Below are 144,179 nucleotides of genomic sequence, written 5' to 3' on the forward strand. Positions count from 1 at the left end.
AGAATTTCATTCGATCGAACGTCCAAATGCTGGAACACCATCCGGAAAAGTTTGCAGGAAGCTGTGAAGAATGGAGCTGTAACAGCACAACTGAAAGCTTCTAGGAAAGTCAAATGGTAGGCTAACGCGAACAAAGCTAGGTAGCGGGTCGTATGAATAAATGCTGACATCATCACTTCAGTGATGTCTCAAAATTTTGGCTCGCTCGCAATCTTTTGAGTTTAGTCTGAAGCGACTTGTTTCAAAACGAATACGGTCTAAATAATTATGATGACCACCTCCGATCGAAATAACAGACTAACCGTATGATTCGGCCCTGAAGGAGAGTTAATGAAAACGCCCGCCCTTGCATTGACTTGTAGAACAATGTATTGAGTATTTTCAAGAGTGTTTTAAATTTTGTGTTTAGATGTCGTCATTAGTATCATCATCAACATCCCGTTTATGTTCTCTACAGGAGGAATGCCTCTCACCGCTATTGACAATTACGACTGTATTGGACCAATTGACCCAATCTTCTGTCTGAGAAGTGTTAATGTGTATTGACACGTGTACTAGTCTTTATCGGGCGACACGTTTTGCCACCTAACAAATGTTATCGCACAGCGCGGGACGCGCCTGCATGTATCCGAAGTTTCTGGAAAGTTATCGATGCTTCTGTCCGCTGTCTGTTGTCGCCGAACCTTGTGTTATCTGATTTCATCGATTGACGCGAATGGTGTAGAACTTTGTAGAAGGGATGCGGGTCCCAACGATTAGTCTGGAACATTCGATGACTGCTGTATAAAAGCCGACGCGCTTGACCCGCTGATCAGATTTTCGACGATCGCCGAGCAGGTTCGCCGCAATCGTGCTATAAGTGCAGCCTGTTTTGTGGGCCCAGGTTCGCCCAATAGAAGTTAGTTTTGTCGTTCACACTTCCTATTGCCACTGTGTTATTCAACATCACCTCCACGTGACATCTGGTGGATGTGCTTTACGTTCCTGTACCGGACGCCCCCAACAAGCCGTAATTCACGCGCGGACCGCAAGGACAACACCAGCGCCGTCCCGGAACATCGAGCAAGCCACCGGCTACAGCAGCTGCCCCTGGAACGCGGAATTCTACCAGAGACGACCAAGAAGAGCGTCAGAGAAGTTCTTCCAGAGACGACAAAGAGGACAGCCCCAATGGCAGCCGGAGTAGCCCTAATAGTTCTGCAGCAGCCCAGGGAACCACCGGCGTTCCGGGGTTACACATTTGACGACCCGGAAAGCTGGCTGGACACGTATGAGAGGGTCGCTAAGTTTAACAATTGGTACAGAGACGACAAGCTGCGGCATGTCTATTTCGCATTGGAAGACGCCGCCAGGACCTGGTTCGAGAATCAAGAAGCCACCTTAACGACGTGGGACCTGTTCCGAAGTGGCTTCTCGCAAACGTTTACAAACATCGTGCTCTACTAGAAACCAGAGTGCAGCTGCCAAACGAGACGATCGCGATTTTCACGGAGGAGATGCCCCGTCTTTTCCGGCACGCCAACCCGGAAATGTCGGAGGAGAAATAAGTTCACTTCCTAATGCGGGGCGTCAAGCAAGAACTTTTCGCCGGACTTATTCGTTACCCACCGAAGACTGTGGCTGAGGTTTCTGCAGATGCATCGATGATCGAGAAACCTGTGAAGATGCGCACCCAGCAATATCACCGCCAGGGGCACACGCCGCAGTATGCCATCCAACGATTCGGTTCGGAGGACCTTCAAGAGGCCATGAGGGCCATTGTGCGCGAAGAACTGCGCAAGGTCCTGCCTTCGTCGCAGCCTCAAGTAGCTTCGATCACTGACATTGTGAAGTCGAAGTGAAGACAACCTGAAGTCGAAGTCGATAACGCTGTCGGGTGATGGAGGGATACCACCGGAGAGCTCTAGTACTCACCATGCCTTAAGCGTGCTCCAAACTCAAGTCAGCATCCCGTCTCGCTTCTGCATTGTCATTTCCGTAGACACCAAAACGCCTGCCGACGTAGAAGGCATCATCGAGGGTGACCACCGTCTACTGCTAGACCATGAAGTTTGCGTCGCAAGAGGGATCACTCGACTGCATGGAGGGAAAACTGAAGTGTTGCTGACAAACTTAAGCCAGGAGTTCAAGCACATCAACAAGGGCACGACGACCGCGTACATCGAGGAAATTCTGGAAACCAGTAATGCGTTCGTCCTCTCGGATTCCGCCGCATCTACCCCGACGACCATGGTTCCGGAACCAGACTACGACATTAATCCAAGTCTCTCCGTGATTAAGCAACAGCAGCTGAAAAGTCTGCTCCAACAATACAAAGGCTGCTTTTCGACGTCATTGAGGATTCGACAAACACCGGTCGCCAAGCATCGCATAATAACCGAGGAGTGCGCTCGACCACTCCGCCAGAGCCCTTACTGAGTTTCGTCGTGAGAACGTGGAGCTATAAGACAACAAGTCGACGAAATGCTGCGCGACGACATCATCCAGCCATCGAAAAGCGCGTGGGCATCCCCTTTTGTCTTGGTGAGGAAAAAGGACGGCAACTTACGTTTCTGCGTCGATTATCGTCGATTGAACAAAATCACAAAGAAGGATGTATACCCCCTACCACGGATAGAAGACGCATTAGGTCGGCTCTGCAACGCAAAATACTTCTCGTCGAGGGATCTCAAGTCTGGCTACTGGCAAATAGAAGTCGATGAGAGAGATCGCGAAAAGACCGTCTTCATCACTCCAGACGGCCTCTACGAGTTCAAGGTCATGCCATTCAGACTCCGCTCGGCGCCTGCAACGTTCCAGCGTGTCATGGACGTGGTGTTAGCAGGATTGAAGTGGCAGACCTGTCTTGTTTACTTGCATGGCGTCGTCGTCTTCGCCGAAAATTTCGACGATAACCTTAGGCGGCTTGCGACAGTACTAGAGGCCATCAAGTCATCAGCGCTCACTCTGAAGCCAGAAAAGTGCCGCTTCGCTTACGATGAGCTTCGGTTCCTAGGCCACGTCATCAGCAAGTCTGGAGTCCGCCCCGACCCGCAGAAGACAGCTGCCATCGGAAAGTTCCCGCAGCCCATCGACAAGATGGCAGTGCGTAGATTTCTTGGCATGTGTGCCTACTATAGGCGATTTGTCAAGGACTTTTCACGTATCGCTGAGCCGCTGACACAGCTAACTAAGTGTGACGTCGAGTTCAAGTGGGAAACGCCACACGCCGGCGCATTTCAAGAACTCAAACGGCGCATGCGGTCGCCGCCCGTACTTGCGCACTTCGACGAGCACGCGGATACTGAAATCCACACTGACGCGAGTAGCCTAGGCCTCGGTGCCGTGCTAGTTCAGCGAAAAGATGGTCATCAACGCGTGAAAGCTTACGCTAGCCGGTCGTTGTCAACAGCGGAAGGCAATTATGCTACAACCGAAAAGCAATGCCTCGCCATCGTTTGGGCAACAGCGAAATTTCGCCCGTACCTATATAGGAGGTCATTCAAAGTCGTCAGCGACCATCACGCTTTGTGCTGGCTAGCTCATTTAAAGGATCCCTCAGGAGGGCTGGCGCGGTGAAGCCTAAGACTGCAAGAATATGATATCACTGTAACCTATAAGTCTGGACGAAAACACTCTGATGCCGATTGCCTATCACGCGCCCCCATTAACTCGCCGCTGCAAGATGACGAAGATGACGCCTTCCTTGACATTTTAAGCACAGAAGACTTCGCGCAACAGCAGCGAACAGACCCGGAGATGAAAAACTTCATCGAGTATTTCGAAGGGCACATCGACGTTGTGCCTAGGGCATTTAAGCGAGGATTATCTTCGTTCTCGCTTCAAAACAACCTACTCGTAAAGAAGAACATCTCACCAGTGTGCGCAAACTACCTTCTTGTTGTCCCGTCAGGACTGCGCCCAGAAATATTGAACGCCCTACATGACGGTCCGACCGCTGGACACCTCGGATTTACCCGGACACTTTCGAGGATACAGGAAAGGTATTATTGGCCGCGCCTGACCGCCAACGTCGCCCGTTATGTCAGAACATGCCGAGACTGCCAGCGCCGCAAGACACCACCCACAAGGCCAGCCGGATTACTACAACCAATTGAGCCTCCTTGTCGCCCATTCAAGCAGATCGGGATGGATTTGTTGGGACCGTTTCCGACGTCAACGTCCGGAAATAAGTGTATCGTCGTGGCGACGCACTACCTCACCCGCTTCGCTGAAACTAAAGCACTGCCGAAAGGTAGCGCCACCGAAGTGGCGAAATTCTTTGTCGAAAACATCCTGCGGCGACATGGCGCCCCAAAAGTCCTCATCACCGACAGAGCAAGGGCCTTTACAGCGGAGCTCACCCAGGCCATTCTGCAATACAGTCAGACAAGGCACAGGAGGACAACTGCCTACCACCCACAGACGAATAGTCTTACAGAGCGGCTGAATAAGGCCCTGCCGACATGCTAGCAATGTACGTCGACGTCGAACACAAGACACGGGATCCCGTCCTGCCGTACGTAACATTCGCTTACAACACGGCGGTGCAAGAAACAACACAGAACAAGCCGTTCAAGTTGGTTTACGGCAGAAACCCGACGGCGACGCTCGATGCCATGCTGCCCACGTCACTGACGAAGGGAATCTTGACGTCGCTACCTATCTCCAGCGCGCCGAAGAAGCCCGAAAGCTCGCCCGCCTACGGATCAAAAACCAGCCGACGAACCTCCAACGACGCTTGGTCGAGTACCAGCCCGGCGACCGTGTTTGGGTATGGACCCCGATACGCCGACGAGGACTGAGTGAGAAACTATTGCGACGCTATTTCGGACCCTACAAGGTCATCCGACGTATTGGCGCACTGGACTATGAGGTCGTGCCAGACGGCATTTCGCATTCACAGCGGCGCCGCGCACGGCCTGAAGTAGTCCACGTGGTGCGTCTTAAACCGCTTTACGGACGCTAACGAACTTTCGTTATTTTGTTGTTTTCTTTGCTACGAGTGCTTATTTATTACTTTCGTTTGTTTGCAGCATCGGGTCGATGCTTTTTAAGAGGGGGAATCAGATGTCACGTGGTGGTGACGTTGACTAACACAGTAGCAATACTGAGAACGACAAAGTAACTTTTATTGGGCGAACCTGTGCCCACAAAACAGGCTACACTTATAGCACAACGATAGCGGCGAACACGCTCGGCGATCGTCGAAAATCTGATCAGCGGGTCAAGCGCGTCGGCTTTTATACAGCAGTCATCGAGTGTTCCAGACTAATCGTTGGGACCCGCATGCCTTCTACAAAGTTCTACAGCATTCGCCTCAAGCGATGAAGCGGATAGAAGCAACGATAACTTTCGAGAAACTTCGTATACATGCAGGCAAATGCAAATGTTATGGCACAGCACACGCTGTGCCATAAGATTTGTTAGGTGGCAAAACGTGTCGCCCAATAAAGATAAGTACACCTGTCAGTATCTAACGATAATGAGTATGCCATGTCAAACTACCTTGCCCATACCCCACCACCCTGCACGCTCATTTTCGGTTTTACGTGGTATCGTTTGTGTCCTTACTTGTCCCATTCTTTATAACTCTTTAGGCTGCGATATGTACCAGCTAACCCGGGTGCACGGTGTATGTCAATGCTCCAAGAATTAGGTTCTTTGTAGATCAAGTAATAGCACACTAGATATACATGAGATTGGGAGCTCATCAAAACGAGTGATGAGTATATGCTCGTATGTACACAAAAAAAAACGCGAGTCCTAATATCAATATGCGTCCCTTGCTTTTTTTCTTTAAGACAACAATGCAAGCACCCATACAACATGGCATTGTGCACTCTCCGTACAAGCAGTTCGGGCCAGTGAAGTTGTCATTTGTAGATTTCCTCACTGAAAAACTACGACCCCATGGAAACAGGATCGCACTGGTAAGGCTCTCCACCTTTATAAAAGAAAGGTTGTTCTTGTTTACAGAAAAGGAAGCTGTCGGTTCGCAAGGCTGCGTTTCAGTGCAAAATCAAGTACCACTTGGAAAGCTAAAGGAAAAATACCGGAATTTATAAAGGAAAACCAAAGATAAACAATGTCTCAGTGCGTACAGGTGCGATGTCCTTTCAGAAATCCATTTCGTCTATTTTGCGGCTGTGAAAGGCCAAGATTATTTTTCTGATTTTCCACCAAAATAGCAGCGCAAATACAACAGAATGATTTATCAGGGTGCCTCACTGGGCCAGTTGGTAATCCACAATGAACGGACACAGCACTACCCGGGGGTACGGGGACGAGTGCAAGGTTGGACAAGTGCTGGTATTCGTCGTGGTAGATGTGCAGGATTTATACATGCATGCAATAGATCTGAGGAAAGTGTTCACTCGAAATCAGCGCAGCTATTAAATGCCCTTGCAGGGTGTCTGATACCACTGTTACCAGGTCACTTTCAACAGCCGTGGAGTTGAACGGCAATTTACACTGAAACAGCCTTTCAACTCAACAGCAGTCCACCTAGCCCGATAGCACTTCGCAAAATTATTTCGCCAAAGAATCAAACACACGCTGAGCCCTAAAAGATAAAATAATCATCCTAGGCTCCCCCCAGCGTGTTCAGTACTGACAGACCCCTTGCTCTGTTTAAATTAAATGCACAGCTGCACATAATTTTTGGTTCTGAATATGAAATTTAGACTAATGATGACTGCCTTCAGATCACACAAGGCATTATGAGGGTAACATGGAAGTTCACTCAGGACGAGTACGTAGCTAAGAAAAAGAGGGTCCAGAGTACTGTTTCGACGGTGGGACATTTACCTACTTAACACACATGAAAGAAGGACATAGCAACCAATCTACAAAGCTGTTTCTGCCGCCCACTCGACTTAAACAGCTGAGTTTTCATAAGCGGGAGAGTGAAATTGTCAGCAGCTACAAATTTGCCGTTGCCTAGCCTATGCTATGCAAAATATCTAACAAAGCTACATATGTAAGCATCGCCTGGAGGACAATATATCTGTTACACCAAATGCCACATATAGTGCTCGATTCGTTACCTTACACAATAGGGCTCAGTTGGGCTCCGTAGTACGATGAACAGCCTGGAGAAACCCGTTGATGTCCTTCATAATAAAATCTTCATGAGACCCCCTGAACTCGAAGGAGGCTTGTCGGCCTTTACGGGTCCGTTTTTTCGAAGCTTCCGAGCCTTTTTTGGTCATCTAGTGGTGCAAATTTGATATCATCACATCCATGAAGACGGGAGGATTCAGTGGATACCTGATTTTGAGGTGGGCTACCCTTTTTTGGACTTTATTGTAGCTTTCGTGCTCACGCCACGCTGGCCGAGAGGTAGCGTGTGTTAGACCTGGCGCGGCATGGCAGCAATGCACGTTGAAGGGGAAATACTCCTGGCGGAGGACATTACTGATGACCTGGGATGGCAGACAGTGTCCAGTCGAAAATCTAGAGTTACGACGAGGCCTCGATTGGCTGACGGCAGTTCACAAAGCGAGATGTCTGAAAGACGTGGCGCAGGTGAACGACGCAGAGGCTTTGCAATCAAGAATCGCATTGTGAAGGTGTCGCGCATGCCACCGATGCGACAAGAACACATCAAAAGAGTCATTCGCCCACGGGAGGAACTGAATTTGGAGAAAATTAACCCTTCAGAGGTGGGCAAGGCAATCGTATATGCGGCAGGCCTCAGTATGGAGCAGATTAGGGAAGATGTTACTTGCCCTAACTTCATGCAAGGTATCTTGGTGGCTAGTACGCCAGAAAGGAACAAAACTGAACGATATGTGAGACTCAGGTCAATCAGAGGGGCAGATAAGGATTTTGAAGTCAGTGCGTATGAGACGGCCCCACACACTACGTGTAAAGGGGTCATTCGCAATGTTCACATTATGGATGGGCCAGCGACACTTGAGCGGAACATCTTTAACGATCGTAATCCGCAGGCTAAGGCGGTCAAACGAATCAAGAACACGGGATCAGTTATCATTGTTTTTGACGCGTTCATTATGCCCAAGTTTAGCAGATATGGGCCAAACCTGGTCCGGTGTTTCCTGTATCGAAAGCAGCTGGAAGTATGTTATGTATGGGACAAGCTTGTATATCGGGCGCATGTCTCTGGCACCCGATTGTTTTGAATGCCGAGGTTGTGGGGCTCGGAATCCTGAAGAGGATCCAAACTGTCTGCCCTGTTGCAAGCTTTGTGGTGGGCGACACCTCAGCGCGGATAAACAATGGAGACAACAATGTCAGCTTCCCTACGTCATGTGTGGGCGACGAATGGCGGAACGGAACGCAGCTGAGAGGGCGCAGCTAGTGAGCACCCGCCAACGCTCTAAGGGGTGCTAGCGCTCTAGGTGCCGTTCCAGGTCGAGGTAGTGGCTATTGTCTGGGACTCCAACAACAAGGAGCCACTCCCTTTCTAGGGAGGCGCGGATGCGCTTTCCTGTAGCTGGTGGAAGCGGTGGCGCAGCCAGAGGACAGACCACCTGGCATTTTGTTTTTCTTTATTGCAGACTTCGACGTGCTAAATCAAGGTTTACACACGGGCTAACAAGGTCAAGGGCGGCATCAGCGCCGGCCGAGCGCATGAGCAGCGCCAGGAGCATGTGGATGGAGATGGGACTAGGGATAGGATTGCGCAATTGGAGAGAGAGAATCATCGCTTAAAAGCAGCCATTGATGTGCTTATCAAAGAAAGAGCTGAACTTAGGAGCGGCTTACCTACCGGTAACAGCTACCGCTGTTACCGGTAGGTAAGCCGGTAATCGGTAATCGGTAAGTAGCCGGTAAGTAGCCGGTAATCGGTAAGTTACCGGTAAGTAGCCGGTAATCGGTAAGCCGGTAAGCCGGAGGTAGCAGAAGAGAACATAGCTGACGAGGTGACGCCTGCTCTGAAAAAGAGGGCCCTATCCTCGACAATGTGTATTCAAAGCAATGTCGGTTCCGAGCTTAAAGCAATGATTGTGGCTTAGCAAGAAAGTGTAATCAGATCATTAGTAGACTGCAGCGGATAGAAGAGCAGGAAAATATCACGGATCAGAGATTAGGCAAAATTGAAATATATCTAACGAGACGGTGGTTCCTGCTATGAAGCGGGAGTGCACTCGGCTGCTAGCCGAGCATGTTAAGTCGCCGAGGGGACTTGAGCTCAAAACTACTTCGCCGAATTTCCGTCGTCAAGATGGCTCTATTAAATAGTCCATTTAGTATTTGGCAGTGGAATTGTAGGGGGTTAAATCATAAGAAGGCGTCTCTGGAGCAGTTTGTTAGCACTCATGGCGTGAAACCTCAAGTCATCATGTTACAGGAAATGCTGACGTTAACGGATTTCAAAGCGGACGTTAAGTATAATGAACAGGGCAGAGGGCTAGCTACTCTCATTAGTAGGAGTTTGGCGTATATTAGACATGATCTTCCCATGGCGGATTGCAAGATTGAATATATTGTGCTGGATGTAATTTAGGTCGGCAAAGGCCATGTCAGAGGAGCGTTTACCTGCTTAACCTGTACAGTAGCCCCCGGGACACGAAGCAAAGTTTCAAATCTCTCTTTACCAAGGCAACTAATCTAGCTAAGGATGCGCCGTTGCTTATAGGGGGGGGGACTTCAATGCACCCTATCATGTGTTGTAGTGTATTTATGGCGCTATTAAGGAGGAGAGACTATGGCAGCAGGCACTAAATTTGAATTTAACTCTGATTACAGACCCTTTGTATCCCACCACATATGGCGTGCCGACATGTAAAGCTTCGACACCTGATCATACTTTTGTCCGGGGGGTTTTGGATTCGTCCTGGTCCAATTATAATATAGATTTTATTAGCGATGATTACATACTTATGATTACTTTGGTAGTGGCTAATATAAACTAGCGCACATTCTGGATGGTTGACTGGAGATGCCTTTAGGAAAAGTATAGCCCAGAGAATCGAAGATGAGGTAAATGAGTTGACCTTGGAACAATGCACTAGTCAGCTTAAAAGTGACGTTGAGGCGTCCACTAAAGAGGTTCAGACTGATAGTCACGCGGAAGACATGGATAGTCGCCTGGCGCAATTGTTGGAAGGAAAGCAGTCGATGTTTTATTTATTTATTTATTTATTTACTTACATACCTACAGCGCCCAATGTTGGGCATTAGAGTAGGGGGAAGGAGTATACAAATGATGGAAATACAGATGATTGATGTTACAAAAGGATAGATCTAATACACAATACAACAAAATATTGATATTGAAAACACAGTACTTAACACAACATTACACTAGAGGTTATGAAATACAATATAAATACACTTTAGTACATAATACGACGCAATGATAATATTAATAATAATTATAATTAGAATAATGTAATGAAAAAAAAGAACAGCGAATAAGGCAAAAAGCCGCGGACAGGAAAGGTTAATCTCCTATTCTGTCCGAAGCGAAACACATTTTAGAACCAAAGATATAAATGTTTCGACAACAAAGTTACGAACACAGATGGCGTTGCTGTAAGAATTTCGAGCGGCAGTTTATTCCAATCATGTACAGTTTTTGGAAAGAAGGAATGCTTATACAGGTTGATACGGCATTTGTACTCTTGCACCTTTAGCGAATGATCTGTTCTAGGCGATATGTAGCTTGGGTTCTTTATGTATGTGTCCCTGCACAAACCAGTCTTGCCTGTGTAAATATTGAAGAAAAGTTTAAGCCGCAAATATTTCCGTCGGTTCTCGAGAAGTGGCCATCCCAAGTTAACACGTATTTGTGATGAGCTCTGAGTGAAATCATAGTTGGCAGTAACGAACCGGGCGGCGCGTTTTTGTATTCGTTCCAGTTGGTTAATGGCTGTGTTTGTCTCTGGGTCCCAGGCAGAGCTGCCGTACTCTAACATCGGACGAACGTTTGTTAAATAAAGCGTTTCCTTTACCTTATGGGGGGCTCTCCAGAAATTACGTTTTAGAAAATGTAACATACGACTAGCCTTTAACGCCACGCTCTCTATATGGTCATTCCAAGAAAGATTATATTTAAAGACAACGCCTAAGTACTTGTAACTATTTACCTCGATCAATGGTTCACTGTTTAGAAAGTAATCTTTAGCAAGTGGTACCCTCTTGTTAGTGAAGCGAATGACATTGCACTTGGCAGAGTTTAATTTCATGCTCCAGCTGTCGCACCACGTGGACACTGTTAGAAGGTCATTTTGTAAGATACATGAATCGGCAGGGGACGTAATGGTGCGATATATGCAACAATCATCAGCATACAGGCGTATGTGACTGGAAAGATGCGTTCCTATGTCATTTATAAATATTAGAAATAACAGTGGGCCCAAGACGGACCCCTGTGGAACGCCCGATAAGACTTCAGTCTCTGATGAGGTCAGTCCTTCAAGCACAACACGCTGCTTTCTACCAGTAAGATACGCCTCAAGCCATTTCATCAGTGATGCTGGAATTTTGATGGCAGACAATTTTATGAGTAGAAGGTTATGTGCAACAGAATCAAAAGCTTTCTGAAAATCCAGAAATACGCAGTCGACCTGGTGTCCGTTATTTATTGATGATGCGATATCATGGGTGAACTCGATTAGCTGAGTGTCACATGAGAATCCCCGGCGAAACCCATGTTGCGTGGGGCAAAAGAATCCGTTGCTCTGTAAGTGACTCATTAAGTTGGTATAAATTATATGCTCTAGTAGCTTACATGAGACGCTAATTAGTGAAATAGGTCTGTAATTTTTTGTCTTTGTCTTGTCGCCGCCTTTGAATACAGGTACTACGTTACCACTTTTCCAATCTTTAGGCAGGGACCCCTCTTCGATAGATGCCTGAAAAAGAATTACTAAAAATGGGGCGACAGATGCAGCACAGTTCTTTAAGACATAGTTTGGAATGTGGTCAGGACCAGATGCGGAGCTAACTTTAACGTTCTTGAGCAGTGAAGCAACCCCCTGTTCTGTTATTTCTATGTTTTCCATTTGTTCGAAGTCGGTAGGAATTGGTAAGTCTTTCACAATAGCAGCAGTGCCGGAAAATATTGATTGGAAGTAGTGATTGAAGTGCTCAGTTTTGCTGGTTACGTCATCACCGTAATTTACGTCATCTATAGTATCAGGCACAGTTACTTTGTTGTTCCCTTTACTTTTGACATACTTCCAGAGATCTTTCGGATTAGATTTTATTTTATCACCTAATGTGCGCAGGTATGTAGCCTCAGCGTTCCTCATCTCTTTGTTGATAGTCTTGCTTAGGTCTTTCATCTTAAGATACGTGTTGGAATCCGGGCATGTGCAATATTTGCGATATAATCGGTGCCTCCTGTTAATAATTGATCGAAGGTTGCGGTTCATCCATGGCTTATCAGATTGCCGTCGGGACGATACAATGCGTGATGGGACGTAAACTTGAACTAATGACAATAGCTTAGCTTTAAACAAACACCAGGCAGAATTAACGTCGATGTTTGAGGTGTGTCGACGAAATTCAGGTAGAAAGCCGTCAAGTTCCAGAGATAGCGATGAGTAATCTGCTTTATTATAAAAGAACACCTTCCGTGGCGGTGGGCTTTTTCGGCGCATAGCAGTACACGTTAGTTTTGCAGTAACGACTTCGTGGTCGCTTATACCGGGAATTACGGTGACGCTGGACACAAGATCTCGATCGTTACAGAGGAACAGATCAATTATGCTTTCATTAGCTGATCCTAACCTTGATGAGCGCTCAACAAACTGGAACAGAGAGTTGGCTTTTATCAGCTCGCAAAATGCTGTGGAAATAAGAGACGAGGAATTGTTTTGCGGTTGAAAGTTTTCCCATTTAATATGGGGAAAGTTAAAGTCGCCACCAAGAATAATATATGTCGTGTTTAACGAGAGCATGATGTCATTAATTTGAAACAAAGGCTTCGGTGACCTGCAGTTTGGGGGCCTGTAGAACGATCCGATTGCTACAGAGTGGCCGTTTGCGAGCATCACCCTACACCAGACCGTTTCGCAAAGGCAGCTTTCTATGTTGATGGGAGTGCTGCTGAGACTGCTGTGGATCAAAACAAAAACGCCACCACCGTGGCAGTTGCGGTCTTTTCTGTAAACAGTGTAGTCTGACGGAAATAGTTCGCTGTTGTAGACTGAACTATCTAGCCATGACTCTGTGCCAATGACTACATGTGGTTTTGTCGATTCCAAAAGAGATTCAAACTCATGTTTTTTGTTTTTTAGACTTCGACAATTCACGACAATGAAATTCAGGTTGTGAGCCGTCTTCTGAGATGTAGCGAACTGTGATGGCTATCCGTCTAACTCGATTACGTTATCGGAATCAGCATTGTACTTGTATGTCTTTTTACCTATTTTGAGCTTATTGAAGATAAGCTTGAAATCACTGCCACGTGATTTAGCAAACTGAAGCAACTTCTTGCGCTCAAAGCAAACCTTCTTAGAGTAGTCTTCACTAATGCCAAATCCTGTTCCCTTTAGTCTTGAGGCGGCCTCAAGGACGCGTTGTCTTTCTTTAAATGATATGAATTTTACTATTAATGGTCTTTTCTTGTGCTCAGAGTACCGCCCTATTCTATGTGCTCTCTCCATAGATTGTAGTTCAAGTGACACATTTAATTTCTCTGCACAAAAGGACGTAATCTTTTCTTCTGATTCAGCCCATGTTTCCTTCGCGGTGTCGGGAAGGCCGAAAAAAATCAAGTTATTCCGTCGAGACATATTTTCTAGGTCGTCTTGGCTATCACGCATTGAGGCAAGTGCAGAAGTGGCCGAGTCAACACGACATGAAATCCTTTCTATCGTGGCATGCAGTGATGTGACGCGTGATGCGGTTTCCTCAGCGAGTTGAACTTTGACACTCAACTCGTTTATCTTTTGTTCCATTGCTTGCTGATTAGCTCGAAGGCAGCGGATCTCATCTAGTATCTCGGACTGCCCTTGCATCATCAATGGAATTTTCATAATAGCTTGAAACATTTGCTGTTCTTGTTCAGTAGAAAGGGGTCCTGGATTTTGTTCTACATCTCCAGAGAGCAGTAAGTAAATCTTAGACAGACAACCAGGGCTAAAAATGCAACTTAACCCAAAATAACACAGTTTGCTTGCAGCGAACAGTAAGCATGCAATGGGATCTGACGCCGATTTTTTAAATGGCTTGCCATTCACGAAACGGTAGGAGTAACTAACCTGCATAAACAGTAGGCGTAAGTTTCTGGTGGCCATGTCGGCGCCAGATCCCAGAGTGGCATAGCGAGGCAGCTGCTTATGTAGTTTTCTGTCCGGGGCTGACCCCTGTTGCCAGCAGACGAGTTGTTCAACCATAGGTGTCGCTGTGGTGTCCAGTGTGCCTTGTGGATCCGAGAAGCGAAGAGTCGGGCAGGTGCCGTCAAAGTCGAAAGGTGTCGTGATCAGCGCTCCGCGTCCATCCGGAAAGCGAAGGGCCGTACTGCTGTCGGTCAATCCGGCGCTCTCGGCGCTCAGGGGACACGTCAAGTTGGCGAACACGTAAGCAGCGTACGTCATCTGCATAAACAGTAGGCGTAAGTTTCTGGTGGCCATGTTGGCGCCAGATCCCAGCGAGATGGAAGTGTCGGTGATTGAATAGAAGGCTTAGAAAGCGTGTAGCAGTGGTAAATCAGGAAATGGAAGACCATTGTCGGGTAATGTGCAAGCAGCAATGGGATGAAGTAGGAAATTATATTGATGGTCGCATTAAGAAGGGAGGTGCCTGGAGTTTGCTAAGACATTTACTACATGAGACAAACACTAAGTCTTATCCGAAGACTGTGATAGGCAAGGTGGTCCATCAGGCGTGTCGGGAGTCCACGGAGCAGGAGTTGCTGAAGGATTTGGCTGAGAGATACCTTCCGTTGGAGACCTGGCACGATATACGCGACGTGATCTTAGAATATAGTGGGGACGAAAATGCAGTTATGGATGAAGAATTTACTGAAAGGGATATGAATTTGGCGCTGCAAAATCTGAATGGCCGATCGGCATCTGGGCCTCATGGCATTAGGATTAAAATGTTACGGAATTTAGACGACGGATCAATTGAGTTTCTTACACGGGAGATCAATAGCGGATGAAAGGAAGGCTCTTTCCCGGAAGAGTGGAAACTTGTAACTACTGTTCTGATACCCAAACCGGGGAAGGCTATATGGATTGAAAATCTCAGACCCATTTCCCTGAGAACGTGTTTGCGGAAAGTCGCTGAGCGTGTCATTTTAAAAGGGCTAACGCGTTATGTTGAGTGCAATGGACTCTTTCCGAACTCAATGATAGGATTTCGTCCCGGCTTCTCGGCTCAGGATGCCATGATCAGGATTAAGCATCAGCTCCTTTACCGGCAGACAAGGGATACTAAGGCACGAATTAGACTTGATGTCGAAAAAACTTTCGTTAAAATCTGACATTCTTTCATTACACGGGTGCTATCGGACTTGAGTATGGGGCAGCGGCTTTTCCATTTTGTCATGACTTTCCTTATGTATAGTACGACATGTCTCAGGTTTGGGGAGATAAAGACGGAAGTCTTTAAATTGGGTTGCTGTGGTACTCCGCAGGGATCCGTACTCTCGACTATGTTATTCAATCTGGCGATGTCGATGTTGGCTAATACACTGAACGCTGTCCAGGGTATTGCCTATTCTATCTACGCGGATAACTTTAATATATGGAGTGTCGGTGGTAGTGATGGAGAGCATGAGGCTAGGCTGCAGAAGGCGGTAACGCTTATTGAAGAGTATTTGGGTCTTATGGGGCTCAAGTGCTCCACTAAAAAGTATTCACTAAAAAGTATCCACTAAAAGCCTTGCATTAGAATCCGTACTAGGAAAAGGTCGTTTATACCCAAAGTTGAAGCAATCAGGGTCCTGGGTTTTGTACTTGAAGCGAACGGATCGAATATTAGAAACATTCAGCGTATTACCAAGAAATGGAGGAGGCCATAAGACTTATAAGACGGATCTCTAATAGGCACAGGGGCTTAGCAGAAGAAGGTGTAGAGCGGTTAGTTCACGCATTTATTATGTGTCATTTCTCGTATGTGGCAGCTATGCTAGATTGGAATAGGGGGGAGAAAAATAAATTGGAAGCTTTTCTCAGAAAAGCCGTCAAGGCTGCGCTTTGTCTGCCTGGGACTACGTCAAACGATGTGTTGTTACGACTGGGTTTGCATAATACTTTAGATGAAATTGCCGAGGCTCAGCGTACGGGACAGAGGGAGTGATTGTTAGTACACCGGCGGGTAGGTATATTTCAGAGTCAATTGAAGAATCGGTGGCTGTTTCGCACGATGGGGCGCCCCTGCACGACTTGAACGGGAACCTTAGGGCCAAAATCATGGTTCGTCCGTCCCCGCGGAATGTGCACCCAGTGCGCAATGTAGGGAGGCGGGTCGCGAGAGCTAGGGCTTTGTTGCCAGAGGCAAATGATCAGCAGTAGTCTGCATTTGTTGACGCCGCATGGATAATTGGGAAAGATGCTTATTCGGTGGTGGTAGTAGATGGTAAGGGGAGCGTTAGAAACGCCGCTTCCATTTATACCAACGATCCGGGAGTCACCGAAGAGGTGGCTATTGCTCTAGCGCTAATTGATTCAAGAAGCGTTTTGGTGTCTAGTGAATCGCACTCTGCGATTAAATCCTTCTCGAGAAGGCTTGCTGCGGAACCGGCTAACAGACTGCTGCAGGGGAGGGATATCCCTTCGCATACAGTTACTTGGTTCCCGGCGCTCATGGGGACAGTGGAGGAGCCCCGCGTAACCTCAACGAAGTGGCCCACAGGGAGAGGCACGAAGATTAGTGTGCCATGTACTCTCTTAAGGTGCTGGATCTCCCAGTCGTGAGTTCAGGGACCAAATGTTAACCTACAACAAGATCACCAACCACTATTACTTATAGCGCAGGGCATTCCCCCTGCCACATTCTAAATTAAATATGCCACTGAGGCTTCTGCAGGCATGGACGTACCTTAACCCCGTCACGATGAATAAAATTAATCCGCACTGCGGGGTTTCGGTCTATTGTAGTAAGTGTGGGGGTTTGCTCGATTCAGCACACGTGATTTGGCGCTGCTTGGCGTTGGCCCGTGATAGTTCTCGAGGTGGAGAATGGTGGCAGCGGATGCTGCACAATGAAGTGCTGGTGGACCAACTCAGGGCTGTCCAGAGGGCCCGTGTGACGGCAGTGGGGCTCGGCCTCTCTGTCCCGACGTCGAAGCGGCCAGCATCAGTCCCAAACTGATCCCTCAGGACCTTATTAATGTCCTTCATACCATACCATACCCCCTGGACTATCAACCATACCTACAAAAAGTTTTCTGTCCTATATTGCATTCTGAAGTGAAGCGTTCTTTACAGATATCAGCCTCGAATGATGTAATTCGAGGAGAAAGTTGAAACATAAGTACCTGTTTTCCAGGCATAGTGCATTTACGTTAAAACAAATTGTTAGCTGCCTTTCAGGAGGTATTGAGTGTTCCAAAGGTGGCTGCTTTCATCCCCTTTATAGTGAATGTCATCAATTATATTGGCACCGAAACCAAGCTAAAAGGACTTCAAGACCATGTCTGTATCATAGCTGTGCGCACCTCGTGTACCCGGGCTGAGATATCCTTAACACTATACATAATCTTGTTTTTCATATCTGTGAGTTTTCAGTATGCTAGCTTGAGTTCTGTAATATAACAGTTCAAGTTTCTACTCAAACCCTTTGCGCTGTCTTCGAGCGCAGAGTCTTTGAGAGTGCTTTAGGCCTTCGCAATGGTCCCCTGTAATGGTGGACGAAAGATCGGTGAAAGAGGCCACAAGTTTTCATGTTGTTCAGGGGGCACCTCGTGCAAGGCATGCTTTGCCAGGTTGTTTCTTGTTGACCCGTTTTCAAGGCATTCTTTCTTGGCCAAACTTTATACGATGCTTTAAGTTCGGTTGCGGTTTGTTGGAGTTGATTCAGGAGCATGGTACCCTCACTGTTCCTAGAAGCGACATAATGGAGTTATGTCAAACAATCATTTAAGCATGGAGCCTTAGATGTCGTGGCAATAATACCTTGTGAAGTACGAAACTTACCGACCTGCAATTGCAGAAACATTCTTTTCATTGTTGGGGCCATGGTCTAATTCAAGTTTCTTGTGAAAGAAACAATATTTTTCTTGGGGAGTCGAGTAGGCAGAAGGAGAGAGAAAGAAAACATGCAAGGTCCGGAAACAGCAGGAAGAGATCATCGATCCTAAAGCATTTTAACGCCTAAACATTGCCTACCTGCATTCAGCTTTGACCGAAGTTCAGCTGCCGTAGCGGGACGTGGAACCTACGCATCCTGGACTGCGGCACAGTACCACAAGCAACGAACAACATTGGAGGGCGGGTGTTAACAAACATCCTTTTCGATACGTTGAGTGTCTTAGCGGCAACGCTCCCCTACATAGAGTTCACATGTTTATTGTGTCCGCAATGCTGAGTGCCACTAACCGTTAGTAAATTACTTTTACCTTCTTATTTACTGAGTCAATGTCCCAAGATATATTGACGATTTCCGCATTTACCGGCAATCTCTACTTTTTTATACAGTTCGCAACACAGCTCACAAAATGTTCCTTATTATTTTAGCTTAATTGCATAAGCTACTTCCCAGCATCTGCGCCCTTTACAATCCCACTTAAATCACACGTGTTTGCTTGCTTGTCAATAATGCTAAAAAATATCGACGTTGGCAAGATTTCTACAAACTTTTCCTTGCCACAGTCACCTCGTGACCATGTCATTTTATTGGTGTCTGAGCTCCAACATCTAGCGTCCTTTTGACAACTGTGATTGCACTTATGTTCTAACTTGAGGCCAATTTGTCGCAGTTTAACACAGTTTGTCTATTCTAAAGCTCCCAGCATTTCTCTGACTCTGCCATGTATCTCTACCTCAGACCGATGGAGAAAAGAGCGTGACCTACAAAGAACTTCTCAAGAAGTTTCGCTGCTGCGCAGCCATGTTTCAAGCTCACAGCGTTGGTCCTGGTGACAAAGTCTATTGCCATTTCGGAAACAGCATCGAAGGTTTGGTGGTGCTTTACAGCATTGGCCTTGCCGGGGCTACCGTTGTCCTGAGTGATCCAGAATACAAAGAAGGTAAAGTATGATGACCAAAAGAACAAAAGAAAAACGAACGAACATAGAACAGATGGCTAGAGATTCATTTTACTGCATATGAAAGAAGTCAATGAAATTTTCGTGCTGTAAATTTTAAACCAAACGAGTTGCCACCTTCGCAGTTGCTGATTCACAAAAAAGCTAGTTTTGTGCGTTAGGGGAACTGATTGCGATAGCAATGAGACAAGTATACTACGTAAAGTTAGGCGTTTTAGCAGCTGCATATACGGCCGCTACTATTCGCTTACTAGGTTATTTAACAAGCACGTCGTCACGCGTACAGAAGCAAACATGAACAGATCTCAATCAGTGACCACAGCCACTCGCTGCCTGAGCGCTGGCGTGATGAAGAGCCCGAGCAGCGGCGAGCGAATCCCTCTTCGAGCTGCCTCTTGCTTCAACGTGAACTAGGCGCGCGAGAACACAGCGCACACGACACCATGAGCTATGTCCATCCGGCTGCCTAGCCTTGGAACACAACGCAGGTTAGAGAATGTTACTGCGACCGGTATTCCGGCAAGCGCGGACGGTTTGCCGAAGGAGCGGGGGCGTAAACGTGAGCGGCCAGATTGGAGGCGCCAGATGGTGGTGAAAAGCTGAACCATACAACACAAAGCCAATTAATATATTCCGCTTAGCTGCTCCTGTAAATTTGCACCAGCAGCCAAGCGGAACATAGAAGGTTAGTGCAAATTTAACACTGTGTGTGCCTGCTTGAGCTCCACACCACCAGGCGACTGCACCGCTCCGGCTGCTCACGTTTACGTCCCCGTGCATCTGGCAATCCGCCCAAACAAGCCTCGTTTGGCGGAATAACGGACGTGCTAAAAGTCCCTAAATGTCTCCAAGGTAGGATGCGCGCGGCCGCACTCAGCCCCCCCAGTTAGAGTTGAAGAGGAGATGCGCACAACCCTTCCACTACCCCCCTTTCCGAGTGCACTACTCTCTTGCGCGCGTAAGAAAATGGCGCGCACTTAAGCCCGGAATACATGGAGCGTTTTTGAGGCGATTTTCGCCTCACGGCGCCGATTTGACGCCCGGCGTGGCGAAAAACGCCCGCCGCCGCCGATCAGGCCCGGCCTGATTTTGACGCGGCGCGCACGCGTCTGACGCTACCGGAAGTGCCTGTCGGAGACACTTCCGTCTGTTTTCGGCGGGAGCGGCCAGCCGTCTCACCGTTCCTTGAACACCTCGCGCGCGCGCGCTGGTCAGCACCATGGCTACGTCGGCGAAAGCATCACGCGTGGAGTTTAATGACAAACTTATAGGCGCGATACAGAAACGTCCCATACTGTGGGACAGCACAAGGAAGGATTTCAAGGAGCAGAGGAAGAGGATGGCGGCGTGGGCCGAAGTGGCCACCGAAGCTGGATGTGACCCGGAAGGTATGGTTGCATTGCTACTAGTATTTCTAGCAAGACACAGTGCAAAAACTTTGTTTTAGAACCAATGTTTTACAACCAGGTCAGATAAGAAGGGATGCGTGGTATATCTGCGCCTACTTGCTTGAATAACCAACCACGTCAGTGGAAGCCAAGATAAAATACTGGCATGCTTCTGCAATGAACAATTGTCATTGATATTACAAAAGTATTATATTTAAGCGTTTTATTTGGTGGTAATTTGTGGTAGTAATGAGAGGCTAATCTGTGCAATTCTACTTGCAGACAATAATCTACAGGGGCGGTGGAAGAGCCTTCGTGATACACTCACGAAGAAGCACCGCGCGTGGAAGACTGGTGCACCAAGTGGCTCGGGAGCTGCTGATGCAGTGCACGTGAAGTGGCCGTATTTCCACATGATGATGTTTCTGAAAGATCAGGTGGATATTGGCAGGTATATCCCCAATGCTTCGTGGTTTACTTTTCGAAATAACTTACTTGCAAAAGGAGCTGAAGAAAGCCTTATGTAGCAACATAAGGATGCTGGGCAGTAAAAGCATATTCTCAGTAAGACCAAATGCCATAGAAACAGTTGTACAGAGTAGATGTTGAAATTTGTCTTGTTATGAACACACATTTGTTGGGCCCACCACTAGACCAATCAACTGCATTTCAATACGAGGCCTGTGCTTCCAAACAAGAAAATTAATGAAACATTCGAGCAACCAAATCGTGAAATGTAAACTGTGTGGTGTTCCGTGTCATTTGACGCTTAATTTTTCTTTCAGCACCTTCTCAAACAGCCATGTGCAGGACGGTGAAACTGCAGAGTCGGTCCTGGAATCGATCTACAGTGAAACAGAAGGTGCAAATTTACATTCCAATTATGCTGCTATGCACCTGCAAACACTGTCGACACAAGTACCCACACTTGCAATATAATGAGCCAGCAGTCAAGTCTCTCAGATGTGAAAATAATTTATTTACTTCTGATGCTGAAACACTGCAAGGTAATTTAGCTAAGAGCAAGAAGCTATCATTGTACACACTGCATTCAACTTATGCTGAACACCATCTTGTCCTGTGTGAGCTCGGTCCTTTGTGTGGGCTCTGTTCTGAAATACATACTTTCATTTACGAAGAAGCAGCATGGGAAGTTTACAAATCATTTTTTTTTTTACTTTTCCACTCTTTAAAACGATCCAAAAACCTTTTTGAGTGCTTAAGGTTTGCAATTCTTTTCTTTATTCAAGACTGAGCGGAACCTCCTGAAGATGATGCTTTCTCTCCACCTGTGCCCTCAAGAAGTACCAGCCCAGAGCCACACACACCAAGCGGCAGCTCACAAGCCAGCACCGCTGCAAGAACCCTGGTAGCCCCTCGGTCTGGCGCAGGAAAGAAAAGGAAAGAGAAAGAGAGGTCTCGGTGGCAGGACGACATTGATAAAGTTGACGCCCTGATAGCTGAGGACAAGGACCAAGCGTCATTCTATGGGCAGCTAGTTGCCCACAAGCTGTGGGCATGCCCGAAGCATGCGAAACGGGACATGGAAATGGATTTGCTGCAATTCATCGCGAAGTATACATTTCCTGACAACCCTGAATAAATGGGTGCTTTAAATCCACTATGTATTCTGTGGCACTGTAAGTCCAGTGTGAGCCCACTGCCATGCAATGGCACCTTCATTAAAAAAGTACTGGGCGAAAAGATTCCTTGTGTCAGCAGCACTTGCTCTGTAGTTCCTAGACGGCGTTGTTTCAAGGTCAAGCAGGCTACTTGACACAGCATCACTTCTCCACTGGCCTGGGACGATATTCCCATAATCATCCTCGGAATCCACATAGCCTGGTGGACAGTAGGTTGTTTCCCGGGCAGAAGAGATGAAGTTATGGAGAGCGCAGCAAGCCAGGACAGCAAAGGTTGCATTTTTAGGTAGAAGGTTCATGGGCCCCAGCAAGATTCTCCAACGAGCTGTCAAAATGCCAAAGGCATTTTCCACGATGCGCCTGCACCACATTTTGTAAAAACATGATTATTTGCAGCTGTGCAATAGCATTAAACAAGTTATTTTACTTCAAAGAAGTTTGTTCGAGTGCACTTTGTTTATTAGTAATTGAAAGAATATCACATGAGAGAACATTTGCTAAATCTTGTTTCAAAGGTGCATACGCACCAAACTTTAGTGCTGCATTCACTGCTTCATTGCCTTAATTCACCATAACACTAAATAATGCTGCCTCAAAAGAAAGTGTGACAATGACTGAAAAGAATGGGGACCATATTGCAGTTTTCTTGTGCCTCATGCGACCTGTGTATAACTGTAGTATCGAAGCCACCATTTGGCTATTTATGCCGGAACAGCGTGACCAAAGGAATTCATTTTTAAACTATGCATTGGTCGTAGACAAATACGACGTGGTGATTTATATTTATAATGCCTCATGAATCAATACAAAGAATAAAACACACTATCAAAAGAAGGTGTTTAAAACTTAGTTTTTTACAGGCCGGAACGAGAAGTATGTACTGCAGAAAACAATTTTCTCTTGCTTCCTTGTCACTCAATCACAGCATAAGATACTATATTGAGCCATCGCTGGGCATGAAAAGCAGTGCAAGAACACTTGAGTTCGTCTTTTTTTTTCAACAACACAAATAAAACAATGCCATATTTTTACAATGGCATTCAATACCTTGCTCTGCTCAGCCGGTAGTTGAATACCCTCTGGATTGGCAGCATGCCTTTGCCCGGGAATGGACGCAAAAAATCTGTCCTCAATTGGAATGCTTCGTCCCCGACGAAAACATGCGGCGCAACCTTCTGGCTTTTTGGAAGGCGTACTGCTGCTGGTAGGGCCACGACGCCATCGTTTAGCTTTTTTCCAAATGTGCACGATTTGAAGACTCCGCCGTCACTGTGTCGGCCTGGTGCACCGACATCTACCATCATGAACTTGTACTTTGCATCCACGATGGCCATCAAAACAATGGAGAACGTCCCCTAATAAAAGGAGAACATTAGACATGCATGAGCATCCCCTGTATATGTATGACGTGCAGATTCCTCCCATTGCACAGGCCCTGGCTCCTAAATGAAAAAAAAGAGCAAACCTGAATATTTGGGCGAATGGTTTGGAAGTGACAGATGCTAAAAATGGTCTTGCTTTCTGAATTAATTCATTTAAGCCACTGCAATGCCCTTCACTTTTGCCCTTTTGGCTCTTTCATGCAAATTTAAGTTTGCTACATCGCCTATTAAAGTTCCACAACCAGAGTCAGGAACAGAATTAGGCAAGAAATACATACAGGCAGGTAGAGCGGCTCCAAGTGCTTCCAGATCACTCTGCAGGCATTGTGAATCACAAGCCGACATGTTGCTGGCGCAACTCGAAATGCGAGTGCTATCTGCTTGATTGCCATTCCCGAGGATAGGTACCTGTGTACAAGTAGTTGAAACGTTCTGTGAGAGCGTCACTGCAGTCACAAGTGCTACAGTACCTGAGGGTTATAGCAAGTCTCTCTTCAGAGCAAAGAGGCTCCCGGCAAACAAAATTCCTCCTCAAGTCCCTGCGGACAATGCTGTGCAGGTCGTCAAATTGCTTCGGACTCATCCGATAGTATCGGAAGAACATGTCTTCATCTGTCTTCATGACTGGAAACTGCAATGACAACAGTGAAACAAAAATTACCAACTGACACCACATATTTACCCCACCCTTCATCATTACACAAATGGTAGGTGACGTACAGAGATGTGGAGCTTGTTTTGTGATTATTATTATTATTGGAGTGGGCATTTTTCTAGCGACCCGGACCTCAGTTTACATCGTCCCGTTTTTTAAAATCACACCGCCAGCCTCTCTTCCAAGTACTGTTTCTTAATAGCGTGTGTTGACATTAACGCAAAATAGGGAGTGGTACACACCAAGCGTAACAAAGTGTCTTCCGAGTGCATTCTGAGCTCTCGGATGCGAATCTTAATCAGTGCGAAAACGCCGCAGGCGCTGAAGCTAAACTGGTCAAGGGTACGTTGGCCTATGCCGCCGACGCGGCAACCAGTTTCTCAGGCATATGCGGAAAAGCAACGCTAGAGAATACAACCGCTTACAATGACACACCACGGAGTTCCTGGATTCATCGCAATTAATACAGCTCGTATGAAGCCATTCGTGCATTTATAAGAGTGATAAATACATAACGTGGGTGGCATTCAGCTGGCACCTTAAGCGTGAAAAAAAAAGAGGAAAATGTGCTAGTTTTGAACTACGACCTCCGACTGGCACAAAATTTGATTATGGCAAGCACAAGCCGCAAAACATTCAGCTGGGCGAGTTGGTACAGATACATCATGTAAAACATAGCAAAAAAACGACGAACACAAGAAAAAGGAAGGAAGCAGGTAAGATAAAACGAAGAGTTGGGGTAGTTAAAGTTCCCGAACGCACAACAGGAGATCGATCGCTACATACCCGACAAGTTACTTACCGCGGTGTGGTATTCACCCTCCTCCTTTCTGACTTGCCAGATGGGGTGCACCCAGAATTTCCTCTTTCTTTTCTTCTTTTCTTCTAGGTCCCTCATCTTCATCAGCAGTAATCTTTTTTTTAACAACACAAGACGCCGATGTACCCCCATGGACACTGGGTTTGGTCACAAGAATAGAAGCGGCGCGTTCTCCCTCGCAGTGACGCTTCCTGCTTGCCGTCCGCGCGAAGTAAATGAAAACTCTTTTTAAAATTAGTTTTCAGCAACGAGAGCCACAAGCAATGTACAGAACAAAGCTCACACAGAAACTCTGCGCAACCCGCACACCTGTTGCAGTCGCACAAGGTCGCCAGACGAAACATTTCCGGCCAACTCTCTCCGCTGAACATCGACAAAAATATCGATACAATACTAAACATACGTGGTAATGTGTTTAGACATATTAGTGAGGTATTTATTGCATAATTTATTAATTATAACACAAGCAAACAACATATAAGCATTGTTTTTTCATTTAGTGGTAGCCAAAACATTTTGCCTTGTCTGGCCACACTGCGTCGGCGTTCGCCGCCCGTGCGCCTCATGTAGCCTGGCCGGCGTCCTACCAGCGCGTTTTTTTTTGGCGCGCGATAATCGCAGGAGAAAAACGCCCCATGTAGCCCCCGCTTTAGCCTGCGTTCCGTCTTTGCGAACACGAGAACACACCGGCGCACAGAGCCACTACCCTTCTCAGGTCACCCTCGCATGTCATCGCTGGCGCCTAAGCATACGGCGCGCGGCAGCGATGTTATCGCACTTGGACTTTATGTGGAGCATCCCGGCGATGAAGACGACATAAAATCGTCTGGGTTGTCCGTATAATTACAATCGCAGTAAAATTCGCAGTGTGAAATTAAGCTATGTGTGAAGCGTACACGTGCACGAATACTATGCTGAAGAGATTAGTAGACCTGATCCAAACTCCGCCCATACATGTCTAGGAGAACTAAGCACTCTAACATAAATGATACCAGCTGAGTTCGTGTGTAGTTTGCTGTGCAGTGCGTAATACTTCAGGCATAATAATTGTTGCAAATTGTCTCGAGATTTCAGCGATCGATGTGTTTTTGCATGTTTAGGGTATTTTACTGGTATCATGGAGATAGCTAAGGAGAAAGAGAAACACCCTAATGAGAACCAGAGACTCTACCATAAAAAGATACCTGGGCGCTACGCCAAATGATCAGAGTGGAAACTAAAGTAAAAAATAAAAATGAAATGTGGGAGTTTAAAGAAAGCAATAGAAGAGATCTCTAATTCACGATGAAAAAATTCAGCATGAACAACAAGATTATGTGCAAACACAATCTAACAAAAGGAGCACGAAGACTGAGGAAGCGGTAGTGCTGTAGAGCACTTTATCATGCCCGTTCACATTAGGATGACGATAAAGAAGAAAAGGACCGCGACTTCAGACGGGACGTGACGAAGGAGTGGACAAGACAAAGGTACCGCTCGGCCTTTCCACTCCTTCGTCACGTTCCGTTTGAAGTCGTGGTTCTTTTCCTCATTAAACATGGTGGACAAACTGGCCCAAAGTTCTCCCATCTTGAACTAGGATGATGCTCTAACTCGGGGCTACCAACCAATGCTACCTATTACGCTACATGTAAAACGCAGAAATCCTTTTGACATGCAAGCAATGAAATGATTTGAATGACATTTGTGGCACTTAGGACAAAAGTTAATTTCTAGTGACTACTGGAAGCACAATATTGATGTTTACCCTGTAAATATTTAGAGAAACAACCAAAAATTGAAAATTTTCATTAAAACGGAACCTAGAAATGCACATATAAGTCACTCAGCACAAAAATCGGGTATCGCAATTCATTTAAACTGCATCAATCAGAAACCTAAAGCGAAGAAATATGATATATCAATGCATATCTAAAGTGAATTTGCTACAATTTCTACAAGGGTTTTGTAGAAGTCGTACTCATATGCAGGGTGTCGAAGATAAAAGTCACCAAGGTATAAAAAACGACAATGCCAGTGGATTGAAACAAACTGAGCGGTGTTCAGGATCCCGCGACTATGTCTGCGGTATTCTTTTTTTGTTTTCTAAAGTCAAGTATTAGAATAAACTATTTGCCAAGGTCTTTAACAATTGGCTTCAGCAACAAACTGCCAATAAGAAAGTTGTACACACCTTTAAATTATAGCCGACTGAACTGTTTGAAACTAAGCATCTTTGATGGAACGTCTTGTACTTACCCGTAAAGAAACCTCGCAAAATACAAGAACAATCATATCATAATGCCACTACTTCTGCGCCCCCAGACGACCGATCAGAAGAGGCATTGATAGCATGCGTTTTTTCAAGACTAAGTCGCATGCCGCGTCGCAATCGAGTGCATAGAGTGTGTGCTGGTGACAAAGGTGTGTAGCACTTCGGCGTGGCGTATGAACATTTCATAAACATTTCATTCGCTCCACTTGTTGAATGAAGCCCGAAGTCACAAGGCGACAAAAAAGAAAAAAAGAAAGCTCTGACTTGGATAAATATTGACCGAAGAGCTGTCTACACAGGAAGAAAAATGCAATTATCATGTTCATGAATTCGTGTGGGATCACATCTTACTAGTGAGAGTTACTGGCGCTTATCTTGCTATCACCGGAAACTCCAAGCCCCTCCTGGGCAGCGCTGCAAAGACATTTCGTTTCTAGATTGCTCGTAGCGGTTCTACGACGCGGTTACTTCGTATTTCGCGCGATTTCCTTAAAGGCAAGTAGAAGAAGCCGCTTCAATGGTACTTAGTTGCGAACACTTCTGTCAGCCATTTCTAAATTTGATTGACAACTTTTGTATTGGCACTTTCTTGATCAAGCCAATGTTTAAAAACTTAGGTAACAAGTTATAGTAAATATTTTACGCTGCAAAACAAAACAAAAAATATCAAAGACTAGGCGGCGATATTTTCAACGCCACTGAGCAGGTTTCAGCCCCCTAGCGCACTCCATCGATTTTACATCATTGAGTACTTTTAGCTGGGGCACCCTGTATAAGTGGTGCATCTGAAAGCTAGGTGTGGTACATGCGTTCTTTTCTTTTGCAGCTTTAGATGTACTAATACATACAGTTTACAGAGTTGTGATCTCATTTTCAAATGCTTTAGAGTCTTTTCTTCTGTAGCTATGCACTTTTTAACTATTGTTATGAGCACATTGTGCGCTTAAATAAAATGTATGTTAGGATAATTGAAACGATATAGTGGGTCATCCTCTCCAGCGCATTTGCTCGTGAACGCCGCTTGCGCTCGGAGTCCGTGCACTGCCTAAACTCCCGCCGCTGTGCTGCTCCTAGTACGATCAAATAAATACATTACCGCATCCGCTACCTGCAGTCACTCAATATGTCTTTTTTTAAATGCAACATTGGTGCAGTGGTTAATGAAACGAAAAACAATTTCTCCCTCCCCATTTATTTACATGGGAACTCCCGAGCTGTAGTTTAAAGAAAACCAAAATGATTTGACACACAAACTTTTTCAATTCATTCCGCCAAAGCCCTGGGAAGCAATCGCATTTGAAAGCGTACATTGGTATTATTTAGAACCATGCACCCAAGAAAGCTATTCAGTCAATAAACCACGTTAATCAGACAGGCTATGAACAGTACCGATTTGGTAGATTTACGCCTGAGTGCATGTAGTTTGTGGAGGAGCTGATGATTTGGAGCTTTGGGAATATCCCAATTTTAAAACGTTTAGGCTTGGAAGACAAGCGCAAGCCTAATTGAAAACATCCTAATTATGAACAACAATTCGAGGTTTCTTTGTTAGGTAACAATGTTTTCTCGATTAGACGGTACATTCTTTCTATGGGAAGTAATATTTAAATAAATAAAATGCATACACCTGTGGAGAATATTTTGAGGTTAGCTATAGAACGTTAACACAAATCACAGATTACCACACTATACTATGGCTACCTTAACAACATGCACTTAAAAATTTGATCTGAAAACAGGAAGACGCAAACGTTCCTTTTGGGAAACTGAATTGGGATGTGCTCAAGGGAGGGGGGGGGGGTGCTTGGAAGACGTTGGTCTTGGAAATGCCCTATTTAAATAAGTTTGGGAGATACCTTAAAAAATGCGACAGGGATTCGACAAATCATTTAGGTAACGTAGAAAAGCATATTATTTCGTTGTTTTTTCTGCCCAAGGAGAGGTTCAAGAACACATGAAAAACTGTAATGCGACACATGTGGTGACTGACCTTCGCTATTCCTTCAAGTTCAGCCCTAGAGACCAAGCAAATAGCATAAAGGTAAATTTTTTTGCTTTTTCTTTGTTTGATGGTGTAACCATACCAGTTTATATGATGCACTAGTGAAAAATTGACGTCTACGGAAAACGGGACAGCTCTGTCAGACAACTCTTAAAAAAATTCAGACTGGATCTACACGTGAGTGAAGAAAACCACGTTGTTCGCAATATCACTGCCCTTGTGTAAATACAGACTCTATTGAGCTAGAAGAATAAAAAAAAACGTGTCGCATTGGCTCAGTTTGATGTCAGTTGTAATCAAACGAAAGCTCAGATTATGTTGCCAGAGAAAGGCCTGTGGAATTTATTTGTTTATGTTTATTTTAAATGTACAAATTATACGGTAAAAGTAAATAAAAGTGGGGCTAAATATTCCTTGCCATCAGGTGGAAGCAAATCCATATGCGCTGAACAACGCATGGTGCTTTGCATAATAAGATCCTGTAGCGTCTATCATTCAGGCCACTTTCTTGGGCATTTCACCACGTGCCCAAGCTTAGCCCAGGGAGCATTAGCCACTGCTGTGTCCAGCTCGTGAAGCAAATCAACAAAGTAATTCAGGCGGCAGGTGTCACGTGGTAAGTGCGATTAGGAGCAGGCATTTAGACAATAAACACCGGATCCTACCACATGTCATAAAACTGCGAAATTGGACACACTCTAATGGCCTCTATGTAAATTGGATAAAATAAATTCCGACTATGCTCTACGTGGTTCATTCTACGCGTTTTTATGTGGTTATGCCTAACAGCTAATCAAGCCCTTTCCATTACCTTATTACCCCTCAATGAATAGCGGACGCCTCGAATTTAACACTCTTCATGCCCTGAGCTAGCACACGAAAGTCTCTTGGCTAGTAGCCTGCTCCTAATCTCACTGTAAACGCACCGCCTTCCATTTGTACATATATATGCCCATTATCTGTCAAAAAAGAAGAATATAAGAAAAATGGACTTCAAAGCAGTACAGCAAAGTATACTCACGTTTGGCTTTACATTTCTTCACTCGTTGCGCAGTTTTGCGCCCGTGGCGCCATGCGCACTGGTGGGCCGATCTCGGAGAGTGTTCCATCTAGTGTCCGTGGGCATGTACTGTGGGGTATGTCGTCATGACACCCTGTGCAATCGTCGTCACGCCATTTCACGTCATCGTTGTGATCATCGACATCGTCGATTATCGTCGCGCCGTCATAGCCACGCAGTCTTTTTCAGGCCATCATCGTCAGCTGCTCGTCGTCATCCCATTTTTCGCGTCGTTGTCACCATTTCGCCTTCGTCGTTCCATCAATGTCATCCGTTCTTTTTATACGATCGTAATCATGCTGACGTCATTCCATCGCGATCCCGACGTTGTCATGTTATCGACGTCAGTGGGTGGTCCTCATACAGTCACTGTCGCGGTATTGTTGTTATACCATCGTCAGGGTTATGTCGTGGTCATTCCATCCTTTTCAATCAAGTTTTGTTGTTCAATTCTTGTCATACTGTAACCGTCACACAATCGACGTCACACTATCGACATTATTCACAGGCTGTCATAGAGTCGTCGTCACCCCATCGTCCTCACACACTCGTCGTCATCACAGTATCCTCATGCCACCGTTGCCATGCTGTTTTCGTTATACTGTTTCATCATTTCATAATTGTCCTCATGTTATCATGTCATCGTAGTGATAGCGCCTTCAGCCGGAGGAGTGTATGCTTAGAAATCTGGCGAGCATTCGAGCACTGGACAGGAGCCTAGCAGCTTAAACTGGAATGCCATGAAACATTCTTCACAGAAAAGTGCCGTGGAAGAAGCTGGACCTTGTCATCTTCGAATGATTCGCCCAGATCGACGTCGGGAAAGAAAATATGTAGCCCGCACCACGACCTAAAACATAAACATTCGCGCTACACACTCGCCCCCTGCCGTCTCTTTTTATCATAATAGTGGCAATCGCCGACAACCAACTCGAGAAAGAGCCTCTCAATTTTCCACTTGTGCTCCAAGGTGACTTCGCAGTTTCATGTACGGTTGCACGAAGCTTCTGGCCTTCTTCAAGTAGAGGAGGACTACACACTCTGGAATAGGCATGAACTTCAATAGCTTACATTCTACGTCGCACGAGTGCTCATGTCTGATGTTGCTGTCAGGTATACCGTGCAAATGTGTTCCGATATGTAGACATGGAAAGCAGAGATAAATATAGAAGGCGACCTAGACAGAAGCTGGAACTCAAAGATAGTTACTCCCCAGTTCCGTGGCTACGGAACGAACCTTGTCATGGCGGTTGCATCTTTAGCCTGCAATGTTCAGGACAGCCACGAGCACTCTTAACAGAACGGATGGCAATAAATGTACGTAAGCAGAAGAGCTCCGATTTATTTAATGCACACATGAATGGCTTGCAGTGGTTACCACCTTCATTATGAAAAGACTGTTTTGGAATCCCGGAAGGCTGCTCTTGTCTGTATTGTACAAGGCAGGATTAATAGTTTCTCTTGTATGACTGCTCCAGCAACATTGCACAGATGATAATAGTTCTATAATTGAGAGACTTCATAAGTAGGGGCGCTCTAACTGTAGTCTGCAAAGGCCAAATTTATTTTCAATTGGCTCTTCTATTAGAGACGCAGCTGCACTCCGCTTATATTCCTTGTCGGCCTCTGAGTGGTTGATCTTTGAAAAGAAAGGAAAAGAAAATAACTCTTCCCAAGATTAGGAAATACTAGACTAGTGTTCTTTTTCTCAAAACATTTTTCTTCACAAGTTGTAAACGCGACGGAGTCAACAGCGCGCTTGTGAAACCGACCTGCGTAGAGGGCACACCCGCTTTGTGGATGATCACCTTTTGGCCTCGTGTAAAGAGATGCCCTGCGGTTTAATGGACGCCTCACAAACCATAGTCAGACAATCTGCATGAAAACCCGCCGTCGTTGTCTAGTGGCTATGGCGTGGGCTGCGAAGCACGAGGTCGCGGGATTCAATACCAGCCACGGCGGCCGCATTTCGATGGGCGTGAAAAGCGAAAACACTCGTGTACTTAGAGTTACGTGCAAGTTAAAGAACCGCAGATGGTTCAAATTATTCGATGTCCACCCTATGGCGTGCCTCGTAATCAGACAGTAGTTTCGGCACGTAAGACCCCACAATTTATTATTTTGAAATTTGCATGAACAGCCTTGATCGGCTGACTCAGCGAGGCCTCAGAAGCGTGCACCCTGTGAATACGGCCGCATCAGTGTGTCACTTTAGCAAGAGCTAAGTTTTTGCTTCGTGTTTTTAAGTCTTGTTTACAGACTTCCCAAAGTGCCAATGGCGTAAAACATGTAAAGTAACGCTTTTGATATCATATATTGAGCCAGAAAGCACACCTAATTGCCAGTATATCTGGACCAATTTAGTCTTTACGAAATGCCCCTTTGTTGTTGCTAGCATACCAATGTTGCGAAAATTTAGCCAATACCATTCTTTAAGGAAAAATAGGTTAGTTCCTTAGTGAATCACAATGAATCTAACACAAGAAGCCTTCGTTATGCGTATAAAGTGATTTTGGCATCCTTCCCTTTCATTGCGTGTGCATGCAAGAAAGAAATAAAGGTGCTACTAAAAGTATTACTGCAACGTATTTTCCAGGCATATTTTGCTTTCGGTGATGTGCCTGGATTTATTTCAATTTCCAACTTTGACACTTACAATGACGAGGATTACCAAGAGGTCAGGAGGTGCCCAGGACGAATCCTTGCCATGACATACACATCTGGAACAACTGGTCGATCCAAAATTGTTGAAATCGTGGAGGAACGGTTTCTTGGAAAAATCTGCGGTATGGAGTAAGTATAAGTTAAAGTAGAGCATTGTATATTGGGAATCTACTATATCTGACAACAATTGCACCGAGGGCCAGGGGCCTAGTGGTCTGAAGCGAGACAATCGATGTAACGAATTGGATTGGATTGGATTGAATAACTTTAATGAGAGGTCCTGCGAGCTACGGGACGCAAGGTCCCATAGAGCGGGCTACTCCCACGTTAGGACCGGGAGTTGTAACTCCCTGGCCGCATCGTGGGCTCGCTGGACGCCCCATAGCTGCTCCGCCAAGTCCGTGCTGCGTAATGCTTCTTGTAGCCTGACGGAGTCTTGATCCTTGTTTGCGTGGGTCCGACCATACGGCCAGAGGAAGTGATGTGCGTCTAGTGCGCTGTGGAAATTTTCGCAATATGATGTTTTGTATAGGTCAGTCATGTAGTGATGTAGTCTGTTCTGCGTGGGGTACGTGTTTGTTTGAAGCATTGTGAACGTGAGGGCTTGAGGCCTGGTGAGCTTATTGTGAGGTGTGCTGTATATTCTGCGGTCTAGATAAAAGTGCTTTGTTATCTCGTTATATGTGGAAGGAGGGTCCCGATTCTCGCTGGGATGGTCACGACCAGAATAGGTGTCGTCGCGGAGGGTTAGGTCTCGCGCGCTCCTGTGAGCCATCTCATTGAGATTGCGAGGGGCGTCCTCGATATCTCCGAGGTGTGCCGGGAACCAGCAGATGGTGTGATGCTGCAGCGGTGCGGATCTGTTGATTATTTGTAGAGCTTGGCTTGCAATTGTTCCTTCCTGAAAGGCTTTGACAGCCGAGCGTGAATCGCTGTAGACGTGGGTGGTGGTCGGGTCTGTGAGCGCGAGTGCGATGGCGACCTGCTCTGCTATCTCGGACTTGTGGGTCTTGACTGTGAGAGCGTTTGTGGCTTGACCTTGCTTATTGATCGTGGTGGCAACGAAAGCCTTCCTGGTCGGGTATTGTGCCGCGTCTACGAAACAGGCTAAGATCTTCTTATCACGTATTTCGCGCAGGATGAACGATCCGGTGCCAGCCTTCTGGGTTGATGGTGCGCGGGGTTCATGTTCCGTGGGAGTGGGCGAACCGTGTAGGAGTTGCGTGTGTCCGTCGGAACGCTTTGATATAGTTTCTCCATTACTGTGGCGTCATGATCTAGTTTGGCTAGGATTTCTCTACCTGGTTTGGTTCCAGAGAGTCTTGTCCATTGAGCCCGTTCTTGAGCTTCGGCGCTTTCTTCAAGTGTATTGTGCACCCCCAGTTGCAGCTGGAGCTCTGTCTCGGTGTTCTTGGGGATTCCCAGCGCTAGTTTGACTAGCTTCCTCAGTTGTACATTGAGTTTTTCCTTCTCCGCTACCTTCCATCTGTGCATGGCCGCCTCGTAGGTGAAGTGGCATAGCGCAAAGGCGTGTGTTAGCTTGAGGAGATTTTCTTCCTTAAGGCCGTGCTGTCTGTTTGCTACGCGTCGTATGAGATTCAAGGCATTATTCGACTTTGTCACGATCTTCTCCACTGTCGCGGCGTTAGAGCCGTTGCTCTCAATGAGCATTCCAAGGACTCTGATTTTGCTGACATGTGGAATGGTTCCTCCGTCTTTGGTTCTGAGAGTAATGGAATGTGTGTCTCTGATTTCGTTCTTTGGCTTGGGACCGCTTCTCGATGGTTTGTAGACGAGGAGCTCCGACTTCGCAGGCGAACACCGCAGGCCGGTGGGAGCAAGGTATTCCTCGATCGCGTCGATCGCTTGCTGCAGAGCGCTTTCAATTGATCCCAGGCTACCTCCGGGGACCCAAAGCGTTACGTCATCTGCGTATATCGTGTATCTGACGTTCTCGATTAGATCCAGTTTCTTGCCTAGGCCGGCTAGCGCAAGATTAAAAAGTGTCGGAGAGATGACTGAACCTTGCGGTGTGCCCTTGCCACCGAGTTTGTATTTCTCAGACTTGATTTCCCCTAGACGGAGGGTGGCCGTTCTGTCGCTCAGGAACGATTCTGTGTAAGCGTAGAGTCTCGTGCCGAGGTCGAGGTTGGAGATCGTGTCGAGTATGTAGTCATGTGACAAGTTATCGAATGCCTTTTCGAGGTGTAGCCCTAGGATTACTCTCGCGTCTCTCGTGTCTGCGTCAATGATCTCATGCTTGAGGAGCTTCATGGCGTCTTGAGTGGATAGTCCGGGTCTAAAGCCGATCATTGCTGCGGGGTAGACATCTTTTTCTTCGAGATGCCTCGAGAGCCTGTTTAGAACCACGTGCTCGGCTACCTTGCCGACGCAAGACGTCAGCGAGATAGGTCTGAGGTTATTGATGTTGGGCGCCTTGCCAGGCTTTGGGATGAGCACGATGAGGGCCGTTTTCCAATCCTCGGGTAGGGCTCCATTCCTCCAGATTTTGTTGATTTCCTCTGTGAGTGTTTCGATTGAGGTTTCGTCGAGGTTTCGAAGTGCCTTGTTAGTTACGCCGTCTGGCCCCGGCGTTGACTTGCTGTTTAGGTTCTGAAGCGCCGTGCGTATCTCTTCGGTTGAGAATTCCCGATCTAGCTCTGGGTTGGCTTTGCCGCGATATGCTTCGGCGGTCGTGCCTCTAGCATTTTTGGCCAGACGGAGGTACTTGTCGGCGAGACGGTCAATGAGCTCATTTTCAGTGGTAACTTTGAGTTCCTCGTGCATGATCCTGTTCAACGTACGACCCTGGTCCGCTTTGGTTCTGGTTCTGTCTAAAAGATGCTTGAGCAGTTGCCACGTCGTCCGGCTGTTGATGCGGCCGTCCGCGGCGTCGCACACCTCGTTCCATTGCTGGTTAGATAGTTGCGCGCAATATTCTGCAATCAGCCGGTTGAGGGAAGAAATTCTTTTCCTCAGCCGTCGATTGTGTCTTTGTTCTTTACATCTCTTGGTGAGCGATTGTTTGGCCTCGAGCATGTGAGCCAGTCGGCTGTCCATGCTTTGAACGGGGAGATCTGTCTCTATTTCCTTCGTGGCCGCCTTAATGTCGGCCTTTAGTTGCGACGTCCATTGTTCAATTGATGCATTGCCTGTTCGGCGTTCGTGTCTGAACTCGCGGAACTTGTCCCAGTCGACATACGTCATTTTTCTGGGTTCTCTGGATGGGGTGTCAATCGCTGTCTCAACAATGTGATGATCGCTGCCCAAGTCCTCGAAGAGGTTGTTCCACTGATAGTTTGGAACGTTGCGGACGAAAGTGAGATCTGGCGTTGTGTCGCGGTTGACCGAGTTACCCGTTCTTGTGGGGTATGTGGCGTTCGTGATGGGCGTTAGGTCAAGTTCATCGGCGTCGTTTAGTAAGTACTTCCCCTTGGCACTACTGGCGACGTATCCCCAGGCCGTGTTAGGGGCGTTGAAGTCCCCGGCCACGATCATGGGGTTGTCGCAGGCACGGTTGCGGGCGAGCTGGAGTATTTGCCTAAATTTTTGCGCTCTGTGCTTGGGGCTGCTGTAAACGTTTAGGATGAATATGCTCTTGGGGTTCTTGGCTCTAGGGAAGACTTCCGTGAGAATGAATTCGCAATTGCTGCGGTCGTGATTAATTTTATGTGTCGTGTGAGCTAGCTTGTTGCTGACCAACGTGGCGATACCTCTACATTTGTGTTGCGGTGTCGTTGCGGTCACGTCATAGCCGGATAGCGAGGGTGTACCGGTATTTGTCTCTTGTAGGAGAATGACTTGGGGTTTGTCTTTTTTGGCTCGAATGTATTGTTGCAGGGGGTTTGTAACGAATAACAAAGAACCATTAATTATATGGCTACGGAGCGGTGAGCTCTACAAGCTGCCTGCCGGAGAGCGACAGACACACTAGCTCGTGCTCAAGGCACTGCGCTTGAGGGAGCGTCTTTTATAGGCTTCGGAACACCCTCGCTTAGAAGAAGGAGAGATCGAACACTCTGCACATGAAAGTAAGTTCAACGAATTTTCTAACCACTACTGGCCAAGCAGGCGGAAAGGCACTGACGCCCATACTCGGACACACAGGCACTGCCAACGTCTGTCCTCGCCGGGGAGGAAAAGAGGGAGCGAAAGCACACACGAACCTTAACCGTATCGCTTACTGAAAGGAGACAGCCCTGGCGCACCCACGCACACATTCGGGCGTCGTGCATGCCGTGGGTAAGGAGGTGAAATTCCGCGCACAACGGCTGAGGTCTGGTCGCCGTTTTAACCGTTTTCACCATTTAAATGCAAATGCATTCTTTGGCGACTCACTCAGGAAATTGGTCCGTTGGTTTCTCCATAACGCGTAACACTATGCGCTCCAGAACAAAAAAAAAATCAGAATAAATTCGAAACGAGAAATTCGAGATAAAATGTTGGCGGTCGTGAGTTTCGTAGCTACGACGTCACGCTCAGAAGCCAGGTGTCTTACCCACTAAGCTAACCACCCACCACTTTTTTCTTATGCGGTATTTATTGCATCATGTATAGGCGAGAAACGTAATTCACACATCTCGTATTCATGGCCTAAAAAGGACCTATAAATCACGCTGAGCGCACCGTGTATCACGCAAGCACTACCAGTAATTTTGAACTTTAAAAAGTGGCAAATACAGGGAACCTATCAAGTGGTACCAGTCCGGTTGAAACTATTAAGTCACACATGTCCTTCAAGTTGCCGCTATTTTGAGCCTAGAGAAATTTGAACAAAACAATTGGTTCAGCATTTCAGTCCAACATGCGTGTCATCCATAAGCTATGTAGTTCAATAAGGAAAAACACATCAATAGGCACGCCTTCTCCGTGGGGTGCAATCAAGTATGGGATAGTATGCTGATTCAAAATGAAGTCTTTCTTAAGAGTTCGGTGAAGCGCATACCAACTTAATGTCGCGTCTTCACAACTTATGAAGCAATGCTCTATGGTCTGGGGAACATCGAAAAGGGGACAATCCACAGTCGATAGAGGAATGCCTCTTTTGTTCAAGCAAGTTTTAACAGGTAACATTTCACTGTGCAATATAAAAGAAACATCTCTTTGTACATGGAGATAAAGGCATCTTGCGGACTCGCTTAAGTGCGTCGTACCCTGCCACACTGGAGTGAATTGAACTGCGGTCTTTTACGTGCTAAAACCGTGAATCGATCATGAGGCATGTCGTAGTGGAAAACTCCGGAATTATTTCGACCACCAGGGGATCATTACTCTGCCACCAAAGCACGGGACAGTGGCGTTTGTACCTTTCGCCAATATCGCAATGAGGCCACCGCAGCCGGGATTCGATCTTTCGACCTCGTGCTTAACAGCGCAACAGCCATAGGGGACTCGAGAGTGTGGAACTGTAAACGGGAGGATGGCATATCATTGATATCAAATCTTTATACAGTTGTTTTCTTGACGCTGTGTGAAGATATTTAGTAGAAAACAAAATCAAGAGCAATCTCACAGCCAAATACACTTCATACGCAAAGCCCCGCAAACAAGGTCGTTCAGAATATTGGGAAGAAACTTCAAGGTTAGGTAAGAGCATTGACTAAGTTGACTTGTATGAGCGGTCGTCATATTGGGAGTGAAATAACCCGAAAAAATAAAAAAGCAACAATCTGTCGCAAAAACAGATGAATATAACCAGCTCCACCCCTACATAAGGGTCTAAAGATATTATTTTGCCTCAAACACCTACAGGTGTTTGAGGCAAACACCTACCATTGTGAATGACGCGAGATATAATCGAAGCCGCTGAGATTGCACGTTTGGGAAGTATGTGCGTGAGCATGCCATCAGTTTCCCTTAGTGCTAAGGAAACAGATTTCCTTACGCGCTAATCTGGAATTTTGTATCGCGGTTCCTTTTTTTTCGATGTCAAAAATAATCACATGACAAAGCTGGCTGGGCATTGGTGGATGGCCATGTTTGCAACAATATTTTTGTTTTTGTTGTTACCCTCCCTACTCCCCCCCCGCCCCGAGAATCTTCTATTATTTATTACATTGACAAGGGAATAAAAGGATCGTTGCAAGTAGCACTCTGTAGTGCGTGTTTCTCTTCTGTGTGTGTCGTCCAAATGTTGCGCAATCGAGCCTCTAATATGCGATACCAAACCGCCCCATCCTCACCTTAGAAGACCACCAAATAAAAAAAAAAAACCTTGATTGCAAGTGCTGGCTCAATGAATTATCTGCACTACATAAAGTAGCTTTTTAGCCAGGAGCAAATTACAAGCCGCTGCCCAACCAACTGTAGAAAGAGGGTGTGGCGTGAAAGTATCCCCATGCCGTTAAAGTTCCGGTGCACGTTCTCACCAGAAATGTCCACTAAGCTTACACGCATCAAAAAGAACAGCAAGGTATTTTGGTGGCATGGTTGTCCATTATACACCAGCATAGTGAGTCGGCGTACATCCCCAAAAACGAAACGAGATACCTGAGACTTTTGACCAATTTATCTGCGCACTAGAGGCCAAGTCGAATACTTTGGTCTATGATAAAACTGACAAAACTCGGTTTGTCATAGCAGAAAAAGGCTAGATCACGTGCGTTTTCCAAGGTGTTGTGTTCATTGCCCAAAATGTTTAAACCACTCTTGTCCCTGCACTTTAGAACGCTTAATACACATTGGTTATAAATAAAGGATGAATAGAAGTGGAGATAATGGACAACCCTATTTTACAGAGGAAAGAATGGACATCTGCTCGCACAGATTATCTTGAACAATGATACTGGTAGAACACTTAGTGTACCGCATTGAAACAACTTTATAACGAACGGTGGCAGCATTAATATATTATAAGAGTGTGAACGGAGCAGGGGGCGGCAGAACGTTAGGTGGGCGGATGAGATTAAGAAGTTTGCAGAGACAACACAGCCACAATTAGTACATGACTGGTGTAGTTGGAGAAATATGGGAGAGGCCTTTGCCCTGCAGTGGGCGTAACCAGGCTGATGATGATGATAATGATGATGGTGATGATGATGATGATGATGAAGAGTTTGAAAATGTAGGCGTGGGTCACTCGGTCAAATGCGTTTGCTTAATTGGCCTGAAGTAATGCAAAGCAGTCACAGACGGATGAGCAATACTGAAGAGCTGTTCAGGTAAGATGTAAGTTTGTAAGGAACGGCGTTTTAATTCGTATGTCTGGCGAGGTTCAACAATCAATGATGTTTGATACTGTAGCCGATTAGGTAAGGCGTTTGCATAAAGTTTTGAAGTCTACATTCGTCAGGTTAATGGGCCTATAGCATTCTAAAGACCATCATTTTTCTTTGGCACTACTGCTATTGAGGAAGGTAATTTGACATTTTGTAAATGATCGTCGTAAGCAATCTCCATCAAAACTAGCAGTAAGGACTTCAAGTAAATCAGGGCTTAATATAAACGCAAATTCAATTTAACATTATGCATGGTTCCATTAGGAGCTGGTGTTTTATTAAGGCGGTCACTGATCAATGGCAAGGTCAATCTCTTGTTGGGTAAATAGTCCACTAATAACACAATCATCATCCTTTTGAGAAAGGGTTCACTAGTGAGAGGAAGTGTGTCAGAGCATCAGGATTAGGTGCGTGAGAAGAGATAAGCAGCGCTGTACAATACCTTTAAAATTCTTTGATAATACCTTCCGTATTTGTGACCACCCCACCATTATAATAAATGTCTATGATATGCTTGAAATTTTCATGCTGACGCTCATCCAGCAGGGCCTGGCGCGTTGGTTCTTCAGGTGTTACCGTGCAAGGCACGAGTTGTACGCAAGCAAATACGTGCACTCCTAGGCACCGCTCTTTTGCAGAAGGCTTTAAACGAGGCCGAATTCTTTTATTCATGCACCAGGCATTTCTGTTTAAAAATGAATTATGGAGTTCTACATGACAAAACCACGATCTGGTATCAGGCACGCCGTAGTGGGAGACTCCAGAAGTTCGGACCACCTGTGGTTCGTTTACGTGCATCTAAATCTAAGTGTACGGATATTTTCGCATTTCGCCCCCATCGAAATGCAGCCGTTTCCAATTCCAGCTTATGAAGGTTATAAAGACGTTCCTACACCATTTTTTCTTCTCACTGCTTGGAATATGACCAATTGCAGAAGGGGAATATGTCTGAACCATACGAATATGTTGTGCCGCATTTTCTGTGTTGTCGCCAAGTAAATATAGATAAGCAATCAATGGGTTGATAAGAAGTGATGAGGGCTTATGTGGGTCGGATTACGGTTGATAATGGTTCGACGCGGATGGATAATGTGCTCGAGGGCGATAAGGGCTTATAATGCTTGCAGCAATTCTGATAATGCTGATAAGGACCGATGAGGGTTTATAACGGCCCGATCAAATCCGATGAGACTGATAAGGGCCGATAAGGTTCTATAAGGCTTGGTTCGATTCCGGTAGGTTGATAGGTCGTATCATGTCTGAAAAGGTTGATAAGTACAGATAAGGGGTGATAAGAGTCGGGCGATTCCGATAAAAACCGATCATGGTTGATGAGCACCGGATCTATTTTGATAAGAACCGATAAGCGTTGATAAAGGTTGGGTGGAGTCAGATTAGGTTGATAATGACCAATGAAGGCTGATAAGGGTTTATACTGGTCGGATAAAGAGCCAAAACAGATTACAATGCGAAAAAAGCATACTTTTATTGCACCGTTTACTGGTTCTTCAATCGCGGTAGAGAAGATACGTCGATTTGTATGTGTGGAGATTAGAAAGTGACACAATACTTACGCATAGTTAGATTACTTCAGTTGATTACTGCATAATTATTCAACGGCTGCGAGCGGCTCCATGTACTTGAAATGTCCACACTTTCGCCCTGGGTCTGGCGGCGTGACACAAATTGTTCATCACGCAGCACAACCGTACCGCGTAGTAGGCATTAGATGGCAACAATATGACTTGAGAATACAAGATGGCCTCTCAGAAATCTAAATCCATATACTGTATAGATCCGTATAAGAGGTGCATAATTTTTTCTCTATATCGTAGAGGGTCGGCCTTTGAACGGGAGACTGGGCCTAATTTTTCCGAGTGTGTGTTCCTGAAGCATCGACGCTTTCCTACTTAACGCCTTCCTCGATTTGTTCGTTGCGGCGAGCCCCACTTTCTACTTAAGCCACCTATGTAGGCGCTTATCCTGAACGCCGCTGTTGCGACCGACTGCTCGTTTGCCGTGCTCCTCAGCGTATGCTGCAACCTTGAGCCTAAATTAAGCGCGCTACACCATCAGAGGCTTTCTCTTCATTGCGGACTCCCAGTATCTGGCAGTTCAGGCGAAAGAGCTCGCCGTGAAAATTTACCGCACAAATAAAACATAGAGCTGGCGACTTGCCAGGGCCACGGAGGGACGTTGGAGGTTGTGGCAGCGCATGAAAGTAAATTGTGAATGAAAATTCATCGGCGCACAGGACGCCACTCTTCCTCCGTGCCAATGTTTTGTCGAAGTTCTTGGCTTCTAAGTTACAGCTGATCCCCATGCAAGGGTGTGGCTATTAGTCAGGAATATAAGTCAGTCGTTTTCGTTAGCCCATGTTCTAGTTGGATAGGGTGGTGCTATAAGAATCCCATATCCCGATGGTTAGATGGCACCTTGCGTAGTGTTAGTGTTGGGCCCTTCGCTATATATGTTTAATAAGGACAATAGTTTCTCTTTTGTATAAAGCCGATATAGCCCACCGACGAACGTCGCTAAAGTTACATTCTTCTGCAAAATTCACACGTTGGAAAAGTGTAAGTCCGAACTGACCCTGGCCATTTAGCTACGTAGTTCCTCAAAACCCAGGTGGTGCTTTGTGACTTTAGTTCACCTGTGTTACTAGAGATCGTATTTTGTACCTTGCACTGTTGCTATATAAGAACAAAAGATGACAATGGCATGACAATGGTTTTTCAAAGCACCGTGGTCAACGAACCCTCACATTCGCAGCCCGTATGTAAAGCTTATATCCATTCACATAGCCAATATTGCGGCGTGATATGAAAGGGCATTGCAGGAGCCCATCGTGACTTTATATGACCGCTCTTATTCAAAAAGATTTACTTCACTAAGTATCAATGCTTACTATTTTTTATTTCTGAGTTCTTAGAGCATAACAATATCGCCATCTGCGACCACTTACGAATCCAATATTGGTGAAGAAATAATCCAGTACAGAACGCATAAACTACTAACTTTTTATACGAAAATATATTAGACTATAAAGCAGTGTAAAAAGAATATTTCGTGAAATTTTCTGCTAAATAGAAGTGGTCAATTTCAACAAATATGCGCACAATAAGTTAACGTTCACTGTGTACATGCCTAAATGTAAACGTACTTTTTCCATGATTGTCTCTTCGGTTATGGGGTAAATAATTCATACTTCTCGCATACAACCATACTTGTTTTGAAATGTGTTAAACGGTGCTTGCTTGCAAGAGACAACATTGCTGCATTCGGTTGCACTGTATACTATGCATAGCAGGTTTTCTTATATATATTCACCATACTTCCTGCTTCCATTGCAAGAGATGGCCCGGGCGCCAGTTAAAGGGCCTCGCACCAAGTCTGGCTATTCTCTGCTGACAAGCGCAGTGCATGCAATGCGCGCTAACGATCTTGTCGTTAGTATTACATACCTGGGTCATGCGTTCGTGTGCCTTACTTAACTCTACCTTGATTACATGTGCCCTAATTAACTTCGCCTTAGCTAGCGCCAAGGGTCATGAGTTCGACTCCCATCATAGGCTGAGGGTTCGATAGCAACCAAAAGTCGTGGGTACGGGTACCATAATTAACTTCATGCTAATTAACTGTACCTTAATAAACTTCGCCTTAATTACCACAAATGGTTGTCGATTCCACTCCTAACAATGGTCGTCGGTTCTACTTCCACCGAAGGTCGAGTGTTCGTAGCCTTTCTGGACCATCTTGTGGTCACGCCAGCACCAACAATTACACCGGATTTTCCGCGTCATGAGCCATATAGCGAAAGAACGGCCTTGTATTTTTGTTTTGTTTTCATATCAGAAAATTAGAAACATATCCTATACATGTACAAACCTACTGCGCGCATTGGTATTGCACACCCCCGCGCACAGTTTTCATCAGAAAGGAGTTCACAAAGCTTTCTATTGAAGTGCAGCTTTGACTTTGTTTACTGGCCACATGTACTGGCAAAATTTCGCTGTCGTTACTTACTTTGTCATTGAATTAGGTTCGAAAAGGCTGTGCAATGTGCGTAATAGATCTGGCAACATTCATCATTAGAAGGCACATAGCTTCTGCTAATGGTTTCAGCCGTTGATGCACTGCGTGGTAAGCAAAGACATATCTTAAGGGCGTGGGCTTGATTACTCTGAATCGTACGCAGATTAGTCTTGCAGGTGTTGGATATTGCAGGCAGGCTGTATCGCAGGAACCCAACGAACAACGCCATGTATAACTGTAACATAGCGTGTATAGATACTCCCCAACTTTTTCCTGCAAGAAACCTGAGCAGGTGACAGATAGCAGACAGCCGCTTTTTCACGTAATTGACGTGCGGAGTCCAAGACAGGTCTCTGTCAATTACGACTCCCAAGAACCTGTGACTTCTGCTGTATGGTATAAGTTTTCCATTAATAGATACGCCGTAACCAGACATTGGGTTCCTCGTGAATTCCACCATTGCGGACTTTCCGCATGAAATTTCAAGTCCTTGGTCACGAAGGCAGCAAGATGTCATTGTGGCTGCCTTCTGAAGCCGAGCGTGAAGCAGAAGTCATGTCACACCTGATGCCCAAATGGAGATGTCGTCCGCATAGAGGGAAAGTCATACGGTTCTTGGCAGGTTGTAAACTAATCCACTCAGTGTGAGATTGAAAAGAGTCGGGCTAAGCACTCCGCCTTAAGGGACTCCTCGGCCACCGTGATTCACGGATGTTGGGCCATTTTCTGTGTGCACGTAGAATGGTCTCCTCTGTAAGAAGTTGCACACCCACATATACATCTTACCACCAAGTCCGACGGCTTCTAACGTGCTAAGGATGGCTTCATCCTTAGCCTTCATCCTTTATCATATCAAGTCAACAACTCTGTCTGTTGATGAACGGCCCCGTCTGAATCAAGCCATAGCATGTGGATAGATTTCATAGTACTCGAAGTACCATTCCAGGCGTGTTAAAAGCATTCTTTCCATTGTTTTTCCGACACAGCTGGCAAGTGCGATCGGACGGTATGAGGAAATGTCCAAAGGCGACTTGCCAGCTTTGAGAGGTGGAATGAGGCGAGTTGACTTCCACTCTTGGGGAACCGTACACGTCTGCCAGGAATCATTGTACAAGAGCAAGTCTTGGTCTCCTAGGTTACACAGGGCACGGTATGTAATCCCGTCAGGTCCTGGCGCTGAAGAACGCCTGCACAAAGCCAGCGCAGCTTCTAGTTCTTCCATAGAAAAAGGGCATTCCATGCGGGGATCACATGGAATGCGATCCTTGCGGAGGATTACCCGATCACGACGCACATAACGGTTGAGACAATGCGTATGCATCTCAGGCATTATGCTAGGACCCCTTCCCGCCACATGGCGAGCCTCACTGCTGCAAGGCCCTGCTCGACAAGACAGATCTGCCGGCGCCCGCTCTAAAACAGCTGAGCTTACTTCTTCTGCATGAAAAGTACAGCAACCACGTGCACATCTATACCGATGGATCGATTACGTCGTGCAGGTCTGGTGGTGCCGTGGTTATACCAACGCGAGGAATGGCACTACGGTTCAAGACATCACGTCAAGACCTCAACGGCAGCAGAACTAACGGTCCTGCGTCGAGCACTGGAATTCATTGATTCTGAAAGACCTAGAAAATGGGCTGTGTTCAGTGATTCAAGACCGCCATTACAGTGCGCGCAGTCAGTTCTCCGACACGGATGTCACGACCAATTGACATACGAAGTCGTGAAACTTTACCATGATGTCCAACAAAAAGGCCACGAGGTCGTTTTTCAATGGGTACCTGGGCACTGTGGAATCAGTGGCAATGATTGCGCCGATAACGCTGCTCGCACAGCACATCAAGAGGAGCCCAGCATTCCAATTCCGCTTTCGAGGGCTGATGCTGCAAGGCAGCTTCGACACCTGGCACGCAGTCTCACAGTGACCGAGTGGAACTCGCCTAACTTGCGACTTACATGACTACATCGACTAAACCCCTCCCTGCAACTCCGACCTCCACTCGGACTTCCTCGACGTGAAGCTGCGATTCTCTGTCGCCTTTGGTTAGGAGTTGCCTTCACAAAGGCATACTCTACAATAATTGGATGGACTGACAGTGCAGCATGCGAGGTTTCTGGCACCGAAGAAAACATCGACCACCTGCTGTGCCACTGTCCAAGATATTCCCTAGAGAGACAAGAACTTGCCAAAGCTTTCCAAAAACAGGACAATCGGCCGCTTTCTGTGCAGGTGCTGCTGGAACACCACCCCCATCGCCCATCAGCCCATAAAGCGGTGAAGGCGCTTTTGTGTTTCTTAAATGCGACGGGTTTGTGCAACCACCTGTGCCTATTAATGCAATTTCTGTAAAACCACACGTGTCAGGAAACTTGCCGCGATTTCCTTCTTTCCTTCCCTCCTCTCTCTCCCTGTGATCTTTGCTTTCCCCTTTCCCATTCTGCCGGTGTAGGGTAGCCAACCAGACGTTATTCTGGCTAACCTCCCGGACTTCTACTTTTCTCTTTCCTCCACCTCCTCCCCCATAGCTTCTGCCGCTTAGCGTAAAAACAAACAGCAGGAAAGCTATATGTCAGCTCTCTGGATGCGAGTAAATGTGATTCACGCAATGAGAACTGCCCCATGGCTGGCTTGCATGCGCGCTCATGCACACCCACCATAGAGTGTGTATGACCATGGGGTGTGTATTATTTCGGGTATGAATGACAAAGCAACACTGATATCACTATGAGCCCAGTGGAGGGCCAAATATGTCAGTGTAGTAGATTGCCTTTCATGTCTGAACTACTTTTCGTTCGCAGGGTTACCGGTCTGTGCAGCGCGCACGACGTATTTCTGGCTTGCGAATACCTCACCATATACTTGTCATTTTCCTTGAACTTAAGGTTGATATGCTGCGGTGTCCGCTTGGTGATCAGTGACAAGTATTGGTCGGCGGACCACTTTCTTTCTACGGCCAAAGATGAAAAGGTAACGAAGTAAAGTTAGAACGAAAACGCGTTTACTATTCATGCTATTCGCATTTATATCGTTTTCGACCCGTGTCAAACAGAACAAAAGCTGGCGGCTGAAGCTCCCTATGGATATGATTTGCGACGTTAGGCCAACTAGAAATACTGTGTTACGACGGGTGTGTTGCGATTGTATGTTTTATACGTCATGATATATGCTACAATGCATATTTTGCTGATTATAATTATAGAGGTAACGAGACAGACACAGAGAGGTGATATGTTGAAGTGCAGAGTGCTTACTAAATGGCGTCACGACTCGCGTTGAATGGTCGCACTGCTGTCTCGCGCTTTCGTCGACCCGCTGTAGCATCTGGCGGCACTGCTCGCTAAAGCGTCGGGCTCTTGTGCTTGATGAATCCATGTAGCGAGGGTTCCATTCCATCCAGCAACGGAGTGACGTTGAAGGTTCTTAAGGTTTGGCACATTCCCACTCTGAGAAATTCACCACGAATATACACTGACCCCGTGCCCCGTCTTTTGGCATGTTAGGTACGTAACGAGAAGTGGATAACGTTGCCGAAGAATTCTGATCGCATTAGGGACTGTCTTTGTCAATAACTTTCCACAATCACCAATGCCACGAGGACGCTACATTTATGGCAGTCTCAAATGGAAGAGAAATATTTATACAAGAAATGAATTTAAAAACAAACTCGCCTCAACGTAATATGGGACAATAGTGAAAATAAGCGATGTCACGATGAGAAAGAACTGGTAGCATGAATTACAGAGTCGCTGCTATACACTGCTTGTTTAAAAATTAGCAAATACGAAGACTTCGGCGCGATATTGAATATTTAGATGATGTTTACGAAAGTCTACCCAATAATTTCAAGTATTCATATATTAATCATCTTGTTCTGCCAACCGTTCTCCCTCACGGTGCTTTCAATTTGACGAAGGCAAAACATAGCTTTAGGGAAAGATTGCGCCGAAATTATAGATAGAGTGGTCTGTGAGGAAATTCCCCGCAGATATCGTGAGGATGAAAAGCGCTGCGTTTTGAGAAGAGCCGCTGTCTGCTCCCACGCCTTCGCTTTCCACTGCTGTCTTGCATGATTGTCACAGGCCAACAACAATGGAATTTCGCGCCTCGTCAGACGCCTAGCTTAAGATACTGTACATATAAAAGAGGAACCACCTTGCAACATTTTGTTTCGAATACGTGTGCACACATCAAGAAAAGCGAGCAAGCGTAGGCATCTTTGATACCGAAACTTTGGGAATGGTTACACTCATGTTAGAGAGACTTGAATCAATGCCAATGCAACACCAAGTCATGAAAAACATGACGACGTGAAGTAGCTCATGCGGCCGAAATAAAAATCATTATGCAAGAAAAGTTAAGGTAGCTATGTAGCGATAACGGGGAAGAAACAAAGAACAGTGGTGGAAATTAAGTAGCCCAGAATAAAAACAATGATAAAGGCCGGGAAGACTTGATGAACCCGCGCGAATACCCTCTTTTACATTTGTCTCTCTGTGAACACAATCACCCCTCTTCCCTTATTGTTCGGCTTATTTTACGGTACTTTAAGTTACAAGTACGTCTTGCTTCCGTCATGGCGTACTCATTTCAGTACACGGCTTATTTCGCCATTCTTGTGTAATAATGGCAAGGAATCTACCACAAACATGAAGCTTAAAGTAAACTCGACGTTCTTCTTACTCAAAACCTCCATCTTACACCTGAGCGAAATTTGTTGCTTCAGACGGCTGCTTTGGTGGAACGACTGCCGTGTTTGGCTGGATGTTTGACGTATGGCATTTGGGTAACAATTGTGTAATATTTTCCCTTTCTGATAATGGTTGCAGCGAATAATGAACTAGTGATCGTGATTAGAGCAGATGATTCAGTTTCTTTTTTGAAGAAACGATGCGTGACGGACAGCAAACGAAATACATATTGTGGGCCCAGCGCTGTCGTCCCCGTAATGTTTATTACTCTGTGTTTACGATGCCTCAATAAAAGAGCAGAAAAATTCATTTTCTCACTTTGACTTTCTTTGATGGAGTCTCGAGCATATTGGCATTGAATTAAGTGAACTTCACACATTTACCGATAATTGTTTACAATTCGTGACTGAAAAGGATGACCCACTAGGCCGTTAAAAAAAAAGTTTTATGGTGAGGTAGGCGTACGTTAAAGGGGGTAATGGGTAATGTGAATGCCAGAGCGAAGGCGAATAGCTATTGTTATAGTTGAGAATAAGTGAAACAACTTTTGCAATATGCCATCTTTCTACGCTTGATTACGAGCGGTTTCCCGGAGCATCAGATCTAAGAATGAGATATAGGCTGGAGGGATGCAAGTGACTCAGGTACAAAATCACCTTGAACAATTGTAGCCCTAGATCAGTCTGAGCACGAGACCTTTGTTCTACACTACACACTAATTGGGTGATGATGTTAACATAATTGATTACATTTAAGGGCGCTCAAGAAACACAGACGTGTGGCGTCTCATCAGTACTTAGCAGCAGCAGTACTTAATAGTTGAGATATTAGCTGAGCGTATCATGACGTTCACTTATGATTTCATCTTAGAAAATCTCTGTAGACTGTTACGATGACACTCGTCTATATCGAGATCATTATAGTAAAATATTCCCATTATCTTTCGAGCAGTGCTAGATTCAGCGTCTTCTTTGCGTGAAGGCTCGCTAAGCTGGTAAATGTTCCTGAAATTTCCCTAGTGGTGTTTGCTCCGCGGACAGCAGTCTTTTACTTCTTGAAACGAGCTTAAAGAGCACGTTCGTTGGCAGCTTCGTTGTAGCCTCAAAGTGCCACCACGTCCAAGCGCTCGTAAGGTATAGCAAGCTTGCAGTCGTAAGCTTTGATTCCCTTCATGGCTCCCAGACAGAAAGGTGACAAATCATAATGGGGACGGTGTACGTATAGGGACGCTGGAGATGAAGCGGGGCTTGCACGGGGGCCGTCGGTGTCATAAGTGAAAACGTAAGACTTCAGTTCCAGCTTGTGTCTTACCGCTTGATTGTGGTACCCAGTCTGCTAATGTATACTGTGGGGAGGTTTCCGTTAAAGCCATTGATGTTGGTAGTGCTTGTCTACATGTGCCATGACTCCCCAAAAGCATTTTTCTTTGTAGGATTTTGGTTGCTGAAGAAGAAATGACGTTTTTTGAATAGCAATCATTTGCTGATTTAGGGTCTTGTTAACTATCAAATGTGCTCACCACGTGCCGTCACTTCTGTTAGACTTGCCTGGCGCCATACCCGATGACTTCATGAGTGTTTACGTCTCCCTGAGAGTCTTCATTGCCAGGCGTTCATTGTGTGAGCAGGCGACTAGGTCATCGATGTCAAGCCATATACCAAGTCAGTTTTCTTAATTGAAAAGCATTCAGTTCTTTTTTTTATTTCTCTAAGATGGCTGGTATGAGCAAGCACACGTTACATGCTGCTCACAGCGGCAATCGTGCCATCCTCCAATCTTGCGCTTGGCTTCTCGATAAGTTGCCTTCTTCTACATCATCCCGTGCCACAGTTAGTACGAACGTCCTCACCACATCGGCAATCAGATGAGTCTGAGTTCAAGGAGAGATTAAAAAAAAAAGAGTGCCACAGGTTATCTTCTTTGTGGAATCAACTTCAACTTTAAAGTTCATTCAACCACACAGGGATATTAGACATGCAGTCAAATACACAGTGCAAAGGCTGTACTTTGGCTCTGCGCCCCTGAAACAAAGCTGGTCCCTAGTACATATAACTATGTAGAGCTTATTGAAACAATGGCAAGATGGTGAGCACAACTTCATAAATGAAAGATTAAATCAACATAAGGTTACAGAAGCAACGGTTTAGGAATATTTGAAGAGCGTGGTATCTTTAGCCTTGAAGATACATTTTTAAACATGCATTGAACACAAAAAATGCAACGAAACTCACTCGATACTCACTTTTTACTCGATATTTATAAACAGGCATTGCAGTCAGAGGAAGGACTTAGTATAGAAGTGAGTGTTCGAAAATAGTGGTGGTACAAACCGTAGTGTTTCACGTGCGTAATCATTTCTTTTGCACAAAATATAGTTTTTTGCCGGCAAATGCACTGTGGTGCGAGTTAGCTAGATTGCTGAAGAGCTAGCCGCGATGACTAATAATCAACGTTGCCGTTAAGAAACGTCTTGTTCTACAGCTATAGAATGATGGTAATCATCAGCAGTTTCAAAATCTGTGCGGTGAGACTGTCATTGAATAGACTGATGGCATTTCGAATACAGCGCTTATGAATTTTGCACAGTAGATGAAGCTTCAAACTGAAGTGGCTTCCCTCACCAAAATGCACTTATCTCTAATCTTCCGAAAGCAAGGGCGAAACTATGTATTAGCTTAATATACCGCTTTAAGTATGCAGAAGATGAGGATTTCGCAATTTCCATATACACCCTTAGTTAGTACAAATGAAGGCCGGGCGAGATGGCGTGTATTCATATTTCCACTTTCAGTTGTGCGCGAAACACACCAACAAAGGAGCGACTATACGCGACCAGTGAAAGCGCTAGACGACATGGGGGCCATGGCCTAACTTACTTTTTGCCAGCACATTGCTCCGAAAGCTGCTCGTTCATCATCAAAATATCATCTTCGTGAGCGGTCTAGTTTCTCTAACAATCTGAAAACAAGCATATTACGTTTTCCAACGCTCGTACTTGCACTGATTTACTCGCCATAAACTATTCTTCACGCGGGCCACAGCAGTTAACTTGCCCAGAACGACACGACATGGTGTGAAGTAGCTGCTGAGCATTCTACGGACATGTTGCGGGAGGTTCAATAGATAAACTAACGTTGACTGGCTTCTTCGCACAGAAAAATTCATTCAGGCAGAATAATTGCCACCACAGTCCGCCATGATTACATCGCCTGTAGCAAGAGCATCTTGTGAATAAACTAAAAGTAAAGACAAAACATCTCTATCCATAAAATTTGGTGTCATGACTGCGCGAAATGTCGTATTTTGTCACTGAGGAATTCTTCATTCCCACGGTCATTACAGGTGACCCTTCTTGTGACGACACCTTCCGTGCTCTATCTACTAGCAAGCGCTGTCGCGGCTACGGGTACGAGGCTTCCTTCACTGAGGAAGGTGGTCAGCGTAGGTGCAACTCTACCGAAGAGCAAGGCGGTGTTCGTGATCTCCACGTTGAAGCTTACGGAATTCAGGAACAGCTATGGCCTGTCTGAGGCGGGTGGGGACGTCTGCTGCCCCCCAGCTGGTCAGTTATGCTTCGACAGCGTAGGATTTCCTGTTGCCGGTACACAAGTGAAGGTAACGTACAGTAACGTTTTGTATATGTTGTTACGAAGTCATTTTTACTTTCATTATTGTTCCTCATTCCCCTTATTACTTCGACCACGCTACCTGAACAATTCCTTTTCAGTTACACAGTGCATCAGAGCTCCCTCACTGCTTCCGTAAACATCAAGCGTGCTAAATGTCCGATTATCAAAATTTCTCTTAGGCTAAGAATCAACACAGAAAGAAGTGAATGGGCTGGGAGCTGAAAATTGGGCTAGTTGGTTCAGCGTTAAGTGTATTATAAGAATTCTCCGCGCGAAAACACCCGTGTACTTAGATTTAGGTGCACGTTAAAGAACCCCAGGTGGTCGAAATTTCCGGAGTCCTCCACTACGGCATGCCTCATAATCAGAAAGTGGTTTTGGCACGCAAAACCTCATAATTTAATTTTTTACCTAAGCGGCCTGTCGAGTTGACTGCGCTACTGGAGTGGCGTACTGCGACGCGTATCCCTTCAGGTCTAAGAATGGGGTCTCAAACAAGGGGCCTTTTGCAAATACTATCGCAGGAACCTGTTAATGGGCAGAAGCGCGGACATGAAAGTGGTCTCAACCAGATATTTGATAGGTTTCTTGCGTTTTCAGTTGTTGTCTATGATATCACTGGAATTACCGACGACGCTCAGTGCACTATTTTCATCAAAGGTTTCAACCAAAACCTGGACATACCGAAGAGATGCCTGACCTGGTGTCGATGATAGGAAGAGCCACTGGTGTCGATATTTTCACAGTGAATAAAAAAAAGGGTGAATTGGGCGAATTGCCGTGAGAGAAGCTTGTCTCTCTCGCAATTGACTCCCTTTAATTGCTAGATTCCCTTTAATTGCTTTAGTTGCTGAATTCGAATACTAACTCACTAAAGCCGAAGGAAGAACTGTAACCAAATTTTCAGATACAAAGTAGGTGAAATACTGCCGTTGCATTTCTATTCGACATTACTCGGCTCCTGAACAGCCTCATAAGGCTAACTTTCTAGGCAGGAGTAAAGTCATCATTTGCAGTGGTTGACGGCATCTCTGCATGCAAGGAAAAATTGCAGCTTTGGTAGGGTTAGGTAAAACAAGGAACGTTCGATTGTGTTCCCAATATGGAGTTACTTCTTGAAAATTTAAGACATACAAGCCGGGAAGGCTGAACTATACCCCCCCCCCAACAATATATATATATATATATATATATATATATATATATATATATATATATATATATATATATATATATATATATATATATATATATATATATATATATATATATATATATATATATAGAGAGAGAGAGAGAGAGAGAGAGAGAGAGAGAGAGAGAGAGAGAGAGTAGGGAAAGAGGGACTCTCCAGGCCACATTTTAAACGTAAAGAACTTGAGTGGTGCTACAAGGTAAACAAAACAAGTATTTAATTTCGACAGTTTCGATCGGTGGACCGATCTTCATATATATACATATATATTCGCAGACCAATTCTAAGACATGCATCCTGGCTTCTTTTGAAATTTCGTTTTCCTCGCTTCCATTGTTGGTGAAAGTGGAAGGACTTGCTTCTGAAATACAAGATCATCTAACTGAGCTGCGGACCTGCACGACGCACAAGCACCAGTTCTGAGACGTCGGTGTACCAAAATTTCTTTAGTTCCTCGAAGAATGTATTTTTTCTGGCATTGCTAGGAGGGCTGCGAGAATCTGCACCATGCTTCGTAGCATGTATATCTGCGAGCAGCTATTTGATAAACGTGAACAAATGGTCCCAGCGCTCAACAATGGCTGACACATACTCCAGTTTGTCATATGGACCGCGCTAGCATAGTATCTAGCTACGGACATTCCAGGCTTGGTCATAGTGAAGCGTTGCCAGGAATTAGGCTAGCATACTGTCGATTAGAGGAAGTAACATGCTTTTGTCTCTTGTATCACCCTCCATTCTTGTTGTACTGGGCTTTATGCTGTGTTTTGGGGTTTGTTGCTCTTGTGGCCATATTTGCAAAATCAACTCCCCTTCCCTATCTTAGCGGCCTTTGATAATCTCTATGAAATGTAGGTGGAATGGTGTTCTATGCGAATTTGAGACTCTTGTCTAAAATATGTTGGTGAACTCTTGTTACGGCCTTCGCATGACGATGTCAGCTTGGGGTCTGGTGCGATGTGGAGCAACAGGGCGGACCCATTTGTAAGATTGACCCCAAATGTTACTACCACCTACCGAGTGGCCTTGAAACTCAGGACACTAGTATTTATTTACATTACAGTTAAATAACCGCTGCCTCAACATATATTTTTACAAACTACAGCTAATGCTTACGTCACGATGCAATGTGTACAATGTGCTCAATAAAGCATTTGCTTGAACCATGATTTATTGCTCTGCACACAATTTCTCGCACCAAATATTTCTCTAAAACCTGCTATATCTTTATGTGTCCAATCTTGCGTTGCGTAACATGGCATTGACGCAGGGCTGCTAATGCATTTCTCAGAAAGTAGGCATCTTTCGTCGACCTTTCTGACACTTTCATGAACCTGCCGCTTGACGTTGTGAATGCTGCTGTACCTTTTGTACATACGAACAATGTAAGAATGGGTCCCTTTTTATGTCATCCTGATCATCTGCGGTAAATTATTGTTAATCTCTTTAGAACCGTGCCTTGGAATGATCAACTTTCTTTAGCAGTTCTCTTTCCCTATTATGCAATGATCTATGAAGGAATTATAGGCAAGTAAACGCGGATGGTGAAACCCACCTAAGTTGCTTATATTGTGCCACCGTAGGTCATTGATCCAGAGTCCCACAGGACGATGCCGCCGCTGGAACGCGGTGAAATAATGGTGCGTTCGCCTAACATCATGGTCGGCTACTACAATGACCGTGAGGCAACAGCTGCCGCTATCGACGCTGACGGCTGGCTGCGCACAGGTGAGTTGCCAAACAGCGATGAGAGTATCTTACCTGCTTACGTTCTAAAGAAGTACTAATGCCCACATGAACGGTGTTTATTAGCCATACAACGTGTGAACTGTTAGAATTAGGTTTCATTGTTATGTTTTAAGGTAGTGCCACTTTCTTTCCATACAGTACACAGAAATACAATATCACTATACCTACCTTAATATTGTTACGTAGGAAGACGCAGACGAAAAGCTATGTACAAATATATTTACAAGGAAAATACGCTGCGCTTGGCCAAGAGGCAACAGCCCGCGCTAGCTTCTAATCGTCGTCGTCGTCTTCACACTGCTGGCCTTTCGTGATCGCACATATTGTGCCGTAGCACTACCCCCTGCTGCAAAAGCGCCGTCGAGGAGCGACTAAAGATCGGACTCGGAAGCAGTGTAGTAGGCCTTGAGCCTACTGACGTGTACGACATCACTAGATGCCACAGGAGAGGACGAGGTTGAGCCCACAGGAGCAATTTCGTAAGTCACAGGCGTCACCTGGCGCAGCACGCGGTAGGGCCCGGTGTATCGCGAAAGAAGCTTCTCTGAAAGTCCGACGTGACGAGAGGGCGACCACAGGAGCACGAGCGCACCAGGGGAAAACTGTACGTCACGATGGCGGGCGTTGTACTGACACTGCTGAGTGGTCTGTGAGGCCGTAAGTCGAGCACGGGCAAGCTGGCGTGCATGGTCGGCGGGGGCGATGGCGTCGCGCGCATACTCGCTTGTTGAGACCGCAGCAGGAGGAAGTGCCGTGTCAAGGGGCAAGGTCGGTTCGCGACCGTAGAGCAGATAAAAGGGAGAAAATCGGGCGGTGTCGTGCCGGGAAGAATTATAAGCGAATGTGAAGTAAGGAAGGGCAATGTCCCAGTCGCGGTGGTCCTTGGAAACGTACTTTGACAGCATATCGGTAAGAGTACGGTTTAACCGCTCTGTCAGGCCATTGGTTTGAGGATGGTATGAGGTAGTCAGCTTGTGTTGAGTGGAGCAGGAACGTACAATGTCGGCGATAACTTTCGAGAGGAAGTTACGACCACGGTCAGTGAGCAGCTGTCGCGGGGCGCCATGAAGTAAGATAATGTCACGCAAGAGAAAGTCCGCGACGTCAGTGGCGCAACTGGTAGGGAGAGCCCGCGTGATAGCGTATCGGGTGGCGTAATCAGTTGCGACGGCTACCCATTTGTTCCCAGAGGATGACGTGGGAAAGGGACCGAGGAGGTCTAATCCAACACGAAAGAACGGTTCCACAGGGACAGTGATCGGCTGGAGATGACCGGCAGGTAGCACCTGAGGTGTTTTCCGACGCTGGCAGGTATCGCAGGCAGCAACATACTGTCGGACGGAGCGAGCGAGGCCAGGCCAATAGAAGCGGCGGCGGACGCGGTCGTACGTGCGGGTTACGCCAAGATGTCCTGCAGTAGGTGCGTCATGCATCTCAAAGAGCACAGTCTGTCGTAGATGTTTTGGCACGACAAGAAGAAGATCAGATCCGTCAGGAAGGAAGTTCCTTCGGTACAGAATGCCGCCCTGGAGGACATATCGGCGAACGGATGCGTCGGTAGGCGTAGAGAGCAGACGCTCGATGAGTACTCGCAGCGATATGTCTCGGTACTGCTCATCGGCGATGTTAGCGAAGGCAGACACAGAGAAAATGCCGTCGGCGGTACTACTGTCGGCGTCGTCAGGCTCGTCTACCGGGTAGCGAGACAGGCAGTCAGCGTCCTTGTGGAGTCGGCCAGATTTGTAGGTGACAGAGAACGAATATTCTTGGAGGCGTAAGGCCCAGCGACCAAGTCTTCCTGAAGGGTCTTTCAATGAGCATAACCAACAAAGCGCGTGATGGTCTGTGACAACGGAAAAGGATCGGCCATATAAGTATGGGCGGAATTTCGCAACCGCCCAAACTAGGGCCAGACACTCACGCTCAGTGATGGAATAGTTGCGCTCCGCGGGTGAGAGGAGCCTGCTGGCGTAAGCGATAACACGGTCGTGGCCACGCTGGCGTTGTGCCAGTACTGCTTCCATTCCGTGACCGCTGGCATCAGTACGAACTTCGGTAGGCGCAGAAGGATCGAAATGGGCCAGAACGGGAGGCGTTGTGAGAACGTCGATTAGATGCGAGAATGCAGAGGCCTCGTTATCGCCCCACTGGAAAGGAGCGTCTTTTTTTAAAAGCTCGGTTAGTGGTCGCGCGATGGCCGCGAAATTTTTCACGAAACGGCGGAAGTAGGAACAAAGGCCGATTAAGCTGCGCACATCCTTGACACACTTCGGAACAGGAAAGTGCGTAACAGCACGGATCTTGTCTGGGTCCGGTTGCACTCCGTTCGCGTCAACGAGATGCCCAAGGACGGTAATCTGGCGACGGCCGAATTGGCACTTCGATGCGTTCAGTTGCAGACCGGCGCGACGAAAAACGTCCAGGACTGCCGAGAGGCGCGCGAGGTGCGTAGCGAACGTTGGGGAGAATACTATGACGTCGTCCAAGTAGCACAGGCATATGGACCATTTGAAACCGTGAAGAAGGGAGTCCATCATGCGTTCAAAAGTGGCAGGAGCGTTACATAGACCAAACGGCATCACATTGAATTGATAAAGACCGTCCGGAGTTACAAAAGCAGTCTTCTCGCGGTCGAGATCGTCCACAGCAATCTGCCAGTAGCCGGAGCGGAGGTCAATAGAAGAGAAGTAGCGAGCACCATGGAGGCAGTCAAGGGCCGCTATTTTGTAACGATGCCTTATGCCTTATTCTATGCTATTCTTATCAACCACCACACACGGCCGCCCGATCCTGTTGATAATGTGGGCAGACCATCGCTCTGACCACTGGCCAAGCGCGAAAAGCCTGAGAAAGCATAGAATCATAAAAGGAATCGCTACAAAATACCGGCCAAGGGCGTCATCGATCCGAGGTAGGGGATACACGTCCTTTTTGGTAACCCTGTTAAGGTGCCGATAATCCACGCAAAAGCGCCATGAGCCATGCTTCTTTTTTACCAGTACAACCGGTGACGCCCATGGACTACATGACGGTTCTATGATGTTATTGGCAAGCATTTTGCGAACTTCAGCGTGAATAACTTGACGCTCAACCGGTGACACTCGATACGGGCGGCGATGAATAGGAGGGGCATCGCCGGTATTAATGCGATGTTTAACAGTTGTAGTTTGGGCCAAAGGACGATCGTGAAAGTAAAAAATATCGTTGTAGGAAAACAGAACGCGGTAGAGCTCACGAGCGTGCTCGGACGGCATGTCGGGCGCAATCATTTTCTGTAAGTCGGCGATGGTGCAAGTTGTCGACTGAGATGGTAGAGGAGGATCGGCTGAATGGCTGTCTACCTCAATAGATGCTATTGAGTGATCTTCGAATGAGCAAAGTTGGGCCAGAGACATCCCGCGTGGCAGCACTTGTGTCGTCAAGCCAAAATTGACCACGGGCAGGCAGACGCAATTAGCCGTAATAGATAAAACTGTATGAGGCACCGTGATCCCGTGTGTAAGGAGGACGTCTTGTATAGGAGCCGCGATATAGTGACCGTCGGACACTTGTGGGGATGACACTAGGTCAACGTAAGTCAGTGCCATAGGTGGCAAGCGAACAAAGTCGACGGAACTGAGGCGACTGGGGTGTGGTTCAGCGGGATCCAGAACAGGCAGGTCAAGGCGGAGAGTACTGGCGGAACAATCAATTAGAGCAGAATGTGCGGAGAGGAAGTCTAAGCCGAGGATGATGTCATGGGGACAGTGGGCGATGACCGTGAATAGCACGACTGTTGAGCGATCGGCGAAGGAGACGCGGGCGGCACACATACCAATTACGGGGGCTGTTCCGCCATCGGCGACACGGACAAGCGTCGTGGCGGGCGTGATTATTTTTTTCAGGCGGGTACGAAAGTCCGCGCTCATTACCGACAAATGCGCCCCAGTGTCTATAAGAGCAGATACAGGAACACCGTCGACTTGCACGTCAAGAAGGTTCAGATGAGTGGGCAACGTCAGTGGAGGATTTGGCGGCGTAGGGAGCAATGCAGCGTCACCTCGAGGCGCTGCATCATTCAGTTTTCCGGCTGGGAGCGGCGTCCGAAGGGAGCCGGCGAAAAGGAGCGACGGGGCTGGGGAGAGCGAGATTGTCGTCCTTGGGGCGAAGGTGAACGAGAATAGGGGCGGTTCGGCGCAGGAGAGTGAGTGGCGGCATTATCGGAGCGTGCGGCATAAGGACGAGAAGGGCCACCCGAGGGGCGAGAATAGGCAGTATAAGCTGACCGGGTCGGGGAAGTCCAGCGACTTCGACAGTGCCGAGAAATGTGCCCGATGCGACGGAAATGTGCCCCACCACGTTTCCGCAACCCAGCAGTGCGCCATTCAGCTGGGTTGCGGAAACGTGGTGGGTAAGACGATGCGGGACGGGGCGGAATCGAAGCCGGATGGGTATCAGGGTGATGGGCCGAGCAGATGGTGTGAAGGCCCATGTTTTCGAACTCCTGGCGGACAACTGCCTGGATCAGGGAAACCGTGATTGCCGGTGCGTTGGTGGGGCTGGAGTCGAAGGCAGCCGGATAGGCGGCCTCAATCTCACGCCGAACGATCTTGGTAATATCGCCGGTGTTGTTGGGACGAGGAGCGTCGGCACAGGAAGAAGTCGCTGGGGTGTTGGGCAAACGGGCAAACTGCTGATCGATACGTCTGCTTTTAGCGAGTTCCAGGCGGCGGCACTCTTTGATAACAGCATCCACCGTCGCGACGTTGTTGAACACGAGCAAGTTGAAGGCGTCATCGGCAATGCCTTTGAGGATGTGGGATACCTTGTCTGACTCAGGCATGTGTGCATCAACTTTGCGGCACAGAGCCAGGACGTCCTGAATGTACGTGACATAGGGCTCCGTTGACGTCTGCACACGGCCGGAAAGCGCCTTCCGCGCGGCAAGTTGTTGACCGTAGGGGTTGCCGAACAAGTCTCGAAGCTGTGTCTTAAGTGAATCCCAACTGGTGAGTTCATCTTCGTGCGTGCGATACCAAACTCGAGGTGTGCCACCGAGGTAAAAGACCACGTTGGCGAGCATAATAGTAGGGTCCCACCGGTTATTGCGGCTGACGTGTTCATACAGGCTGATCCAGTCATCGACGTCTTCCCCATCTTGGCCCGAGAATACGCCAGGATCACGGGGAGCGGGGAGAGTGATGTAGGTCGTCGAAGTGGCAGCAGGCGTCGGAGCCGGCGGAGTCGTGTTGTCGTCGCCGGGAGCCATGAAGGAAGGCTCGACGTACCGTCCACTGCGAAGCCGTAGCAATATAATAGCTAGAATCTGAGCTATAAAATGTTCTAGTACCGCTGCTAGAGGCTGAAAGCGCCCAAAAATAAAAGAAAACGAACACTGAACCGCACCAAAATGAAGCAGTCTTAAAAACATCCCTTGTTTAATAAAGAATGAGACACTTCAGCCTGCTTACGCCTAGGAGAGCGAAATCACTGTAGTCTCTTTGATGAAATGTTTCTTTCCGGGTTTTTTGTGCGCGCAACCTCTCTCCTGCGTCCTAAGTGACTTTTAAGTGCACCTCGGTAAGGCCAAATCAAAATGCGCCAAGTGTCTCAACGTGCTCACTTGCACGCCAAGGATTTCATAACCGCAGAGGCCGCTCATACTCATTGAATTTGATATCGATGCCTATTTATATACACTAACGTTTACACTCATGACGTAGTACTATCTCCTACGCATAGGCGGTGGCGTGACGTGCCAAATGAACCACGCACTAGGCACACCTTTATTCAGTGGCTGCGACGTGACGTGTGCAATGATGCACACCCTACGCACACCTTTACTCAACGAGAACCGCGGAGTCGCCATAGCACCGGGGAAGTGAGCTCGCCTCGAAACCCGGACGCCTGGGCTCGATCCCCACCCGCACCAATATTTACGCCATTTTTCGTTCAAAACTGTTTCGTTTACAGGAACCTCCCTGAGGAATTTGACGTCAATCCGAGCATATCTTGCAGTGTTTTTGCTCTTTGCGCCGTCGGCCATTTTCAGTACCACTCGTTGCGGACAACAACGGTTGCTTTTCTGCCTCATGGGACATATAATCCTTTCGCATCAATAAAGGCGAAACAGGAGCAGCGCCAACTTATACGCGGCTGATTACATGACGCAGGGTGTGGGCGCCTATCACGATGACGTATCCACCGCTTACACTCAAAGTTCGTGCTGTTGTCTGTAGATCTAACAGCTGAAGATAGAAGCGCTGGCTCAAGCATATTTTGCGTTCAAGGACATGTGCGGTGCCCCAGCCGACCTCAGAGTCAGTTTTCTAAGCATGTTCCGCAAGCGCGCTAGAGATTATGTGGCCGTGCCGATACTTACCGAGTCTTGTAAGAAGACTGCCGCTTTCGTTCGTTGTCGTCATGACGTCGCCATCCACCCACCCTCGTCGCTCCACGGATGCCAGTTCTTATTCATTGCATCGTAATCATGGCGTAGTCATTGAACCGTGGTTATGCCAATAATGTCATTTTTTGGCGTCATTCTGTCGTCGTTATACAGTCGTCGTCACGCATTCGTCGTCTTGCCGCTTTTGTGATGCCATTGTTGTCATGACATTGTCGTCATCCGGCATGGGCATCCTCATGAAGACGAGCCTTTCTCAGCCTCATCTTCCCGCACTCTCACGTGGTGAGGTGAGGATCGCCTTCGAGACGCTATGTGCACTGGAGATAGGCTTGGTCGAGGTTCAATGTGCGAACTAAAAATCAGAGTTTGTTTTCTCGTGGTTAATGAGCAACTTTTTTTTTCTACCAACTACTGATATTATCTAGCTCATAATTTAAACGCTCAGTTAGTTTACAGATGCCGTTATGGGAAGTGTAAACAGTGGTGTCGTCCGCGTACGAAAGACATTCTGCAGAAGTTAGTCAGTTCGGGAAATGGTCAATAACAATGAGAAATATCAGGGGCAGAGTATGGGCCCCTGTGGAACGCCAGTGTCAGGTATTTTTGTGTCAGACGGTAGTCTTCAAATACGAACCTGTTCTTGTCTGTCATGTAAAGAACTTCGCAGTGGCAGAAATGATAGTTGGGCGAGTTGGTACGAACTCATCGTGAAATATTTAGCGCGCACAGTCGACAAGGACACAGTGAATGGGGACACGCGAGCGCTTACTCACAACTCTTTCATTTTCGGAAAGAGACAGAACACAAATATCACAGCTATCATCACTGAGCATGTGCAACAAGAGTCCTCAGTATAAACAGAAACAGAGTAAAAACAGATTAAAAAGGGTTCAGCGAGTATTTAAAAAAGCAAAATCTTTGTCAGTGATTGTAACCGATGGTTCACTGTGTCCTTGTCGATTTTGCGCGCTAAATATTTGACTATAAGTTCGCTGTACCTCTGCAGATGGACCAGTTATTCCATATGCGCAGAGTTTAGTAAAGGGAATGTGGTCATTAGGGTAATTGACGGTTTTTATGTAATCGATAAAGGCAGGGCTTACGAACTAGCCCCCATCAATTTCTACTATGACCTTGTCAATCAGCATGATTAAACTTAGCATAGCAGAATATCCAAGACGAAAACCAAACTGTATTGGTGTTAATAGTTCGAAAATGTTCATGTTGTTAGAGATGCGCTGTTCTATGAGCTTTCCTGCTGCCTTACTAAAACATGGGAAGATAGATATAGGCTTGAAATTCGCTAACAATGTGACGTCCGTTATCTACTCACAGGAATTATGTTTGATCGTTTCAAGTCAACCAGGGAAAATGGCAGTTTTAAATATTAAATTCACAACGTGACTGAAACTTTCACATACACTGTACACAATTTCCTTAATGTGATAACAGAATATGAAATCTAAACCAGGACTAGAATTCTTGTGATTCATAATCACTGCGCGAGCTTTACTCGCTGTAGTTGGGAAGAGATACAGATATTCCTGTGAGAAGCGCGACATGCGAAGGTCCTTACCTTCAGCAATATCAGGCATACTAGCAATAAAGTTGCTGAACGCGCGTGCAATATCTTTAACATTTGTAAAACGCAGTCTTCTTCTTGAATTTTTGTTATTCTGCCCCTTGTAGGACTCTTTGAGAAACGCATTAGGTACCTGCCCTTTCTTTCGAGAATTGATCCGAGTTCGATTTATTACATTTTCATAGTAACTTTTCTACGCTTTTAAGTAGGTATGCCAGTAATGTGCAAAACGTTCTCTACCTAAGTTTAAGAGATTGCTTACATGGGGTATTTTTGTATTTACGATACATATTTTCTTTACTGCGCATGATCTTCAACAATACTGGTGTAAGTCAAAAGTTTGAAGGGGAAGCAAGCTTACGGTGCTTAACTATTGTTGTTGCCGAGGATATACAAGGTTTAATTATGCCAGATAACTCACCATACGCGATCAAATGCTTTCGAAAGCATTTGATCGCGTATGCCCCAGTAAATTATTAACAAAATGGCGGGGTTTTGTTGGGAATGGGGAAATTTTAGACTGGGCAACAGATTTCTTAACAAACCGGGCGCAATTCATGCTATTTCAGCATGTGGAATCTGTGACAGTGCCTGTCACATCAGGCGTCCCCCAAGGATCCGTGTTGGCGCCACTGTTATTTTTAATTTTCATTAACGACATAACCAGAAATATTGACTGTAACATCAATCTGTTTGCTGATGACTGCATGATCTACCAAGCAATTAATACCTACGAAGATCATGTTTCACTTAGCAACTAACTAGACCAGATAAATGAATGGTGCAAAAAATGGCAAATGACCATAAACACAACTAAATCAGTTTGCATGACGGTAACAAGGAAAAAACCAACCTTACGACTTTGCGCACTTTATTAACGACACAATGCTAGCGAAAGTTCACCAGCATAAATACCTAGGCATCACTCTAACTTCTGACCTGAAATGGGACGCGCACATTGCCAACGTGACGTCGAAGGCATTACGCAAGCTATTTTATCTCCGAAGATGTCTCCGCCTCGCACCAACGTCGACTAAGCTTCTCGCGTATACTACTTTCGTTAGACCAGTTTTGGAGTACGCTAACACAGTTCGGTTTCCTCACTCAATAACTAACATAACGAAACTGGAAAAAAGTACAGCGAAAAGTGCTGCGGTTTATTTACAACAAGTATACGCGCACAGATTCACGCACTAACCTTGCGGCTATATCAGGTTTAACGACGCTCTCATCAAGAACGAAGCATTTAAATGTTTATTTAACTTTGTTCACAACTATTATAAGATAGACCTAACAAAATACATATGTTTTTCGCAGTCACGATCATCTAGACATAGACATGTACACGCTGTAACAGAATATTCATGCCATAATGACACATTCATGTACTATTATTTCCGCCTCGTGATAAGTGAATGGAATCGCCTCGATGCTTAAGTCATTTCTGCAGACTCATTATCTCAGGTCACATCACGGTTAGAGTCCATATCAAGCAATCAGTAACGCAGTCTTATTCACATAATATGCTTTGCAACCCTTGTAAGCCATGCTGATTATCGTGAAGGTGTTTACTGTTATTTTTGTTCCCGTTTGCTGTCCTTTTCGGGATGTATTATCCGTATTGCTGCGCATGTCTTCTAGAAATGTGATATCTATATTTGTTGTTTTTTATCTATTCTTACTGTGTTCCTTTAAGTTCCTTGTTTGGCTTATTGACACGCAATTTGTATGTGCAAGTTTATTACCATGTATTTCATTTTTGTATGTCCACCTGCTATGGTCCCTGATGGGACTGACAGTACTGAAAATAAATATATCAATAAAAGAAAAAAAAATAATAAAAAAACAATAAATAAAAAATAAATAAATATATGAGAAGCTCTATAAGCGTTATAAGCATTATAAGAACTGACAAGCTATATATATCTCTTGATGTTAGCTGTAGCTAAGCCTTTTGAAGGTTGTAGCCAGATTGAAAGCCGCAACGAGAGCGAGAAGGGTGGCGGTGACTTTTTGGTGTCACTTCAATGTTACTTTTTTGTCACTGGTCACCACTGCCCCACTAACTCCTTTATACGAAGTAAACACCTTGGATTTATCTTTTTCTGCTCGAATTAAATGGACAAGAATTTGCGATTGAAGGTTTTCAGGCAATAATAGCGTTTGTTGACATTAGAATCAATCAAAACATCAAGGTGAAGAACAACATGTCCGTAATGTAGCCAGAGCTCATCTACAGTACAAAAGCAACTTTTTTGTTTTATTGTTAAGCTCACGCATGGCAACGGCAGTTGAGTGACATTATTTAGAGTAAGCATTCGGCTTCAGTGTCGGCCAAATCTCCGCAACGTCGAGCTGTTGCACTGCTTCTGAAGAGCAAGCGCAGGAAAATAGCGGAATACATTAACACGTAGTGGCTTAGTATATGCTCTTAAATTCCAACAAATATTCTGTTTTCCAGTCCCCGTAACCAGCCTGAACTGTTCGGTATGAAGAACAACGCTGGCGTCTGATTAGAAATCTAGCAGCACCCATTACATACATTCATGCTTCATCCATAGGCAGGCATTGTAACACTAATTTTCGGCATCGTGCTGTCAACATAGGTGTTGTTCGAATACTATTAGCTTTGGCTTTTCAGTGCGTTAGTACTGTATTTCAAATTACTATTTATATACATTTATTATTATTATTATTATTATTATTATTATTATTATTATTATTATATAGTTAGTAATAATTTGTTAACTAACAGGAAAGCATAGTAGTTACTACTAAAGTTATTTATTTACCAACTGCCGACACGCAATCGCTGTGGCATAAATAGAAGACGTGACCTCATTGTTAACAAAAGCCGCGTTAGTTTCTGAAACACCAGGGCTGGAAAACTCAGCTTTGATAAAATGTTGGCATCTTCATTTGCATTTTGTACTTCTATACGTTTACCATTAATTTACCATAACATGCTGAGAGTGAGTGGGGCTCCACTAATCCAGGTACAACCAAACTAGGAAGGCCGATTAAGCTTCAACAAGAGACACGCATTCACCAGAACAAGAAGTGGGTTGAGGTCCCTGGAGTAGTATTCCACCACTACCTCCCAAATGACTCTTTCTATGGAGCTATGGCCCTCACTCCCCAGCAACTGCGGAACAACTGACCGAGGCGGTGGTCAGACCTGTAACGCAGCAAAGGATGCTAAGAATCTCTGGGCCCATATAGGACGCCAATATAAACTGACCCTTGCAACTTTTAGGACGCGAACTCTATCAAGTGAGGCAAGCTTAGCAGGACTCTTCGTGGAACTATCAGACATTTTTTCGGATAACATAGACCTTAGTGGTATTAGAAGAACTGGTGTGGCTTATACAGTTCTCACTAACGACTATGTCCTCTGCTATAGAGGTCTCCCAGAAAAGAAGCAATACGGGGAGGATTCCTAATCCATAAGGACATAGCGGGATAGATTGACGAATTCTATAGCAGTAATTAGAGGGCAGTAGTAGCCGTAATAAAATTTAATAAGAGGTACAGATTGAAGATACTGCAAGCCTACGCTCCAACATCCAGTCATAATGATGATAAAGTGGACCAGTTTTATGAAGAAGTTGCATTAGTGATGAGAAAAGCTCAAACTTAGTATACTTAGGTAATGGGCGACTTCTATGTAAAACTGGGGAAAATACGGCTGGTGAACAAGCAATGAGCAACTACGGTGTCAATTCCAGAAAAGGTAGAGGAGAGATGCTGATAAAATTTGCGGAAAGGAATAAGCTGCGAATAATGAACACCATCTTCAGGAAGCGTAGCAACAGAAAGTGTACCAGGAAAAGCCCTAATGGTTAAACAAGAAATGAAGCTACTTTCATACTTTCTGTCGATCCCAGTATCGCACAGGATGCAAAAGTGTTATGTAGGGCAAAGTGCAGTGATCATAGGTTTGTGAGGGTTAGGATTCACCTGAATTTGAATAGAGAAAGAGTAATATCGGTTAAGAAGAACAGGCAAACCAAGATGCAGTAAACATAAAAGCAGACAAATTGAAGCTGGTACTTGCAAACAAATATACAGCCTTAGAACAGAGAGACGATTACAAAGGGTTAATGAATGAAACCCTAACTAGGCTGGCTACAGAGGCAGCAATTGGAGTGGGAGGTAAGGCACCAAGGCAGGCAGATGGCGAGCTCTCCCAAGTAAGAAAGTACTTAATAATCAAACGATAAAGAATGAAAGTGTCCAACTCAAGAGATAAAATAGAATTCGCGGTACTGTCAAAACTGATCAACAAGGAGAAAATAAGGGATATTCGAAATTATACCTTGAGAAGCAGAAAAATGTACGCAGCATGAAATCAGCAAGAAGAAAACTTCGCATAGGACAAACCAAGATGTATGCTGTGAAAGATAAGCAGTGTAATATTATCAGCGATCTCGTAGGTGAAGTAAAAGCAGTGGAAGAATTATATAGACATGTACAGCACCTAGAGACACCACGATGCCTCCAATCGAAGCACAAGTGAACGGGTTGCATAGACTGCTATAAGTAGGGATACATGAAATGGGGAAAAGCGGCAGGAGAAGATGGAATAACAATCCATTTAATGAAAGATAGAGGAAAGATAATGCTTGAAAAACTGGCGACTCTCTATCCAAAGTGTCTTTTGACTTCAAGGGTTTCTGAAAACTGGAAGAATGTAAACATCATACTAATCCACACGTCGTATGTCACGTTGTATTTCGTAAGTCACGTTATATGTTTCCTGTGTGCGTTATCTTTTGGCGGTTTTTTTCCTAAGTCTGAGTTCGTGACATCTGTGGGCCAAGAAGACCTTTTGGGTGTGATTGAGTGAATCCTAATGAACGCCGCTGAGTGGAGTATTGCTGAGTATGTTTGCGAGTAACAGTGGAAAAATAGACTAGGGTTCCTATAACGTGAGGCTATTCGAATCTGATTTATTCCAATTTCCTGATGTCAAATGTGCCTAAGCACCGCTGCAAGCATCGGGTGGTGACCTGCAGCGTCCTTGCAAAAGCCCAACCAAACGCTCTCTTCGTGTATAAGAGCTCACTTGTCGTTTTTGTTTTCAAAGCGAATAGTATTGCTTGCATTGAGCAGTATTTCTTTTCTAATTAGCTGACGTGAGGCGAGAAGCATGCTCAAGTGGGGAGAGTTTCAATGGGGCCAAGCCAGCTCGATAAGAGTAGATAAGTGAATGAGGAAGGTGGTGGCGGCGTCTGCGATTTCCCGGCTTCGCCCTACTTAGCTTGCGGTGGCATTTGTAAAATCGCAGTGGTGTTCGAAGGAACGTTAAAAATGCTGCTGAAACTGATCACAGCAGCGTACCTTTGTTCTGTGCCGAAGGGGCTCGATAACATTATGCTGCCAGGCAAGTGTGTTTATTATACGAAACTATTTACCTGGTGCCCAGCAGCGGCGAGTTGCCATTGCCAGAGTGACTAGTGGGCATCCGTTTCCTACTCCGTTCAAACGGGGCAGTGCACAGCTATTCAGAAAAAAATCTGTTTTCTTTGGTATACTAACTCATTTTAATACGTATACGTCAATTTGATGCGGTTAGTTGTCGCGGGTTTATGACGTCGTGTGACACAGAGGCGAAGTGGACGCAGCGCGAAAACGTTTGACCAATAGTGGAGGGCTAACGGCGAAATAGGCGTTGATTCAGAAATAACTATTTTTCTTTCGTCTGGTCTAATGATGCATCATCAGTGTACACATATCATCAAACGGGCAGTTTTTTCGGTTGTAGTGCCGTCTTGTGAGAGACAGGCGAAGTGCGGGTGGCCCGAAAACATTTCGACAAATCGTAAGCGCTGATAGCAGAATTTGAATAGAAAAGTTTGAAATAGCGCCCTAGTGTGTCTGAACGGGGCTGGCGTGCCAACGCCATTTATGTTGGGGTTTACGTCTCATAGAACGACTGTTTCTTCCCGTCTCTGTCCGAAGGCAGCGAGCATCTCCGGGGGCCAACCACAGCAGCTGGCGCGGCTCGAGTCGCTCTCAACCATGGCGCGCGTAAAAGAACAGCTAATAAAGTTTCCAGTATTCGGTCATTCCAGCGACTATAGATAGCGCGACGGTGGGTCAGTATTGCTGCCGAGACGGTGATAAAGCCATCTCGCAACAGTGTGCATTGCAAGCATCAAAGCACGTCAGGCCCCCTAGTTTCGCTGCAAATCATACTTTCTCTCTCACGAAACAGATGCAAAGTGTGTAAATGAAGGCGAGGCTACGTTCAAACAGCTTATGCTGCGTCATCACGCCCATTAGACACGATTTTTCCAAAGGGGGTGCAGAAGCGTTGCGGAAAAGCAGACGGGAACAGGAAAGACGCTCACTTGCGACTAAGTATATCTTCAGAGACAAACCGCCAGGAACGTTATTGCGCATGCGCTGTCATCGATAATTGTAAAAAAAAGAGTGTTTACATTTTTTATATGTATAAGATTTGCCTGACGGGACTTGTATCACTACATCAATGACAGCTATAGTGTAGGTGATAGCAACCACGGCACATGCAAGTCGCGTGACAGAAGTCATACCAAAAAAAAGAAACCTTCGGGGTCAGAGTCACAGAGGGGGTGGCGTAGAAACTTCAGCCAATGGCGACGAACGTAAATTCCTTACCGACCAGATGAACCGACGGGGCACTAATAAAATGTTTAGCATCAGCGTGAATCTGACCTGCCACGAAGATTTTCCTTTCGGGCCTGCCTTTGGATATGCTTTTAATCCCGGGTTTCTCCAGAAGGGGCTTACCGCCACAATCCTTGCAGTGCAAAGAAAGGTGCGCGGAGTTGCTCAGGGCCTTTAAAAATGAAGAATGCTCTCTTAGCCTGTCATTTAGACAGGGCCCTGTCTGCTAAATATAAGCTATCCCACAGTCGAGTGGTATGTTGTATCCACAGCTTCGGTAGCACCGGAAGCGAGCGTCCCTGTGTGTTTTTCACAGGTCTTGTTCTTCCTATGGCCGTGTTGCAAGGGTGCACAACCGAGAAAGCTTGAGAGGAGCTGTGAAGACGAGGTGAACACTGTGTTTCGTCCCGCTCCATTTGAGGTTGTGTGAAATCGTTCTTTATCGGAGTGTATACTTAGTTGTAAGTGAGCATCTTTGCTGTCCATGTCTCCTTTCCCCGCAACACTTCTGCGCTCACCTTCGCAAAAATCATGTCAAACCACCTATCCCAACAGCTTATTATTCCATTAGAGACACCGAGGTCAGCGTTTAATTGGTCTACCTGAAGTGCGTGAAAGTACAGGCTCTGTAAAGACCAGCATGCGGTTACAAGCCTTGAAAATACACATGGGCATGAAGTGATATAAAGTTTGTGAACAGGGAGGAAGTACCTCAGACAGGCTGGCCTCAGACAGGTTGGTAGGCCAGCCTGTCTGAGGTACTTCATCCCTGTTCACAAACATTATGTCACAGTGTGCCATCCCATCTGTCAGCCCCTTTCTTGTTTTTGGACTTACATGGGCATGAAGGCATATATTTGTGTTTTAGCAAACATTTAATAAACACTAGCGCATACCGGTAACAGACGTTAGTTGTTTTTCAAGTACTCCTACTTTTATCAGTTGATACCTGTGCAGTAAGAAACAAGCTTTAGTGCATTTCGAATTGTAAACTGAAGAAAAATAAAGTGGGTGTAAAATAGAACCATTTAAGAAACTCGTAACATAAAGGGGTGATCACGCTCGTGTAGAGGCTCGAGCAGCATATGGCGGAGAAAATGAACCGAAATTTAGCGTAAGTGTTTAACTAACGACAACGTGCTTGTGCCTGAACGGGTTTCGCGTTTTTCCACTTGCGTTTTGAGTTGCTTCTTTGTAACTCGGTACCTCCCTTGAAGTTTGTTTCTTCCTTGCGCAGAGCTCGGCTCGATCGCTGTTGACAAGGGGGATCAGCTATGTACGCAATTCAGTGTCACGAAATTGTAGTACGAGCTCTGTAACGGGTTCCAGTGCCTCGTCGTCACGCCTGTCTTGAAGTACATTTTAAAAGTACGTTTGCAGTGACGCTGGCTACGACATGGTCTGAGTACTGCAGCACGCTGCGCATGCGATTATATTCTGTTTTTACTCTTTGGCGCGCCCATGGCTACCGCAAGACCGAACCGCCGAACGGCGTTGCAGGTTTATAACAATGGGTGACTGCTTCGGAGGAGAACCACGTGGCGCCGCCTTCGTCGCCAGAATGGCCAAATATATGAGTGTGTACCAATATAAGCGTCTGCGAGCCATTGGGAAGCAACATTAGCTATATCTTCGTAAATATCTAATGTTAGTAGCGTTATTGAGACCGAAATGTGCTTCGCAACTTCTGAAAGTGCCTTGTACAGACTAGCGATTACTGGGCGGCCGCAAATGAATAATTCCTGGTGGAGACCACGGTTTCAGAGTCTTCTGACACGACTTCACGGGCACACGTGAGAATAAGCACATAAAGGCCAAAGGCGGTTTTCAAGTGATGCATGGTCACACTGACAAATAGACTCTTCGACTTGCGCATCTCAATGTCATCGACAAGGTGCTCATGGTTTTTTTTTTCACTATGAAGCATTTTGGAACGCACAATAGTGAAAGAGCATACCCTGACCATCAAGTACATACTCATATTATTGAAATGCACGGATTGTTCGCAATGCATCCACTGAACCAATAAAATTGCAAGTGGAAATTTTGTAAAGTTGTGTTCATGTGGCGAAAAACTGCGACTCGCAGAATGTAGTGATGTTCATGGTAAGCATGCATGCCAAACAGGGACACTGCTCCTACCCTCGCAAGTTTCTTTTAATATTCGTTATTTCACTCTAGACTGTCTCGCAACTTAGGCTATTCCGACCTCTTATTCACGCGGAGCAGTGCCGATCTAATCTACTGAATGCTAAGATGGCATGCTGGGGCCAAATTTCAATAAATACAAAATGCGACCACACAGGCATTTCCCAACACAATACATATTATTCTCGGAACGATGCACGCTATAGCTGGTATAATGCTATTACACTTGTTTGTGGCGAAAACAATGTGTAAAAGGGAGTTGTACTCGTAAATGAGAAACTTCAAAGCTTTTCTTACCTCTAAACCATAGTGTGCACACTGCATCGCTAACCCGCGCAACTCAGTACATCTCTATAATTTCCTGCATGCCTACGCGCAATGGAGGCTACACGCAGAAAGTTTCGCGTCAGACTTATGCAAGCAGAACTAGACAAGCACAGGCCGAAAACTAGTGAAAAGAACCAACTGAGACGCTGTACTAGGATGCATCGCCGCAGAGCAAATCAGAATCAAAGGCGCTGTCTTGTTGCATAATAATTTTATAGCAAACACCACAGGAACCAGCAATACAGAACAGGCAAGAGCTAGTAATTAGAACTTGAGACTGACTCCAACCAAATAACTGAATTTTATTAGCCCGACGTTTCGGAGCCCATTCGGCTCCTTCTCCAGGGGATTGTTCTTCGGGGGGTGGCGGTGTGCCGCGCCATCTTGCCGCCGAGCAGTGCGGACGTGCTTCGCATGGGCTGCCGACTTTCGACTGATTTTTGGCAACTTTACGGACTACGACGACCCGGGAACATCACACCGAGGTCAGTGAAGGTGCTGTGCACCTAACCGCTACGTTTTTGGAGACAAGACCTGCTCATAGCCAGATTTCTGGCACTTCTCCCCCGAGCCGCACGTAGTCGTGCTGGGCCTACATTAGGCCTAACGCGACTAGGGCCTCTCCCTGCCGCCGCCGGCGAAGACCGCCGCCGCCGGCGCCGAGCCCGAATGGAATGTACCGTGGATGGGGAGGCTATCTCCCCGGAAGAATACAACAACGAAAAGCTCTGGACCTCTGCCATCAAGGCACACAACCGCGTCCACCCTAGGAAGAAGAATGCGACGCCGCTTGCGTCATCCATCACGACCGACGACGGCAACGGCAAGGCCGCCGAGAAAGAGAAATCGGCCGCTGGCCGACCAACAATCAGAAGAAGAAGACCGCTTCCTCGCCTACCGGCCACGGATTATAAAGTGATTTTCAGACCGAAAGGAGGCCTGGATCTCCGTTTCCACACCGCCACCACCCTCCTGCAAACGGTATGCCAGGGGTCCGACACGGACATCGCTACAGCTCGAAAGCAAGACCAGGTGCGTGTCAACCCAACCAATAATTCTTTCACCGTGAGCTCTCCATCGGCGGAGAGAGTCAAGAAATATGTCAGTCTACAAAACCTCAGAATCATCGACCAGATATACCCTGTCAATGCTTACTTTGCGGCTCCGGACGAAGCCATCAAGGGAATCGCCTACAACGTGCTCGAAGACCAAACCCACGAGGAAATCCTCGAAGACATCCAGGACCTCAACAAAGGGTGCCAAATTGCAGACGCAAGAAGGCTAGGCAAGACCTCATCGGTACTAATAACCTTTACTGGAACCCAAAAGGTACCCAGCCAAATCCGTTTGTTCGGAGGACTATACTCGTGCTACCCCTTCCGTGCCAAAACGGAAGCCTGCTTTAACTGCCGACAGGCCGGACACAGAACCGACGTCTGCCCGAGGGAAAGGACCAATCTATGCAACCGCTGCGGGACGCAACACCCCGCCAAGGAGAAACCGGACTGCACCCCAAAATGCATCCTGTGCAACGGAGATCATTTCACGGGCACCAGAAGCTGCAAGGCCCGCTTCGAAAGACCCCACTACAGGGGAAGAAAACCCACCGAAAGCCAATGGCAACGCGGACAACAAGACAGCGGAAGACACCATTCCAGGAGCCGGGAAAGGTCCAACTCCAGCCAAAGAAGCTGGAGAAGCCGGAGCCGCTCCATCTCCTTCCCTCCCCTCCCGAACGCCGACAGTCAAGAACGCTCAAAACAGGTGAGCTGGAAACCGCAGACCTCCCTAGAGAGAGATAGCAACGCAGAGCTCAGGGCTATGATTGAAAGACAAAATGAAACAATCAAAGAGCTTAAGGAAATCATTGTAAACCTACAGGGTAGAAACTCCCCCCAGAAGGAAACACAAAGCTCAAAACAACGCACCCCTTCTACGATACCCAACAGCTCAGTACCCCCCTCCGCGGCATCCTCGCGTGCCTCGTCACCACAAAGAAGCCCCCCGGCTAAAAATAGAACGATCGAAACGGTCAAAGACGTGGAAAGCCCCACCCTAAACGATGTAATTCACCTAATTCAAGGCATGAACAGCCGACTTGATCGCATGGAGGAGAAGATGGCAGCAACCGAAGACAGAATCAGGGCAGACATGAAGGAACAAATTGGTGCATTAGCTACGCAGCTAAACGGGCGCATGGACGCCCTCGAGACCAGACTAAGCCAAACAGAGGCTACCGTAGCCACGATAAAAACTCAACTCGCAGATCATGCTGAGCAACTTGCAGCGATCTCACTATCCAAATCCGGTCTCATCAACACCCAGGTACAAAGATCAAACCAATATGGAGGGAAACCTTAAGGAAATCAAAATATGGCAGTGGAACTGCAGGGGCTTCCGCCCAAAGCGGGAGAACCTACAACTCCACATCCAAAACTTAGACAAGCCAGAAATACCGGACATCATAGCACTGCAAGAAACGCTAACTATAGCCAAACTCAGAAACTATAAAACGTACGAAAAAACGGGAGCGCAGAACCCGCGTGCGGCCGTCTTGGTCCACAGAAACCTGACCGCTGTCGAACACGAAATTGACACGAAGGACGCGGACTGCCTCTTCGTGGAAATAATTCCACAGAAAAGAGGACAAGCGAGCCTATTTATTCTCAACATATATAGCGCCCCCAGATCGAACCACCCCCCGATAATAGAGGCAGTTAACAAAACACTCAAGCTCTGTGGACACAAGCCGCTATTAATAGTAGGCGACTTTAACGCCAGGAACATGGCCTGGGGCTACAAAATAAACAAGAAGAAGGGCACCGCCATATGGAATTACATACAAGGCGAAGGCCTAACATTACTGAATGATCCGCTACAACCCACGCGAATAGGAAACAGTGTGCAGATGAACACCAGCCCCGACCTCACGCTCAGTAAGAACATGGGAGAAGGGAAATGGAGGAACACCGCCTGTAGCCTAGGCAGAGATCATTATATAATCGAAACCACCATCCCGGCCACATCGCTAAAGAAGAAAGGGCGGAAAGAGATCACGATCACCGACTGGGACAAATTTAGACTCATCAGAGCACGAGACGAACCCACCACCATAGATGACCTCGACAAATAGGTTAAACAGCTAGGCAAGGACGTCAAAACCGCGACCAAAAGCATACCAGTCACAGCAGAAACACACGCAATAGACAACAGACTACTACACATGTGGCAAGCACACAAAAGCCTTCAAAAGAGATGGCTCAAACAAAAACACAACAGAAGACTCAAGCTCAAAATTACTCGCCTAGTTGGAGAAATAGAACACCACGCACAAGAGCTGGTCAAACAACAATGGGGTCAAACATGCGACCAGATGAATGGAAAACTGGGCCTAAAAGACACGTGGCACCTACTCAGGTACCTCCTAGACCCTGAAAATTGTAAGACGGCACATAACAAGAACATCAGCCGCATTATACACGAACACCCCCTTCAAGACGACGAACTCCTCGACGAACTCAGGAGCAAATATGTAGATACCTCCGACAAGGAAACGCTTCCCGAATACAAAGGACCTCCGAATCCAGGAATGGACGGGGAAATAACGACGGCGGAGGTGAGGGTGGCGCTACACAAACTCCGCACATCCTCTGCCCCGGGAGCGGACGGAATCACAAACCGAACCTTGAGAAACCTGGATAAGGAATCAATCAAAGCTATCACAAAACTCTTCAACCAATGCTGGGAAAAGGGCAAGCTGCCGGCAGCGTGGAAACACGCAAAGATAACCTTCATACCGAAACCAGGGAAGAGCCTACAAATACAAAATTTGAGACCTATCTCCCTCACGTCATGCCTGGGCAAATTGCTAGAACACGTGATTCTAGGTCGCCTGCAAGAACACATGGACAACCATGAACTCTTCCCCAGCACAATGTTGGGCTTTAGACAACATCTCTCTACACAAGACCTCATGCTTAGACTATCGGAGGAGGTCATTAACCCTATTCACAGCAAACGAACCAAAGCAATCCTAGCTCTGGATTTAACCAAAGCATTCGACAAAATCATGCACGAGGCTATCATGGAAGCCCTTTCAAATCTAGGAGTAGGCGAGCGAGCCCACACCTACGTCAAAGCCTTCCTATCCGCTAGAACAGCGGAAATACGCTTCGGGTCACTCACATCCGACCCTTTCACACTGGGAAGCAGAGGAACGCCGCAAGGATCGGTACTCTCACCCCTCCTTTTCAATGTCGCGCTCATATCCATTGCACAGCTACTCCAAGGAATACCAAACCTATCGCATTCCCTATACACAGACGACATCACACTCTGGGTAACCAAAGGGAACGACGGAGAGATCGAGCACCTACTGCAAACTGGAGCAGACGTAGTCTCGGAACACGCCAGAAAGATAGGATTATCGTGCTCCCCGCAAAAATCTGAACTTCTCGTCATGAGATACAATCCGCGAGGCCATACAAAAACCTCAGTCCCTATAGAAGTATACATGGATGGCACCCTAGTTCCCGAGGTCCAAACGATCCGGATACTAGGTATGCACCTACAAAGCAACGGCAAAAACACAGTGACGATCAACAAACTTACGGCATGCGTGAACCAAACCAACCGTTTGATCCGACGCATCGCCAACAAACACTTTGGGATGAAGGAAGTGGATCTTCGGCGTCTAATCCAGGCTTTCGTGCTCAGCCGTTTCGTGTACTCCCTCCCATATCTCAACCTGTATAAAGCGGAGAAGGAAAAGGTAAACTGCCTCATAAGACAAACCTACAAGGCGGCGCTCCACCTGCCGAGATACACATCAACCGAGAGACTCCTGAAACTGGGCGTCCACAACACGCTGGACGAACTAGTTGAAGCACACAGAACAGCCCAATACGAAAGATTAACCAAGACACCTGCGGGAAGACACATCCTAAGGAAATTAAGCATCCCGTACGAGAGCACTCAAACAAACGTCGGGCCCATACCCAGAGACATCTTCAATCGCCTCAAGGTTGACCCAATCCCAAAGAACATGCACCCGGAGTATCACAGCAAACGGAGACAGGCCCGGGCCAAAGCACTCCAGAAACACTACGCAAACCACGAGGAGGCGGTCTACGTAGACGTAGCCGAACTCAGAGAACGCGACGCTTTCTCCGCAGGGGTGGTAGGAAACGACCTCAAACCTATCACCGCGGTCACCATTTTTGGAAGGCACGCGGAAGAAGCGGAAGAAGCCGCGATAGCAATAGCTATCACAAATACCGCAGCCAAAATAATTTTCTGCGACTCCAAGACGGCAGTGCGTAATATTGCCAAAGGCAGAACCCACGAACTGGCGCTACAAATTCTGAAGAAAGTACATTTCACGCCCCGCCAGATCAAAATCATCTGGATCCCTGCGCACTCGTCCCATCCCGGGAACGAAGCGGCTCACAATTTCGCCCGAGGACTCGTCAACCGGGCAGTGAGCCAACCGATCCTGCGAGGAGCAAAAGAGCGCATGATAACCTACCACGAAATTACGCAATACTATAAAAACGAAAGACTCGAATACCCACCCCCTGACAATTCCTTAACCAAAAACCAGCAGGCGACGTGGAGGCAACTCCAAACACACACCTTCCCCAACCCGTACAAACTATCCATAGTCTACCCAGGGACACACTCCCCTGAATGTACGCTATGCGAGGCCGACAAAGCCCATTTAGCACTCATCTTGCACGGATGCTCTGAGCTCAAACCAAGAGCCGAATGGCAGCTATCCAACCGAGAGCAGTGGGAGGCTGCGGTGACCAGCTCGGAACCCGCGGTTCAACTGCAGGCCGTGACCTGGGCTTTAGAAGTCGCCGTAAGACACGGTCTGACGGCCACCTCACGAAGCCATCATGACTTCCCACATCTAATCTCATAAATCATTTTCTGTTGACGAATTAAAGTTTTTACCACCACCACCACCAAGCGTCTTTTTTGAAGAAAGGGGGGTGGCAAGGGGGGAACAAGGAAGGTGGGGAGACACTTCACAGACGGTAAGGGGGGGGGGAACAAAAGGAAAGGGGGGGGTTGTTGTTGACGGCTTGCATGGTGCTGGGATGACCGTTGCTGGGTGGAGTGCTCGCGAGGGTGCCCTTCATGGGAGGCGGGGGGGGGGGGAGGTTACAGGGTCGCGCCGACGTTCTGTGTTGGCGAAACAAGCGGGAGTCTATCTGGCTGTGCGTCCTTTTCTTCTTTTCGTCATGTCGCCAAGACCATGGACATACACCGAGGGTCGGTTGCCCTTCACGCGGTTTATGTTATTCCCCGTATTCTGAATGTGCCATGACTCCAGTTAGTGGAGTTAGTAGTTACTGGAGTCATGGCACATTCAGTCCGAGCCAGAGTGAACCCGGTTGAGTAGAACTTCAGTGATTCTGTGTCCCAATATGTTCTAAGTAAGCAATATAATTTGTGAGGGACCGCTAAGTTTGTGCCCTGACCGATGCCTCTTTCTCAAGGGAGATAAAACTGGGCCACGAGTGCCACTGGAGGCAGTCGCCACTACCCGCCACCCACCGAACCAGTTTTCCGTTCTTCATTTATTTTGCCGATATATGGACAAGCGGCTAAAAGGAAAGCAGTGCGGTACGCTTTGGCTATAGGTATTTCACTAGACAATCAGTGTTGTTAACTAAGTCCTCGAGTCGAGCAAATGAGTTATTTGAACATATACCAACCGGAACATGTGAGGAGGATGGTAGCTTTTGCAGCCTGAGGGCGACGGAGACTTTTTTTTGCAGTTGCGGTGGTGGCGCAGTGGCTATCGTGGTGCGCTGCTAAGCTTCAGGCTGTCGCATCGAGTCCCGGCCGCGGTGGCCTCATATCGACGGGGTTGAAATGAAAAAGAAAAAATCACCGGTCTACCGTGCATTGGGTGTACGTTAAATAGCCCCGGGTGGCCGAAAGTAACCGGGATTTCCTCATTTCGGCGTGCCTTATAACCATATCATGGTTTTTGCAAATAAAACCCCAGAATTTATTAAATTATTAAGGTGAGGAAGGACGGGTACAGCTTACTGTGCTGACTGTGAGCGCGGACATTATTTATTGCTGCCGACAAATGTAAAGGATGGTGGCGAATTTTTTTAGCGAGCGGGTGAACTTAAAGTTAGGGCGCTACTTGCGGCGTGAGGCTGCGCACTCATGAGGCTGAGGCCACTGATGGGTGTGCGCTGAAAAAAAATGCGCATTTGCCCCCCTCTGGGCATTCCTGCTTCGTCATCCAATTATTGTCGTACCATCGTCGTTACGTCATCATTCCAATATCTTAATGCCATCGTCTTCACCCTGCTGTCATTATACTAACGTCGTCACTTCAGGTACATCATCCCGTCCTTGTCATGCCATCGCCGTTATTCGATCTTCCATCTCAGTCATTTCATTGCCGACCACGCGGTGTAAGTCGCATTCATGACTTGTCATGACTTGTCATGACTTGTGTAAGTCGCATTCATAACAAGCGGCTGCCACATATCTAGGTCGGCGAATCCCGGGGAAAATGTATACTGCATGTAGCCGAACTAATGGAAATCCGAGAATGGCCATTACAGACTCTAATAGTGTCTTCAGCCACATTGACACGTGTACTTGTTTGTCTTTATCGGGCGACACGTTTCACCACCTAACAAACGTTATCGTACAGCGCAGGACGCGCCTGCATGTATCGAAATTTTCTGGTATGTTATCCATGCTGTGTTATCGAACTGTGACCGAACCTTGTGTAATCTGATCGCATGTGTGCGCGACGCGAATAATGTAGAATTTTGTAGAAGGCACGCGGGTCCTAGCGATTACTCTGGAACATTCGACGACTGGTATATAAAAGCGGACGCGCTTGACCCGCTGATCAGATTTTCGACGATGGCCGTCCATGTTCGACGCTATCGCTGTGCTATAAGTGTAGCCTGTCTTTGTGGGCACAGATTCGCCCAATAAAAGTAAGTTTTGTTTTTCACAGTATTGCTACGGTGTTCTTCAACGTCACCACCACGTGACAATACGGTGCGCCGCTCTACATAGCTTGACTGCCAGTTCAAATAACCTCGGGAATTATCTTGAGATGGCTTCTGCAGAATGTTAGCTCACAGCTATTGGGCCCCGCTCCTGCGGCGAGCATCGGCGTCGGTGTCGTCCCTTGGAAACAAATGAACGAGCACAGCCCAAAATGAAAGCGAACGCGGAGCGCCGCCAGGTACGAGGGACGGCGATAGCGAGGACAGCGCTAGGACAAAAGCGGAGGAGAAGGGTAATGCGGAAGAGTGAGAAGGAAAGTGTAGTGCCGCGCAGGACGGGCGTTGCGGTAACGATAGCTACACGATGGTGCCCGAGTAGCAGGCGTTGTGTGTATGGAAAAAAAAGTACTGCATGAGCATCTGTTTGTCTGGGGCGGCTGCTGTGAATCGGGACCACGACTCGTCCACGCACTGCCTCTTGTGAACTTCCGATTAGTGAGGCAGTAGCGCCACACAAGGCTGCGTTTGCAATCTGCTGCACGGGGAGATTGTCCGCGCCAGACAATATATCGAGAAATGAAAACACGAATGGAGCTTTGCTCAAATTTCAGATTAAGGAGTTTCGTAATCATCGGTGGATTTTTTTTCTGTCTAATAATACGTAATGCCAATTGTGAGACAATTTGTGCGGTATAACAGCCAACTTGGGTAATTAAAGCTGACATTTGCTTGTCATTCGCAATTCTGTCCTACCTGCGTATACTATGGTTTTCTCAATTTCCGCTGTTTTAATAACGAAATAACGTGACTACTTGTTCAAGTGTAATTAACACCGAACCTTACTAAAGATTCAACAGTAGCTGATTTACGATATTCTTATGTGGTTTAGTTGCCATTTAGCTACATCACACGTTTAAGAAAATTGGAAACTTCAAATGTAATCCAGCTCATGCCATGACATTGCCTAAACTGATGTGCCCGCTGTCAAGCATGCTGAAGAGGCATGAAAGCTCATGCGATTTGTGGAAGGATTGAAGTCACTTAGACGCTGCGTGTTCCAATGGGAAGCTAAGCTACTACTAGGTCCTCTGCTTGTTAATAGGAAGTACGCGAGTGACTCAGAGTTTGGGCGCAGGTGACATTGGCTACTACGACGTTTCTAGCCGGCTGTTTTTGACCGAGCGGCTGAAGAGCGTCATCAAGTGCTTCGACACCAAGGTGGAGCCCTTCGAGGTGGAGCAATGTGTTCTCGAGCTACCCTGTGTAGCTGAAGTAGCCGTGCTTGGCGTGACTCAACCGGTGCTCGGAGAGGCACCCGCCGCCATTGTTGTCCTGCGAGGAAAATGGCAGCCGGAGAATCACGGCTACATTGCACAGCGGATCAAAGAACACGTGACAAGTACGTTAACGCATGCAGTGCCTAATTGCAGCAAGCCAATTCCATTCGATGTGGTAGCGCTGTAGAGTACATAGGGCAAAATGAGAGTATAAATTGTGAAACAATATGGCTATTACAACAAAAGTATAACATTAGGTCTGTATTTGCTGAGTTCCGTAATGAAAAAATCCAGAAAACGGGTATGGGTCCTTTCTAATGTGTTAACGCTATTAGTTTATTTCACACACATACTGAGAGCTATCTCTCTATCTTTGTTTTTTTTTTCGTGTTCATCTCCGCTTTCTCGCCTATGCGAGTCACAGGATAGTCCGTTGCTGAATGGTCAGTGCACTGGGCTGCTGTGCTGAAGGAACAGGACATGAAACCAACACTCAGACCAACTTGGGTCCCTTAGCATGTAGTGATGTGTACGTGCGTGCCGCTCTCCGTTGAAGATCCTTTAGGCCAACATAGGTCACTGTAGACGCGGGTCTTGGCAGGCTCCGCTGTTCCAAGAAACTGTTTAGCGTTGACTTGGAGCACGGGGTATCCGCCATTTTTGTCTGCGCTGTTCTTCAATGAAGCTATTTTACACAAACTTTGGTCACTGGCTATTCGACAGTAGGTGCGGGCCACTCTTCAACGAACGTGTTTGACGGCAACTTGTGTAAATAGGTATGCGCCACTGGCTACATGACGCTCTACAATGACGAAAAACGCACCTTGAATTTTTGCGCTATTAAGGCGAGACAAACCCTCGTTACAAGCAACCCCATGCATTAGTTGGCTGAGCCACAAATTCACTGGGCATGTGCCGCTTTTCAGGGAACGCCATTCACTCGTACATTTGAAAGAGCTGCGCCATGAATGCAGTGGGTATGTGCAACTCTTCAGTGAACATCTCGCCAACCTCGCTCACTGGGTATGCGCCAGCATGTGTGTGACATACGAGGGAACAATTCACTCCGTTCAAAGGCACTGGCGAGCAACACTTCTGGTCTCAGACGCTACGCGCGGAGTTGGCGGCAGCGCAACCTGATGTCGTGGCGAGTCCAGAAAAAAGCCCGAGAGAGAAGCCTAGTTGCTACATACCGCGTTTCTCAGCGTTCGCCATGCACCGCCATGCCATACATTTTAGAGTAGTGCTGCCATCTAGAAACAAAAAAACTGACCCTGGTCGACACCCCAGAAAGCTCTGAAATCCCAAAACGAGTGCGCAAATTGCGCTAAAACCCACTAAATACAAATAACAATCATAATTACTCTCAACACGCACTTCAGTGCACCTACATAAAAGACACTAGAAAAAAAAGTTGCACTGAGCAGAAAAGTGTGTTTTATTTAGTCGATCATTTAGAAAACAGTATAAGTCACCAATATTATTATTCGCCCTTTCGTGGTGACTGCGTGTGTGCAAATGTATTGCGAGACGAGACGAAAGAAAAGAGATGCTTTCGTCAAGTGCAATCACTGGCCAGAACTACCGGGTACCAATTAAAATGGCCGAAAAGCGTCCTCCGTTTTGTTTTGGTATATGCGCGTGTCCTCTTTGTGCTTTTGTAAGATTCCGTCACTGGCGTTAGGGTGACTGTTATCACTGACTCCGCATACCTTCGTGCCGACCTCGCGATCAACGTGCTCGGTCTGCGTGCAACTGAGGTAGCATTTATTGTTCATTCCGAGACAAGCCCATAAAGGATGGTCTTCCTCCTCTCAGGGGACATTGTGTTGTATAAGTTTGATTTAAACTTATTCAGCTTCCTGAAAACAGGATCAACATGACGTAATATTTCTGCGGAAACCCGCAAGGTGGAGAGCAGCAATGAATAAAGGGAAAATGAGACATCCATTTAAACGTAGCTAAGTGCTACAAAGGAAACCCATACGGGTTCCTCCAAAGAACTGCTTAGCAGCAGAAGGAAAATTCATCCTGCTTGAGGACTCGAACCCGGGACCACCGCCTTTCCGGAGCAGCCGCTCTACCATCTGAGCTAACCAGGCGACTAGCCTGGTTACAGTGCACTATGGACGTCCCTGGGATTCACTGCATTAGTTTCTTGACAACTATAATAATCCGTTACCCCCTGCGAAAGCATTGCAGAAACTGCAGCGTTTACCTTTCTACTAACGTGCAAGTCTAGAGGGCACGTAGATAGCACTGTAGAGAGGAGGCAGGAGAGGGGGCACTTCCCATACAAGAGAAGGACGGAGGCAAGGTGACGTGAGAAGGCAAGGATACGCCACTGCTATAGACACGACAGTGGTTGCGGGTACACGGGACAAACCGAAGTTCAAGGTATGCCACAGTACGTTTCTGCTATTTCTGAAAAATAAGAACAGTGTATTTATTGTCACTTAGCTAGTACAAGCTAAAATAGATCACCAGCGACAAATTGGCAAAAAAACGTGTGCCTGTAGGAATGGCTGATCCTCGGAGAGTGCGCACGCAGGCACGAACCTTCTCCTTCTCGCCTCAAGGGGCCAGTGTCATCACGTGCGAACTTATGTGGCGTCATTTCTCCTCGTTCAATATCACCCGACTTGGACTCTTCAGGGCCAGCGGGCGACTACTAGGGGCAAAAGTGTCAACATGAAGAGACACACGCGCACAAAAAAGAAACATACAGGAATGTACACAATGCTGAAGCTGTTTGTGACGATTGCTTATCCCTCGCATGCGTTCTACGGTTTCATCCATACTAAGTGGATGACTTCAGCACGGGGATGGCGTCATTTAGAACGAGGTCAGAGTTTGGAGGCATCACCTCGTAGTTCACACCACTGAGGCGGCGTAGAACTTCACAGGGGCCACGTAGTGGTGGCACAATTTCTCCGAGAGCCCACAGTGTCGGATAGGTGTACACACCCACACTCGGTCCCCTGGGGAGTACTGCATGTCCATCAAGTCCAGTTGTAACGGCAGGCGTCGGCATTCTGCGGGGGGTGGATGCGATTTCGAGCAAACTGGCGAGTTTCCTCGGCTTTCTCGAGGATCTCTTCAGTGGTATCAGTCCTCGTGGCTCCGTGATCCGCCGGGAGCATGGCGCCTAAGGGGTTTTAACGCGACGTCCATAAACGAGCTCGAATGGTCTAAACTCGATGGTCTCCTGCACATTGGTATTGTAAGCAAGCGCGCATGGCAAGATTTCATGCCATATTTTCTGTTCCACGAAAACGTACGTGGAGAACATGTGGGCCAATCTTTTGTTTAGGCAATCTGTTCAACCGTTAGTTTGAGGACGACAGGCTGGGGTCTTTCGGTGGTTGGTGTGCGTTAGCGTGACGACTTGTTGCAATAATTCCACTGTAAAGCTGCACCGCGGTCAGGGGACTTTATGCGTCTCACAGTCACCGCACGTTCCCACATAGAGCTGGACCGATGAAAATAGGTGGGGCCAATAGTATTTCTGCCATATGCTTGCTAATGTCCTCGTGAAACCTAGGCCGGCACATGAATCGTGTAAAGCTCTCTCGTGTAGCGCCGTCGGAAGGACGGGAAGGAACGGTTCCTGGCTGTTCTCGAAAATTTTCTTCTATGGGACATCGTTGTGCCAGCAGTACGATGTCAATCCTCGTGAAAGTGGGCATCGGACAACAGCGGCTCAGAGTCTGCGCATTGATAGTCAGCCAAGCGAACTACGTCGTCGACACCTAGAAATGGCAAAATCGAGCTCCAAGTCGGACAATGTCAATGGAACAGGAGAACATGACAAGCAGTCAGCGTCGCTGTGTTTATGACCGGATCTGTAGGCAACACTTGTGTCGTATTCCTGGAGGTGGAGGCTCCAACGAGCGAGGCGACCTGACGGGTCTCGTAGATCAGCAAGCCAGCAGAGCAAGGGGTGATGAGAGACCACTCAGAATGGCCGGCCGTTTAAGTAGCGTCGCAACTTGCTGATGGCCCGCACGACTGCTAAACATTCTTTTTGAGCTGTTGAAGAATCAACCTCTGCCTTTGTAAGACTACGGCTCGCGTACGCAATTGCGCGTTCCGCGCCGTCTTGCCATCGAACCAGAATGGCTCCAAATCCTACTTGCATGCGCCTCTGTGAATTTCAGTTGCCGCGGCGTCATCAAAAGGCGCCAGCACTGGAGCTCATTCAAGCAGATTGCGCAATTCGGCGAAGGTGCGCTCTCGGTCTTCCGTCCAGGTAAAGGACCCATCTTGTGTCAACCTCGTGAGAGAATAAGCAAGGTTTGAGAAACCTTCAACGAAACGATGGTAGTAAGCGCAGAGGCCCAGGAACCGCTGAACAGCCTTCAAGTCTTTAAGATGAGGAAACTCGGCAATGACAGTGAGCTTTTCTGGGTCTGGGCCAACACCTTTGGAGCTGACCACATGGCCTAGAAACTTGAATTCCTGGTAGCCAAAGTAACATTCTTCAGGTTTGATGGTGAGGTTTGCCTTGCATATTGCGGTAAGGACGCTTCGTGGCCGAGCGAGATGTTCATCGAACGTGCTCGAAAACACACGAACGTCGTCTAGGCACACTAGGCACAGCTGCCACTTTAGTCCAATGAGTACAGTGCCCACCATTCTTTGACACGTAGCAGGAGCGGAACTGAGACCGAAAGGCAGGACGTTATGTTTGTATAGCCCCCCAGGGGTAACGAAGGTGCTTTTTTCACGGTCACACTCGTCGATTTCGATTATCTCACGAAATAAAACTATGAGCCTGACGAAGATGGTGCGAAGCATTATCGATCCTTGGCAGGGGGTAAACGCCGCGTTTGGTGACTCGGTTAAACCGTATGGTTCAACACAGAAGGGGAGTATGTTGTCTTTCTTTTTTACTTGTACGACATGCGAAGCCCACGAACTGGTCGACGGCTGAATGACGTCATCATTCAGGATTTCTTGAACATGACGCTTAATCGCCTCCCGATCCATAGGTGACACGCGGTACGGATGTGGACGAACAGGCCCCGCCGACTGCTCTGTAACTATCCGGTATTGCATAACGGAGGTGCGCTGCACTTTGGAGTGCGTGGAAAAACAGCCCGAGAATCCTGTCACTACGCCCAGCAGCTGATTTTTCTGTACATCTGCTAAGTCAGCATTAATGTGGACGCGGGTACTCACGCTGGCGTGAGTGTTGCATCCGATGAAGTCACTTGAAACATGCCGGCGTCAGAGAAGTCAGCAATGTGTTTTGGAACGCTACAGCTGTACGTTGGGGGAGGTGCTGGTAGTCATTGCTGAAATTGGTGAACAAAACTTACGAGCACCTATTCTGTAATTGAATAAGGTCCCGGGCGATACAGGTGTGTCTTCCGAGCAGCAGTGGGAAATTTGAATCGGCAATACCCTCATAGTTGTCGAATCCGCAGCAGGTTACAAGGGTCAATACGCTGCTCCTTGGCGGCACCGTGACGTTCTCGTCAACAATCCTCAAGCCGTTGACACAACTGTCGTTAGTTCTGCTCCCTGCTAAGGCCTGAACCATCGAAAACGTTAACCGCGCCTTTTGTAAGGTAATCATGGCTCCAATAGCCTGCAGAAAGTTCATTCCCGAAATTGGGTCCCTCGAAACACTTGTGGATAACGAAATCTCCGAAATCAGCTGCACGAAATCGCACGATAACGAAATCGCCTGCAGTACATGGCTGTGACCCAGTCCACTCGGTAGAAACATTGTTCAACTTGCAGACAAGCTCCATGCTCATAACTGAGCTGTCCACTCCAGTGTCGATTAACGCCGTTATTTATTCGTCGTCTGCGGTGATCAGAGTCTTCGACGATGCTATCTCTTGTACGTTGTTTGACTGCGTCTGTAGGTCTGCGTCGTTGTTGTCGTAGTTGAGGATCATGTGTACAGTCGACATCAGTGGCCTCACCTCCGGAGGTCACTGAGCTCAGTTTTCCCGACCCGCCGGGTTATGTGAGCGGCATCTGAGAATGCCGTGAGAGAAGGCTGGGCTTCTCTCGCGGCGAGCAAGGGACGATGAACAAGCAAGAGACGACGAACGGGCCCCGGGCCATCGCTCATCAACACTGCGGTGATTGGCGGTGAAACTCTATTTCTGGTGGCCAGTCACCAGATCGTGGATGAGGTGAATTCGCGTAACATACACGGAGCTCACATGACCTTCAGGACGCATTCTCTAGATGTGCCCGGCTTCGCTATAATGAAAACAAAATGCTTCTAGTCTCTGGTGCGCCAGACATCACTCTTCCTAGTTCTTGCTTTGGTGATCTGTGGTAGGCTGCGAGGCCTGAAGCTTACGTCCATTTGTTGAGCGTGGTGTACTATGCTGTACGCACTTGAAGGTGGTGGATGGCGTACTGCTTCAGCGTGATTAATTTCAGCACGCAGTCCCTGCAGTTGTGCCACGTACTGTCCAGGAACATGGATGGTCTGTCGGACCTCGGGGCGCACAATTTCTGCAATGAAAAGTTGTCCCATAAGGGCAGTGGTCGTCAGTATCTTCTGCAGTTCCTCCTTAACGACAGCCCCGATGAGTTCTCGCAAGGTGCCGATGTCGTTACCAAGGGCAACGACAGAGAGCTCTTTGGAAATCATGGCGTCGCGGTTGCATTGCCTGGCCCATTGTTGAAGGGTTTTTTCTATGGTCGTGTCTTCGTCATGGAACTCTGCAAGTATCATCGGTGCGATTGGAATGGGGCTAGCAAAGACTTCCTCTTTGACGCCACGCATTACGTGGCGAACGTTCGTTTCAGTCATCGAAGGGTCCGCACCATCTGGAGAGCCGATTCATGTCTTCTACGTCCACCGTAACTAGCTCATTCAGGCCATGAATTCTCGCTTCCATTGCTAACTCCGTCCTCTGCTTCCTGTCTGCTGCGGCAAAGGCATTGAGGAACTGCCGACTAAATCCTTCCCATGATGTCAATGTCGCGTTGTGGTTCTCGAACAGAGTTTTTGTGGAATCTTGAAGAGCGAAGTACACGTAGTGTAGCTTACGCCCGTGGGTCCTGTCGTTGAGGTTGCAACCAGGTAAAAATCGTCAAGCCAGTCGTCGGCGTCCTCTGAAGCAATTTCGTGGAACTGATTCGGCATCCGGGTGTGATTGAGGACCACGCGCGATGCTGCAGTAGCGGTACGGGGTAGTTGGTTTGTCATTATAGTTCCTTCGGGTAGCAGACCGTGCTGTGGCTGCAGTCTCTGGCGACCTGGGCTGCTACGAACGTGCACAAGGGGAAGCTCTGCCGAACTACTGGCCGGGCTTAGGTCTGGGGTATACTCCGGAGATCTTAACATCTACTGTACCCCGCACGTCCACCAGAAATTTCACCCAACTAGTAAAAGCTAAAATAGTTAACCAGCGACAATTTAGCAAAAAAGAACGTCTGCCTTTAGGACTGGCTGATCCTCGGAGAGTGCACGCGGGACCAGAAACTTCCTCGTTTTCGCCACAAGGGGCCAGTGCCATCACATGCCAACCTATTTCGCATGAATCTGTCAAGCGGGCAACTTACGCAGGACGTGCAGAAGCAGAGGCGCATTAATTAGGGGGCACCACCGAGTCCAGACAATACTACAGAAGCGGTCGCATGTCAAATCAACACTTCTGTGTCCGCCGCGGCAGTATCGTGGCTACCGCATCGTTCGAGGTCGCGGAATTGATCGAGACTGCGGCAGCCACATTTCGACGTGGGCTAAATAGAAAACGCACGTGCACTTAAATTTCGGGACCCATGAAATTAAACCATGGCGTCAAAATTAATCCGGAGTCCGGCACTGCGGTGAGCCTCATAATCCGATTGTGGTTTTTGACACGTACAGCCCCACAATTGAATTGAAATTTATTACTTCTGCCACGATGCGATATGCATTGCGAGGCAATGAATACGTTCAGCCCTCTTACAAGTGCGGAAGTATGGCGCACAATACCGCTTCAAGCAAACACCTGCCCCTGTCTGTTCTGTGTTACGCATACAAATGGCAATGGTACACGCAAGGTAACGTTTGATGTCAACTCAACGCATTCGTGTTAAACTAAACGTTGAATAGACTAATCTTCCGCTGTGCACTTCACCGCTCATCAAAGTCAATCAAAGCAACCAGCACAGAAAGCTTAGCTTACATCGATTGCCATAGTGCGTGGAATATCCAGAACTATTTTTTACCGGATCTACTTAAAGAGGCTCAATACGCTACAGCGTGTCTGCGAAAGTGGCGAAGAGCGATACCACTAGGAACAACGAAAACAGATACAGCTATATTTCATAGCAGGCATAAAAAACATTCAGGAAGAAACGCGAAGCATTGGCACTGTTTGTGGGTGATTATCATAATTCCTTCTTGCTACCAAACGTATGTGAATCTTCTGCAGGTTTCCGGTGCATGAACCACAAAAAATTTTGAATAGGTGAGTATTTGTACCACCAAAAAGAAGACAGCATTACTGGAATACTACGACGAAACTCGACGTTAGCAGACGAGCCCATTTTCCCGCTAGCCAGCTCAACAAACCGCTAAATGAAGAGGGATACCTACTGAAGCGGCAATGCTGTTTCAAAGTCCATACGCAGGCTTCGCAGTGTAGGCAATAGATTGCTGCGAACGTTTCAAGGGGAGCGCGAAGGAGGAATACCGCTGGAGTATATGGTCACACCATAGCAACTATGCGACGGTGGAAATACGTTGTATCACTAAATCATTTTAATTTTAACGCATTACGGTCATCCGTCATCGTGAGATGGGTTCTCCCTCATTTCTTCAAAAGAGCACGAATCATTGTCGTTCCCTGAAGCAACAAGAAGGCCACAATAGGCACTATTCCTGTTCCGTTCGCTTCTTTCGTTTATTGTTGTTCCAGCCGCCCTGACAGAACTCTTTGATACATTATGGAAAGCGTGCATGTGCAACTTGTTCATAGAAAATCATGTACCTTCCAATATTGTTGCATTTATTTAGCGGCATAAAGCAAAAAGCATTTTTGTAAGGAATTCCATGCAACGTGATAGGCCCTAAAATGCGCGGGTTTTAAGTGCCAAAATCCCGATTTGATTATGAGGCAAGGCGTAGTAGGGTATTCCGGAATAATTTCGTTCACCTGGGATTTTTAACGTGCACAGTGTTAAGAATGGCCTGCTGAGGTGCAAGTTTTGCCAGCCAATTGCGACAGTGGCGTCAAACTTATCCTGGAAGGCCACCACAACCTCTAGCCACGGCATTACTAAGTCGACTGTGTCCGGAGAAAAATGCGTGCATCCTCGACTCTCCGTTGCAGGGAACGAGATGAGTTCGACGAAGCAGGCTTTGTGCGGGAACACGACACCACCTACCCGGTCTGCCGCGAATGGGGTAGTCCCCGAGGGAACGCAGTTCGAGGCTCCTTCCCACGCGCCGTTCAAGTCGTAAGACAATGGGCAACTGGTGGTCGCGCACAGGGGGTCAGCTCGGGGAATAAAAGGCACCTTTCCTGACGTATCCCCGAGTTCTGCGAAGTCCGTCTGACCTCGGTTGAGGACCGTGAACCTGCGCGGAAGTGTGTGTGTGTAATCCCTCGCAAAGAGAGGCGACTCGTTTATGATGACTGGTCGAACGGTTCCCTCACCTAGGTATCCAGGGAGGACCGAGTGCTTATAAACCGCTGTTGTGCGGCTGTTCCGTGTTTTTCTCTCGCAGTCATACTAGAGTGATGAATTGCAACGTCCTTATGTAGATACTGTAAATAAACCCATATTCCTCGTTCTCGATAAGAAGCAGTCTTTGCCTTCAGCAACGTCCTCAGCGGGGAAAAGTTGGGCGATGGCATGGGCCAGCTACCTTTTAATTCATGCCCGACTCCAATCTTGACAACTGATTACGAGCGATGGGATTGAGCCCCCAATCCTTACAACAGGAAGCATGGTACACGGGTGTTTCCGCATTTCGTCCGTTTGAAATGCGGCCGCCGTGACCGCGATCTGATCCAGCGACATCGTGCATAGCATCGCCACACCATAGCAACTATGCAACTACGGCGCGTCCGGAAGTCTACTCGCAATATGTAGAGCCCAGCAGTGTCGTAAACTGACAACCTGTCCTTCTTTGTTTGAATGGTGCCCGCTTCCTGGTTTCTGCCCAAATTGCTGGAGGACGGAGACCACACTGTGCGCAAGCTAAGAAGTCCACATTTTCTACATTTGCTAGCTTTGAAATGAGTGGCCCTTTCTGTTCGCACGTGAATCTTGCGAGTGCCTGCATGGGCTTCCCTGCTTCGTTGTCCTTCTACAGTGAAGCTGTTGCCTATATTTGGTCGGGATGCTTTCTTGGCACATTCCCAAAGAACAAAAAATATTTCAGCGATTAGAAAACCCTTCAGCGATTGAAGCAAGAAGTGTATTCATTCTTTGGTACTACGCATGAAACATGTAGCACATCATTCTTTTCAATAAAGAACAAACATAAAAGAAGCATCCAAATTACACATGTAAGCGGTTGAATAAACAATATTAGGAACTTCGGAAAAAAGCAGTTTCCCTATTTTTCAACCAGGATAAAATTCAAAGACACGAAAAGAAAAGCTGAGCTCCCCATACAATTATTATGTAACGATGCGATCACCTTTGACGGATATAAAAGTTTGGTCAGAAAACGGATTTTCGGAGTCTACGAAGCCTCTGGATCTATCCACGTGGCGGTAAGAACTTTACTTCCACCAACCCTTGAGCCCCCTCACCTGTAGAGAGCCCCAACGAGACCACGAATGCAACCCAGTCTGCTCTACTCGGGCAGAAAAGCATCTCACGGGATCCAAGGAAAGTAAACGTCGTTTCAAGTTGCCACCACAGAGACAGCAGCCAAAATCACTAAGCCGTATGGCAGGCAAAATGCCGGGCAAGGTGATAAAGTCATAGTCACCGAAACCGAGATGGTCTGACGCAGACGAAACGGATGATGACGATTAGCTTCCATTGCGGACTCAAGAGGACATTCCAACGTTGCAGCCTCAAATTCGAAAATCAAGATCACAAGAAACACAGAAGAATCGAGAGCAAAAGCTATCTTACCACTCCGCCTTTATACACCACCAAAAGTGCTCGCGATCTCCTACCTTATCCAGGACTTCCTTGGTAGCGGGAGACTCGACCCAACACAAGGTGAGCTGGGCGGGGAAGGCACAAAAAGGGGCTCTAATAACCACCAACTCTGTGTACCAAGGAATCCTTTCTCAAAATCGTCAGCTTCAAGAAACAGTAGCAAAACTTAATATCGCGACCTGAAGGCACCGTTTCAGAGTACCAAAATTGGGCAAGCTAACCCAGCACAATGGGATAAACCTGCCGCCCAGCAAACAACAATTAGCAACAATGAGGGAATGATGAATAAATTAGTAGAACAAATTTAGGCTCTGCAAACGTTCCAACAGCAATTATTTGCTGAGGTACAGAGCCACAAAGTCTATATCGATGAACAAATGTCTAAACTGCAGCAAACATCACACGTAAAAGAGCCAGCAGTAACCCCGGAACACCGAAGGCGAGAAAGGTCAAAAATAGGGCTGTTTACGATTTGACGGATACCGAAATCATAGCTAATCATGGCCAGTAAAACAACCCAAACCTACGGACACTTCTGAGATATCGAAATGGAACTGCCACTTTTTTCAGAAAAGAGCCGCAGCGCTACAAGCATATTGACACGTGTACTTATCTTTATCGGGCGAGCACGTTTAGCCGCCTAACAAATGTTATCGCAGAGCGCGGGACGCGCTTGCGTGTATCCGACGTTTCTGGAAAGTTATCGACGCTTCTATCCGCGTGTCTGTTGTCGCCGAACCTTGTGTTATCAGATTTCATCGCGTGACACGAATGGTGTAGAACTTTGTGGAAGACACGCGGGTCCCATCAGTTAATCTGGAACATTCGACGACTGATCTATAAAAGCCGACGCGCTTGACCCGCTGATCAGATTTTCGACGATCGCCGAGCGTGCTCGCAGCTATTGTTGTGCTATAAGTGTAGCCTGTTTTGTGGGCACAGGTTCGCCCAATAAAAGTTAGTTTTCTCGTTCACAGTACTGCTACTGTGTTATTCACCGTCACGACCACGTGACATTTGGTGGAGGTGCTTGTGCGTTCATGTACCGAACGCCCCCGCAAAGCCGCGATCCAAGCCCGAAGCCCGAGGACAAAACCAACGTCGCCCAAGACCAGCGAGCTAGCCGCCGGCTGCAAGGACTGCCCCCAGAGCACGGACTCCTACCTGACACCAGCAGGGAGATTGCCACCAAGTCCTCCCCAATGGCAGCCCCAGCATCCCCCGTCGTGCTGCAGCAGCCCAGGGAGCCCCCCACGTTCTGCGGTTCAACATTCGAGGACCCGGAAACCTGGCTCGAGACGTACGAGAGGGTCGCTGCATTTAACAGCTGGAACAGCGACGACAAACTTCGACATGTCTTCTTCGCATTGGAAGACGCTGCCAGGACGTGGTTCGAGAACAGAGAAGCCACGTTAACGACCTGGGACCTTTTCCGAAGCGGCTTCCTGCATACATTCACAAGCGTCGTACGACGAGAACGAGCCCAAGCACTACTGGAAACCCGAGTGCAGCTGCCCAACGAGACCACCACGATTTTTACAGAAGAAATGCGCCGCCTATTCCGCCACGCCGACCCGGAAATGTCCGAGGAAAAGAAAGTCCGGCTACTAATGCGTGGTGTTAAGGAGGAACTTTTCGCCGGTATGGTACGAAACCCACCGAAGACTGTCGACGAGTTTCTTCGCGAGGCCACTAGCATCGAGAAGACACTCGAGATGCGAAACCGGCAATTCGACCGCCGCACCAACGCTACAAACTATGCCGGAGTTCAATCACTGGCCTCCGAAGACCTGCGCGAGGCTATCAGGGCAGTCGTACGAGAGGAGCTTCAGAAGATCTTCCCGTCGTCGCAGCCTCAAGTGGCCTCGATCGCTGACATCATCAAAGATGAGGTTCAGCGGTCGCTTGGAGTTCCGGAGGTGCAACCTCAATTACCGCAACCCCAACCCGAAGCGATGACCTACGCCGCCGTCGTACGCCGTCAAGGCCCTCCTCAGCGACCACGCCAGGGCCCTGCAACGACGCAATTCCGTCGTCCGCCGCCGTCGCCGACAGCGCGCCCACCCGTCGCCCAGCGGAGCTACCCGAGGAAGACCGACGTTTGGCGCGCTCCTGACCACCGCCCGCTCTGCTACCACTGCGGGGAAGCGGGTCACGTCTACCGACGATGTCCATACCGGGAAATGGGACTGCGAGGTTTCGCCGTCAACGCTCCGCGCCCGCAGCAAGGTGAACGCCCTCGCGATATCGCTGACTACCTCGCGGCTACTCAGTGGAGCTCTCGACGACCGTCGCGTTCACCATCACCAGGCCGCTACCTGTCGCCGCAGCGCCGACCATACACTGGCGCAGCTCGGGGCCGGTCAGCGAGCCCATATCCGGAAAACTAAAAGCAGCAACCGATGGAGGTGCGGTTGCTGTCCGTCGAACTGTCGAAGACCCTCCGCCGCCGACGAAGACGCCGAAGAAACTACCTCGACGACATAACGACACGCCGCCGTCCCGACGAAGTATGGAAGGAAAGAATGCGACGACGAAAGACGACCTGAAGACGTCACATACCAGCCACAGGTCAACGCGACGCAGTCGTGATCCGACGCCAAGACCGAACTGTAATGCAAGACAAAGAGCCACCGACCTCGACGTGCTTCTCAACGGCCACGCAGTCACCGCCTTAGTCGACACAGGGGCTGATTACTCCGTCATGAGTGGACACATCGCCGCCCAGTTGAAGAAAGTTAAGACTACGTGGCAAGGCCCTCAAATTCGTACCGCCGGAGGACACCTCATAACGCCGACTGGAATGTGCACGGCAAGAATTACCATTCACGACCGGACTTACCCTGTCACCTTCGTTATCCTCCAACAGTGTTCACGAGACGTCATTCTCGGCATGGACTTCCTCAACCAACACGGCGCAGTCATCGACCTGAAGTCGAAGTCAATAACTCTGTCGGAAGACCATGCGATACCGACGGAGAACCCTCGTAGTCACCACGCCTTGAGTGTGCTCGAAGATCAAGTGAGCATCCCGCCTCGCTCCAGCGTTGTTATTTCCGTCGGCACCGAAACACCCGCTGACGTAGAAGGTGTCATCGAAGGCGACCAACGTCTACTGCTAGACCGTGAAATTTGCGTCGCAAGAGGGATCGCTCGATTGCACGGAGGAAACACGAAAGTGTTGCTGACAAACTTCAGCCAGGAGTTCAAGCACATCAACAAGGGTACGACGATCGCATACATCGAGGAAATTCTGGAAAACAGCAATGCGTTTGTCCTCTCGGATTCCGCCGCATCTACCCCGACGACCATGGTTGCCGAACCAGACTACGACATTAATCCAAGTCTCCCCGTGATTAAGCAACAGCAGCTCAGAAGTCTGCTCCGGCGATACAAAAGCTGCTTTTCCACGTCATCGAGGCTTCGACAAACACCAGTCGCCAAGCATCGCATAATCACCGAGGAGTACGCTCGACCACTTCGCCAGAGCCCTTACCGAGTTTCGCCGCGAGAACGTGAAGCTATAAGAGAACAAGTCGACGAAATGCTGCGCGACGACATCATCCAGCCGTCGAAAAGCCCGTGGGCATCCCCTGTTGTCCTGGTGAAGAAAAAGGACGGAACCCTTCGTTTCTGCGTCGATTATCGTCGTCTGAACAAGATCACGAAGAAAGACGTATACCCTCTCCCACGTATAGACGACGCATTGGATCGGCTCTGCAACGCTAAATACTTCTCGTCGATGGACCTCAAGTCTGGCTATTGGCAAATAGAAGTCGACGAAAGAGATCGTGAAAAGACCGCCTTCATCACCCCAGACGGCCTCTACGAGTTCAAGGTTATGCCATTCGGACTGTGCTCGGCGCCTGCAACGTTCCAGCGCGTGATGGACACGGTTTTAGCAGGATTGAAGTGGCAGACCTGTCTCGTTTACTTGGATGACGTCGTTGTATTCGCCGAAAGTTTTGACGATCACCTTAGGCGGCTTGCCACAGTACTAGAGGCCATCAAGTCATCAGGGCTCACTCTGAAGCCAGAAAAGTGCCGCTTCGCTTACGATGAGCTTCTATTCCTAGGCCACGTCATCAGCAAATCCGGAGTACGCCCCGACCCGCAGAAAACAGCTGCCATCGCAAAGTTCCCGCAGCCCACCGACAAGAAGGCAGTGCGTAGATTTCTTGGCATGTGTGCCTACTACAGGCGATTTGTCAAGGACTTTTCACGCATCGCTGAGCCGCTGACACAGCTAACTAAATGTGACGTCGAGTTCAAGTGGGAAACGCCACAGGCCGACGCATTTCAAGAACTCAAACGACGCATGCAGTCGCCGCCCGTACTTGCGCACTTCGACGAGCACGCCGATACCGAAATACACACTGACGCCAGTAGCCTAGGCCTCGGTGCCGTCCTAGTCCAGAGAAAAGATGGACATGAACACGTGATAGCTTACGCTAGCCGATCATTGTCAAAAGCAGAAGGCAATTATTCTACAACCGAAAAGGAATGCCTCGCCATCGTTTGGGCCACAGCGAAATTTCGCCCTTACCTATATGGCAGGCCATTCAAGGTGGTCAGCGATCATCACGCGTTGTGTTGGCTAGCTAACCTAAAAGACCCTTCAGGACGGCTGGCACGGTGGAGCCTCAGGCTACAAGAATACGACATCACTGTAACTTACAAGTCCGGACGAAAACACTCAGATGCCGATTGCCTATCGCGCGCCCCCGTTGACCCGCCGCCGCAAGATGACGAGGATGACGACGCCTTCCTTGGAATAATAAGCGTGGAAGACTTCGCCGAACAGCAACGAGGAGACTCGGAGCTTAAAGCCCTAGTCGAGTATTTGGAAGGGCACACCGACGTTGTCCCAAGGGCATTTAAGCGTGGAATAACTTCGTTCACGCTTCAAAACAACCTGCTCGTGAAGAAGAACTTCTCGCCAGTCCGCGCCAGCTACCTTCTTGTTGTACCGTCAGCGCTGCGTCCAGAAATACTGCACGCCCTACACGACGATCCAACCGCTGGGCACCTCGGATTCTCCCGGACGCTGTCGAGAATACAGGAAAAGTATTACTGGCCGCGCCTAACCGCCGATGTCGCCCGTTACGTCAAGACATGCCGCGACTGTCAGCGACGCAAGACACCGCCGACAAGACCAGCGGGATTACTACAGCCGATCCAGCCTGTGGTCCGTCGGTCCAACCGACCTTTTCAGCAGATCGGGATGGACTTGTTGGGACCGTTTCCGACATCAGCTTCCGGAAATAAGTGGATTGTCGTGGCGACGGACTATCTCACCCGCTTCGCTGAAACTAAAGCTCTACCGAAAGGCAGTGCAGCCGAAGTGGCTAAATTTTTCGTCGAGAACATCCTGTTGCGACATGGTGCTCCAGAAGTCCTCATCACCGACAGAGGAACGGCTTTTACAGCAGAGCTCACCCAAGCCATTCTGCAGTACAGCCAGACAAGCCACAGGAGGACAACTGCCTACCATCCGCAGACGAATGGTCTCACGGAGCGCCTAAACAAGACCCTCGCCGACATGCTAGCAATGTACGTCGACGTTGAACACAAGACGTGGGACGCCGTCCTGCCGTACGTAACCTTTGCGTACAACACGGCGGTGCAGGAAACAACACAGATCACGCCGTTTAAGCTGGTTTACGGCAGGAACCCGACGACGACGCTTGACGCCATGCTGCCGCACGTAACTGACGAAGAGAATGTTGACGTCGCTAGCTATCTCCAGAGCGCCGAAGAAGCCCGACAGCTCGCCCGCCTACGGATCAAAAACCATCACCGTACGGACAGCCGACACTACAACCTCCGACGACGCTTCGTCGAGTACCAGCCCGGCGACCGTGTTTGGGTATGGACCCCTATACGCCGACGAGGACTGAGCGAGAAGCTATTGCGCCGCTATTTCGGACCTTACAAGGTCATTCGACGTATTGGCGCACTGGACTATGAGGTCGTGCCAGACGGCATCTCGCATTCACAGCGGCGCCGCGCACGACCTGAAGTGGTCCACGTGGTGCGTCTTAAACCGTTTTACGGACGCTAACGAACTCCCCTTATTTTGTTGTTTTCTTTGCTACGAGTGCTTATTTATTACTTTCGTTTGTTTGCAGCAACGGGTCGATGCTTTTTAAGAGGGGGGTAATGACACGTGTACTTATCTTTATCGGGCGAGCACGTTTAGCCGCCTAACAAATGTTATCGCAGAGCGCGGGACGCGCTTGCGTGTATCCGACGTTTCTGGAAAGTTATCGACGCTTCTATCCGCGTGTCTGTTGTCGCCGAACCTTGTGTTATCAGATTTCATCGCGTGACACGAATGGTGTAGAACTTTGTGGAAGACACGCGGGTCCCATCAGTTAATCTGGAACATTCGACGACTGATCTATAAAAGCCGACGCGCTTGACCCGCTGATCAGATTTTCGACGATCGCCGAGCGTGTTCGCCGCTATTGTTGTGCTATAAGTGTAGCCTGTTTTGTGGGCACAGGTTCGCCCAATAAAAGTTAGTTTTCTCGTTCACAGTACTGCTACTGTGTTATTCACCGTCACGACCACGTGACAATATTAAGGCACTGCCATTACTCAACCGGATGTCATTTGTCTTCAGGAAGTTGGCAAGGAAATAGTTAAGCTTAGGAACTACTACACCTTTCAAAATCGCCTGTATCCTAGAAAGGTGACCTCACCTTTACAGTTAACGTAATAGAAGAGGGACAGTCACGCAACCTGAATGAAAATCTGCGAAGTGACCAAAATATTGTTACATGAAGGACGAGTCAGTAAGCCGAGCAAATATTTACAGGTTATATTTACAAAATCGGTTTCAACGCTGAATGATTAGATTCAAAGCGCGAGCCCAGTTCGTTCTTTCTCCTCTTTTCCCGAGTGATGGCACACACACGCCTTGTTCAAACAATCAGATACCACACGCGCGTAGCACTAATATTAGTTACTCGACTACGACTCCCAAATTTTGAAAAATAACTTTCGGAAACGCGAAACTGACAGAATGGACTGGATATAGGCATTACCCGACCCTTCAGCATCCGATAGATACAATAGATGAATGGATAGACGAAATGATGCAGGCATACCAAACTAACACCAAGCACTTCGCGCTAAGCAAAAAAAAAAAACGGTGGTGAATCGCCACCTCGTCCATATGTGAGAAGGCAGGCGAAGTCTTACTAAACGATGAAAGAGACCCCGCTTAAACAGAAGGCAATGAGCGAGAATAGAACAACTGAGAGAACAAGCAACTGAGTAGGCTAGGGAACTACGAGCGAACAACTGGATACAATTTTGTGGCTCGTTACAATAAACACTTTCAACAAACAAGACACGGACGATTTTGCGGAGCATGCGGGGCACCTACAATACAAAAAATTCACTACTATAGCATTAAGCACATTCGCAGGGAATTTAAGGGGGATGACGCATCGTTGATCCACGCCCTAGCAGACCGATATGTTGGTACAGGCGGAGGTTGCATCGATGAGAGTGAGTACAAAGGCATGGACAATGCCGAGCATGATACAGCCATAACGAAACAAGAAGTATATGTCGCCGCTCTAGCATTAAAACGTAACTCATCCCCAGGCGAGGACGGCATCACGAATGCTATGTTAAGAAATGTGAGTGACAAGCAACTAGAGCGACTAACCCGATACCTCAATGAGAAAATCTGGGAACCGGGAGAACTTCCTAATCAATGGAAAGAAGCGTAGATCATCTTAATGCCTAAGCTGGGGAAAGCAAGAACATTGCAGAATCTCAGGCCAGTATCTCTAACCTCCTGTTTAAGTACACTTTTCGAAATTGTCCTTCATATCAGGCTTAATAACTATATTGAAGGGCACGAACTTCTGTCGCACATGTGTGGTTTCAGACATCGTTCTACACAAGACATATTCCTAAGGTTACCACATGACTTGCTGCAAAATATCCTTGCAGGAGGAGAGAACATCCTAGCTGCGCTTGACTTAAAAAGCGCTTTTGACACGATCTCCCATACCCTCCTAACTGAAGAGCTCGAACGAACGGGCTGTCTAATTTAGATCCATAATTACATCCGCTCTTTCCTTACTGAACCTACAACCACAATAGGTATGGAAAATATTCGACCTTCCAAACACCTAATGCCTAACAGAGGCACACCACGGGGTACCATCCTCTCGCCACTTCTATTCAATGTCCGCTTGGCACGACAACTAGAGAAAATTACCGACCTCAACTTCGTGTTTTACGCAGACAACATCACCCTATTGGCCTGCAAAGGCCCGTTAGGGTAATAAGAACAAATTGTCCAAGAGGCTATCGACTCGGTGAAGGACTTCGCAGAACAAAATGGTATGCAATGCGCTCCGGAAAAATCTAGTTTATCCGTATCCACAGCTGTAACAACAAAAACATACCGAGCACCCACCTAACAATGGGTGACCAGGCGCTACCAGAAAGAAATATGATAAGAATACTAGGGCTATGGTTACGAAGCAACAAATGAGCCACTCACACCATTGCGACTCTCAAGTCAAGCAGGCGGAGCATCGCTAGGCCAATAAGCATAATTACAAGAAAGGTAAATGAATCCATGAAAACGAAGCCATAACACTAGTCCAGGCCTTTATTCTTGATAAAATAGCATAGGGGCTACCATATTAAGAGAGAACCCCGTCGGAAATTAAAGAAATCAGCCTACTAATACGTGGCGCGTATACGGCAGCACTGGAGCTTCCTACGAAGTCGGTAAACGAGAGGGTGCAAGCTCTAGGCATATACAACACATATGGAGAGTTAAGAGCAGCCGTTCTTATGGCTCAAGTGAACGACTATGCCTCACAAGCACAGGCAGAAATGTTATGTTGCGTTTAGGCTACCCATTGCTACAGCAATACTCCCAGAAACAAGCGACCGCGACGCCCGATCCCATACGCCAGCCCATAACGGTCTCCCCAATCCCACGCAACATCAACTAAAATTATCACATAACGAAAATGCAAGGGAAAGCTAAACAGCGTCAGGCAACCTTTCGCGGTAATCAAGACATAATGTATACTGATGCAGCTAGATTTGGGAAAGGGCGTGTAATAGTGTAAGTTCAACTCGCACGCCAGGGAACGCTTCACACATGAGCCTCGATACGTACTAGATGCACAGCTACCACGGAAGCAGCGGCGATTCCTCTCGCTACCGCACACAAGGAAAAGCAAAAGAGCTCAGTTTTAATAATTCCTGACTCACAAGTGGCATGCAGAATCTATCTACAACGCAACATACCACAAGTCTCCCTTAAGATCATAGGCGACACATTGAAAGATTATATGCAATTTTAGGGTGTCCTGCCCACGAGGGTACCTCCGGAAACGAACAGGTACGCGCTGCAGCTCTAGGCTTTACTAACCGAGCTGGAGACACGCAAAACGCTGAAAAAGATGATCGCCTACTGGTCAGCGATATACTGGAGCACCAGCGAAGAACCCGACAACAGTACGCGCCACCACACAATCTACTCAATCTAGAGGAGGCGCCGAAATATAGAATAAAGACGCATACCTACCCACATTTAGGTGGATACCATAAAATAAACCCAACCTTGTGCACTAACTCTTGCCCATGGTGCACGTCGTGGCCTTCATTGCTTCATCTATTATGGGTGTGCGCCAAAAGACCTCATGCCAACAATTCACCTTACCAAGGAGCTCGGGAAGGCCATCCTCGCTCTTGCTGACCTCGAGGCCCAGAACGGCCTCCTGGATCAAGCTGGACGGGTCGCGATGACCACTAGAGTCTTGGAATAGGGACCCACCCTGCACGGCTCCCTTCCATCATTCTTCTTTTCCCCATCAATGAAATGTTTATTACTCGTTCCTCGCCTGTCACGTACTGCAGATTCCCCCTTCTTCTGCGCATGTGAAAGAAATTGGTCAGAGTTTGGAAATGTACACAACAATCTACGCAACAGGCTCGCAGGGGACTGCGTGCGTGCAGAAACTTCTGTACGTGCACTCGAACCTCAATGTCCGTAAGGCTTCGTCCCGTGTCCAGCAGAGCGTTGACGCGTCAAGCGGAAATCATTCGGACAAAGATTAAAACAAATCTTGGTCTTAACGCTTCGATGTGAAGTAATGCTTTAACGTGAAATCATGCCTAAATTTTGTGCCCCGAAGCTCGGCTGGGACTTTTGTAATGCAATAATGTAGCAATTATATTATATCACTGTTAGATAAATGTGTTGAGTGTTTCATAGCTCTGGGCGCAATCATCGTTTTTTTTAGTTTCTCGCAATTGCCTGAAAAAAAAAGGTGAAGGAAACCAGTTTTTATCACGCCTCTCAACATTTCATAAAATCGTACATAATTAATCCAAACCACATCGTTGATAAAGATGACGTGTTCCTGATAACAACGGGAGGCACGTAGAGACCCCTGCATTCGTTTTCCGCTAAAGATTACTGCTGAGCACGCCGCCGCGGTGATGGCAGCTTCCGATGTGGGGGGTGACGACATTAGCTTTTCATATTGTTACGGGGTTGTTGGGAGTATAGAAAGACTGTATTTACGATATATACACAATATGAGTCACAGTATTTAAGATGGCTGACCACTACAACACGCTGCAGCCAGCGTCTCGCGACCCTCTTTCTTTCTCTTGTGTTGTCCTCCCGTAACCGGACCCCCGGGTGGTGAAGTGCCGTCTTGGCGCACTGTAGGTGAAGAATTGCAAGCTAAGTATGGCTTCAGCCACGAAACATGCACGATGTCAGCAGGCGCTGCACTTGAGGATGGATTAAACCATAACGGCGAAATCTCGTTATTGAAGTCGTATGCTTGACGTAAGACTTCATAAGGCCCTGTGTTGCGAGAGAGAAGCTTCTGGGAGAGGCCAACCCGGTGACAAGGTGACCAAAGCAGCATCCGATCGCCTGCCGCGAACATAACATCGCGATAGTACTGGTCCTAACGCTCTTTTTGTATATGCTACGAGGCTAATATACGAGATCGGGCGGCTTGATGTGCCATGTGAGCGCGATGGATGACTTCACGAGCATACTCAGTTGCAACACAGGACGCAGAAGGCAGGATGGTGTCAAACGACAACGTGGGATCACAACAATAAAAAATGAAAGGGTGAATGTCCTGCGGTGACATGTCGGTACGAGGTATATGCGAACGTCACGTAGGCCCACGTGGCGTCGCTGTCGCGGTGACTGTTGGAAACGTACATCGACAGCATATATGTGATTGTTCTGTTGAGAGGTTCCGTGAAAACATTCGTTTGTGGGTGGTAGACGGTGGACAGCTTGTGCAAAGTGGCACAGGAGCGGAGGAGGTCGTCGGCAACTCGAGGCAAGAACGAGCGGCCGAGGTGTGAAAACAACTGTCGATGTGCACCTGGGTGGAGAATGAAGTCGTGGAGGAGACATTTGTCGCGTCTCTTGCGTAACTAGTCGGCAACGCCCTTGTTGGCGCGTAGCGTGTCGCGTAATCAGTAGCGACGGCGATCCACTTATTCCCACTAGTCGCGGCGGGAAAGAGCCAAGCAGGTCAAGGCCTACGCGAAAGAATGGTTCAGCGAGAATTTTAATTGGATGGAGTCACCCAGCCGGTGGCAAGAGAGGTTCCTTCCGGCACAAACACAATTCGGAAGTTGCTACATAACGACGCACACAGCAGTAAAGGACCGGCCAGAAAAACTGGCGTCGTACGCGGTTGCATGTGCGCAAAAATCTAAGGTGTCCCGCCATCGGTGTATCGTGAAATTGTTCGAGAGCAACGGATCGCAGATGACGAGGAAAGACAAGGAGCAACTGAGGGCCGTCAGGGTTGATATTGCGGCGGTAGCTAACGCTGTCGTGCAGCACGAACATTGGACACGTGCCGACAGTGGTGCCAGCTTACACTCCGGCGACGGTTGACTGTGAGGATACGTGCCGTTGTTGTTTAGAGCACATGTCGGCCATTTGAGTACAAACCATCACATAGGTCACCGGATCATGCATAGCATGATCAGGGAGATCCAAGGGGTGACGAGAGAGACGGTCAGCGTTCTTGTGGGGAAGTACAGTCTTGTAATTGACAATAAATGAAAATTCCTAGAGCCGCGAAGGGCAGCGACCAAGCCGTCCTGTCGGGTGCCAGAGGGAAGATAGCTAGAAGAGTTCGTGGTAGTTTGTAACGAAAACGTGCGGCCGTAAAAGTAAGGCTGGAGCTTGGCGACAACCCAAACTAAAGCCAAACACTCCCGCTCAGTGAAAGAGTAATTTTTCTGAGCAGGTGACAGCAGGCGGCTAGCGTTACATATCACTCAATCGGTGCCATCCTGTTGTTGGGCGAGAACAGCGCCGATCACATTGCCACTTGCGTCAGTGTGAACTTCAACCGGTGCAGATGGATCAAAGTGGGCAAGTATGGGTGGGGTGGTCTGAAACGCAATCAGAGCGGCGAACGCGTGAGCCTGCTCCGGGCGCCACCAGAATGGCGTTTTCTTCTTGAGAAAATCAGTCAAAGGCCGAACAACGTCGGCGAAGTTTTCGACGAAACGGCGAAAGTAAGAGCACAGGCCGACGAAGCAGCGCACGTCAGAAGCAGAACGTCGCACAGGGAAACTGCGGACGGCGCGAACTTTTTCCGGATCGGTTGAACACCGGGTGCGACATTGAGATGTCCCAATACGGCAATCTGACGGTGCCCTAATTTAGACTTCGTGGCGTCTAGTGGGAGGCTGTACTTTTGGAAGACCGCAAGAATGGCTGCGAGTCGGGTATGGTGGCTGCTGAACGTGGAAGAAAAAAGCACTAACGTTGTCAGGGTAACAACGTCAGCTGGTCCATTTGTCAAATCGTCGAAGAGAGCCCATCCTACGTTCAAACGTCGCAAGAGCATTGCATAGGGCAACGGAAATGACTTTGAACCTAATATAAGCCATCCGGTGTGGTGAAGCCCGTCTTCTTGCGGTCCATTTCATCAACTGAAATCTGCACGTACCCCTATCTAAGAACGATGGAGGATAACTATTTTCCTCCGTGCTAGCAGTCCAAGAATTCATCGATGCGTGGTAGTGAGTAGACGTCTTTTCGGGTGATCTTGTTTAAGTGGTGATAACCGACGCAAAAGAGCCAGCTACAATCTTTCTTTTTGACAAGGACGACAGGTGAAGCGCAACCGCTAGCTGATGGCTCGATGACCCTTTTGCGGAGCATTTTGTCCACTTCTGATTCCATGACTCGACGTTCAGCATTCGATACACAGTAGGGACACCGGCTAAGAGAATTAGTGTCTCCTGCGTTTATACGGTGATGAACTGCAGATGCTTGGCCGAAAGGCCTCTCGCCCAAATCAAGGATGTCACTGTACGACTTGAGTAGAAGGCTATGTCCATGGCCTGAGGAAAGTTGAGGTCAGGTGCAATCATTTGCGCAAAGTCATCCGATAAGAAACCAGAGTTGTGAGCTGCGGGCAATTACACACTCAATGTCAAATTCGGAACCACCAGAAACGCTCACCAAAAACACGCCGGCCGGAATCACTTGAGGGCACAGGTTGAAATTCAGAAGTTGTAGAACTACGTCGTTATTAGTAACCGTGACCAGTGTATGCGGAACAGCAACGTTCCGGTTCACTTCGATGATGGCACATCAACGGTGCGAAGTACATATTCATCGTCAAGGACCTTTGGCTGGGCGGTCAAAGTTACTTAAGTACCTCGGGTGTCAGACGCACATCGTGAAGCGAGCACAAGTGAGGTAGAGTGGTGCTCGGATGATGGGCAATTTAAGGCAGTACTAACTGAAGAACGCTGGTCATGCAGTCGATGAGAGCAGCGTGACTAGATAAAAAGTCCAGTCCAAGGACAACGCCCTGAGGGCAGTCATAGATCACAGAAAACAGAATACAAGTCGGGCGGTCAGCTGTACTTAAACGGGCAGTGCACATTTCAAGAACAACTAGCACGCGTCCGTCGGTCACAGAAAGAACTCGGGCAGCAGCTGGTGCGAGGACCATTTGAACATCTACATAGGCTGGCGCTCATCACAGAACCTGGGCTCCAGTGTCGACAAGTGCTTGGACAGGTACATGTCTATTTTATCGTCGCTTACACTTTCCTTGTGGAAGCAGAGAGAGGATTTGCTGCAGTAGTAGGCAACGCAGCACTACCTCCGAGGGCTGCGATCCTTAGTATCCCGAAAGGGTGCTGCCAAAAGTCACAGAGGACGAAAGGCAACGTGGATGCGGCGAACGGAGATGGCTGACTTGTTTGCGGTGATCGAGACTGGTGTCCGCACGGCGATGGTGAGCGACTGTACGACATGACAGCAGAGTTGTCGGTGCTGTTAGACCCGGTGGTGGAAGAAACATTATGGGCATTTCCATCAAAACGGCCCCGGTTGGTGGGCGTGCGAGGTGTTGAGTGGCACAAGCTGCGAGAGTATCGAGCGACATGACCAATGCGGCGACAGGTGAAACACTCAGTCGGCTTGCGATAACGCGGAGAGAAGCGTTATGATGGATTGAAAATAGTAGAAGGCGTTCCTTACCACTGGGATTGGTGACAGCACGAACAGAATGTAAATAAATGTTTTGAAGTTCCTGGCGAACGATGGTTTGTATGAGGGGAACTGAAAACGTGGTAACATCGGGGCTACGCAAACAGAACGCTGTGGGGGCCATCGCATCTAATTCACGTCGAACGATTCGCACCAGGCTCTCAGATGGCGAGGCATGCAACTGTGCGAGTTGACGCTCACAAGTCAACGTTGCGGCAGTATTGGGAAGTCTGGCCAATGGTTGCAAGATGGCTCGGCTTTTGGCCTGCTCGAATTGTCGGCACTATTTAATGATAGCATCAACTGTAGAGAAGCTTTTGCATGTGAGCCGATTAAAGCAGTCATCAGAAATGCCCTTAAGCACGAGCCCGACCTTCTCCGCTACTGTCATGTCGCGATCGCCTTTACCACAAAGTGCCAGCACGTCGTGTATGTACGAGGCATACAACTCCGTGGGGTATTGGGCACGAGAGACAAGTTCCGGCTTTGCAGCTATTTTACGGCCGGCTGGTTTGCCAAACAACTCTGTCAACTTCTATTTGCATTGGTCCCAGCTGGTTAGCTTCTTCTTGTGGTTTTCGTTCCACACCTTTACCGTGCCTCTTAGGTAGAGCAACAGGTTGGCTAGCATAAGTGTACGGTCCCATCTGTTGAGCCCACTCACGCGTTCGTACATAGCCACACATTCTTCAATGACGGCGCCATTGGTCCCGCAGAAAGTTGCAGGATCATTGGTTTGCACAACCACAACCGAAGGTGATTGCGACGTAGCTGGTGATGGTGACGTTGGAGGCGGCAACGGCGTTTATCCCGATGACGCACCGTCATTCATGGTACGAACGGGGATGCGACGCTCACTGCGGCGCTCCGTTGCCAGCTGTGGTACCCAGCAGGCCCCACCAATAGGTCACGGGGATGTTGGGAGTATAGGAAGATTGTATTTACAATGTATATATATATATATATATATATATATATATAAATGAGTCCCATTGGTTAAAATAGCTGACAACCAACAACAGGCACCGCATAGTTAGTACTCCTGAGGAGCAGCAATAATACGAGGAGCGCCAAAAGGAAAAGAAACGGGATTTACTACCAGCGCCGGCCACCTGCCAGTATACATATTACTATCATTACTCCCATTTACTATTACTAACATTACGCTATAGGACTAAAGCATTGCATATACCCCCTATACCCAGTTGAAGTTGCGGTACTCAAAAGCTTTGCTGGACATCCACTTTCGCCCGGCGGGAGGCCAAGTCGAATTTTTGCTCCCTATAAGTCGTAGTCCGCTACCTTCTGTGACGCAAGTTATACTGCTCCAAATACAAGGACTGATGCCTATGAGGCAATAAATTGTGCTGGTCACAGCGCCAGCTGAGGCGGTGCATATTTATAGCTGAACGACTGCTTGATTTCAAAATCTGCAAGTGTTACTCCGTCTAGCGGCACGTCGATGCCCGTTTACTATAAGTAACAGTTGTGTGCACATGAACCCATTTCTCCCTTTTGAATTTGTGGCATAAAAATTGTGCTCCCGTAGAACACATCGTACATGGAGATTACTCATTAAAATGAAATACTGAGTCAAATACGTGCTCGCTTATTTTGCAGAGAGACTGGCTGTTTACAAGGGACTACATGGCGGGATAGTTTTCGCTGAGGAGTTGCCAAAAACTACAAGAGGCAAAGTGCTGAGGCGCCTTCTCATGGCCAAGTTTGTAAAACTCAAGACGGCCGGATCGTTTTATTGAATGATGCCCAGGACATTCGGACATGTTTGTTCCGATTTACTTTTCCTACAAGTTACAGGTAATAGAACATCATTATAAAATAACATGAATAAAGCCCGATGAGTGTTCATTGCAGACGTTCGTGCAGTCAAATTATTATTTTACGGTATACAATATGCTCAACCAGCTTCTTGAACCGAGTCCAACCCAGTGTTTCAGGAATGGTTCTTTTCAGATATGTGGTGCTCACACCATACTTGTGCTTCATGCACAGTGTGATCACGTTCGCCGGCTTCTCTTGCAAGATAAATGGATGTTTTCCTCCTTTTTACAACACCACTTTTAATTGGTCTTCAAGATGCCCATTCTACTGTATACCTAGGGACGCTTGAATTGGCGAACGTGGACAAACATAACAGTATCATAACTAGTTGCCTTATGTGTGTGGCGAGATTTGGGACGCCACGGGTGCACAATGAGACAGATAGACTAAAGAAAAGCGTAAATATAGGTGTGGCTAGGCTCGTTCGCTTTAATCTGGACATCCCTCTCCTATTTCTGACGGCTTTTTGTCAAATCACTGCTGCATGAATATTACAAGTGGATCGTGGGACAGAACGGTATTACTTGACATGGGTTCCCGAAAAAATGACCCTGGAAATCATGTCCCCGGAAAATATGCCCCCGGAAAAAGTGTGCACGTTTGCGATGAAGGAACAAATGTCTCTAGACGGGTGCCCACAAATGTTGCTGCAGCGTCCCGCGTTCAGTGCCGCCATTATTTATTTGTTATTGCAGAGAAACAACAAAAATACCCGCAAAGATTGCAGTTTCCAGAAAGTCAATGCACAAAATATATGTATTGTGAGGTGGAAGAGTGGCCCCGGGGCATGGCGGCTTTTCGGGAAGGGGAGGTGAAAGATAATAAAACAGCTGGCCCAGGAACGGGTGTTGTCTTTGTGTCCCCTTGATCGCGTTAAAAATGGTGCAGCCATCCAACAAACCTCTGCTCGACGACCTGCAGTGTGACACTGTGCTGCGGAGCTGACGCATACTTCTGCGTCCCACTGCTTCTAATACACTGGCTTCGGTAACTGAGCTCACAGCCTCTGCAGTCTAAGCCAGCGCGCTGGCTGCAACCGTCAACACTGCTCAGAATAGCGACTCAACTGCCGTTTATATGGGAACTACCTCGGCGCCAACGCACGACGTACACGCTCCCTTGGCTCTGTCTGCGGTACCGTACCACAAGCGACCTCAGCATTGCCACCAGAGGTCAACACTCCACCCGCGAATGCGCCTTGCAGTGACCTCGCCGTGTTCGCAAAAATAATCGCTACATTGCCCAAATACTTCGAAGATGCAACAACTCCCTCGCCAAAGCCTTGGCGCGTACACCACTGCTTTCGCCACCGCTCACAGAAATTCCCAAGCTTCGGGGGTTTCCCGATGAGCTGACGCTCTGGCTGGAAGCCGTCGAGGCTCACAGGCACTATTGGCCTGACGACGTTCAATTGTCGGTTGCTGTGAGTCAACTACGCCATTCTGCCAAATCATCGACTTGATACGATGGCGGTAATGAGGAAACTTTCACCGAGTGGAGTGCAGCGTTAGTGTGCGCCTTCAGCCTGCTCTCACCCACATACGATCGCGAGTTCATGCGTATAACGTACCGCCGAAATTCTCCCACTGAAGACGTCAGCAACTACGTTTACGATAAGCTCCTACTCCTCAACGACTGCAGCTTCTCATGGCCGTCTCCAGCTGCGCGCCAGTATGTGGTCGACGGGATGTGCAACTCTACTAATGCTACCATCCTGTCTTCTTAGTCTCCTGTGATTTCACATCTGGATGTCCTTCACGAGGCCACGGAACTGCAGCAGTGTGCTCAACGTCGTCACCCCTTCACCTCACCGCAAGCCGGATAGCTTAATCTCAGCATATCTCAGCGCATCGGGGCTGCTTTGTTTGCGGATGTCTTGGACAACGCGCCAAGGAATGCCGCTAATCGCCACAGTCCCGAATGCATTACCAGGCGTTCCCAAATCCACTCCTACCAGCGCATGTCGAAGGAACAGGTCTCTTGTCAGCACTCGTTTATACTGGTGCTGAGCGGACGGAACAGCACCAGCTTCATGCCTCCAACGCCATTTTCCCGTGGACGCAGTCTCCAATCCACGGGCTAAGAAATGGTGTGATTCCACTGGGCATGATCGACGTTTATGTCTGGAAAACAGCAGGGACGAAGTTTCTGTCGCCCATTGCCGTCTACGAGGACCTGCCTGCGGACATGATTCTCGGAACAGATTTTCTACTGTCCGACGAGCTGCAGTTCACCATCGGTCGCGGTCACGCGCAGATCCGGCCTGCATCAACTGAGACTACTGCGACGCCACTGCAATCGCCATCAAGTCAGCCACTTAGTTCGCTTACCTTAGGTTTGATACTGGCTCGCCATCATGTGGTGTTCGCTGACACTACCGCAGATCTTCGGGGCCTTAAGATGCTTCAGCGTCGGATACCTACGCGGAAACACCATTGGATATGCGTCCCATTGAAAGAACACGCAGAGAGGGAGCGCACCGTGATTGCCGTTGAAGTACATGAAATGCAAGCAGCAGACATGATTGTGGCCTTCGTCAAGTCCTTGCGAAGCACCCGTCGTGCTCGTGTGGAAGAAAAACAGGTCCTTGCGTTTCTGCTTGGATTACTGTCAGCTCAACAAGCGTAAGACACCCGAGTCGTACCAATTACCCCGCATTGACGAAGCTATCTATGCAGTCCACCACTGCAGGTTCTTTTCGTCGGTCGATTTATGCGTAGGGTATTAGAAGATCAACGTCGCTGAAGAAGACAAGTGCAAGACAGCCTTCCGCACTCCATCGGGCCTACATGAGTTCCATCGCATGCCGTTTGGCCCCTAGTATATTTCAGCACGCCATGAATTCAGCCCTAGTCTCTCTGAAGAACAAAGCATGTGTGGTCTACTTAGATGACATCCTGGTTTTTGCCATCTCCGAGGACGAATACCCTGGCAATTTGGATGAAGTGCTGTACAGACTTTATGAGACGCGGTTCCACTTAAACCCCGAGACGTGACAGTTCGGTCTAAGGTAGCTTACCTTGCACACAACATTTCCCCTGACGGCATCGAGCATGGATTGTTAACACCTGTTGAGATACTCGAAGACATCTTTCATATTGTTGGCACTGACTACACAGGACGGCTATCCACCACCACTGCTGAATGCCATTACATCATTGTAGCTGTGGACTATATGTCGAAATACATGGAAGCGGCAGCTGCACCTACCATGGCATCCGCTCACTTAATCGATTTTCTGAAACACTGGTTTAGTGGAGGCATGGCTTGCCAAAAGATTCATATTAGATCATACCACAACATTTCTCAGCCTGGAACTACGACATACTGATACTGTGCCCCCCTCCCCCCCTCTCCATAGGGGGGGAGAGGGGGGGGGGGCACAGTATCATTACACATCCGCGTTTCATCCCCAGGCAAACGTTCATACTGAACGAAGAAACCAGAGCCTTCAGGCAAGAGTTGTTCCATATATAAATATACAAGAAAAAGTAGAAGCCGACTGGGACGTCCACCTTCCGGCAGCTGGCTGTGTGGTTAATGCAGCGTTGCAGTCGTCAAGTGGCAGTCGTCTGCCAGAAGATCAGATCTGCGATGAAGGAAAAAGCCACGCAAGTGAAAGAAAAACGGAAGCGCTATTATGACCGCCGCCGTCGACCTGCCCCTGCGTACACCATCCGCGACTAGGTGTAGGTGCGAATAGGCGGCGACTGTCTGGGGAAAGAAGGCACTCAAAGTTCAAGGGGCGCTTCACCATCGCAAAGCGCGTCGGAGATTATACATGATGCGTTAGCGCCTCGGATCCAAGCATTGGGCTCACCTGGCGGAAAAGAAATATCTTCGCGGTGCACTAGTCGCGCGTCAAGAAATATTACGCCGATCGGACTGAATTGCCGTTGCTCTTTTGTTTACCAGGTCCACAGCGTGGCCTAGTGTGAGGTGGAAGTACAGCATCGGGGCTCGGCGGCTTTTCGGGAAGAGGAGGAAGAAGAGGCAGAATTGAATAGAACACGGGTGCGAACGGAGATGGTTGTTCGGCGCGTTCGTTCAGTTACCGGCGCGCGCGATTGGCCTACTCCGCGCCGACGTCGCCAGGCGCGGGGCGCCGCCCCGTTTTTGATGACGTCAAAATGGCGACACGCTCCTGTCAATCATCCGCCCACCGAGCATTTCGTCCGAACGCGACGGGAGTTGAGTAGTTTGGAGTGATCATACGGCTTAGCATGGCACGTCTGGTGGATTGGACTAGATCCAAGAGGCGGCCTTTTCAGCTGCGGAATGGCACGTTTGAATCCGATCCATAGTTTAATTCTAGAAAATGGCACTTCCATTGGAAAGTTAGGCTGTTGCGCTGGCGTTTCTAGAGGAAGGAGGAGAGCGGGTGGTGGTGCGAAACGCGTTTGAAGAAATGACAGAAAGTGAATTCCGGCATCATTTTTCTTTCTCGAAAGAAATAATTTTGCTTGTACAGAGAAATCGACAACATCATCGGTGCCAGCGAGCCACTGGGATGTTGTCGCTGACTCTTGAAGAGTGTGCCACTCTTCCCATCGTTTTTTTTTTCTTTTTCCTTCTCGCTGTGCGCGACACCACCTAGGGACGACGCAAAGAACCTAATAGTTATAAATTGCACTAGTCACACGTACTACTATTTGAAAACGTGTTTGAGCTTGAGAAGAAAAAATACATTTTTTAAATAAAGATTTCATTCAATTGGAAGACGAGAAACATTTGTAGTATACTGTTTGCAAGCTGACGACAAACGACGGAGGTAAAATTCCGGGAGGTGACCGCTTCCTGATTCGCTGCTCTCTCCGCCTCGCTGTCACAAATTTTGCATACTACAACTTTGTGACGTTGCAGCAACTGAACAGAACACGTATCGAACAAAATATCTCCGATCGCGCCCCAGCTGTCCCAGGAACGGATGCTGTCTCCGAGTCGCCTTGATCGCGTTACACTATGTAACATTTCCACAGCGCAAAAGACGAGGATAAGACGAGAAAACAGACGGAGCGCAATAATGACAAATCAAGTTGTCCAACCTTCGATCATATATATTTATGTTTCAGGTCAGATACAATGCAAGGAGCAATGCGTATGTCAGATACAATGTCATCCAGCTATCACACGAGCGTGAAACAACATACAGGGGGTCGCCGTTCAGCGCCTATACATTCCATCTGGAGGCAGCAGTTTGGTGGTCACACCCATGCTCGCAAGGTAAGGGTACAGATTAGCAAGTGACAGTACAAAATGGGATACTTGTCCTTATGTTGACCTAAAGGATATGGTACTTATTTGCAAAATGGAGACAATCAAGCTGAAAAAAGGGGGACGACGCTGTGCCTTGGGTGTTATATGTACACGAGACAAAAAGATACTGCCTCCAGCACCCGCTGGCGTTGTGCTAAACGTAATGAATGCAAAGGTTTTCTTTATTAAGGAAGCTTCTTCAAGAGACAACCACCTAAGTATTCGCCACACCCACACTGTAGATAATGCTTCAATTGCTGTTGTGAAAGCAAAGCAAAAAATGAGAGAGACTGCACTTGTATCTAGAGAAAAGCCTGCCGCCATTGCCGCAGATGCTGTCAGAACCCTTAGTGACAAATAAAAAATGCCGCATGAGCAGCGAGCATAGTTTGCATTCGCCAACATCTGTTGCTGACGAATTCTGCCAACTTATATCCAGACCAGGAATTCCATTCACTTGCCTACAATTTACAAGTTCGATATCACTAGCAGAACATAAAGTTCGTGCGTGCTTTATGTCACAACATCCTCAACTTGACTGTGAGTTTAGTTTAAATGAATCGAAATGTGCTCTTTCGTCATGCCGTACAAAGACAACCGCAGGCCCAGATGGTGTCACGTATATGATGTTAAAGAACCTAGGTCCTGTAGGAAGAATGGCTCTTTTGGAGATATTTAATGACATCTGGATAAGAGAGACTCTGCCAGATTCATGGAAATTAGCCCGGATAATTCCAGTACTAAAACCAGGAAAGACTCCCCTTTGTCTTGACTCCTACCGACCCGTCAGCCTCACAAGCTGTTTTTCCAAACTAATGGAGAAGATGATAGTAGTGGTGGTGTGAACACACAAATATGTTTCACAATTACATGACCGGTTTTCGACAAAAGCGGTGTACAATGGATTCAGTATTAGACATTGCCACATGCGTCGAACATAAACGAAGTTGCGGAAACGTGACAGTAGCAGTATTTTTAGACATTCAAAGAGCATTCGACACTGTAAGTCGCATACACATCCTTGCTGGTATGTTAGAGCTTGGCCTACACGGTTGAGCACTACGATGGGTATCAAATTTCTTGAAAGGCAGAAAAATACTTATGGAAATATACGAAGGCGCGAGTAATTATCACAGCATCACACAGGGCGTTCCGCAGGTCAGTGTTCTCAGTCCATCGTTATTCAACTGCGTCATGGCAGCCTTGCCACTAAAACTCCCGTCTGGTCTACAGTATTCGCTGTACGCAGATGACATCTGCATATGGGCCTCTGGATCTCATATACAAGACATTCAAACAACGCTGCAAGAGGGTCTTGATAGTACCGACACCTTTTTAAAAGAAAGAGGCATGAGTCTTTCATACGCAAAGACAGCCGTACTTCCTTTTACTAGACGACAGCTGAATAATTTCCAACTTACGCTTAATGGGCAAACTTTGATGTTTGTGAAAGAGCATAAATTTCTTAGAAATATTCTTGATCGCCAGCTAACATGGGCTTCACACATCCGGGCAATTGAAAAGCAGACCAATGCAGTAATAAACGTACTTCGGCGACTCGCAGGTACAACGTGGGGGGGGGGGGGGGGGGGGGATCAGTCTCTTCGCTACTACAAGTTCATAACGCACTCGTAAAACAAAAAAATTGCTTACTCGGCACCTATTCTCCATGGTTTATCGCAAACTTCTGAGGAACGTCTCGAACGTTTACAGGCAAGAGGGCTACGAGTGTATCTTGGGGTTCCACAGGCTACCTCGAGTTCTTTAGTAATTGCTGAAGCTCGTCACCCACCATTTCCAGTCATACGAACGGTTGAAACATGCCGACATACTTATCGCATCTTAACCCAACACGAGAATCATCCATTAAACCTCGCGCTTACCAAAAGAAACAAAATCAAAATTCACGATGTTGTTCGAGAACATAAAGCATTATTACCAAGATTTGAATTATGCAAAGTGGATGTTTGTTACCCTCCCTGGATGTTAACATGTCCTAAAATAAAATTATCGGTTGACGGGATTATATCTAAGAGAGACATGTTCATAGTAGCCGCCCAACAACTGCCACTTTTCCAAATTTACTCCTTATGTTCCCAGTACATACACGTTTATACAGATGGTTCGTGTCATAAAAATTCCTCGACTTCAGCATTCGTCATTTCACATTTAGCGATAGAGACTACATTTAAATTATCCCGAGAGACATCTTCCACCGTGACAGAACTGTTTGCAATCCTGTGTGCTTTGCGTTTCATAGCACCAAAAGAACATTGGCAAAAATGGGTTATCTTTAGCGATTCGCAGGCCGCTCTCACATTACTACAGAGCAATAAGAAAAATTCTTTGAACACTTTACTATTGTATGAGACACTCAAAGAACTTACAAAAGCAAGCGTCCGTAGCCGAAGCCGAAGACCGTAGCCGAAGACATTTCTAATGAAGCACTGGATTTATTCAGTCTAGCTGTAGGTACGCAACACTGGGATTCCGTGTTAAGAGAAAAAAATGTTAACGAAGCGTATAACAAGTTTCTTGAACTATTTGTGCGCATCTACACTGCGCATTTCCCCTTCCGGCAAGTTAGGAAATCAAAAAAAGATACGACAACCGTGGATTATGAGTGAGCACATCAAAATGATAAAAAATAAGAACCGCCCTTATCATGCGTCTTGCACTCCAGATCAGAAATTAAACGTAAGGAATTCAAAACCGAAAGAAATAAACTGAATAAAATACTAAGGCAGGCAAAAATAGATTACTATCAACGTCTGTTTTTTGAAATCGACAAGAAACTAACGGATGCGGTTTGGAAAATAATAAATAACGTTCTAGGTCGTCGAACTAAAAGTAGTGTACCCAAGTCGATAAGCTACGCAAATTGCGAATTGATCGGTAAAGCACTGGCAGACCATTTCAATACTGATTCTGTGAATGCAAGCGTTACGCACACACATGACTCCCATGTCATGCATTCACTAGATAAATGTGTTTCAGAAACTATATTTATGGAGCCAACTGACGAACTTGAGGTGTTTACAACAATGAAAAATCTTAATAACAGCAATGCATTGGATATTGACAATTTACAAATTAAGACAATAAAGTATGTCTTACATTACTTGCCATTTATCCGCAGGTTGGTCCATATATACAATCTAGCCATAGAATCGGCGACTTTCCCAGACGGCATGAAACGAGCTAAAGTATCTGTGCTATACAAACATGGCGATATAAATAATGTTTCTAAATATAGACCAATATCTGTCCTACCCATTTTTTCCAAAGTGCTAGAAAAAATTATTGCTACGCGCCTAACAATGTTTCTAGACAGATATGATGTAGTAACATACCCACAGTTTGGTTTAATTTAGAAAAGGTAGATCTACGGAAGCCGCCCTTTTATCCTTGAAAGAAAGTATTGTGCAAAGCATAGACAACGGAGAATTCGCCCTCGGGCTCTTCATCGATTTTAGCAAGCCATTTGATTCCATCAGTCATGGCATTCTTAAATACAAACTATCACACATGGAGTACGCGGACATCCACTCACTTTAATGGAATCATATCTCAGAAATAGAGTTCAGTATGTATGTATTAACAACGTCCTATCTTCTTTCTTGACACCTAAAAATGGAGTGCCGAAAGGGAGTGTTTTGAGCCCTCTATTATCTAACTTATTTATTAATGACTTAGTAAATTTGATCCTACAGTTGATTTCTTTATATATGCGGATGATAGCACTATACTCTTCTGTGGAAAAGACGCAAATGAACTAATTATCTGGTGTAATGCATTGCTAATGAAACTTACTGATTGGTCACATCCAAATGTGATCAGAATTATACCAATAAAACGAAAGCTATGCTTTTCAGAGCCATAAACAAACCTTTTCAGTTGGAACATTCAATCACTTATTTAGGCAAACACATAGAACTAGTTAATGAACACAAAATACTTGGAGTAATATTTTCACGTCATTTGAGTTGGGATGCTCATTTTAATAACCTTCGAAGCAAGTTTTCTGCAGTCGCCGGTGTACTATCTCGTCGTAGAGCTTACATGTCGACAAAGGCCAAGCTACAAACTTATCATGCATTTTTCATCCCGCAATTTAATTATTGCAGTTTAGTATGGGCAACGACAGCACGAACGAACATAAATAAAATAGTTACATTAGAAAAGGCACTTTTCCGACACATTGCTAGTATTGAAGCCCGATGAACAACAAGAACATCATCACAAGCATACCAAATCATATGGGTAGATCGGTACTACGAATATCGTCTTTTGCAAATGTTTTATTTTGCAAGAAAAGAATGGAGAGATTTTCTTGCATCACTAGAGACCTTGCAGCACCATGACATACCTGTGCATTTCAGAAATCGTGAACCTTGGCTTGTACCGCACTTTCGCACCGAGTATAAGTTACAATCTATTAAACACATTTTGCCGAAAATTCTAAATAATCATGTTCACGCTAATAAATTCTCTCGTAAAGAGTTGAAGATGTATTTCGTTAACCTATAATATATATATATATATATATATATATATATATATATATATTCATGTATAGCAATGCATATAAATGACCGTGTTTTTCTTTTTTGCCTTTTTGTTTTATTGTACCAAAAATGTTACTGTTATCGCGCTGCCATGTATAACGCCTCCTGGGTCCAGTCAAGCTGCTGACGGCAGCTTTTAGCCCGGGAGGACGTTTCTAGTGTGTACTAGAAGAAGAATAAAAGTTGAACTTAAACTTGAACGTGAACTTGAACTTGAACTTGATCATGGCTTACTTCAGAAGCGAACAGTATGGACTGCTTGGAATAGCTTTCAAGCCTTGCTTCTTGTAAAAGCACAAGACGGCCTGTATTCACTGCTCACTGCATTTGGACGAAAATGAGCTCCAAATGTGCTTAGATGCCCTGTTAAGCTTTCGTGAAAGTAGCGCGTAGTAGTTACTGTCAGTTATATCCGCCGAAACGCACGCTTCTTAACCGTACCGGGGGCGTCATGCGTATTCATTGCAAACATGGTATCAGGGAGGCAGTTAAGTCAAGCAATGCGCCCATCACCATTTGAGCAAGCATGAAGGTACACATGCGATCACTGTGAAAACGGTCCGTAATGGTCATGGGCACTGAACTGTAAAAAAACACGTCTTACCTTCCAGGAAATTTGTGTATGTACACATAATTTAGAAAAGTATGACATGGTGTTTTGTACCCTGCTTGCAGTTCAAAACTTGCGGATGCCCAAGTCGGTGCTTCTGTCAGTGTTCATTGACACCATATATTCAGTAGCTGCGAGAGTTTTTGAAAACGGCCCTCGCGATATGTGAACGTAAATGTTGCATATTTACTGCACAATTTCTATATATGAAAATTTAAAAAAAATGGTTTTGCTACTGCATGCCTTCTTAATGAATAATAGTGTGGTTAGCAGATAAGCACAGATAATACAGGCATTGCTTCTTCTAGTCTACTCGGCGTACTGAAAACATTTTAAATAAACGTTTACTTAATTTGTGGCAGAGCAGTGGCGTTGGACCTACTCAAAGCAGCCCCATTTGAATGACGATGTGTAATGGCGTTTGCTGGCAGGGTAACACACTTATGTGTCCAGTTTGCTTGGCTAAACAATAGAAAAAGAAAGGAATTCGAAAAGCATGCCCAAATGGAAAAAAGTTGAGACTAGTGCCTCGGAGAAATAAAACAAAAATAGCGGCAGGACGTGTGGCGAAGACCACCGGACGAATCGGAGTGGAGGTGCAAACTACACTTAGCACAGGTGCTCGTTTCCGCTTCACGGCAAAACACTGGAAGTTTAACAGAGAATGCGTGGACATCCGTCTCTGTGTGAAATAGATCCAAGAGTGCAAAACCTATATTTGAGAGAGTGAAGCCTTGGCATCCAGCACAGAACGAGGGATCATTCAATATGGAAGCATACTTTTCTTTTTCAAAATAAACTTTGATAGAATCACCAAGGTCGATCCAAATAGGTCGCGAAGCTTCGGGCGAAAAGCGGTTCAGTACAGATTGTCACCGACATCCGCATGGGGGGTTATGGGAGCAGCGATCGAAGCGCGACTATGTTTGGAGGGAACAAACATTGGGAAAGAAAAACGCGTTTTTTATTTCAAACGAGACACAGTTAGACTCATTCAAAGAAAATAAAATTCCTAGACAATTTTATACATATTGACCAGTTAAGAAAATACAAGTTTAATTTTATTATGATTAATAAATGCATTTCTTTTAAGCGCCCATCACTACAGGGGCCGTTGACGCCAGTATGGGCAAATGGGCGGAAATCACCTGTTGAAAGACGCCCCCCTCACAGTTTGTGCTTTCTTGCTTGTCAAAGTTTGCCTGAATTTGGTGACGTGGGCAGCTTCATTGCTTCTTAATCTGTTTAGACAAATGTAGTGAGTTACGACCGCCAGATAATTGTGTTATTGCTTTCGTGCGACCGCGCTGGCCGAAGGGCTTCGCATCCAACAATAGAATCAGCACTCTACACCTAAAGCTTTCGTCCGCCTCCAAAGAAAGTATGTTTGTGCAGGGAGGCGATTTCGACAACCGTACGTCTGGCCTTTTCCTCCATCGCTTTCCACGCTGAAAGCCCGAAACGCCCATCCAGTCGAATGGCAGGGCATTTGAATATATAGCTCCAAAGGAGGAACAACAAAACAAATTTCGCGCCTTTGAAAACAAAATGACGTCACTTCTGCTTTTAACAGACATGGCGTCACATTGTTTTTTCTTCCTCCGGAAGTGTTCCCACCACATACAGACGGCGCTATGCTCCATGGACCACCGATGAACCGCCATGTTTTGAACGTATGGGCTCCTATGGAAGCTTCGCTACCAGGTACATTTACCTTGGAATCACTGCGTGCTATTTTCAGGCAGCGTGAAAAACCGTGATTCGCTATCGGAATGGTACAGTAAGGATTGCGCTCATCATCAAGAAATGTTTGCTTGCGTTACTCTCAAAAAAGATCCTTTCGGCTAAGTATGTGTTTGATTGAGGGGCGTATCACAAAATGTGTTTGAGAAATGCTTGAGCATTTGGTTTGAGTAGCTGCGCGGCCAGATACCTTTCATAATCATTTGAAATGGCTAGATAGTGGTCCTTTATGTGGACATATTCTGATTTTGTGGACGATTACTACAACTTGTCTGTCTGTCTGTCTGTCTGTCTGTCTGTCTGTCTGTCTGTCTGTCTGTCTGTCTGTCTGTCTGTCTGTCTGTCTGTCTGTCTGTCTGTCTGTCTGTCTGTCTGTCTGTCTGTCTGTCTGTCTGTCTGTCTGTCTGTCCACCGTCGTCATGCATTCTTCGTCATCCTATTGTTGTCACGCCTTCGTCGGCATTTTGTCTTCCATGCACTTCACTCCTTGTTGGCCTTTACATCGTGGTCAGCGCATCGTCATCGTCATGGGCGACCCGGGCAAGTGAGCGTCAAAGAAACGTGGACCGATCCTCGTTACACCGTATGCCTTATACAGCCTAATCAACGGCAATCTCAAAATTACCACTACAGACTGCAAATAACGGCGCCTTCAGCAATGCGGGTGGTCGCTACGTTCCTTGAATGCTAATTACAATAAGTTGAGAGTCATGTGAGACGGGTTTGGCCGAATCTTTTTAATAGATAATTTCTATGCCTACTTACAGAGGAAAACCTTCCACGGTTTCATCACGTAAGACGAATCCCTCAAAGAAATTAACATATACATGAGAAGGATGTTGTGTACTTTGTAAAAGAAAATAAATTCAAATGAAAAGCGTTGGCGCTGGTGGCTTTCGAAAATACCGCACCGTGTTCAGGCGCCTAGTGTCTTACGCACTGGGCGAAACATTATTTTTATTGTCTCATTTGCAATGTTACTCATTATGAACACCAAAGTTCGAAGAACAAGCACGTGAACCTCGACAGCCGTGCTGGAGGACATCAATTCTTGAGGTTTTGACACTTCTAATTGGCGTTTATACTTTCTCAGAAGTAGATTCGCGCAGTAAAGCGTCTGTGTACTAACAATACCCGGCCATTCTGGAGCACCAGATGCTGCAAGGGCCAATGAGCATTTGTAGATCAAAATTTCGCCCATGGTCATCTTTCGTCGCTGTATACGTGATGTTGTAAGGATATAGATGGACTATTTGTACCTGTCCTTTGTAAAACAACCAAACAATGCCCTCCTTCTCAACAATGCAGGAAAAGGTGATCGATTGACTCACGTTTTTACATATTAAACAAAGTCTTCTCCATGGCAGAGCGTTCAAAACTAGTCGAGATTGGGGACACCGGACGGCTAAGGCACCAAAAGCAGGGTGGACGAAATTTATTTCCTACGCGATCTGCAGCGGCCTAGCGTGAGCGGACGGTAGTCGGCTTCTTTCAGAAGTTCGTAGCTATTATAGAAATTTCAAAGAGCGTTTCCGCCTACTTTTGCTACTCATTGAACATCGTCAAAAAATAAAAGATTAACAGTGGCAAGAAGCTCACTCACTCAAACACCTTCTATGACGGATGTCAGCTACATTCTCATTAGATCTCCGTATGAAAATCCGCTCTATGACGAAATAAAGCGTCCAGAAGGGACCGACGAGCAGCTGTGGAAATAAGAGCATTTGAGACATATCTGACTTCGCGCTTCGTTTCCGAGCTTCACGCGCCGCAAACGACTGCAAAACAGGGAAGGTCGGGCATACACATCCATATACATGCATACATTTTGGGCGTCCAGTGGTGCGAAAACTTCGTGCCTAAGAGTGCTTACGCAATCGTTCCCAGCAGCAAGGTGAGAACTTCAACGACTACAAAGACGACATCGTCAACGTTTGCAAGCGCGTCAACGCATCCATGACTGAATCCGATAGTATCCGTCAAATATTTGAAGGCCATCGGAAGGCGACGCATTTCCATTGCTCCAATGGAAAAACACCTAGACCACCATCTAAGTTGCTGATCCTTGTCAGAGTTACGATGAACTACGCAGACAACGTTTCCGGACTCGGCGTTCTTCCACGCAGGAAGTCCCTCTTTCGAGCTTAGCCGCTGTTCTCGACCACGGCCCCCTGCTCTGTGAGATGAAAGAGTTCACCCCTGCCGAATTCATCCTTACATTTATAAACATAAAGATGATGTAGGGGTAAACATAAAGATGATGTAGGGGTGAACATAAAGAGTTCATCCCTACATTTATGCACACTGCCGCTCCAACCTGTGCGACATCTTTGGCTCCACACCTGTGACAATTGATACAGGAGCAAGTCTCGGAGGCTATTCGGACCCCGCGTGCACCCCCGCCGGCGTCTGGACTTATACCACACGCTGAACTTGTAGCGCGGACTGTGCCACAGACGTTCTCAACACCACAGCCCGCTGTACTATCACGTCCTACCACGTTTCCAACCAGGCTACCAGCGAACTCTGGACAATGGCGCAGTCCCGACAACCACCAAATATGCGTCTATCGTGGCATCCCTGTGTATATGGCATAATTCTGTCGCCATCACTCATGGCTTCCCCAAGCTAACCAACCTGCGTCATCCTACACCCCTTCGTTCCGTTCTTCTGGTTGCCTCGTGAGTTACGTCCGACATCTCTACGCATCTCGAAACCCACCCGACGCCGTTCACTTTCGCCAATGCGTCGTCGCCCAACTCCTCCCGACCAGGAAAACTAGTCGCGGCAGTTCTCGAGGCAAGAACTGCGTCTGCGTTGAACAGCACAACGTCTCGCTATTCTCCGGCGATGGTAATTGAAGTATCTGTAGATGGAATAGTTGCACTTGCGCTAGTCGATACAGGAGCCGCCGTTTGTGTAATTACCAAAGAACTTTATCGCTCGTTCAAAAAATGATGGTACCCTTGTCCGCCCTATCGCCGCGTACAACAAGCCCAGAACACATTACCACTGTTGCTGCATGCACTACCCGTATCACGATTCAAGGACTGTCATACACAGTCCAATTCGTTGTTCTTTGTAAATGCTTGTTCGACAATATCTTGGGGCGGTACTTCCTCTCTTATCACAAGGCCGTCGTTGACTGTTCTCGCACTGAAGTCCAATTCTTTCCGGTTCCTGACGCCCAAACTAATGGTGCTGATTCCGGTGCCAAGATTCTTGTTGCTGACTGCTCTACGATACATCCGCACTCATCCGTGATTTCAACTCCCTGCTCTAAGGGTGTTATAGATACCACTGCTCTTTTTACACCGTCGCATATTTTTGTTCATCGACGACGTTCTCTTCCTTTCGCTGTCATCACTATGAACGGGAGCTCCACTCATATGGTTGTCTCCAACGATTATGCCTTGTCTCTCACTTTGCACTGTGGTGAGTGTCTTGGACGTCTTGAGCGCATCGACTCTACGACCATCTTCGATGCCCCTCTTGGTCGCACCTGCTTCGAGATCAGTACACTGGCTTGTTGCCGTCTCCGCTGCACGTCTTCGACTGTTCTATTGGTACCAACCTGTGCCCCGCACAACGTTCGCAGCATCTCAACCTGCTTCGCTAGTACTCCTCTACGTTCGATTGTAAACAAGCGACTTTGGGACGCACATCGGCGATGTATCACGGGGTCGTTACGGGTGCCCATGCTTCGCGGGCCCAGCGACCTTATCGCGTGCCACTCACAGAGCCCCGTCCTATTGAAGACCAAGTCAGCGATATACTTCTGCGTGGAGTTGTTCAACCTTCATAGAGTCCCTCGGCGTCCTTGTAGTCCTTGTGAAGAAAAGGGATGGGTCCACCCGGTTTAGCGCGGACTATCGCTGCCTTAACAGGATAGCGCCCAGATACGTTTATCCTTTGCCACGCATTGACGACGCCCTCGATTCTTTGCATGGCGCGGAGTGCTTTTCCTCACTCGACTTATGTTGCGGCTATTGGGAAGTGGAATTGTAGAAGGCGATCACCCAAAATTAGCTTTTGTAACACCAGACGGCCTGTGTGAATTTACCATTATGCCGCTTGGTCTTTGCGATACTCCTGCTTCTTTTGAACGGATGACGGGAAATATCATTTGTGGTCTAAAATGGAAGACATGCTTATGTTACCTTGATGACGTGGTCGTCTTGTCCACTGACTTCCCTTTTCACAGCAATTTCCTTCTTTCCTTCCCTCCTCTGTCTCCCTCCCATTTTTGTTTTCCCCCTTTCCCCCGCTGTAGGGTAGGCAACCGGAGGTGATTTTGGTTAACCTTCCTGCCTTCTTATCTCTTTCCCTCCTCCTCCCTTGAGGTATACGTCGTAGGGATTTGAACATTCGCATTGGTCGATACGGGCCCTGCTATTTCGGCGTTACGGGCAGCACTTTGGCGACGAACAGGAAAAGTAACAACGTCACTTTCAGAGTGTATTTGGCACTGCGAGCGCACAGCCTGTCAGACAATTGGGAGCCTTCACTGCCCGTGTTTTCATCGAGGAGCCACTTCATGTCATTGAATTATGTGCGCTGCCATCCTGCTCCCACGATGCTATTCTAGGCTGGGATTTCCTTTCGTTAAACAATGTAAGCAGTGGCTGTGCCCGAACCGAGGTAGTTGTCTTTTCTTGCCGACGCAGCCATGGACCAAGATCCTGTGACGTCTACAAAAATGCTTGTGGTCGAAGTTACTGATATCCCTCCTCAGTCAGCCGCCATGGTCTCCGCATCTTGCGCATCAGCCCGTCACGCAACCGTGCTATACACGCCATGTGACTTCTTCGTTCGTAGCCGTTCCCTTCCATTGCCCTTAGCCATCATCGCTCTCAGCGCTGGCGTTGGTGTCATGTGGGTGTGCAATGTGTCTTTTCTGCCGATTACTATGCGTCGTGGAAAGTGCCTCGGTTGCGTGCAAATGGTGGCTTCTTCATTGATGTTCGATGGCCCCGACGGGGCACATTCGATGTCCCTCGCCGCCCACGACAGTGCCAATCAACCGCCGTTGGAGCGCTTCCATACTTCATTATCCGGTGATCAGACAACCGCACAACGCGCTCAACTCACCAGCTTGCTACGCGAATTTACCGCCTCCTTCGAGTGCCATCAACATTTTCTTGGCAGCACCACCACAGTATCGCACAGCGTCGCCACCGGTTCGCAAGCCTTACTTCGTCAGCGTCCTTACCGTGTCTCAGCTTTTGAACGCTGTATCATCGACGAACAAATGAGCGATATGCTTCGGCGTGGCATAATTCAGCCATCCCATAGCCCGTGGGCGTCGCCAATCGTCCTCGTAAAAAAGAAAGATGATTCTATTCACTTCTTCGTAGATTACGGATGCCTAAGAAAATTACGCGCAAAGACGTGCATCCCCTACTGCGCATAGACGATGCTCTTGAATGTTTGCAAGGTGCTGAGTTAGTTTCCTGTTTTGATTTGCGGTCTACATATCGTCAAATCTTTATGGCAGAGGCTGACAGCTCGAAAACCGCCTTCGTTACACCGGTCGGGTTATACGAATTCAATATCATGCCATTCGGCCTGTGTAATGCGGTACTTTCCAGGGTATGATGGGCAGAATCTTCCACGGTCTCAAGTGGCACATGTGTTTGTGCTACCCTGATGATGTCGTTGTCTTCTCACCTGATTTGCCGACTAACCTCCAACGACTAAGAGAGGTATTAAGCTGCCTTCCTAAGGCTGCTCTGCTGGTTAACATCAAAAATGCTTCTTTGCTGCCCGTAAGCTTACAATCTTAGGCCACTTCTTATCCAAAGAAGGCTTGCTTCCGGATCCTGCAAAAGTTCGTGCTCTTGCAGAGTTCCACAAACACACCAACCTGAAGACACTACGCAGGTTTGTCGCCGTCTGCTCCTATTTTCGCCCCTTCGTGAAGAACATCGCTACGATCATCGCCCTTTGAACCAACTGCTGGCTGCAGACAACGCCCTACTCGCCTTGTAGAAAGCATACGATGACGCATTCACGACCCTTCGCCATCTGCTCACCTCTCCTCCTATCTTGCCACATTTTAAGCCCACTGCCCCATCTTAGTTCCATACGGATGCTAGTGCAGTCGGCCTTGTAGTGGTTCTTGCCCAACGCAAATGTGGTCTTGAGAAATACGTCGTTGCTTATGCTAGCCGCGCGCTGGCAAAGTCGGAGCTACACTACTCTGTTACCGAAAAGGAGTGTTTAGCCATACTGTGGGCCCTTACGCACTTTCGATCTTACTCATACGGCTATCAATTGGATGTAGTAACGGACCACCATGCGCTGTAGTGCCTATTCTAATTGAAAGACCCCTCTGGCCGCTTCGCACGATGGGCGCTTCGTTTGCAAGAGTAGAACAACCTGGTCGTGCATCACTCTTGACGCAAATATATCGATGCCGATGCTGCCTCCCGCTCACCCATTTCACCTGACGCAAGCAGCAAGCATCATTCACCCGCATAGTGTGGGAATGTCCTTGGATGCATGACAATAGACGTGCCAGACGCTGAAACGAACAAGCATTATTCTATTGTCCAGGAACCTCACTCGGGTTTCACAGCTTCTCTGCAGTTGAGAATGTGGTATTTGCGCCAGGAGCAAGGTAGTTATTAAAAAAAAATAGTAGATTGGCTGACCCTCTAACCAGGAATTCCGTTTAAAACGCAGTCGCTTACTGGTGCAACTGGTCAGCGACTACCTTTGTAAGAACAAGAAAACGCCCGAGAAAAGCTGACGCATTCACTCACTTGACCACCTCCTCCACCACCATTGCAGTCTTCATCATTTCGGCAATTTTTATGTCCACTAAAGGGCGAAAGGCATCGCCAGCGATCGGAAATTACGGCAGTCTTTTGCCGACTCCAAATTGCACCGGGAAATTCCCTTATTTCATCACACCACCTATTCTTCTGCCATCCTCGACAGCTCTACCTATCCCTTGGCACCTATTCATCAAGTCTAATGGCTAACCGGTTATCAACTCTTTGCATTACATTCAATGCCCAGCTCCAGTTTATTTTCTCTTAATGTGAGCTAGCATATCGGCTATTCCGATTTGCTCTCTGATCCGAACCACCCTATTCCCGTCTCTTTACGATACGCCTAACATTTTTCGTTATATTTCACCATAGGAGGATGTAAATCATGAGTGATACCCCCAAGCTAAAAGAGGAAGCCGCCGGCCTATTTGACGGCAGAACTCTTTTGTGGTCCAAGTCAAAACATATTTGTACAGTAGCCACAGCTCGTTGCTGCTTAGCCATCACTGCACTACTCCAAGTGTTCGACAAAGACAAACTCTATCAAAGACGCCAGAATCAGTTAAGGGCCGCCGTGTGACGCAAGGTGGTTGCGACCAAGCTGAGAAGTCAGAAAACTCGCAACGCACGACTTAGCCCTTCGAAACTGTTTCAAATTTTCCTATGTTGCAAGATTCGAGACCACTTTCCAACCACTTCAGCTATCAACGGGTTTCTTTATTGACCTTGGAAGATCAGGTACTGCTGTGTTACCTAGGCTAAATACAAATAGGTGCAATTAATGAGATGCTCAAGTTTGAGCACCGCTTCCGCAGTGCTCTCGCTTCAGCGGTCAAACTACCTTGTCCATCTATTTCCCACGCCGGTACACGGATACCATGCAAAGCAACGTGGTATTGGCCACTTCGGCAATAAACAAAGCATTAATAATAATAACAAGACTTGCATTTGCGCTCGAGCCCATGGAGTGAAGCACAATGCCAAAAACACAGCGCGCTGGCTCGTCTCAAGCGCGCAAGAACGCTGGCTCGGTAAGTAACGGCCGCAGCGGCGTTACTGGCGTGGTGCCTCGATGGTGCACCAGGTGAGACAGTTGGAAAGCGTCACCGTTTCAAAGTTCCCCATGAAATGATAGGATAAATATAGCTTCTCGTTAACTATCCCATCCGCTCACGCTATAGTGCATGCTTCAGGATGGGGCATGTGCACAAGCGCTCAGCAGTAATGCTACTGCGCGCCGCAAGTCCTCTTGCCAGCACCAGAACACTGCCCTGGCTCCGGCAAATATCGATTCAGCGAAGCGCGACGGTATGTCCACTTGACTTCGTCGCTTTTCTCAGGTGACCTACCTGTCCACACGTGGGTAACGCAGGCACGTCGACACCATGAAAGCATGACTCACAGAGTGAACGCGCCTCGAGCGCCAGTGTATCCCAATCGCTATGAAACTTTCTAAACAAGCATGGGGCAGCCCCTATACAGAGTGCTGCGCCATAGGATGGGTGGGGAGAGCTAGATTAAAGTGGTCCTAATGAGACTACATGCAGTGCGGTAGCCTGAAATTTTTGGTCCATTTCTCAAAGCCACCATAATTACAGCGAACTCGGCAATTTCGTTACGGTGGTTTGGTCGAAAAGGGCAGAAATCTTATCAAGTAAATGACTATTTGTTTCCCTATTTGGAGCACCTTTAGGCGACACTTACTCAGTTATGATGGCAAAACAATGGGCCTGAGCCGGATAAGAAAAGTACAGAATTCTATTGATATGAAGGATAGCAGTTTTTTACCCTGCCAAGTAATACAATTGAAAAATATATGCTCGCAATAACAAAGTGCACTATAATATTTGTTGGTATACTTCAATTCAGACGCAGTGCACGACACATAAGCTATAGAAAGACGAGGAATTGTTGGCATTCGCTCGAAATTTGTAGCAACATTTTTTCGCTTTTTCAGCTAACCATGAATAGCTGTTCTAAAACGAACGATTATAAAACTAAAATTCCAGTGCTTTCATTTCATTTCATTTCTTTTTCATTTCATTTTATTACCTTAAAGACCCCTGGATAGGGGTATTACATAAGGAGTGGGAATACATTAGTACATAATTTGCATAATACATAAGTGAACACGCAAACAACAACAAAAAACTGCATGTGCTAAAGGGTTACATACGTCAGCGCAAATACATAGAACTAAGTAATACAAACTAAAGTTGCACGAGCATATAAGTCTATTAACACAAGTCATTTCTATTGTGAAAAGTGCGCAGTGACACTCTCCACGAACGTAGAAGGGCAAATGATGGTGGAGATTTGGTGGGGCAGATTGTTCCAATCTGTAGCGGCCTGGCAAAAGAATGAGGCGGAAAAGGTAACAGTGCGCATGCGAGGGCGGCCCGCTTGAAAAGTGTGGCATGTGCGATGAGATGTTCGGGCTGCAGGACCTCAGATAGGCGAGCAAACATGCGTAACATTTCAGTTCTATTTCTATTTCTTTGCTTAGTCTACACAAGCAGTGCAAAGCTTGGGCCCTCTAGCGTAAACCTATTCCAACCTGTTTTTAGTCTAACCTCCTGACGTCAGATTTACGTGACCCACGGCGTTGTCTTAATTGCCCTATCAAACGCTCTCTTGTTTCTACGAGGTCACTTACGTTTGCTTTAAAAAGGAATTGCCTGTATTGCGCGGTTTTTCTTACGTAATTGGCTGAGAGGAGACTGGAGCACGCTTAAATGGAGAGGGTTTAGATAGGGCAGAGGCAGCACAGGAAAATGGATAACCAGATTAGGAGGGTGGTGACGGCGTTCACCACACCTACACCTTACTTTGCTTGTGGTGGGTTATCGAATAATCCAGCGGCGTGCAATGGAAGGATAGGAATGCTGCTAAAACAGATCCTGGTTAGAAGATAGAACAGATACAAAAGTTTGCAGAGCGATGTCGTATACGTGCTGAAAGGGCTCGATGAGGCTACGTGGCCACGCAACAAGTTTTATTATCCGCAAATAAACCCTTGCTCTCTGGCAGCTGTGAGTAGCCAGTGCCTGAGCGATTGGCGGGCAGCCATTTTCTATTCCTTTCAGAATCGGGCAGCCTCCGGCTATTCAGAAGAAAAATACTTATTGCGCCTTTAACTTTTTTCAAAACTCACCAAGTCACTTTGAAGTGGACAGTTTTCGCGGCACTGTGACGTCACACGACGGGCCGGTGAACCGGGGGAAGCGAGCGCAGCCCGAAATAGTTTCACCAGTAGCACATGTCTAATGGCAAAAAAAAAGCATCCAATCAGAAATAATAATGCTTCTTTTTTTTTGTTTGCCATAACCATGCGCAATCTGTGTGCACCTATCATATCAGATTGGGCGTTTCCGCGCTTTTGGTGACATCGCGTGACAGGCAGGTGAAGTGGGACCGAAAATTTTTCCTCTAACCGTCAAGGGCTGATTGCAGGGTTGGAATAGAAAAGTTTGGAATATTTTTACCTCAAAGCGCCGCTTGTACGTTCATTTCGACCTGGCAGAATGAAGTTCCGACTAAAGGAATTTCGGGAAAGAGGCCACGCTGCCGCCGAAGTTGTGATTCACTGATATAGCGGTTGGTTTCTAGATGAAAAGTAATCTTTGTGAATCGTTCCTCACGTTTCGTGTGAAAATGTTTGTTAATAACTTAGGATTGCGTTGTTCTGTGCAGTGACTTTATTATCACGCCAACGGTCGCCTTGGACAATCACTTATGTACAGTAATAAAATGTTTCCTATGCCAGCTTGCTCTAACAGCATGAAATTAGGCAGCATTATCTAAGCGCAAGTAGAATGCCACAATTTCATAAAATAAGGCGTACAATATACCCATGAAATTTTTTTTCACTATTTGGTCAAGCGACCTCACAATCGAGCGCATATGATCGCTTTAAGCACGGGCCGCACATGTGTAATGCATATGAAGTAGGAAACGCACACAGCCAACATGGAATTTCATATACTTGTGACCGCCCGAAATTTGATAAAAGATCTCGTTAATTGCAATCATTCAAGCGTGCTTTCAGTAGGAGTGCAGAAAAAAGCACGACTACGGGGAGCCGAAGCCATGTACTGCACAATTGCATGCTTCAAAGCTGCAACCAACACCTTCTACGAGAACCAAAATTTATCTCCCGGAAAAAGGCATGCCTCAACAAACAACAATAGTGAAGTCAAATTGATGGAAGTGTCGCTATTCGCATTACTTCTCCCGTGCAAATCTGTTGCACTCACTTTGCTGAACTATCTTGTATTATTTTTATGCGCTGGTAGGGAAGCTTTGCTGACATAGATACACACTACTTGCGAGAAGACGTCCAACACGCTGGCACACTTTTAGGGAAACATTCGCGAAAGTATCTAAAAAATTAATATGGTTCTATTTGGATGGATGTTATGAGCGCCCTCTTTGAAACGAGCGGTGGATTGCGCCACCAAGCTCTTGCTATTATACTGGTTAATGTCCTATCTAGGTTAAAAAAAGAAAAAAAAAGCACTGTAAACTCCCACAACCAAATTTTCTGACCGCCTATTGCGAACTTTGCTTTTGTACGTCTCTATTTTTTGTCACTCCGTAATTTTTTTCCGCCAATCTTCCGATCTTCCACCGTTTTTAAGCCTCGCCACGAGAGCTCACCGCTTAGTGTCATAGCAACAGTGAAAGCAATGTCATATGTGTATGTTTTCTTATATGTAGCATTATGTAGCATTGAATTGTGTGTTACCCATGGAAACACAGCATACACAATGGTAATGGAGCTGGGGGCAAAAAAAAAAGTATTTACCTTCCATGAAGGGACGCGATGAGTTCTGCATACCAACCACAGCCTTCTAAACCTTCATGCGTCGGAAAGTTCTTGACCGTGAGCTATTGCGTCGTACGAGTACCAGCCAAAGGAATCAAATAATAATAGGCTGTTTTCTTTCAAAGGCTGGAAGTTCTAAAGTAATACAATTGACTTAATAGAGGAATGATATGCGTGAAGGAATATGTTCGTTTCAGTCAATATATTTATTTAGCTTTTGTTGTTTCACTGTGGAATTCTGTAGAGAATAAAGCCGGCAACTGGCACATCCGCTTTTGCAGTACCCGACCTCTAAACGTAAGGTCGAATTGTTATTTGTTTGCGGTTCCGTGTTGAGCCATGTTCGGTGACGATGAAGGTCTCCAAACGAGATCGAAACGATCCTCCGCGATAAAATATGTAGCATTGTGCGCCATAGGGCCGCTCGCGAACTTGCTGGTGCAAACAGAGCGAGAGAGAGAGAGATAGGGAGAGAGAAATAGCTGAGGTAAGGTAACGTAAGCTGTGCTGAGGTAACGTAAGGGGGAATGGAAAGGTGTGAGACAAAGGGGCAGGCATTGATTGTGTGCAAGTGCACGGTCTCCACGAAAGAGTTGATGGCAATCTAACAAATAAGCGGTTTTCAAAAAACACAAAGTGACTTCATTGCCGTCTGGGCCGATCATTGGTGGGATGGTGTCCTAGTAGTAGTCACTATGCAGACTACGGGAATCAACTGAGACAACTGTTAAGAGCAAGCTGACTGCGAAACTAAGAATATGTGGGATAGTTGCGCTTCACTTTTGCATTCATACAAGAAGCGTAGTACGCAATTGGGAAGATGACGCCACCCGAGGAAATAAATGGTAACATGGAAAGCCCGTTGCATACGAAGAACTGTCATGAGGCGCTGCAAGCCTATAATCGGTAATGACACAGGTTTATTTTTCTTCGTCGTTACTGTGCTAATCGCGAGCACATCCTTCTGTGACAATGAAGGGAGCGGTACGGAGGCAGTGATTAGGAGAAAATAATTATCCATAATTTATAAAACTGAACGTGACACTATATACCACTGAGTGATATATTTACCTCACATTTCCACCATTCTCTTCCACGTTTGGGTGATTGTGATATGGTCGCGGGTGGCAGCTTATCTCAAAGCATTGTTTCTGAAAACACATGTGCTTTATTTTACCAAGCCAGACGTAACGCGCTCAAAAACACACAGGACACATCATGCACCATGTATGCCTGGCCTCGGTGTATTTGTTTGCTAAACACGTATTGCACAAAAATCTTTTCACTCGTCTTCAAGCAAAGTCCCTGCGCCCCTCAAATATGACAGACACAATCGTAAACAGTTCTAAGCTTTCATTTTTGGCCGGAAATATAGGCCTATATTTTGCGCATGGAACTACACATCCATGGAACTGTTCACATTTAACAATTGCTAAGCCTATCAATCATGCTTCCGGTTGGCCGGCAATCAATGTAGCTCTATATTTTCAGTTTCATGTGATCTTCTGAAATAAGAAAATTAAAATGGTGTCCATGCAGGCTTTCGTGATCGCTTGCTATAAGTAAACCATCTTATAAAGACAATAAGCGAAAAAAAAAACTATAAGCAGAGAACCTTGCAGATTATGTCGTGTTTTTTTCTTGTGAGCCTTTACTTATCATATCTCAATACGTTTTTATCCACTGCTCGAAGCAATGTTTCCACTACAATCGGATGGCGTAGTTCTACCCGCTTATCTTTATTTCTAGTAATGCGTGGGCAATGATAGACGACATATTGTGGCATTGGTTTACCTTGAGCAGCCAGCGTGCTTTGGTGAGCGCCTATATCTTCATGCAATAACGTGTTTACGGTACGAATCTATCTGTAATAGGCACATAGGTTTAGTTAATGAGGAGTGCAACTGTTAGGTGGATTCTTAATAAAAACGAACCCTATAGCTAACAAAAACACGGGTGTTTGTGATTGCGCCTATAAAGATTAGGGTTAAGCGCATAACAAAGACGTAGATACAAGAACTGGATATATACAGAAGTGAAATTCGTTACATACATGTATGATTACACAATATAAGCAAAAGCCTATACAAATCACTTGGTAACGTTTAAAGATAAAAAATCCGCAAGGACAGTGGCAGCGAGTAAATTATGGGGTTTTGCGTGCCAGAACCACTATCTGATTATTAGCCACGCCGTAGTGGGGAACTACCGAAATTTGGACCACCTGGTGTTTTTTACCGTGCACCTTATTTTATGTACGCGGATGTTATCGCATGTCGCCCACATCGAATTGGGAATTCGATCCCGCAACCTCGTGCACAGCAGCCAAACAAGATAGGAGCCAGTGAATGAGTGAATGAATCAAGAAGCGAGTTAATGAGCGAAGAAAGAAAGAACCTTCGGTATCACTTAAATGCCAATCTTAAAACGGTGCTTGCTTCATGAAGCATTCCTCACCGAGGAGGTCTAAACGAGAGATCGTTATGTAAAAGTGAAACCTCGAAGACAATTATGTGATAGTAAGCTCAAAAAAACAAACATCTCATTTGCAACCAGATAATTGCATGCCCGCAAGGCTTTTTTGAGTAGCAAATATAGTAGTGGTACCATTGTATTTCAAGAACATTGAACAAATTTGAGTATTGTGAAGAAACATTATTGAAGGAATTTGTTCGTCGTAAGCAAAACACAACACAGCATCTCCGTATCCTAGCTTTGGATGCACTAGTGCTTACCCCAGAAGCATATTCAGAAACTAAAGAAATTCTAAAAAGCTTAACGTAGGTCGCCGAGCATGCTGTCAACCTTGTTAACTACGTAGTCAGTATGGATTACATAATGTGAACCCTTTTCACTATGAAAAGGCAGATTGAAAAGTGTCGCTTAGGCTATTGCACCTAAAAACGGTCACACTACAGAAGAGTACGCATTTGGGCTGGTTGGTTCATCATTACGAGCAATAACAAACAACGCTAAACAACAAGTCCAGCGAAGGGACACAAAAAAACAGCGGTGATGCGCTGTTGTCTGTGTCCCTTCACTCGCCCTGTTGTTTAGCGCTGTTTCTTTATTGCTTGCTGTCATACTTCGTAAATACCGTTTTTTAAAGAATAACTTACGAATCTAGCGACCACTTAATTCCTGTAGCCATTTCGTCAAGCACTTAGTACGTATTCACGGAGCCAGGGAAGAGCCATACATTACACGAGCATAGCGCAACACAAGCAATCAAAGCAAATCCATGCATTATTTGTTTTTTCTTCGCTCCAAAAGCACGCACCTGCCAGGTGACAATTCAGACAAGGTTTTCCGCATTCGTAGTGACCTCGAACAGTTGTCACGTGTTCACCTGCAAAGAACGCCGATAAGAAACAGCGACCTTGTACTATGCCTGTACTTGTACTTGCGAAGGCTTATTGTGTAGGCACACGTCCGGCAGCGAGTACAACAAGTATACATTTTAGTCTGCGCTTTAGGCCAGATTACGATTTGCGCGATGAAAAACTAACAAAAGAAACGCACAAAAGCTCTAAATTTGTGCTGAGCACAAAAATCTATTTTCTATTTGCGCTAAACGAAAAGAATTCCTTTCCTTCAACTGTCTACGAAAGCTATTGGCAATAGTTTCTTCAAGCAAGTATGTGTGCGCCATCTTCGAATTCCTACAATTTCTCTAGAGTAGGCAGTCTCAGATCTTCAAAGTTGCAAAGTGTGTTATGACGGAAAAAGAGTATGAAAAAGTGTACACAATACAGGCACTTTGTACGTCTTCCTCGCTTTCGTAATGCTTCTTTTTTGCCCTGCTTAATTAAAGAATGTTGCTCTGGTGTGGGACAAATTGAGTACTACCAAATTGTTGAACCAGTGTTTTTGTCACTGGTGTCAGACCACTGCGTAAGAAACAGATCCATCGTCTTATGCAACATATTGTACTGTCTGCCAACGCAATTAAGGCACAATCAATCAATGATATCGTTCTTACAGTGGAGGTGTTGCAGCTTGCGTTTCAGCTGTGCGCGTCGACCGCCCGAAACTCGCGCAGCTATGCAAAGGTAAGTGGAGAGTAGGAAAGGCTAAGCGAGACTGGCGAAACAGGCAAAGGCCAGGAGCCTCCGTCGCGGCGCAGCTGTTTGGGTGAAAAGGCGCAGAGTGGGGTATTGGCTGCGCCTAGCGACGACCTATGCTTTCTCGTGCACGCGCAATGCTTGTTGAGCGACGCGGCGTCCACCGGCGAGATCAGCGTCCGATCCACCGATATGGGCAGACATAGGAAGGTGCTCTCTCCCGAAGAAGTAGCGAATGCGAAGGAGGAGGAGGTGACCAATCAAAGGCCGAGCGCGGCCGCGGCATTAGACAGGTCCTTCTCTGCCGTGCAAAGTTTCGAAAGATGGAATCCGCTCGTCCGTAGCGCCAGCGGGAGCTTGCGCGCGAATGCGGTCAACGAGTCGGCGGTGGCATCAACGGCCGCCTCACCCGCAGTACCTGCTTACACAACATGGCAGCGCCGGCTGCAACCACAGTGACACAGCTGCTGGCAGACGTCGCAACCTACTGCCGCCACTACCTTCAACGTTCAGGTTCGTAACCCCGTACATCCTCCAAATGCAGTTCGCAGTGGGTGTTCTTCGATTTGTCGTCCCGGACTGCCTGAGTACTGTACGCGTAGCTGCGTACACCAAAGCTCTTTTGGCTATTTCTGCTGTTTTCTGAACCTCACTTCGCCGTCTTTGAAGCTCTACATACATTTGTCAACTCAGTTTTCGAAAAATATACGAACTAACGCGGAAAAAGAACAAGACGGAGTGGCAAGGCAGCAAGATAAAAAGGAATAAAAATTTAAAATGAATGAAAAAATGATCTATTCTATACTCCGGCACAGAGATCGAAAAACTCGACACGCCCTTCACGGAATCGGAAATGTGGGATGCCCTACAAGGCCTGAACGGACGCTCTGCGACGGGCCCTCACGGGGTCTCGAATAAACTGTTAAGAAACCTAGACGGAAAGTCGATCGAGAAGCTCACCGAAGAAATCAACAGAGCGTGGGAAACGGGACATGTACCAGAGATCTGGAAAGAGGCCTCGGTCATACTAATACCGAAATGCGGTAAACCACCTGCGGCGGAGAACATGCGGCCAATATCGCTGACCTCGTGCGTAGGCAAGACGGCGGAACATGCCCTACATAACCGAATATCGCGGTACATAGAGAGAGAGGGCCTCTTTCCACAAAACATGGTGGGCTTCAGACCGGGCCTCTCCACACAGGACGTAATGTTACAACTCAAAAATCACATAATCGACGGCCTAACCAAAGACACCAGGGGCATACTGGCCCTGGACCTAACGAAAGCGTTGGACATGGTGAAACACCGATTTCTACTGGAAACGATCTCGGTTATGAGGGTCGGCCGGAAATTGCACTCATACATAGGCTCCTTCCTCAGAGACAGGAAAGCCGCGATCGAAATAGGACAAGCCACGTCCGATTGGTACACGCTGGGCGCGAGGGGCACCCCACAAGGGTTGGTGCTCTCCCCGCTATTATTCAATCTAGCACTGAAAGGGCTCTCGGACCGGCTGACTAGAGTGACCAACGTCAATCACGCCCTGTACGCAGACGATGTTACGGTGTGGGGCCCGGCAGGGTAAAACGCAGAAGTCGAGAGGGCTCTTCAAGAGGCGCTGGACACAACGGAAGAGTACCTGAAGGAAACGGGGCTCCGTCAGTCACCCAGCAAATCGGAACTGTTGCTCTACAGGCGCTCGAAACAAGGCATGAGGATTTTTACGCCGATCGATCAAATACCAATCAAATTACACACGAGTGACAGCCAGCCGATCCCCAGAGTGGACGCTATAAGAATCCTGGGGCTGCTAATAGAGGCTGAAGGCGGTAACACGCAAACGGTCATGAGACTCACGTCCAAAACTGAGAACATGCTCCGGCTGATCCTCAGGGTGACCAACCGCAGGGGAGGGCTCAGCGAGAGCAATCTCATCAGACTTTACCACGCCTTCCTCATGAGTCACGTAAATTACGTAGTCTCGGCGCTAAAATGGACCAAGAGAGACGCAACCAAGATAGACACACTGATGCGCAAGAGCACCAGGGGGTACAAGCACGGAGCGGCTCGATCGGCTAGGGGTCCACAATTCGCTAGCAGAAATGATCGAAGCACAGACCAAGGCACAGGTCGTGCGGCTGTCGACCACCAGGGCCGGCAGACGCATCCTAGAAGAAGCAGGGATAAATGCCGAGGCAGAGTGCAACGCACGCAGCGTCGCGCTCAGCGCGGTGGTCAGGAGCACTTTCAAGGTAGAACCGCTTCCCAGAAACGTCCACCCGCAGTTCAACGAGGGGCGCCGAAAGGCGAGGGCCCGAGCACTGCTAAAATCGACCGCCAGCTGTCCGGGACTGGCGGCATTTGTAGACGCGGCCCAGTACAGGCGCAGCGACCGGTACGCAGCCGTCTCGATACGATGGGATGGTACGATCATTAACGCAGCATCGGTCAAGGGGGTAACGTCCGAGGTGGCCGAAAAGGTGGCAATAGCCATGGCAATGAGGGACCCCGAATGTCCTTACGTATACACAGATTCGCGATCGGCGGCCAGAGCATTCGCCTCGGGCTCGATATCGCGGAAAGCGGCGGCCGTCCTCGGCAGTGAGGGAGCCGTGGGTCATCACATCCTCAAATGGTTTCCAGCCCACATGGGGGCCGGCGTGCACCCCAACTTTCCCAGCGCCAACGAGCTGGCACACGGACGCACGCGAGGACTCACGCACCTCGGCGATCGTGGCGAGCGCAGTGGCGGGGAGGGAGGGGAGCACCGAGACTCGCTGCTCACCTTCAACGAAATAACAACGTATTATCAGCTGTCGAGGAGGACCTTCCCGCTCCCCCACGCTAAACTTACTAGACGACAGTCATCCATATTCAGAATGCTGCAAACAAGGTCGTTCCCCTCGAGAGGCAGAATTAGCCTTTATTCACCGGACGTACAGACGCAATGTCCGGATTGCGGCGAATCGTACTGCTCGCTATCGCACATGCTTTGGCAATGCTCCGCGTTAAGCGGCACCGTGTTCAGCAAAGTGGAAGACTGGATGGACGCCCTGGGAAGCGACGACCACCAGACCCAGCTCCGAGCCGTCCAGAGGGCTCACGAAAGGGCGGAGGGTCACGGGCTTCCCGTCCCAACGTGGGGGCGGCGCGCGACCCCTGCCGACCACTAAACCAAGAGTGGGTGAGAAGGGGTTCCTCAGGAGCCAATAAAGTTCTTACCTCCTCCTCGTTAGTGCGGTCACTGCTTTCAAGTTTTACGAGGCATATTTAACGACATCTTTACAAGTTTTGTAAGGCGGTTTAATAAACAAGCGGGAACGTTACACCACACACTGGCATGTTGGTTGATCAAGCGTCGGGCACCGTGCTCACGAGCTCTGCTCTCGAGCGAGGCGTTGAAGATGCGCCAGAAGTACACGCCCATCGTCTTCATTACAACTTGCCCCCAAGACGAGGGAGCTATTCTTAGAGGACGTGCGTGGTAATAATATTCGAGTTGCTGCAAGTGCACCATCCCAATTCCTTGGCGCCTTAAGTCTCCGGACAGCGAGAGAGGCTCGACAAGGTAATTGGCAAGAGTCATCGGTTGCACGACGGAGTAGGTATCGTAGTACTTGGCAAGGAGTTTACAGGAAAGACTGAGCTTGGTCATAAGCATACAGAGCCAGACTGAAGAGTCCGGTTCTTATGAACATGTGGGTCGGTTGGCATCACGACGCAACTTTTCGTGCCATTGGCTATCAGTCGTGAAAGAGTGCGCGAGCAGGCATTGTTCCTCGGCGTATCTGGAAGCTTCAGAAGGGTGGCGTGTACGCGGATGGGTCACATCGGTAGGGGAGAATCGTGTCAAAGGTGCTCGAAAGATTGTGAACATATACGCGGAACAACGAGGAAAAGCCAGTGGTGGCCTGTGAGGTGGTGTTGCATGTGTAGCTCACATACGGTGAAACAAAATCCTTGTTATTGTGGTCAGACGCAATGTGTATGGATAGCATATCGCTCAATGTGCGAATGAATAGCTCAATCATGCCGTTATGTCTCCGAGTGATAGGCAGTAGTGGAAGACACGTCCTCTATCACTGAGAAGTTCCCCGGGCGCACCATGGCGAAGTACGAGGTGTTGCAAAAGGAGCGACGCAATGTCGCAGGCTGTGGCGGTTGGTAGGGCAGCTGTTTCTGCATAGCACGTCAGGTGGTCTACGGCAACAACAGTCCAGCGGCGGTGCGTGATTGGCTATAAGGGACAAAAAGGGCGGCGAGCAGATGAATTGCCCCGTTGGCATTCTCAACATGAGTGGATGTGCTTCTGCAGAAGACTGTTGATCCAATACCAATAAAAGTGTAAGCGAAGACCTGTGTACGTTTTTCAGGGGCGAGCGTGGGCTCATTGTAGATCTGCATGCAAAGCGGAGGATACATCGGCGAGGAGGTGGCGAGGGACGAAGAACAACACCTTGTGACCATTGGAAGCGTATAGTTGCGGCGATAGAGAAGTCCATCCCGTACCGCAAAGTGAGAAGCTTGACAGCGGAGAGAACGGGAAGGGCGAGTCACCGAAGAGTCTGATAGGCAATCCAAAAAGAGCCGGTATCCACGTATCATTACGCCGCTCCACCGCCATATTGATGAGTTCTGGTTATGAAAACACCAAGTCAATGGCAAAAAGGCAAGTCGTGTCACTAGCCATGGGGGAGTGAGACAGAGCTTGTGCGTTGGTGCGCTTGTTGTCCGACCAATAGACAACGCGCATGTCGATGTCTTGTAACCAGATGATCCAGCTGGCGAGGCGGCCTGATGGGTCTTTCAATGTCGACAGCCAACATAGGGCGTGATGGTCGGTAAAGTCATTGAAGGGAGGGCCGCGCAGGTGTGGCCGAAATTTTCATTGGCCAAAATAATAGCTGAGCACTCCTTTCAGTTACAGAGTAATTACATTTGGCCGCGGTTATTGTTGTGCTGGCGTAGGCTACTACGTATTCGCCGCATCCACATCTGCGCTGAGCGATCACAGCACCACGTCCTACGCTGCTCACGCCCGTGCGAAATTCAGTGGCAGCCATGGCGTCAAATTGGCGCAGTACATGCGGTGTTGTGAGCCGGGGGTGAAATGTTGTAATCGCGTCGTCACAACCTGGGTGGGGACCAGGTAGAAAGGCCGGTGTCAACTCGCAGAAGTTGGGTTAACAAAGCAATAATAGGAACGACATTACTGATAGAACGACGAAAGTATGAACAGAGCACGATGAAGCTTCGAAGTTTCTTCAGGGTCGTCGGTTTCGGGGTATCGGTCCCAGCGCGAAGTTTAGAAGAATCGGTTAAAACGCCACCTTTGGAAACCACGTGTCCGAGTATCGTGAGTTGCTTGTCTCGAAAGCGACATTTCTTTATGTTGTGTTGGAGGCCCGCGTTAGTTAAGCTCTGCAAGACCTGCACGAGATGGCACAGATGAAAAGGGAAGTCAGTGGACAGGACGACCACGTCATCAAGGTCACAAATGATATTTCCCATCATCCGTTCAAAAGAAGCAGGAGTATTGCAAAGACCAAGCGGCATAATGGTAAATTCACACAGGCCGTCTGGTGTTACAAAAGCTAATTTTGGGTGATCGCCTTCTACAATGCCACTTCCCATTAGCCGCAACGTAAGTCGAGTGAGGAAAAGCACTCCGCGCCATGCAAAGAATCGAGGGCGTCGTCAATGCGTGGCAAAGGATAGACGTATCTGGGCGCTATCCTGTTAAGGCAGCGATAGTCCGCGCTAAACCGGGTGGACCCATCCCTTTTCTTCACAAGGACTACAAGGACGCCGAGGGACTCTATGAAGGTTGAACAACTCCACGCAGAAGTATATCGCTGACTTGGCCTTCAATAGGACGGGGCTCTGTGAGTGGCACGCGATAAGGTCGCTGGGCCCGCGAAGCATGGGCACCCATAACGACCCCGTGATACACCGCCGATGTGCGTCCCAAAGTCGCTTGTTTACAATCGAACGTAGAGGAGTACTAGCGAAGCAGGTTGAGAAGCTGCGAACGTTGTGCGGGGCACAGATTGGTACCCATAGAACTGTCGAAGACGTGCAGCGGAGGCGGCAACAAGCCAGTGTACTGATCTCGAAGCAGGTGCGACCAAGAGGGGCATCGAAGATGGTCGTAGAGTCGATGCGCTCAAGACGTCCAAGACACTCACCACAGTGCAAAGTGAGAGACAAGGCATAATCGTTGGAGACAACCATATGAGTGGAGCTCCCGTTCATAGTGACGACAGCGAAGGGAAGAGAAGGTCGTCAATGAACTAAAATATGCGACGGTGTAAAAAGAGCAGTGGTATCTATAACACCCTTGGAGCAGGGTGTTACGTTGTCTGCGTAGTTGTCTGCGTTGTCTGCGTAGTTCGTTGTCTGCGTAGTTCATCGTAACTCTGACAAGGATCAGCAGCTTAGATGGTGGTCTAGGTGTTTTTCGATTGCAGCAATGGAAATGCGTCGCCTTCCGATGGCCTTCAAAATTTTGACGGATACTATCGGAATCACTCATGGATGCGTTGACGCGCTTGCAAACATCGTCGACGTCGTCTATGTCGTTGAAGTTCTCACTTTGCTGCTGGGAACGATTGCGTAAGCACTCTTAGGCACGAAGTTTTCGCACCACTGGGCGCCCAAAATGTATGCATGTATATGGATGTGTATGCACCACCCTCCCAGTTTTGCAGTCGTTTGCGGCGCGTGAAGCTCGGAAACGAAGCGCGAAGTCAGATATGTCTCAAATGCTCTTATTTCCACAGCTGCTCGTCGGTCCCTTCTGGACGCTTTATTTCGTCATATAGCGGATTTTCATACGCGGGTCTAATGGAAAAGTAGCTTACGTCCGTCAGAGGAGGTGTTTGATTGAGTGAGCTTCATGCCACTGCTAATCTTTATATCTTTTGACGATGTTCAATGAAAAGCAAAAGTAAG

The 144,179-nt window shown here is 47.3% G+C and overlaps 2 protein-coding genes and 1 long non-coding RNA gene across 3 annotated transcripts; 2 read left to right on the plus strand and 1 right to left on the minus strand.

The window, feature by feature from the left end:
- Nucleotides 1-18,907: 18,907 nt before the first annotated feature.
- On the plus strand, nt 18,908-33,095 carry LOC139048389 (uncharacterized). The gene is made up of 3 exons (XR_011507658.1): nt 18,908-19,096; nt 29,194-29,297; nt 32,915-33,095. It is a non-coding gene; the product is annotated as an uncharacterized lncRNA (long non-coding RNA).
- LOC135907762 (uncharacterized) lies at nt 21,502-25,291 on the minus strand. The gene is made up of 5 exons (XM_070522763.1): nt 24,985-25,291; nt 23,998-24,158; nt 23,806-23,935; nt 23,193-23,500; nt 21,502-22,505 (listed from the first exon to the last, which is right to left on the minus strand). The coding sequence occupies exons 1-5, from the start codon at nt 25,132-25,134 to the stop codon at nt 22,124-22,126; spliced, it is 1,131 nt and encodes a 376-aa protein (XP_070378864.1). The 5' UTR covers nt 25,135-25,291; the 3' UTR covers nt 21,502-22,123.
- A 13,947-nt stretch (nt 33,096-47,042) lies between the features above and the next one.
- LOC135907745 (luciferin 4-monooxygenase-like) lies at nt 47,043-109,408 on the plus strand. The gene is made up of 5 exons (XM_065439474.2): nt 47,043-47,205; nt 52,269-52,541; nt 55,334-55,478; nt 81,734-81,997; nt 109,153-109,408. Exons 3-5 carry the CDS (start codon nt 55,361-55,363, stop codon nt 109,290-109,292), a joined length of 522 nt encoding a protein of 173 aa, XP_065295546.2. The 5' UTR covers nt 47,043-47,205; nt 52,269-52,541; nt 55,334-55,360; the 3' UTR covers nt 109,293-109,408.
- Nucleotides 109,409-144,179: the final 34,771 nt, after the last annotated feature.

The sequence above is a fragment of the Dermacentor albipictus genome, chromosome 8 (assembly GCF_038994185.2).
Source record: "Dermacentor albipictus isolate Rhodes 1998 colony chromosome 8, USDA_Dalb.pri_finalv2, whole genome shotgun sequence".
In the NCBI taxonomy this organism is placed as follows: Eukaryota; Metazoa; Arthropoda; class Arachnida; order Ixodida; family Ixodidae; genus Dermacentor; species Dermacentor albipictus.

Coding starts and splice junctions, on each gene's coding strand:
- LOC135907762 (XM_070522763.1), bottom strand. CDS start 25,134: ATGGGGGTACATCGGCGTCTTGTGTTGTTAAAAAAAAGATTACTGCTG. Junction 23,501..23,805: donor TGGAGCCGCTCTACCTGCCT/GTATGTATTTCT, acceptor TCCTTTTATTAG/GGGACGTTCTCCATTGTTTT. Junction 22,506..23,192: donor TACCGGCTGAGCAGAGCAAG/GTATTGAATGCC, acceptor AATGTGGTGCAG/GCGCATCGTGGAAAATGCCT.
- LOC135907745 (XM_065439474.2), top strand. CDS start 55,361: ATGCCGCCGCTGGAACGCGGTGAAATAATGGTGCGTTCGCCTAACATC. Junction 55,479..81,733: donor TGACGGCTGGCTGCGCACAG/GTGAGTTGCCAA, acceptor GTTTGGGCGCAG/GTGACATTGGCTACTACGAC. Junction 81,998..109,152: donor GATCAAAGAACACGTGACAA/GTACGTTAACGC, acceptor CTTATTTTGCAG/AGAGACTGGCTGTTTACAAG.